Source organism: Panthera uncia, chromosome D1 (assembly GCF_023721935.1).
Source record: "Panthera uncia isolate 11264 chromosome D1, Puncia_PCG_1.0, whole genome shotgun sequence".
Classification (NCBI taxonomy): Eukaryota; Metazoa; Chordata; class Mammalia; order Carnivora; family Felidae; genus Panthera; species Panthera uncia.
Window position 1 is genome coordinate 63,140,332 of NC_064808.1, and position 144,179 is coordinate 63,284,510.

The following is a 144,179-nucleotide window of genomic DNA, read 5'->3' on the forward strand; positions in this document are numbered from 1 at the left end:
CCCTCTTTTCAACGTACCAATTTCTATAGATGCACCTGAAGATACTCCTGTAACTCTCATTAAATGTTTACTTTCACCTCATAATCCATCTAAAAAACACAGATATTCCTGGATCAGCTGATTAAACTGCTTTATGGCCTCGATGAAGACATTTGTATGCAGTCACTCTTGATTTCTTCTTGCACAGAAGGAGTTCATGATCTCTTATGTGCCCTCTTTTCTGAAAGTTTTCTCATCCTAAAATTTGAAGTGTACTTTGTACTTCTGCAGCATAAAGGGGGCAACAGTTCCCATTTTGCTGCAAACCCCTGACAGACAGAATAGAAATCAAGAAATTAATTAAAATAAAGAATTTACCTACTTTCTTCACAAAGGTGCAGTGTGAGAGATCATAACCTGGCTCCTATGTACTCCTCCAACCTGTCACACTCCACTGCTGATCACAGTTCCTCTCTGCACAAATGCTTTTCTAGCCAATGTACCTTTATACCTATGCTATTCCAACTGCTTAGAATGCCCTGTTCCTCTGTACACCTGGAAAACTTCTAAATATGTTTGGAAGCCCAGCTATGGTTAACGCCTCTGGGAAGTCTTTCTTGATCTCAAGTGTAGCCCACCCAGCACAATGAGTAAGAGTTTAGACTGTAAAGTCAGACAGATCTGGGACTTTAATTTGGCCCACCACTTACCACTGTGGAAAAGTGACTTAGCTGATCTGACCAAGCCTCAGCCTCATGATAGTTTCTACCTCACAGGGCTATAAGGATTGAATGAAGTAACTTAGGTGAAGCAGTTGGCTAAGCTCCTGGCAAATAATAAGCACTGTATAAGAGTTAGCTATTATTATTGACCTCAAGTTAGAATTAAGCAATTCTGATGCACACTTATCAAGCTGAATTTACATGCCTGCCTCCCCTACCAGACTGCGACTTCCTTAAAGGCTACACTTATTCAGAACTAGGCATAATGCCCAGCATATAGTAAGTAGTCAACAAATGTTCTGCTGAGTTAAAATGAATTAAACACTTAGAAGAGAATTCTTAAAAGAACAAATATTAAAAATAATACTTTAGGGGCGCTTGGGTGGCTCAGTTGGTTAAGTGTCTGACTTTGGCTCAGGTCATGATCTCACTGTTGGTGAATTCAAGCCCCGTATCAGGCTCTGTGCTGACAACTCAGAGGCTGGAGCCTGCTTCGTGCTTTGTGTCTCCCTCTCTCTCTGCCCCTCTCCTACTTGCACTCTCTCTCTCTCTCTCTTTCAAAAATAAATAAACATAAAAAATTTAAAAAAATACTTTAAACAAAGTAAGGTAAAATAAAAGTGAGCATGTTATTTGAAAATGTTCTAGATTGGCTGTGACACTTTCATATTTATGTTCACATTTTCAGTATGGTTCTCACAGTGGCTTTAAGTGGCAGGCTTTATTATCCTGAGCTCACGAATTAGAGAAACAGACTCCGAGGGATCTAATTTTGGCCCAAAGTCAACAGAGCAATTTGCAGAATACAAACGTATATCACTTTTCTCCCCTCTTATGCTTCTCTTTCCTGCCCATCCCTTGCCCCGCCCCAAAAAGGAGTAGTGAAGCCATGCTTTAACTCAGGTGTAAGATGTTAAGCTTCCACAAGTGATCCTTCAGCCAGCACTCAACGAAAGCGAGCGCTGATGAGACCTGGGCCCTTCTCAGAGAAACCATTCCCACTGGTGACCATGGCCCCGGGTGTCTCCACACGCTGTGGGGAAAGCAGGCATGTGCTGTACATTTTGCCCTCAGCATTCAGAGGAAACACTTGCTTTCTGCCAGTACTTTGGGTTCCTCCAGACTTTTCCTGTGCTTTTTGTGCAGCTGAGAAGGTGAAGCGTACGGGTATCAAAAGTGGCAAACAGTCCCTACCTCTGGAGACAGGCATTTACTAGAAGAAAGAACGGACCAATGGCTTCCCAGAGCATTGTTCAGCCACATTAGAGAAAGGATTAAGCAGATACATTCAGCTATTCTAACAGATTTTCTTTAAGCCTTGAATACGCCTCTCACACTCACTCAGATAATCACATTAGTTTTGTCATTAAAAGCTCCCTTTTATAGAAAGTACCTAAACCGCTTAAACCACCCAGAGAGGTTGCATACATTATCAAACACCAAGACAAACAAAAGGGATTTTCTGTTCCACATCTCAGTTTTCCTTATTCCACAAAAAAAAAAAAAAAAAAGGGGGGGGGGGGGGGGGGGAATAGAGGTAGCGATGATTTTTCAAATAGGCAGTGGTTGGACAGCAATTCTCATTCCCCCCTTCCCTTGGCAGTTGCAACTGGGAGGACTGGAAAACCCCTTCAGCACTGAGGCCAGCAGAAAACAAAAGTTAAAACAGACATGGAGACAGCAGGGCAAGGAGAGGGTAGAAAGGAGAGGGTAGAAAGAAGTGTGCTTGCTTCTCTGCACAGGAAATTGCGTTTGGAACCAAGGAAGGATAGAAAAGCACAGGATCTGGGATCAGAGAATTCAAGAAGAGAGGGGGGATGGAAGGGAGTCACTTCATTTCTCTTGGCTTCATGATCTTCCTGTATAAAATGGAGGTAATATCTGCCAGGCATGTTGAGGAGCTCACATGAGCAAAGGCAGGTGGCAGCGTTCTGCGATCTATAAAGTATGATACCAGCCTTACAGGGGAGGTTTCCCTTGGCTTTCTTTTTAGGAACCCTAGGAAAATGGAAACTATGTCCTTCCGTCTTTTTTTCACAGTAACATGATCGGTGCCTAACCCTTGGTACATAATGTGTACTTAATAATTTTCCTTTAAAGCCTTCCTCAAACCTTCAGGGCTAATCCATCACTTCTGTTTTCATGCTCCCACAGCATCCTGAGTGCAACACAAATTCTTAGCCCCATCATCAGACATTGTGACCATCTCTCCCTATTAATTAACACTGAGCTTCTTGAAAACAACTGGGCTTTGCCTTTGAATTCTTACTACCTAACACTATACTGCATAGTCAATTAATGTTTGAATGAACAAATGATAAACAAAGGGACAATCCAAAGAATTACAGTTATTTGGTCCAGGAAAAGTAAATTCAAGGACTAACTTGAGAATCCATCTCCAAAATACATACAGGTTATTAAATTTTAGAGAGGAGTGTGTCTGTATTAAACATTGTGCTATTGCATGGTTTACAGCATAAGGCTATTGGATGAATTGAATTAACAATAAGTTTTTCATCTTCTTTGTAGGGTAAAACTTGAGGAAAGGGCCTTAGATTACAACAGCGATTTAGGTTGGACTAGAGTTTTTCAACATCAGCATTATTGGCATTTTGAGTCAGATGACTCTGCTGTGGCAGGCTGTCCTCTGCATTGTAGGATGTCAAATCACACTAGACACCAGCCCACCTCAAATTGTGACAACCAATAATAACCCCAGACATTGCCAAATGTCCCCTGGGGGGCAAAACTGACACCAGTTGAAAACCAGTTGCTTAGGTCTAAAGACTAACTTCCTGCCCGTGAGGGTTATGTGGCATCAGAAAAAGAGACAAGGGTTGCTTGGGTGGCTCAGTCAGTTAAGCATCTCACTCTTGATGTTGGTTCAGGTCATGATCTTGCAGTTCATGAGATGGAGCCCAGCATGGGGCTCTGCACTGACAGCATGGAGCCTGCTTGAGATTCTCTTTCACCCTCTATCTCTTTGCCCCTCCCCTGCTCTCTCTCAAAATAAATAAATAAGCATTTAATATGAGACAAAGAAGATGGTGGAACTCTGACCATGAGTTTCTTTAAGACATAGCAGATGGTTTGTTTTACTGATTTACATTGTACCTTCCATTCTGAAGGCAGGTATTAAACAAATGAACTGATATCATGGTAACATATAAAACGTCTTCTGTCAGCTGCAAGGGATATTTCTGAAACAGGAAAAATCCGACAGCCTTTGCTGATGAGAGAAGGAAGCCATTTATCATCTAGTTACTTCCACTGTATTGCACTTATTCAAGGTCACTGATTTTACACCCTCAGTGTCATAGCTCTTTACATATCACCTGAGCAAAAAGTTTTCATTTAGAGTTTAATATCTTAGAGTTACTGACTGGATGGTTTTCTGTAAATCTTTATTTGGCTATTTACCTCTGGGCTTCAGGAGCTACAAAATAGAAAGAACAGTTAAAATCATCCCCCAAAGCCACAGAGGAAGTTTGATGACAGATGCGAACATCTCTGCAGTGGAAGAAGCACGTGATTCCTTGTCTCGCTCTGCATCCACATGGCTGGTGAGCTACCGTTGGTCCCATAGTAAGTTAACAGTATATTCAGGTGTCCGAGCTTGTTTTTTTTTTCAAACTACTTCATTTGTGTTATAAAACAGCATTCCTTCTCCCTGTTCAACTACCTACTGAGGCATTCAAACTGGCCAAGACACATCTATCTGGTGAAATTTTGGCTGAGAGTGTTCCTCCAAACACTGTAAAATCTATTTTCAGATGAAGCCAGATCAGCAAAATATATACACACCAGTAGTAAATTTCATTAGCTCATTATAGAATAATTGCTGTACTTTGGTGTTAAGACTTTCCTCTGTACTAAAGGATCACATATGGATGAATACAATGAAACCTAGCCATATATGTAAAGAAGTTGAAGATCTCATTACATTTTTCCCCTTTCTGAGGCTCCTTTAGAACATTCCTGCCTGGGCTTCTCCAAGTTGATTGGTCTGGTTTATCTTACACACTGTGTGAACTGTTTAACTGACTTTGTTGTCTTCTTTGAAGATGGCTGCTAGAAAAGTTAGCCAACTTTTCTTGGCCCCTGTCTTCTGAAAATATATAGAATTCTGTAACAGTATTTCTCAATGGCTTCCTCAAATGCTGTTGAAAAGGGGATTCTGGATCAAACAAGTTTGGAAAATGTTGCATTCTTGGTGATTCACAATGCACATGGCATATCAAAGTTTTGAGAGATTCTGTAATAAAGATAAGCTGTTTACATTTATTTCAAGCATTTGCATCACGTATAGCTTTTTAATGACCTACCCACTAACATCTGGCAATATTAGCATTCTGTGGAACCTAGCTGATAAATGCCACTTTATGGTTTGCATACTTAGATCCATTTTACATCTCTTTCCCTTTTAAATCTCTTCTGTCCCATATGCTGTGTTTAATCTATATCTTTAGAACATCTGAAATCCTTTCAGAATGAGGTGTGACAAAAATTTAAAAACAATAAACTGTTAGCTATATGACCTTGGGCAAGTAACTTTCACACTCCAGGCCTGAATTTATTAAAGGTGTTAGCCATGTTAAACACACATGCAGAACTAAGACTGAATTTACACTTTGCTACTGTAAGCATCCATCCTCCGATCTTCATTAGTAGGTAACAAAATCTATTGAAACCAGCCTCTTCTTTCACTCTTTGCATTGAAAAATGGCTTCAGAGAAATCCATCCACCTGCATGTCTCCGTTTCTAGTGTTCTAGTTCCCACCTAACCTCAAGAGAGGTTCATCCCCTTGATAAAGACTGCCAGGCTGATAGAGTGGGAGAGGGAGCCAGGAACACACTCAGTTGAAGAGAGGGTAAATCGGGAAGTCTGTGTTCTAGAGGTATTGAGTACTAGGAGATCCCCTTTCCAAAATCTAGGGAAGCCTGGGGCAGGAGGTCACATGATCACATCAGAGCTGTGAAAGGTACTTGGCTATAGAGACAGAGGGATAGAAAGTTTGGCCTTTCCACCCCGCAATGTATCTATTCATATAAACTTACAGAGGGCCTACCAAGACCTGGCTGCCAGGCTCCATCCTAGATGCTGGTTATGAGAAAGAAGGAGGCATAGTTCCTGTTCTCAGAGAGCTTGGTCTTCCTAAGAGGGTGAGAACACTTAGCAAAACATTACAATTTGGGATATGTGTGTTAAATTAGAGGAAGTCGGGCACTGTTTAAGGTACTAGAGATGCAGAGATGAATAAAACAGATAATCCTTACCTTGGTGGAGCCTACATTAGAGCTGACATACTAGGTGTGAACCTTGTTCTTTGAGAGTGTAAATAAGGAAACCATTCCCTTTAGGAAAGCTGAGAAAGAACTTCACACTGCAAGTAATCAAGTTGATCTGGGCTTTGAAAGATGCACACAAGTTTGCCAGTGAACACATATTGGAAAAACATATTGGGGGGTAATGCTAGGAAAGGAATTTCAGAGGAATTTTAGTGTGACTGAATGGCAGGGCATAAGGAAAGTAATAGGAGGCAAGTAAGAATGGGAAATGAGTGCAGAGAGGTAGATCCCAATTTAAGCCATGGTTGTACCACAGCACAAGTGGTGGGTTGGCTAAGTGGGGTCATATGTCCTACAGTTGTAGTACAAGATGTTTGGGGCTTACTTAATGTATCATGGTAAGTACAATACATTAGTGGCTCCTTAAGTTTCCTGAACACTAGTTCGGTGAACTAACATCCCAGGCTTTGATTACTATCCATTCACCATGGCTTTCCAGCCCAGACTGGATTCCAGACCTTTACATCCAACAGCCCTACTTGACAGCTAGCTCTACTTGGTTATTTCAAAAGTACATAAAACTCAGCCTGACAAAACTGAACTGAACCCATAATCTTCCTGCCAAACCTGGTCACCCTCTGTCCTCTGATGCTCCTTGCCAGTGCATGGCACCACAATCTATCCAAGTGCATAAGCCAGAATTCATCATCCTTGACACCTGCCCAACTCATATCTCATAGAACACATCACCAAATCCCATTGACATTCCTTACTAAAACTCTCAAATTCCTCCACTTCTCGCTGTCACCTCTACCACCCTAGTCAGTGCCACCCTCTTCTCTAACATGCACAAATGCAACAGTGGTCTCTACACCACATGCTTGCCTCCTACAATGCATATTCCACTCTATAGCCAGCATGACCTATTTATTTATTTATTTTTTAATATATGAAATTTATTGTCAAATTGGTTTCCATACAACACCCAGTGCTCATCCCAAAAGATGCCCTCTTCAATACCCATCACCCACCCTCCCCTCACTCCCACCCCCCATCAACGCTCAGTTTGTTCTGTTTTTAAGGGTCTCTTATGCTTTGGCTCTCTCCCACTCTAACCTCTTTTTTTTTTTTTCCTTCCCCTCCCCCATGGGTTTCTGTTAAGCTTCTCAGGATCCACATGACAGTGAAAACATATGGTTATTTATTTATTTTTTAAATGTTTGTTTATTTTTGAGAGAGAGACAGAGAGGCAGAGTGTGAGTGGGGGAGGGGCAGAGAGAGAGGGAGACACAGAATCTGAAGCAGCCTCCAGGCTCCGAGCTGTCAGCACAGAGCCTGACACAGTGCTCAAACTCATGGACTGCAAGATCATAACCTGACCAAAGTCAGACGCTTAGCCAACTGAGCCATCCAGGCACTCCCAGGATGACCTTTTGAAATGAAAATCTGTTCATGTCATTCCCAACTAAGGACTGTCAATGATTTCTCATTCCCTGTAATGATTCCTTATCATGGTCTACTTGAATGAGCTTTCTCCCTGCCCAAGCCTGAAGATTTATCTTATATCATTTCCCCTATGGTCTGCTATCCTACTACAGTGGCCTTCTTTCAGTTCCTGGAATATGCAACACTCAGGACTTTCACACATGCCATTTTCTCCACTCCGCTTCCTATACAGCTCCCATTCATCATTTAGATCACAGCTAAAACATCACATCTCAAAAAAGCATTCTCATATTCCTGTAGACTAGCTCAGATTCCCTGCCAAAATAGCCCCCACTCTTCATGGCACTTATACCAACTCATTATAGACTTGACATTTCGTGTCTTTCTTCCACTAGACCATAAACCTTATTAGAACAGATACTATATTTTCTTTTCACCATCGTTTTCTCCAGGTCCCAGAATGCCTTAAGCCTTGTAGATGGCCTTAAGCCATCATTTTCCAAACTTGCGTAACTATGGATCTTTCTCGTACCTAAGCATTGGCATTTTGTTGGACATTTATGTTCTGAAAAACACTGTGTGATAGATAGATGATAGATAGATAGAGTTGTCTGAACTGCTCTCTCTCCATCCTAAATAGTGTATCTCTGAAGCCACGGTTTTATAACCTCATCCCTTTCTAAACACCTGTGGGCTTGTTAGGTGGTGCAGCCACAGGTGCCTGAGGATACCATGCTGGGATGTCATCATGGTCCTTGTGCCAGCAGAAAAGAAGCTGGTCGGCAGAGAAAGAACAAAGCAACCATGGGAAGGGAAGCCTTAGGCAGGGCTCCCACACTCAGATGGAATTAGGCAGGACAACAGGAGTGAGGCAAATTGACAGGGCATGTCTTGTCTCAAGATATTCAAACTCAGAATTCTTTCAACTGCTGGTTCTCAAAATATGATCCCCCAGTATCCTCTAGAAACTTGTTAGAAAGGTAACTTCCCAGGGTCGACCACTAAGACATATTACAAACTCTGGGGTGAAGCTCAGCAATCAGTGTTTTCAGTAATTCTAATCAGTAATTACTGATGCTCATTTGCATTTTATACTGCTGGCCAAACTATAAAAATCTGAGGAACAAATCTCACCCACAGGCTGGTGACCTCTGTTGAAAGCAAGACAAAACAGAAAGTAGCAGTCTTTTTTTCATGAATTTCTAGACACTGGCTCCCCCCCCCCCCCCCAAAATTCCTGGTTTTATTCAAATCCTGGAGCTATGCCTGCATAGTTTCAATAAATTTCCTCTTTTGCTTAAACTAGTTTGTTGAGGTTTTGTTACTTATCCAAATAGAGATTTAGTTACATCAATTTAAAAAACAACAGCAGAACAAAACAAAACAAACCTGGATTTAAGGCCTGGTTCTACCAAAAATGAGCTATGACAAGTCCCGTCTCTCTGAGCCACAATGCCATCACCTACAAATGATGGGGTTGGACTGGATGATATCTAATTTCCCTCACCTTCTAATACACTAGACACTGATTCCTCTGGATAATCTCTTGATCCTCCAGATCCCTTAAGAAAGTTTCCTAAGTTTCTTTAGCTCTATCCATTGACTGAGGTAGTTAAAATACCAAAAATAGAAAATAGAAATACTCCAATTCTTCTTTTTTTTTTAAATGTTTATTTTTTTGAGAGAGACATAGTGCAAGCGGGGGAGGGGCAGAGAGGGAGGCACAGAATCTAAAGCAGGATCCAGGCCCTGAGCCATCAGCACAAAGCCCGACGCAGGGTTCAAACCCACGAACCGTGAGATCATGACCTGAACTGAAGTTGGACGCTTAACCAACTGAGTCATCCAGGCACCCCAGAAATACCACAATTCTTTACGTCTCTCTTTCCTTGTCTTTCAAAAGCATCATCTATTAATGAGAGAGATGCTTTAAATAATAACTTATTTCATGTTCTAAGTCTTTTTCAATGTAAATTAAATTCTAGCATTGTAATTAGGCTAACCTAAGGTTGTTGTCTGTAATGAAATGTACATTGAAAAATGTGTACATAATACCAAATTATAATTGCATACAAATATAGTAATTTTGGCAGTTTTTCTCTTCACAAAAATGTAACTTACCCAAACAATGTTAAATTAAATGGCAAAATATTTTAAAGACTTTAAACAAGTATAAGGTTTCAAGGAAAATACCATAAAATCAATAGTACCTAAAATAAATAGTACGAATATCCTCTACTAAGCCCATAAACCCTGCTTATATAAAGAATAAAAACTAGTATTGTTTTGACCCTTAAATTCTCACTCCAGCAGACTTTTCTCTGATGCTGAAACGAAAATAGTGACCAAATGCTTTGATGGACAACTCATTACAATGAGAACTGAAGGCTTCCGAAACCAGACAAAGATTTTTTTTCTGTATCTCCCAGATGCTGGGAAAGTAAGGGAAATATTTCAGTTTCCCACCCAAGAATGAACTCTATGTCTGCACTTAAAAAACAAAAATAACTGCTTTAGAAATGACTGAACTCAAGGTACAGTTTTTGAAAAGCAGAAAATGTTCCCAAGGCAGGGTGAAGAAAAAAAAATTATTGAGAGAAAATAAAAAGAAGGGGGAAGAAATCTTTCAACAGAGTAGAAACTGTTAGTCTCTCTGTGTGTCCCTGAAAGGTTTTGATCCAACCCTATTTGTTATCCTAGAAAAGCTCCTCTGAAGAAAGGTCTCAGTGTAAGAACTGCTTGAAAGAAGCCAACCCCTTGGAAATAGGAACGGCTCGGCCATTTATTAATGTCAAATATGCTGCCTGCACGAATCAGTCAGCTTGTCTCTTGGAAGCCATACAGAAAAGTTCTCGCACACCTGCCTCTTGGTGCCTGGACACTTGTGACTTTAATGACAGCAGTAACAACCACCAGAAAATAAAATCTAAAAAACAAAATGCTGAACATGACTATATTCTACTTGCCAAGTAGTTGATTCATCAATTTTTAAAGGCTTCTTGCTGAAGTATCATCAGTAACCACAGCATATAAAAGCTTGCTCAGATGTAAAAGCAAAAGCAAAACAGAGTCATTCTCCTAAACTGGCAAAATGTAACCAAATTACCACAAAACTGACCTTAGAAACAAAGAGAAATGGAGCAGAAAAAGGCCAGATTTCTTACTGGCAGTACCACAGTGGCAAGTATCCCAGAACTGAGAAAAGCTGCCAAGTAGAAGAGAGAAAATTAAAGGATTTTCCAAAAGCAGCCAAGCCCAGTGCACACAGCATTCCCAACAGCTGGAGTGAGCTTCAGAAGGAACACACAGGTATAAGGTCCAGCCTTATTCTTTATTTACGGCACAGTCAAAATCATTAAATCAAGTACAAAAGAAATGGCTTCCATTTCCTGGATTGGCATCGGACATCCTTCCTACCAGCTGCAATTACATCATTTTTGTCTATCTTCTGCTGTTCTTTTTTGAGGGAAGGGATAGGGAGTGACAAACGGACCAAAGAGACTTTTACCCTCAAACCCAAGAGGAAGCTCTGCTTGCAGAGAAACAAAGGAAGTGACCCTCCCTCTTGTGAAAGGCAGTCAGGAACTCTGCTCCGGTTATGAGGGCCACTGATGGTGTAGGAAAGCTGTCACAAAGAGATTCTTCCCAGGGGTGGTGTGAAGAGGGCGACGATTCAGGGTGTGCGATGGCTGCTGTCACCATCATCACCCTCTCTTCTATCTCAACCTTTGCCTCACCAAATCTAATGACAAACAAGGGAAAGTAATTACATGTAGAAAAGCAAAGTGAATGGGAACGTGGGTAGAATGAACATAAAAGAAACTGAAAGTGATCAAAATTTCTCAGTGCTTCTTTCTCTGACTGGCATAGAAATCTCTGATCCACTGCTTCATGTGTCTAACTTCCAAGGAGCGGGCTAATAGCACGGTCGTGGGGTCAAAGGCATTTCTGGCTCGAAGATCTAGATGATGGGCCCCTTCTGGGATGGTGATCGCAACCAAGGTGTCTGTGATATCCTTGGTTACTCCACCTCCTGACCAGGGGTCTAGTTCACCATTGCTAAGTGAGGGAAAAAAGAAAAAAATAAGATTGTTAGTTTTTCATATCTACACCCAGATAAGATAGGAGAAACCTATTTATGTGCATAACATCAAAAATTACAAATTTATAACCTGGGGGATTTGATCTGAGATCTAATCTGTCATATAAAAAGGTGCTTCGTGCTGGAATTTTACTTAATTTCTGTAACTAGGTGCAAGAAATAGAATCAGAGAAGACTGAAGGTGGTACCATATGAATCAACTCAGCTTCTACTAGGACATGGAATATAGAAGCCTGAATTTTAATCCCAGCTTCATCACTCAAAAGCTGGATACCTCACACAAGTTACTGACTCAGTTTCTTCATCTGTAAAATAGAGGTAACAAGGCTGACCTCATAAGGTTGTTAATAAGGGCTAAACCAGATGGCACATGTGGATGTACTGAATAAGCCCAGTGTCAGGCACAGAGGACTCCTTCAGTTAATGCTGGTTTCCTTACTACCTAGGACCCCAACTCAGAAAATTTGGGCATTACTCAAAGATATTCATTTTATATTAGCTTTAAACTTAAAGAAATGGTATTTTATTAGTCTTGGCTGTTTCACACAACACATTTCAGAATGATGTAAACAGGATCAGTCATTAAAATAGGCTATTTAGTTTAGCTGAGTAAAAAACCAATATACCACTGACAGTATTCCTAAGAATATTATCAACAGCTCTTATTGAGCCATAATTCACCTATCACAAAAGTCACCCACTTAAAATGCACAATTCAATGGCTTTTGGTATATTCAGAGTTTGCAACCATCACCACAATCAATTTTAAAAAAGTTCATCACCCCCAAAATGAAATCGATACTCATGGCAGTCAATCCCTATTCCCTTCCCCATACCTCCTCACTCTCAGCCCCAAGCAACCACTAATCAATTTTCTGCCTCTATAAGTTTGCCTTTACATTTCACATAAATGGAATTATACAATACGTGGTCTTTTGTGATTGGCTTAATTCACTTTGGCATAATGTTTTCAAGTTTCATCCATATTGTAGCGTGTATCAGTACATTATTCCTTTTAATTGCCAAATAATATTCCATTGTATGGGTATATTATATTTTATTTATCCAGTCATTAGATGCACATTTGTGTTGTTTCCACTTTTTGGCTATAATGAACATTGTTCCTATAAACATTCATATACAAGTTTTTGCTTGGGTGCAGGCTTTCATTTCTCTTGGGTATATACCTAAGAATGGAATTTCTGGGATGTATGGTGACTTAACCTTTTGATGCACTGCCAAACTTTTTCCAAGGTGGCTACACTATTTTATATTCCCACTAGCAATATATGAGGGTTGCAATTTCTCTATATCCTTGCCAATACTTATTATCTGTCTTCTTGATTATAGCCATCCTCTGTGGGTATAAAATGGAATCTCATTGTGGTTTTGATTTTAATTTCCCAAATGACTGAAGGTATTGAGCATTTTTTCATGTGCTGACTGGCCATGCGTATGTCTTCTCTGCAAAAAAATGTCTTTTCAGATCCTTGACTGTTTTTAAATTGAGTTATCAACTAATATCATTTGATCCATTTTAAGTTACTTTTTTGTATGGTTATGAAATAGGGATCCAACTTCATTTTTTGCTTGTGAATATCCAGGTTTCTCAGCATCATTTCTTGAAAAAAAATACTCTTTCCCCAATAATTTGTCTTGGCCCTTGTCGAAAATCAATTGACCATATATATACCAAGGGATGACTTCCAGACGGTCATTTCTCTTTGACTGATCTGTAGGTCCTTATGGTAGTATCCTAATATATTGGTTATGGTAGCTTTATAATAATAAATTTGAAAACAGGAAGTATGAGATATGAGTTCTTTAAATTTGTTCTTTTTTTTCATAATGTTTATTGAGAGACAGAGAGAGAGAGAGAGAGAGAGAGAGAGAGAGAGGAGTGGGGGAGGGGCAGAGAGCTAAGGGGACAGAGGATCTGAAGCAGGCTCTGCACTGACAGCAGAGAGCCCAGCCCCATGCAGGGCTCAAACTCACAAAGTGCGAGATCATGACTTGAGCCAAAGTCGGACACTTAACCAACTGAACCACCCAGGTGCCCCTGTCCTCCCTTTTCAAGATTATTCCGGCTATTCTGGGTCCCTTACACTTTTAAGATCAGCTTGTCAATTTATGTGAAAAAGCGAGCTGAGATTTTCATAGAGATTGCATTGAATTTGTAGATCAATTTATAGACTATTAACACCTTACCAATATTATCTCTTCGACAAGAACATGAGATGTCTTTCCATTTATTTAGATTTTAATTTCTTCCAACAATGTTTTGTAGTTGTGTAAGTCTTACACTTCTTTTGTTAAACTTATTCCTAAGTATTTTATTCTAGATGCTATTAGAAATCAAATTCCTTCCTAACATTTATTAACTCCATATGTGCATAGAGTAGTTTAGAATTTACAAAGCCTTGACTATTATAACAACTCTGTGAGGTAGGTTTAATAACAACTCTTTATAGACAAGAAAACTAGTACCCAGAGAAACTAAAAGATTTGTCCATATCATTCATCTAGCAGCGGCAAATCTGAGATACAAATTCAGACCTTGTAGCCCCAGTCTAATGTTCAATCTTTCATGCACACATCGTAAATCAACAGCACTCTTGACTTGTATGGTGCAGAATAAGAACATGAGCTTTGGGATCAGACACACCTGGGTTCCAGTGCCAAGTCTGCGCCTCACCTTCCTAATCTTATGGAAGTTTAGATTCCTCAAAATAAAATAAAGACTGAAATACCTGGATTAAGAACCTGGTAGCTATTAGATTACTTTCCCCTGGTACTGCACTTTTTGGTATATCTTTATCTACATATCACTTATGGAACATTTCTATATGCTTTCTGACATTTGTTTCATGTACATTCCATTTTGCTGATATTGTTACAAAGCCTGAAATAACAAATATTCAAGGTCACATTATCAGATATATGAAATTGTTCCCATAATTTGCATAATCATTTTTAAATTTTTTTTTTTTGACATTTATTTATTTTTGAGACAGAGACAGAGCATGAACAGGGGAGGGTCAGAGAGAGGGAGACACAGAAACCGAAACAGGCTCCAGGCTCTGAGCTGTCAGCACAGAGCCCGACGCGGGGCTCGAACTCACGGACCATGAGATCATGACCTGAGCCAAAGTCGGCCACTTAACTGACTGAGCCACCCAGGTGCCCCTGCATAATCATTTTTAAAAGTCTCATCTATAAGTACAATCTATACAGATGCCTATCCAATAATATCTTTTTTAAAAATGCTTATTTATTTTGAGAGAGAGAGAGAGAGAGAGCATGAGCAGGGGCCAGGCAGAGAGAGAGAGGAAGAGAGAATCCCAAGCAGGCTCTGCACTGTCAGCTCTCCAACTACAACTCCATGAGGGCAGGGATTTTTGTCTCTTTTGTTTATTACTGCCCACAGTGCCTAGACCAGACCTGGCACATGGTAGGAGCCAGGTGTTTATTGTGTGAATGAAAAAAAATTTTTTAAGTGTTTAGATGTCTGCGGCCTTGTACCAAATGCCCTACAAAGAGATATATAAATATATGTAGGCAAGTTCAGGCATATGAAATCACTTCAGTACTTTTTATGTGGGAAACCAAAGTTAATATAAATGATCAATACAAATATAGAGAGACTAACCTTCAGCTGTGTATAGTAGTGAGAAGAACCACTAACTAAGAAGATGTAAGTTTTATTGCCCTACCAGCCCATGACTTACTAAGTAAGTCACCTAACATATGTGAACCTTAATTCCCACATATATAACAAAAAATAAATTTTTTTAAAAGATAATGCCCCTCCATCACAGAGATCTTGTGAGGCTCAAGTTAAATAATATATGTGGTAGTAAGATATAAACTATAAAATACTACACAAATGTGCAGTATTATTACAATAATTATCATATTCTGTAAGTATGAGAAGTGTTAATACTTCTGAGAGGTAAATGAATCATGAAAAGGGATGTGAAATCATGAAAAGGGATGTCTCACAGACATTTGGCCAGAAAAGTAATGTGGTCAACATTTTCCAGTTAATGTACAAGCTAAATGAGAAAATAAGCATTTAGGTACATTAAATATATGTGTGTTTGAGATACAATTTTAAATTCCTTTTACAATTCCCACCACATTTCTCTTTTAAAAAAAATTAATTCAACTTCAACTTAATAACATCATTCTTGGAAAGAAATCACTCCAAAAATGTACATTTTTGGTTTCATTAAAAATGAAAAGGAAAACTCACGTGCAAAATAACAGTCTTAGTTTTCAACTACCAGATAAATTCTTAAAGTAAACTACACAAGGGGTTAGATTTTCTTAAGTGAACAAATCGCCTTTATCATTATTCCAATTTAACAGGACCAACCCAGATAGGAAACTCTCCATTATTTGCAAAACAAAAAAGCCATCCCAACAGCCACATAATAAGCAAACTGCATTTGATTTAAAAGGTCATCTGAATCAGCCCAGTGGCTTAGCAACAGTGTTTGGAGTTGCTGAGAGACCCAAGATGCACATGGACTTGAATTTCTTGGTCCTAGACACGTGAAAGCTTAACCAGCCACTGGGACATTTACCAAAAAAATACTGGCTTTCATGAGAGAGTCTAGATGCCTGGATAAAATTCCCAACAGTGAGCTTCTAATCACTAGCAACAATTAATTTGCCTGAGAAATGATATTAAACTAACCAGCTCCTCAGGGACTCCCTTTTGGATTTATATTTAAATTACTGAGCATGACCATTGGTAAAATAGTTTCTTACCAGTTGGGGTTGGGGAAAAAAAGAAATCCTTCTAACAAAACAACCGTACAATAAAAAAATTGTTGAAATGGAATGATTAATGGCTCCTAGTTATTAACTCCTCATTCATTCAACAAACGTTTACTGAGTACCTACTATGTGTTCAACAGTGAACAGATAAAATGTCCTCATGATGCTTACTTCCACGATAATCTATTTACTCATTAAAGTAACCTTGTTTGGTAGTCATTATTTCTAACTTTTATATATTGGCAATTTGCCTGAGTCTATACAGCTAACTTGGTCTCCCTCACTTCAAAGCCCAAGGTTTTAATTGCACTGACAAATTTCCTGTCTGATACGGACTAAACTTTCCATTCAGGAAAGCAGTCACAGTTGGACTTGTGTGAGATGACCTAAGGAGAGAAGCATGGACATAAAGATACTTTCCACCTGGCTCCTTGGACATTTTCTTACTCATCAACCAAAACCGTTTTCTAGTTGGTAGCCACTAAGTAGAGACAACAGAGGCACACCTAAGGCTGTTTCTTTACTTTGGGAATGTGTTTACTTTAGAAAAGCAGGACAATTTTGAATTTTTAAATATACTGGGGACGTCTAGGTGGCTCAGTCGGTTAACCTTCTAACTCTTGATATCGTTTCAGGTCATGATCTCATTCACGGTTCTGACATCGAGCCCCACATTGGGCTCTGTGCTAACAGAGAGGAGCCTGCTTGGGATTCTCACTCTCTCGGCTCCTCCCCCACTTGTGCATGTGCATGTGCATACACATGCACACACACATGTACACACACACTCTCTCTCTCAAAATAAGTAAACATTAAAAAAAATAATAATAATAAAAAATAAAACTTCTATACTGGATTTTCTCACACCTAGCAGCATAAAGATTTCTTTTTAAAAGTACTTGCCACTGTAAAAAGATAAACCAGTACCTTCACATAGTCCTGCCTTTACACTCTCATATGCCTCTACAGACTTCCTAAACTTTGTATTTTGTTCCTTGTTTTTATCAACCCACATATTTCTTGGGCATCCAGTATGTGCCAGGTACTGGATGCAAATGCTGAAAGCACAGATACAATTAAGTCAAAGTCTCTGCCATTAAGAAGTTTCCAATCTCATGGGGCAGACAGAAACATAAATAGATCATGTCCAGAGGGCTAAGTGATATTCACAGGCCTAGGGGAGCTAAGGGGATGGGGTAAATCTCACTTCCCTGGAGGAGTCAGGGAAGGTTTCTGGGAAGGTGCCTGAGTTTTAGGAAAAGGAGAAAAAGATGAAGGGGAAGGACATGCAAAGACGAATAACTCCCTATGTCTAGGACATGAGTACAAGGTAGAGTGTCCTTCCATTTATTCATTCAACAAATCTTTTTTGAGCACATATATTTGCCAAATCTGGGCCAAATATTTTCTTGGGTTAACTCTTAAGCATTACACAACTCTGTAGGGTGAGTTATTATTATCATTTTATAGAAAAGAAGTCTGAGGATCTAAGAGCTTAAGTAATTTTTCTTAAAATAGCTCAGTTTACCTTTGCAAAGTTCTATTGGAAAGTCCTCTCTTAACACTGAGTTAAAAGTTTCTAACACTGAGCTAGAATTTCCATTTCTTGCTTCAGTTCTATTCCCAAAACTTTTCTCACCAAATCTGCCCCCTCCCCCAATGATGATGATGATGATGAGTTTGATAGCCTAAGGAAAATAATACAAAAGGGCAAATAGATTACTAAGATACTCATCTATGGTTGAATCCCATAACTCATACATTAAACTCATACATTAAACAAACTCATACAGTGCTCGCTTCGGCAGCACATATACTGAAATTGGAATGATACAGAGAAGATTAGCATGGCCCCTGCACAAGGATGACATGCAAATTTGTGAAGCTTTCCATATTTTTTTTACCCAAGGAATACAGGAGTGCTGATGCATAGGGCCACTTGTACCCCAATGTTTATAGCAGCACTTTCAACAATAGCCAGATTATGGAAAGAGCCTAAATGTCCATCAACTGATGAATGGATAAAGAAATTGTGGTTTATATACAGAATGGAATACTACTTGGCAATGAGAAAGAATGAAATATGGCCTTTTGTAGCAACGTGGATGGAACTGGAGAGTGTTATGCTAAGTGAAATAAGTCATACAGAGAAAGACAGATACCACATATTTTCACTCTTATATGGATCCTGAGAAACTTAACAGAAGACCATGGGGAAGGGGAAGGGAAAAAAAAGTTAGAGAGGGAGGGAGGCAAACCATAAGAGACTCTTAAAAACTGAGAACAAACTGAGGGTTGATGGGGAGTGGGAGGGAGGGGAGGGTGGGTGATGGGCATTGAGGAGGGCACCTGTTGGGATGAGCACTGGGTGTTGAATGGAAACCAATTTGACAATAAATTTCATATTAAGAAAAAATACATACTAAAATAAAAAACAAAAACAAAAACAAAAACAAAAACAAAAAAACTATTGGCCATGTCCAGAAGGTCAAATTTGACTCTCATTTTAAAGAGATTGTAAAAGAATGACATTTACAGTTTAAACAATGGCTCCAGGTTAAGAGGCCTATATGCTATCTCTCTACTATTTCCATGTAGATTTGGGGAAATAATTTTTAAGTAACTTGTTTTTCTCTTAATAGCTGATAGCCTAAGGTTCAAACCAAAATATGGAAATTTTAAAATCACAATCACATACACATAGAGTCTACTCAATTAACCCTGATGTGAGCCAATACCAAATACATCCCTTCTAAAGAAGCAATGTAACATAGAGGAGCAAACACAGGTTTTGTAGTCAGGCAGGCCAAGGTTGAGATCTGGTTTACCACTTAGTAACCATTACAAAGCTGGATGAGGTTTGGCAAGAGACTGAACTCAGCGACCTTCGCTTTCCTCCTAAGTAAAACAGAGACTATAACAACTACTTCAGAGGGCTGCTGGGAGGATTCAATTAGGCAATTTATTTAAAGTGCCTCATATAGTGCCTGAAACAGAACAGAGTAGGCACCTCAAAAGTGTTTGCTGAAAAAATAGTGAAAAATATTTACTATCAATTAATAATAACAGTAACAAGGGCAGTACAAATTGAGAACAGCAAATGATACTTCATTTTGTGCTAGTTTTTTAAAATAAAATATTTAAGTTTTGTTACTGTTTTTAAGCCTTTAAGCATGTTTGTAATAGAGTATAAAAGTGTATCTCTTGCTCAGCATCCTCTGTCTTTCAAAGAAAGACATGATGGTGATACCACTCCTGTATTCTATATTGTTTTACTATCAGCATTTTTCTGGTTCTACCTTCTCAGCTATTCTACAAATGTCTTCATCAACCAAAGTTTTTCTCTGCACCAGTAAAAACTCACCTAAAAACAATGTTGCTGTGTGAACTGATGTTTCTGCCTCCATACACAGTAGTGATCCAGGCGGGCCTTGGTCTCACACCCCACTGTTTAAAACAGTCATCAGAATATTCCCTGAAGTTCCATGAGCGAGGCTCAAACATGTCATCGATACCATTAGTACAAAAAGGCATGACCATTTCTGTGCAAGCCTAAAAAAGGAAAACAAAAGAGAATCCAATGACAAAATAAAGCACAAAGAGTTAAATAACTTGTCCAAAGTTATTCTGCTGGTAGCAGCAAAGCTAGGGTTTGACCTCAGGCGGTCTGGTTTCAGAGCTCCTACTCTTTACCTACGTCATACCACCTCTCATTATTCCTGGAAAGGCTCAGCTGAGAAGTAACAAAAGTTAGGGCTATATATTCTTCATCGGTAAATTGCTTTCTTCCACATCTATTATCATATTTAACCCTCAGGAGGGAAAGTATTAGTATTAGTATTATTAGTCTCATGCAGGTGAAGGGATGGAGGCTCAGAGAGTCAAGTCAGACTCCCCTTCTTTTCTTCATCCATAAAATGCTTCCTTTTGATAGGAAGCATTGCTTTGGATAGGACTTACCAAGAGATATTGTAATATTAGTATCTTTTTCAACGAACTATATTTAAAGGTGAGATCATGTCGTATTTATCTTTGCATCTTTGGAGTCTAGCAGGTTGCCTGGCACATGGGTACCCAGAAAATACTTGGTGATGATTAAATACATGAAGGAAGGAAGGAAGGAAGAAAAAAAGATAATGGAGCCCAGATTTGGACCCAGGTTAGTGACAAAATCTTGTGAACTATCTTACAGTACAACCATATCAGCGGGAAATTCCACTTGAAGAAATTATGCAAGCTTACCTGATAGCTCCAACCCTGGGTTCCCAGATTGCTAGTTGTTGTCTCTGATATATTCAGGCATCTCGCCTGGCCTGAGTAATTGTAATATATATTCAGAGCTTGGAAAATATTCTGCAGCAGCTGTGCATCAGATAAACTGGGATTGTTCAAATACTTGCACACTACCTGTCATTTTAAAGAGACATAAAAGAAGAAGAATCAGAATATATTTATAAAATCATAATTTTAATGAAATAAAGAAGAAATATGACTGTGATTTGCCTATAAAATAATCTTAAACATCTAACAGCATTGCTTGACAATTTCTATCTCTTGAGTATAATCCTGTTCATAAATGAATAAACCATTACTCTCCAAGTGTAAAATTTAAATTACTCTCCAAGCTATAGAAATAAACCAAGGGCATTTGCATTTGTATGGTATGCAAAGTATTCCACACCTACCACTGTAGCCTCATCTTTTTTGCACGCTGTGTTCCAGCCTAGCAAAACCATTCTCAACACACCAGGGTCTTTTTCTTCTCTTTGCCTTTGCTCACCCTAAAATACCCTTTTCTCACTCTCGCACTCCAGTAATGTCTGGCAAACACCAATACACCTTCTATAATACTTAGCTCAAGTATCACTTCCTCTATGAGGCCATCATTAGCTATGCCCTCAAGTTGGGGAGAACTAAATCACTACTCCCTTTGTGCTTCTACTTATACCCTGTACTTGCTTCTATCAAAACCCCTGTAACACTGTACTGTACTCATTTGATTCCACAACATCCCCCTCAGCACTCAGCAAGGTATCTGACAACTAAATGCTAGCTGAATGAATAAATACATTTTTGTGAAAATGTAAAATTTATAAAATTTCTTATGGAAAAACTATACCAAGCTCCAGTATCTGTGGTGTGATAAGAAATATATCAGGCAGCAACCCAGCTTCCAAATATTCCTGTCACTAGACTATCATCAGCATCTGAAATCTAGTACCTAAAAATCACAGAGAATGCTTGGGGTCAGAAGTGAGGGCAGGAATGACTAGATAGAGGCATGGGGAACTTTCAGGGCTAGGGAAATAGTCCTGATCTTCATGGAAGTCTGGGTTACACAACAAACAGTTCACTTGCGATTTGTGCAATTCACTGTATATAAATTTTATCTCAAAAAAAAAAAAAAGAAATACTGAACTTTAATTAATGATGATAAAGGTGAAGTATCCCTGAGAAGTATACTGATGTCTGCAACTTATTCTGAAATGCATTTTAAAAATAAGATGGAATGAAGGATAGAGGGATGGCTAGCCAAAAATATCTGTGCTAAATCAAATCTAACAAAATACTTTTATAGAATTTAGGTGGTATTTTTAATGGGTGTTCACTGTCCAATTATTTCAGTATTTCTGTGTTTGAAATCTTATTGAAAACAATAAAATACTGGGGAAAAATCACAGGCAATGGTTTCACAGCTGCATAGTACCACCACTTACTGATTACTGAGCTCTGGGTTTACAACCATTGTATTATATAATCCTCAAACAATCTTATCAGATATATTATTGTCCATTATTTTACAAAAAGAAACTGAGTCTTATGTTAAATCACTTTACTCGAGGTCATCCACCTAGTAAATGTTAAGATCTAGATATAACCCAGATCTCTCTAGCTATGAAATATGCATCTTATCCATTATGCTACACGGCTTAGGGAGCATCCTTTGTAAAACTGCAAATAGCCCCCCGATGGCAAGGGAAACACACTCAGCTTGCATCATGAAGTCAGTGATTTGGTCCTTTCTCATTTTATATGGAAAAGATGTATACAACAGGCAAGTCTGATTTTAAAAAAAGAGACAGGAAGAGAGAGGGACAAGCTGAGAGAAAAAGGAGCCAGGAAAGAAAGAGCCTAGTTACCCTACTTCAGGGAGAGACTCCACGCAACAGGAGCAACAAGGCCCAGGCTGGGGACATGCCCAAAAAGGAGGCACTGAGAAAGGAAGTGAACAGCAGAAAGCAAACCCAGCCTCTCCTCCTAGTTCTGTTTAGGACCAGTTTCCAGCAACACCTTTCTGAAAAAAGAGGAAATGTGAAAAGACTGCAGAAATGAATCATAAGGAAAATTCGAAGTCTCTCTCCAAATGCATTCAGCACAAAAATATTTCTGTGAAATGTTGAATGGTACTTTGTGAAAAAAAGGTTTCAGAGTCAAATAATTTTAAGAGATATTGTGTCAGCAAATGTGAACAGTTTACTTGACTGCGGGAATCCTCAGAGCCTTTAACATGCTCAACTACAACATGACTTTCCAAAAGGGATAGAGAGTGTGCACTACTTCCAGTAAGTTTTTGGAAATAACAAATGTAAGAAAAGTCAGAAATTGGGGTGCCTGGGTGGCTCGGTCGGTTGAGCGTCTGACTTCGGCTCAGGTCATGATCTCAGGTTTGTGAGTTTGAGCCCGCATCGGGCTCTGTGCTGACAGCTCAGAGCCTGGAGCCTGCTTCGGATTCTGTGTCTCCCTCTCTCTCTCTGAGCCTCCCCTGCTTGTGCTCTTTCTCTCATTCTCTCAAAAACAAACATTTTAAAACATTAAAAAAAGAAACAGAGCCTGGGACCAAAACATACATGCTTGTAGTTTATTTGGGAATGTGATCCCAAGGAAGACAAATGACAGGGACAGAAAAAGGTAAGGAAAAAAAGGTGATATGGAAATGTGTACCAGGTGGTCACCACCACGGCCTTCATAAGGCGCCTATAAGGGATCTTCATGGAATTCCTCAGAACCCTTGTGCACTATGGGTGAGAGTATAAATTGGTACATTGTGGAAAACATTATGGAAGTTCCTCAAAAAATTAAAAATAAAACTAGCATAAAATCCAGCAATTCCACTTCTAGGCAAATATTCAAATGAATGGAAATTAGGATCTAAAAGAAATATCTACACCCCCATGTTCACTGCACCATTATTCACAATAGCCAAGATAAGGAAACTTAAGTGTCCATTGATGGATGAATGAATAAGGAAAATGTGAGATGTATATAAATGAAATGGAATATTAATCACTCTTTAAAAAGAAGCCTTGCCATTTGTGAGAATATGGATGAAACTGGAAGACATTACACAAGCCAGATACAGAAAGACAAACATTGTATGATCTCAGTTATGTGTAGAATCTAAAAAAGTCAAACTCATAGAACCAAGGTAGAATGGCAGTTGGTAAGGGCTGGGGGAAGGGCGATGGGTAAATGCAGAAATGTTGGTCAAAGGATATAAACTTTCAGTTATAAGATGAATAAGTTCTGGAGATCTAATGAAGATATTGGTGACTAAGATTAATAATACTTGAAATCTTCCAGGAGAGCCCCGTGTCGGGCTCTGCGCTGACTGCTCAGAGCCTGGAGCCTGTTTCAGATTCTGTGTCTCCCTCTCTCTCTGCCTCTTCCCTGTTCATGCTCTGTCTCTCTCTGTCTCAAAAATAAATAAACGTTAAAAAAATAAAAATAAAAAAAAAAAAAAAGAAAAGTCAGAAATTAAGATGTCCAAATAACCTGGATATACCTTTAAAAAGTAACAGCGAGGTCATAAGAGTAAGATAAATCTGAAAAGGTGTACATGAAGAAACAGTACTGAGCTAAACTCAGAGCTTCGCAAACCTTAAGCCTAAAGCAATAAGAAAATGAAAACTGAAGAAAAAAGGCAAAACAGTGTTTTACTTTTCCACAACTTTCATTTATTCATGGTAAGTCAAAAAATACCTAACAGTTGTTGGAAAATGTCCCTAAGAAATACGCCAATCAGAAACACTCAAGAAAATATGGAAATCAAGAACCAATCACAGAATTTGTTAAACTACTTATTGCCAACAGTTGGTCAGCATTCCTTCCTGACTGTGGACACTAACGGTGGATTCAGCTGTTTCCAAACGCAGCATAATGCTATGGAATGGACCCGCGGAATGCATAGGAGAGCATTATGTCCAAGCACAGCACAGTAGATGAGGCAGGGTGACAATGTAAGCCAGGCAGGAGGAAAAGGGAGCGCTGATGAGCAACAACAAACAAGTGGCCTAAAACTCTGTTAAAGAACAGTAGCAAGTAAGTGTGACTCACATGCTGGCATCAGATCCCCTCTCAGAGCTAGAACACTGGGCCTCTGTCAGGCAAAGAAAAGGAGTCCCCATGAATAGCCATCTCTGCAAACAGCAGTTACTGTCACTCCTTAAAAGACACAGGCATGGCTGGGGACCGGCACCGGCTGACAATACTTGGGTTTCGGCAGTGCCAGTTACTCAGAGAGAACATCGTGGTCAGAAACTTGGCGTCTACTAATAGAAATTCCATATCCAGATTAAGGGCACTCCTGGGCCCACTGTCCTCTGTAAGGTCAGGGCTCCCTTGGAGCACTGGGTCCAGTTCCGAGCACCACACTTTAAAAAGGACACTGACCAACATGAGAAAATGTAGAGGGGAGCAATCAGGATGGGGAGTTGAGGAAAAGTTGAAGCAATCCTACAATTGTTTGTTTGTATCATTTTTCCAATCTTTCATTACTACAAATAAGGCTACAATAAATAACCTTGGGCCTAAATCTTTACGTACACCCTGAACTGTTTTCTTGAGATAAATTCTTAGAGGAGTTATTAGTTCAAAGGAAATAACCATTTTTAAGGCTTTTGCTACATCAAGCTGCCTTATAGAAAGAAAGTACCAATTTATAATCCTACTGGCACATTAGATAGAAGGCCTAAAAAAACTTCTTTTTGTAAAATATTTACAAATTTTTTTTGGTAAAATATTTACAAATTTACTAAGGGAATTTTATTATTTTAGGTGCTTCTAAAGTTCCTTTCTAAGTGAAAAATTCTGTGAGTACAAGCATCATTCTCTAGTGTAAACAACACAATCTCTACACATCTCTGTACACTACCTTAACAATTATGGTAGCAAAGAGTGAATAAAGTTTTCAAAAAATTACTGGAGTTATACTAGCAAAACCTCAGCACTATTCCCATGTTTATTCAAAAAAAGATAATCACGTACTTTTATAAAAGATCCATAGGATGCACAAAACTTATCTAAATGTTAAGTTGAACCATATGAAGTTGCCATGTTTATAAGTCAAACACAGTCAGATATCAGCATCTTTGGTTCAACTTCATCTAATACTCCCTTCACCTTAAGCCTGATAATGTGCAGTTATTAGCCAATTGAGGAGTACAAGTACTTGGCCTGTTGATTGTTTATTGAGGGCCTATAATAACAAGGAAAGAGTCCCTGACAACCACTTCCATTCAGAATACTCAACACTCATGTAGCCCCTGTACTATATTTCCTATTTATCTTGTGGACACTATCAAATTAGCTTCTTCCAAACACTTTCTATATAAGGTATAGCATTTCTATTTAGGTCATAAATTCAGTGATATGAGAGCAACTGGGACTGAGGCTGCTAGTCCAACTTGTGGTTCCTCGTGGTCAGGTACTTTCCCTATGATGACCCAGGGGAAAACATATAACGACCATCCCCATATCACAGAGGAGAAAACAAGCTCAGAGAGATCTGGCTAAAGATATACAATTTTAAAACTATGAATATAAGTTCTGAACCCACACTTTGGCCACAAAGTCCTAGTACAACACTGCCTCTCTGTTACTATATACAACAATAATACCTCTTATTATTATATAACTAGTATCAATTTAGTGCTTACTAAGCACTGGGTCCTATTAAATTCTCATAATGACCCTAATAAGCATTACAATTACTATTACCCCCACTTTGCAGATGAGGAAACTAAAGAACAGAGAGGTTAAGAAACCTGTCCCAGTCACACAGCCAGAAAGTGGCAGAGCTGGCATTCAAATGCAAGATTTGCTGTGGAGCTTCCATTTGTAACTGCCAATACTACACATACTCAACTTCAAAACTGTAGTGTAAGAGAAAAATAACAACACAAACAGTGCCTAAATATACCTGTAGTCTCACGCTTAATTTTTTAAGCAAAAACATTGGTTTAATGTTTATTCATCTTTGAGAGACAGAGAGAGACAGAGCATGAGTGAGGAAGGGGCAGAGAGAGGGAGACACAGAATCTGAAGCAGGCTCCAGGCTCTGAGCTGTCAGTACAGAGCCTGATGCGGGGCTCGAACTCACAAACTACAAGATCATGACCTGAGCTGAAGTCGGACGCTCAACCGACTGAGCCACCCAGACGCCCCGCAAATTTTTTTATTCTTAGATTATCTTTATATTTTTCTAAGTTTGTTTTACATAAAAACTTAAATAAAAGGGATTCTGTGGCAATGTAAAAACCAAACAACTTTTTTTTATCATGCAACAAAAAAGAAAACTGTAAAACAGTAGAGTAATTCATATGAGGCTCAAAAATCAACATATGAAATAGATTTAATTCACTTTCTATTTCCTAGAACAAAGGTGAACATTCAGGAAAAACTTAAAAAGAGCATTAGAAGTCCATTTTAATAATTCTTGTTTTAAAGAGTCTAGAAATCATGGTAAAAGAACATTTCAATCTTAGTACCAAACTAATTAGCTCTACACCCAGATATTTAGAATCTCCCCTTTGATCCCACATACGCTAGACAGTGTAAAGATAATGATTTGTTTAAAAGCTTTATGTGTCCCCTTACCTATAAGGATAAACGTCTGAATAAGAGAAATAAAAAAGGGGCAAAGAAAATTTTTTAAAAGAAGGAAAGAAGATGGGTTAAAAAAAAAAAAAAAGACCAACCTCCTCTCGGAAAGTATGGCCCATCCACATTAGAGAAAGGATTAAGCAGATACATTCAGCTTTTCTAACAGATTTTCTTTCTCTACGGCTTCAATACCCCTCTCACACTCACAGATAATCACATTAGTTTTGTCATTAAAAGCTCCCTTTTCATAGAATGCACCTAAACCGCTTAAACCACCCAGAGAGGTCGCATACATTATCAAACACCAAGACAAACGGAAGAGATTTTCCATTTTATGTCTTATTATTTCACTACATCTAACTGCATGCTCAGAAGGCCAAGCCAAAAGATTTGGTGAGTTATCAGCTAAAAAATTATTCCAAAATCAATAACCGCTATAGTATCCTTAAAAACTGTTCTTTAAGCTGAGAAGAGACCTAGTAGTTTCTATGCTGACAGAGCAGTCAAATGACAGAGAGGTTTTCTATTTCCCTTTTCTCTTCTTCCTTGTGCTCTCTCAGCCAAGTCCATGATTATTTCTGCATGAATGTTGCAGCTTCTGTTAACAGTAAACAAAAGCAAATGGAGTCTGAGTGTGCAAAGCCCACAAACAAATTAAAAAGAACGATACTTGAGTTGACACGGAAAAGGCATTCAATCACTGCCTCTGGATCTTTCAGAACCATACAGGGTCCAGGCAGAATTGGAAATCACCTACTTTTTTTCATAACCCAACTGTTACACATTATCTCACTATCCTAAGCCTAAGTTACAGACTTAGAAAAGGACGGCTGTTTGTCAGCCTTTTAAAAAGGAGGAAGTGTATCAGAGGGAGGAGGAGTTATGGTTAAATGGAACTATCCAAGTGAAAGAGCGGTCCCCAACTGGGTAGTGTTCCTGGGATTAGTGGGTTGGGAGAACAGAGAGGAGGTCAAGAAAGGAGAAATAGAATGAACAGTGAAAGAAAGTGATCTGAAGCTAAAAGTCTGGGAGGGAGACATGTAGTAGAAAAACTCTGAAATCATATAGGACAAAACTGGAAATAGAGGCAATGGAAAGTTCTCAAGCAGGGGGCAATGAGAGATTTCTTTTGGTTGGGTGCAGGCAAGAAACAGAAACATAAATATATTATAAGCAACCAAGAATTCCTTAATATGCCAAAAGAAAGGATAAAACCAGTAAGAAATGACTGAAGAGAATAACAAGAAGTAGTCCTGGAGAAAAGAAGTAAAACCTGATTGTCGGGCAAAGACACAAATTACCTTGCCTTAAAAATAAACTTTTATAATGCATATATACAGAAGATAAAAGAAGGACTGTGCTAAATCAAAAATAAATGGCAGAATATTTGAGATATACTCTACTAATTTTGAATGAATTAATTTTTAATGAATACTTAGGAGAGAGGAAGGATAGGATATTTATTTACATGTGAGATGCATCAGCAAATTTTTCAAAAGGAACATTAAAGAAATGGGGAGAAAAGCAAAGTTAGTGTTCCTTGTTCCAAATCATAATACAAACGAACACAAAAAAGCTGTATTCCTCTGGCTTTTTTATAAATCAGGGGTCGGCACACCCCCAGGCCAAATCCAGGCTACTGCTTATTTTATAAATAAAGTATTATTGCATAGTCTTCCTCATTTACTTGTATTTGCCTATGGCTACTTTCCTGCCACACCTGCAGAACAGAGCAACTGTGACAGAGACCAAATGGCCCACAAAACTTAAAATTTTTATTATTAGCTCTTTACAAATAAAGTTTGCCAACTTCTATTCCAAATACCAAGGGAATTCCCTGTATGTTTTTGATTTATGTATTTATTTTGAGAGAGTGACAGAGTGCAAGCAGGATAGGGGCAGAGTGGGAGACAACAAGAATCCCAAGCAGGCTCCGCACTGACAGCACAGAGCCCAGCGAGGGGCTTGAACTCATAAACTGTGAGATCATGACCTGAGCCGAAATCAAGAGCTGGGACACTCAACTGACTGAGCCACCCAGGCGCCCCATTCCCATATGCTTATCATGTGACAACTCATCTGTTCTTCAAATGGGCATAAAAATGCAAACTTAATTTTCACTTTGTAAACAGACTATAGTTAAATTTGATAGTTGGCACAATGTGGCTAGAGATCCACCCCAAAATCCAGCCAAATCCTCTCCTAATCCAGTGCGATATGGTAAAAGATCAGAGGCTCTGAACAATGGTAGACCCAAGTTCAAATTGTGCTTTCCCCATTTCTTGACTGAGCTTAAATTTCCACTCCATTGTACCTCTTTTTCCCAGAGTATTTTTGTGGGGATTAAATGGGACAGCATATATGAAAGTGTTCTGTAAATAGTAAAATAAGAGAGATAAGGCATTATTAGCACAAAGACATGTATGGAGGCTAACTGGCTCAAATTTAGTTTTTTTCTCATTATTTTGATCCAGGTTTTCTTACCATGAGAGAGATCTGATCTTTTAAATAACTCTGTATTGTCTAAATTCAATTGAATTCAATACAAATTTACCTCTGGCCTGCTATGTGCAAGACATCCACTTCTCATTCTAGCTTTTAGATGAAGAATAGGATCTCTAATAGCAAATGACCTTGTTCTATGTGGGTTACAAAGTTTTAAGCAAAATGTTCATTTAATAGTTCAAAGGGACTGATGGGGCACCTGGGTGGCTCAGTCAGTTAAGCGTCTTGACTTCAGCTCAAGGTTCATGAGTTCGAGCCCCACGTTGGGCTCAGAGCCCAACAGAGCTGACAGCTCAGAGCCTGGAGCCTGCTATGGATTCTGTCTCCCTCTCTCTCTGCCCCTCCCCTGCTCACACTCTCTCTCTGTCTCTCTCTCTCTCTGTCTCTCTCTCTTTCTCTAAAATATAAACATTAAGAAAAAAATTTTTTTAAATAGTTCAAAGGGACTGTTAAGTTCAAAGTGCTTTTGAAAACTGGTTTTCATCTGACCAAGTCTATTTATATTTCCAGCACTCATTCTACCTGTAGAATCAATTATATTCTCTAAACTTAACCATCAAGTTAGCCAAACTTTAATTTTAAAACTAATAAGAATATTCTTTACAAAGAAATGCTTAAAAGAGGATGAATACACAATAAAGAATTTTGTCATGAAAAGAACTTTAAAATTTATGGTGCGATGTATCTTTACAGTTTCCACAGTACTTTCATGTCTAATATTTTATTTGATCCTCAGCACAACCCTATGGAGAATGTAAGTATCATTACCTCATTTTGCAGAGGAAGACAGGGAGGCTCAGGAAGAAGACAGCCTCGCTCAAGATCACACAGCTGGTATATGGTGGTTCTGGATCAAAGATCCAGAGTCAGTACTCCTTCCACTCCACCCTGCTGATGGGGATCACTCCTTTATGGTATGTCGAGCACTTAGAACACATTAGCAGTTGACTGAGTCATAGCACTATGATAGCAGTTGCCTTTTATTAAGCACTAACCATATATGACATAGGTCTATGTGTCTCAGATGTATGACAAAGATGGAGTAAATTGTGCATGCAAAGTGTACAGCACAGGACTTGGCACACAGTAATCGTTCCATTAGCAGCAACTACCGGTCTTAGCTCTAAATCATACAACTCTATAATCTATACATTTATCTCCTTTATTCAAATCAGAGGAAACTGATGTTTACAAACATTAGGTAAGGTGTCCAAGGTTGAGTAACCAGAAAGTGACAGAAGCCAGAATTTCTGCCCAGGTTGGTCATACTCAGAGCCCCTTTGTCATTGGAAATTCCTCTGATGCTAAAAGTCACAGAAAGCACCAGTTTAAAAAACAAAACAAAAAGAGAGAGAGAGAAAAGTTCATATTAAAAGTGACGAAGGAGAGGGGCCTGATGGCTCAAGTCCCTTAAGCATCTGACTTTTGATTTTGGCTCAGGTCATGATCTCACGGTTCATGAGTTCAAGCCCCATGTTGGGCTCAATGCTGACAGCATGGAGCCTGCTTGGGATTCTCTCTCACCCTATCTCTCTGCCCCTCTCCCCTCTCAAAATAAATAAGTAAACTTAAGTAAAAAAAAGTAATGAAAGGATATTTTCCTATTACCTTGATAGGCCAAGCAGGCAAAGGCTGTAAAAAGTTAGACTCATAAGGGTAGTCCACCATTGCCAGATTTATCCAGGTTTCAGAGATCCAGCCTTTCAAATGCTGAACATCCTGCGAATTTCTTAATGGGGTACATAAGTGAAGGGCTTCAGAAAGCCAATGCAAGCCACTGCCTGAAAACAGAATCACACTGTTGGAATATAAAAAGCACTACTTGACAGAAAGCTTTACTGATCACTTGGTATTTTAGAAAATTCAATCTTCTATACCATTTCTCCAAGTATGCTTTTTCAACATTCAATAAAATATTTTTAAAGTAACTGGAAAATCCCATGATAAACAAGTTGTCTATCTTCATGGGGTGTGCCAGAATTTATTTGAATTATTTCCTGTTTCAAAGATACTTTTGAAATAAGTAGATAAATAAACAAATGGAACATCAGAGAGCAATCAAAATGCATAAACCACAATAAAGTAAAACAAACAAGTATCTGACAAACATAGTGTTGATCAAAAGACAGCAGATACAAAACATAGTACTATGTTCTTGATTACAGTGGATGATTATTATACAAATATACCATATTGGTTATGTTTCACTCCATGAAAATTCATCAAGTGATGTATTTTGATTTGTGTACTTTTCTGTATGTTATACTTAAAAATAAAAACAAGCAAGTGTTGAATTTAACAAGTGAAAGGTAAAACACTCCATGATTTTATTCTATTAATTAAAGCTTACCCGTTCTTGCGAGTCGAGTAATAGCACCCCAGGAATCGTGGATGGTCTCTGAACAATTTGGGCCACTTTTCCTAAAATCTTCAGTTACGATCTTCATAAATACACCACAAGGTACCAGATTACCAAAATGCCAGATGGGGGCAGAGGCTGCAAGAGCTCTAAATTGGAAGGAAAATAATAAAGGCAAACATAAAAAAAATGTAACTCATCAAATTCAAGTTTTAAAATTGAAACAGACATTGAACAAAAATGGTGAGAAAAATAACAGCTGTTAATGAGATAAAAACCAGAAATCTCAGTACAACAGAAACAAATATCTAAGTATGCTGTGACAGTATTAAGAAGTGCTCATGTCCAATGAATAGCCACTTCTCCAAAGAAGACATCCAGATGGCCAACCAACACATGAAAAAATGCTCCACATCACTCATCATCAGGGAAATACAAATCAAAACCACAATGAGATACCACCTCACACCTCTCAGAATGGCTAACATTAACAACTCAGGCAACAACAGATGTTGGCGAGGATGCCAAGAAACAGGATCTCTTTTGCACTGCTGGTGGGAATGCAAACTGGTGCAGCCACTCTGGAAAACAGTGTGGAGGTTCCTCAAAAAATTAAAAATAGGACTATACTACGACACAGCAATTGCACTACTAGATATTTATCCAAGGGATACAGGTGTGCTGTTTCGAAGGAGCACATGCACCCCCATGTTTATGGCAGCACTATCGACAATAGCCAAAGTATGGAAAGAGCCCAAATGTCCATCGATGGATGAACGGATAAAGATGTGATATATAATACAATGGAGAATTACTCAGCAATCATAAGGAATGAAATCTTGCCATTTCTAACTATGTGGATGGAACTAGAGCGAAATTAGTCAGAGAAAGACAAATATCATATGACTTCACTCATTTGAGGACTTTAAGATACAAAACAGGTGAACATAAGGGAAGGGAAGCAAAAATAATATAAAAACAGGGAGGGGGACAAAACATAAGAGACTCTTAAATGTGGAGAACAAACAGAGGGTTACTGGAGGGTTGTGGGAGGAGGGATGGGCTAAATAGGTAAGGGGCATTAAGGAATCTACTCCTGAAATCATTGTTGTACTACATGCTAAGTTGGATGTAAATTTAAAAATTAAAAAAATAAAAATAAAAAAAGAAGTGCTCATGTCCAACATAAATGCATTTACCCAACCACCATATGAGGGTATTTCATCCTGAACCAGGCTGCAAGCATGCCACCATAAGAGCCCCCTAGGGCAATGACAGGTTGATTTTTAGCTCCTGGGATTGTTCTTTTCAAGTATTTGATTAACACTGCAAAATCTGCCAGAGCTTGTTCTGATGTCAGATAATTCAAATATCTGGAATCCTAAAGAAAAGTAACAAAGAACAAGTATAAATGTGCACATAATAGCAGCTTAGGCATAGCATAGATCCAGGGAAAAAGCCAGTTAGATAAGTTTTTCTCCAAACAGAATTTCTAGGCAATTGAGTTAAAATGCCCAGTCAACGCAATAACGATGCTGATTTAAATAAATCATTAAAAAATTATTTTAAGTTTGTGCGAAGAACATAATGTATTTTGCATTCAAATGTTATTTCTATTAAATGCTATTTACCAAAGACCTTGTTGAGGTTGTAGAAACAATAGAAACAAACTGTAATATTTAATAGTAAATGTGATGGAATACAATTCTCAGCTTAACAAACAACTGCTGTATTACAATTTTTATTACTTTTTTTTAATGTTTATTTGTTTTTGAGAGAAACAGAGAGACAGAGAGACAGAGCACAAGCAGGGGAGGCACAGAGAGAGAGGGAGACACAGAATCCCAAGCTGGCTCCAGGCTCTGAGCTGTCAGCTCAGAGCCCGAGGCCAGGCTCGAACTCATGAACCGCGAGATCATGATCTGAGCTAAAGTTGGATACTTAGCCAATCGAGCCACCCAAGGTGCCCCTAAAATTTTTATTTTAAATTTTGAAACGTAAAATGGCTACTGGGGCACCTGGGTGGCTCTGTTAAACATCCGACTTCGGCTCAGGTCATGATCTCGTAGTTCATGAGTTCGAGTCCAGCCTCAGGCTCTGGGCTGCAGCTCAGAGCCTAGAGCCTGCTTTGGATTCTGTCTCTCTCTCTCTCTCTCAGTCTCAAAAATAAACATTAAAAAAAATTTAAAAAATAAAATGGCTACTATACAGGCAAAGGTAGACTGAATCTTGTGAAAAACTGAAGAATCATCAATAAAAATCAAACTCATCCTTCCTTATCAGAAAGATTATCATTATATCTGCATACCAACAACTGGAAATTACCCTGTTGTAAACAACTATAAAATTGGAGTTACAAAATGGAATACAGCAACTACATCCAGGCATTAGAAAACAGGCAACACAAGACGTTGATCCCTGAGAGAAGGATATTCATAAAGTAAGTCCCATGATCACTGTCTCTCTGCCTAGAGACAATTTCCTCAGTGCAACATAGCGGGGTAAAGCTCAGAGTCCTGCTAAACTAAGGGAGCTAGTAAAGTATATGATTGGACTCATAGGTGGAATTTGAGAAACTCAACAAATGAACATAGGAGAAGAGAAGGAAAAACAAGATAAAAACAGAGGGGGAGGCAAACCATAAGAAACTCTTAAATACAGAGAACAAACTGAGGGTTGCTGGAGAGGGTGAGGGCGGATGGGTTAAATGGGTGATGGGCATTAAGGAGGGCACTTCTCAGGGTGACCACTGGGTGTCATATGTAAGAGATGAATCACCGGATTCTACTCCTGAAGCCAAGACTACACTGTGTGTTAACTAACTTGAAAATTAAAAAAAAAAAAAAAAGTATCTCTCCTTTAAAAGAAAAAGTCTTATTCCTCTCTCTTTGAGCTTGGGCTGTGCTTAGTGACTTGGTTCTAATTAATGTGTCAGAAGTGACGTATAACTTCCAATGTTAAGTCACAATAAGCACTGCAGTTTCCACCTTGCTCTCTCTTGAGCCACCCAGGTACCCCAAGATACATACCCCAAGATACATACCTCTTAACTCCTCTTTCATTATCTATCACTAGTCTTTACTTCCAATTTTCTATGTATAATTGAGTGTAATTTTTTTCTAATCCTTGCATAATATTTGTAATATTAACCCCCATGCTACTGACAAATTCTGTTAGCACATGAAGGGAAAGAAGCATATCAAAAAGAGCCCTTAGTTCCATTTTGCTAACAAAGTATGAACCATGGGGATCTAGGTGGCATTATGTTTCTATCTGCAACAAGCTGACTTCTTCCAATGGTTTCAAGATCTATCAACTCTCCTAATCAGATAATTATGCAGAATAATAAGCTAAAGAATAGAGTTTCCCCCGATAGCCCAACAAATATCAGCAAATAGTTCTGTTCTTCATTCACAACACAAGAAATTTTCATTTATTTTATTTACTTATAATATGAGCTAATAAAACCTCTGAGAATGAAAATTAAAACTCTTTTCAGGGGTGCCTGGGTGGCTCAGTTAGTTAAGCATCTGACTTCAGCTCAGGTCATGACCTCATGGTTTGTGGGTTTGAGCCCCGCGTTGGGCTCTGTGCTGACAGCTCAGAGCCTGGAGCCTGCTTTGGATTCTGTGTCTCCCTCTCTCTGCTTCTCTCTCTCTCTCTCAAAAATAAACAAACACTGGGGCACCTGGGTGGCGCAGTCGGTTAAGCGTCCGACTTCAGCCAGGTCACGATCTCGCGGTCCGTGAGTTCGAGCCCCGCGTCAGGCTCTGGGCTGATGGCTCGGAGCCTGGAGCCTGTTTCCGATTCTGTGTCTCCCTCTCTCTCTGCCCCTCCCCGATCATGCTCTGTCTCTCTCTGTCCCCAAAATAAATAAAAAACGTTGAAAAAAAAAATTAAAAAAAAAAATAAATAAACAAACACAAATATACATATATAAACTCCTTTCAAAATAGGCAGCCTAGAAAATTACTGGCCCCAAGTTCTTCTAAAAAGATGGTATATGCATACTGGTAGTATGCATAATGATCTTAGGTAATCTTTTTTATTTTAATACTTGTTTTAATGTAATTTAGAAATAAAAACTAGTACATAAAACCCTTGTTAAGATAATGCAAAATTTGAAAAGTTAGTTGTTTAAAGAAAAGTATTATGTAAATAATAGCACAGATAGCAAATTCATATACACAGAATCACAAAGTACATGAGTGACTCAGTTGAGGAAATAGTATCCTTTTTATTGGGTGTACAGTCTGTGGCCAAGGCCAAAACTCCTTGTGAGATTAGGAAAGGTCAGAAGGGAATCCAAGTGGCCATTTGGACTCACTGAGACAGAGATAATTTGTCCTTATTTTATTGAAAAATACCTTTTTAAACATTTGAGTGCTCATTATACTTTTTCCTGTGGTAGACCCAGTATATATTATTAATATAATATATATTATAAGTGTACAATTTATAAAGTAGAATAATTTACTGATATTTCTGAAACAATGAGAAGTTCCCCTCACATTCTCTGCAGCCATATCTTAAGATTTCCCACTGAGTTAAAAAATGATCAACATTAGAAATGATAATATTATAGTTTAAAAAGGGCTTGGAGGCACCTGGGTGGCTCAGTTGGTTAAGCATCCGACTTTAGCTCAGGTCATGATCTCATGGTTCATGAGTTTGAGCCCTGCATCGGGCTCTGTGTGGACTGCTCTGAGCCTGGAGCCTGCTTCAGATTCCGTGTTCCCCTCTTTCTCTGCTTCTCCCCCTCTCATGCTCTGTCTCTCTCTGTCTCTCAAAAATAAATAAAATGTTAAAAAAATAAAAATAATAAAAAGCACCCCATCTGTTCAACTGCATATAAAAAAGGAAAGATTAAATACAAATCATTGAAATTTCAGGCTATTCAAGCTACAGCTATCATTTCTTTCTTAAAGTGGAACATGTAATTAGAACATGTAATATCCTAAACTTCAAAAAAACCTTTTAAACTTAAAATTAAAAACTATACAGGCATACCTCAGAGATATTGCAGGTCTGGTTCCAGACCACTACAATAAAGTTAATATCTTAATAAAGCAAGTCCAATGACTATTTTGGCTTCCTAGTGCATATAAAAGTTATGTTTACACCATACTGTAGTCTATTAAGTGTGAATTAGTATTATTTCCAAAAAGATGTATACACTTTTTTTATTTAAAAAAAAATTTTTTTTAATGTTTTTATTTATTTTTGAGACACAGAGAGACAGAGCATGAGCAGGGGAGGGGCAGAAAGAGAAGGAGACACAGAATCAGAAGCAGGCTCCAGGTTCCGAGCTGTCAGCACAGAGCCCGATGCAGGGCTCGAATTCACAGACTACGAGATCATGACCTAAGCCAAAGTCAGACACCCAACCGACTGAGCCACCCAGGCGCCCCAAAAGATGTATACACTTTAATTTAAAAATACTTCATTGATAAAAAATGCTAACCATCATCTGAGCTTTCAGTGAGTTTTTTTGAGCTTTCATCTTTTTTACCAGTGGAGGGTCTTGCCTAAATGTTGATGGCTGTTGACCAGTCAGGGTGGTGATTGCTGAAGGATGGGATGGCTTTGGCAATGTCTTAAAACAAAACAACAATAAAATTTGCCATATCAATTGACTCTTCTTTTCATGAATGATTTCTTTGTAGCATGTGACGCTGTTCAATAGCATTTTTCCCCTCAGAATTTTTTTCAGAATTGGAGTCAATCTTCTCAAACCCTGTAGCTGCTTTAAAGTTTGTTTAATTCTCTACATTCATTGTTGACATTTCAACAATATTCACAGTATTTTCACCAGCAGCAGTTTCCATCTCAAGAAACCAATTTCTTTGCTCATCCATAAGAAATAACTCCTCATCCATGAGAAACAACTCTTCATCCATTCAAGTTTTATCACAAGATTTTAGCAATTTAGCACATCTTCAAGGTCCACTTCTAATTCTGATTCTCTTATTTCCACGACATCTGCAGTTACCTCCTCCACTGAAGTCTTTCTTGAAACCCTCACAGTCATCCACAGGGTTGAAATCAGCTTCTTCCAAACTCCTGTTCATGTTGATATTTTGACCTCTTCCCATGAATCCTGAATATTCTTCATAGCATATAGAATGGTGAATCCTTTAGAAGGTTTTCAATTGACTTTGCCAAGATCCATCAGAGAGGAATCACTCTCTGTGGCAGCTATACCTTACAAAATGTTTTTTGTTTGTTTGTTTGTTTGTTTTTTCAGAGACAGAATGAGCAGAGGAGAGGCACCAGAGGATCCAAAGCAGGCTCCGTGCTGACAGCAGAGAGCCCGATGTGGGGCTCAAACCCAAGAACTGCGAGATCATGACCTGAGCCAAAGTCAGATGCCTAACCAACTAAGCCACCCAGGTGCCCCACAAATGTATTTCTTAAATAAGATTTGAAAATCAAAGTGACTCTTTGATCCATGAGTTGCAGAATGGATGTTGTGTTAGCAGAAATGAAAATAATATTCATCTCGTTGTACATCTCCATCAGAGCTCTTGGGTGACCAGATGCATCGTCAATGAATGATAATATTTTGAAAGGAACTTTTTTCTTCCCGAGCAGTAGGTCTCAACAGTGGTCTTAAAGTATTCAGTGAACCATGTTGTGAACAGATGTATAGTCATCCAGGCTCTCTGTTCTTTCATTTATACAGCACACACAGAGTAGATTTAGCATAATTTTTTAGGGCCCTAGGATTTTCAGGATGGTAAATGTGCATTGGCTTTAATTTAAAGGTACCAGTTACATTAGCTCCTAACAAGAGAGTCAGGCTGTCCTGAAGACTTCAAGCCAGGCATTGACTTCTCTTTGTGAAAGTCCTCAATGGCATCTTCTTTCAATAAAAAGCTGTTTTGTCTATATTGAAAATCTGTTGTTTACTGTAGCCACCTTCATGATTTATCTCAGCTAGGTCTTCTGGATAACTTACTGTAGCTTCTACATCAGCACTTGCTGCTTCACCTCGTACTTTTATGTTATGGAGACAGCTTCTTTCCTTAAACCTCATGAACTCTGCTAGCTTCAGATTTTTCTTCTACAGCTTCCTCACCTCTCTCAGCCTTCATCACATTGAAGAGAATTAGGGCCTTGCTCTGGATTAGGCTTTGGCTTGAGGGAATGTTGTGGCTGGTTTGATCTACCCAGACCTCTCAAACTTTCTCCTTACCAGCAGTAAGACTGTTTCGCTTTCTTGTCATTTGTATGTTCACTGGAAGAGCATTTTAATTTCCTTCAAGAACTTTTCCTTTGCATTCACAACCTGGTTAAATGTTTGTTACAAGAGGCCTAGCTTCCAGCCTCTCTCAGCTTTCAACATGCCTTGCTCACTATACTTAATCATTTCTAGTTTTTTATTTAAAGTGAGAGACATGCAACTCTTCTTTTCATTGGAACACTCAGAGGCCAGCTGGCCTCGTTTCAACATTTTTATGTCTCAGGGAATAAGGAGGCCTGAGGAGAGAGACAGAGATGGGGGAATGGCCAGTTGGTGGGACAGTCACAACACACACATTATTTATCAATTAAGTTTGCCATCTTATGTGAGCATCTTCCAGATCACTGATTGCAGATCACCATAATAAATGTAATAATAATGAAAAAGTTTGACATGTTACAATAATTACCATAATGCAACACAGAGAAACAAAGTAAGCAAATGCTGTTGGAAAAATGGCACTGATAGGCTTGCTCAACACAGGGTTGCTACAAACCTTCAATTTGCAAATAACACATGATCTGTGAAGTCCAGTAAAGTGAAGTTCAATAAAACAAGGTACTTACCTTGAATGAATTGTTACCAAAAGGTAGGGATTCTCCATAGTATCGATGTTCAGCAAACACCAACATAGCTTTCAGTTCCTCAGCCACATCCCACATGAACCCCTAGGGAGAATTTACAAATTCACAGGATAAAAATCATTTTTTTATGCGAAACAGTCATTGAACCTTTTGCCAAGTCATATGAGATGAATGTTAAACCAGACCAAAAAGAGCTCTGAGAAGTTGCACAATTTATATTTGTTCTACAAATAACTGTTGTTTCGTTGTTGCATGTTAATCTCATACTATAGTACAGTGAGATAATTAAAAATAAGCCCAAGTCACTCAACCACCAATCATTGCAACTCTCCTTATTCTGACACTGGAGCTGCATAATCAATATTTTGTCAAAAACAGTCTTCAAATTGCACTGTGTATAAAATAGTCTAGGAAAAACTGTAGATATGTAAGTTAGCTGCCTACCCATAAACATTTACAACATAAAAGAAAAAAGAAATACAAATAAGCATACTGGGCTCCCTTGGGTTTTATATTAATCTTATTTTCTCAAAAATAAGTAGTAGCTAACAATAGCTAATAATAATTGAGTACTTACAATGTGTCGGGCTGCTCTAAATACTCCATATATATTACTTCATTTGATTATCACAACAATCTAAGAGATAGGTACTTTTAGTAACCCCATTTTACAGACAAGGACACTGAGGCACAGTAGTTTAAATATCCTGTAACAGTCACACAGCTAGAAAGCAGCAGAGCCAAGATTCAAGCACAGGCTAGCTTCACAGTACAATCATCAAATGCTTTCAGATCTTATTTCCATACTTAATGCTGGTCATTAATCAATCACTGAATTTTTTCACTTACCTCAAGTGGTGCCCTCAGAATCCTTCTCAACAAAGCACTCTAGACAGCCAACATCAATCGATTAGATTTAAATTTAGCACAGATTAAAAACTATTTGTCATTCCTAGGGCACACTGCTGTTTTTTAATGAACTGCTGCTTCCTAACAAGGGCTAAGAACCTCTAAAAGTTTTTATTCATCTTGATCAATAAATGAACAATTTAGAGAGCTACATGCAGGTGACGATGGAGAATTTAACCTGTTATCTGTGATGGTTTCAATAACCCTCACTTTCTCTCTTAACACCTTGCCCATTTCCTGCCATTTATCTGCAGACCCTGTAACAACCAGCTCAAGCATGCCCTCCTCTGCCTGCCCCATTTTGGCATTGCTAATCAGTCCTGCCTCTCAACACCACCGTGCTAGGTATAGATCTCTATTACTACGCTGAAATATTTGTTTATATGTATCTTACCCTACCAGACTATGAACTTCTTTTTTTAAAGTTTATTTATTTATTTTGAGAGAGAGAAAGCACGAGCAGGGGAGGAGTAAAGAGAGAGGGAGAGAGAGAATCCCAAGCAGGCTCTGAGACACCAGCCTGGAGCCCGACTAGGGGCTTGACACAAGGCTTGAACTCACAAACCATGATATCATGACCTGAGGTGAAACCAAGAGCTCAACCCAGAGTCACCCAGGTGCCCCCAGACTGTGAGCTTCTTAAAGGTAAGGATCATCTATCAAAATAGCCAGGCCTCTGGGGAGCTGAACTCAGGCTTTCAAAGGAAGCAATTTAATTGAACATTGATTGTGGTCAGTAATTTTTGCCTGCGTCTATTTCAGGGTGTTTTTATTTTTCAGAAGAGGTCCATGTAATATATTAACAATTTAATAACACTATGTGCCAGCACTGTCCTAAATTCCTAACTCTTATTTAGTCCTCACAGCAGCTGTATGAACTAGATTATTATCACTACACCCATTTAACAGGTAAAAAAACCAAGGCACAGAAGAAGAGACTGCCCAAAGTCACACGGCATAATGGCAAAACCAGAATTCAATCCTAACCAGTCTATCACTCTTGACCATTCTGCTACAGTCTCTTAATAAATGAACATCCAGAATATGTGATAGTGCAACCAGGACATTTTAGTATAAAGGGAGGTGTCTAGGGCTGGGAAAGGGCCAGGACCCTTCTAAGGATCTACATCTAGTCACTTCCCTGGAACTGTTCCTACACTGTGTAGCTCTTCCTTTCTGTCACTTCTAAGGTAAGCCTTAAATTATGCTGCCTGTCAGAGCAGTGGAGGCAAGAACATCTGCCTTTCTATAAGAGGAAAAAGAGCTGGGAAAAATAACTGGACACGAGAAGCTGCCCCATGGCCGTGGCATAAATGGGAAATCACACATGAGAAAGAGAAAAAGACAAAGCAGCCTCAGGTGTTTCACAGAATAACTAAGCAGGAATCTGATGGAAAATAAATCCTGATTTCACTTGTCACTGATGTAAGAGAAATAGACATCCTAGGACCTGAATTATTTGATTTCAACTAACATATTTAGACTCAACAGTCTTAAGGAAATATTGAAAAATGAGAAATGCAATAACATTATAATTGGGTCGATATCTTTGCTTTCAATTCAGTTTAGTTCAACAAACATTTACTAAGACCTCTTGAATACCAGGCACCGCGGCGGACATTGGCAATGGAGAAAATGTGATTCAGTCTTCAGTTTAAGGTAATTCACAGACTAGCTTTTTGGTAGAAAATTGACATTTTCTAGTCATAGCGCTAGAACATAAAAAAAGGAAAATATCTTCCTTTCAAGTGTCCTTCTAAAGTAAATTTTGTTAATGGATTTAAGTGTTATTATAAAAGACAATAGAATGTATGGTCAGGAAAGCAAGCTAACATCTATACTATTTTTTTATTCACAAATATAAGAAAAATAGTAGAACAGGAAAGCTAAACTAAAATATAGCTACAACTTTACCTCTGTCCATTCCTATTTGACAATCAAACTTGCATTTTGTTTTTCTTATTTGCACTGGCATTGTTTAGATTTTATTCATTCATTTAACAAATATTTATTGAGCACGTACTGTATGTCTAGCACAGTTCTTAGACTGAAAATACAATACTAAACAAAAAAACAAAAATTCATGCCCTCATGTTTATATCCTGGAGACCATAATCAAAACAAACAAAAACCAAAAAAATCTATATGCAATAATATTCCTATTCCCATGTCCCTCATATCCTTATTCACTCTAGAAATAAATTGGGATTAAAAAAAAAATCTAAGATTCAATTGTCCAAAAATAGTATTTCACTCTTTTCATGAGTAATTCTTTAAGCTCTAAAGAGCTTCTTGATTAAGTACAGTAATATTTGGTCATATATACCGCAAAACATTTTTTTCTAGTTTGTCATAATAAAAGGCAAAGTGAGCATAGGAATTTCACAAATTTGCACATACCGTATTATTGCAAAACCAGACAATGTCCCCTTCATTACCAGTGTAGAAAAGTATTGATCCATCATCTTTCTTCCAGTGTTCATCAGCTAGTAAGTACCGCTGTTTAAAAGTTTTATCTGTAGTAAATCCAAAATGATCAACCTATGACAAAAACAAAGCAGACAAATTTCAGAGGAAAGTAAATGAGATCAACAAAAAAGTAATTAAACTTATTCTTCCATTAAAACCGAACTAAGCTACAAAAATATTCACAAAACTTTTTAAACTTCATTTGATTTTAATTACAAGGGCACGTGGGTAGCTTAGTAGGTTAAACATCTGACTTTGGCTCATGTCATGATCTCACAGTACATGAGTTCAAGCCCTGTGTCAGGCTCTGTGCAAACAGCTTGGAGCCTGGAGCCTACAGTCTGCTTCAGATTCTGTGTCTCCCTCTCTCTCTGCCCCTCCCCTATTCGTGCATTGTCTCTCTCAAAAATAAATAAATGTTAAAAAATTTTTTTAATTGATTTTAATTGCAGTAGTAATATTGGCACTGTTATTTTGAAGTTACTTTCTTTATATTGTAAAATAAAACAATGTTTGGGGTGTCTGGCTGGCTCAGCTGGTAGACAGCATGTGACTCTTAATTCCAGGGTTGTGAGTTCAAGACCCACGCTGGGTGTGGAGCCTACCTAAACACAACAACAACAACAATAAAACAATGTTATTGGTACTCAAGATTCTCAGTGATAACAGAAAAGATAAAAGATAACAATTATAAAATCAAGGAGTTACTTAAAAACACAGTATGGTAAAACTGAAGTGGAAATAGAGATATAAATTCATTAAATTTTTAAAATACAGATATCCCTTATGTTTTGAATTTTCATTATCCAAACTTCAATATCAAAATTCAAGGATTAAACAGACCACTGAAAAGGTCTATAAACACTGTCACCCCAGTAACAATTGACATTCCAAGAACTAGGATTTTGGTGTTTAATACCATTCCACACTAAAAGGAACTAGGGCTTGTCAGTGAAGTGGCTGACTAACATTTTGGGACAAGGAAGCTAAATGATAAACCTATACATCTTGCTGTGCATGGAAGCAAGGAAGTGCTCAAAAATTAATGCAGCGATGTCTAACAGATATAGGAACCAACTACAAGGGACTATATTACTGGCTTGTTTTAACAAACTGAACATAAAACAAATTGAACATATAAAGAATAATGATTGTAGCTGATTGAAGCATTCAATTCACAAAAATCTACTAGTTCAGATGGATATCAAAAAGGAAACAAATATATATGGTCATATGCCACCATTTAAGGTATTTATTAAACCAACTCCTAATTTAGAAATTGGGAATACAAAAAAGAACTCAATATTTAACCTGAGTTTCCAACAGAATTGTGTTTCAAGGTACCAAATAGTCCCAGTTAATGAAAAAGACCTCTGTTTAATTAAATGTCAGCTAATGCAGAAGGAATGACAGAATTAGAAAAATGACAGTTTTGCAAACCCTTATGAAGTTACTGATTCAGGCAAGTATTACCACATGGTGTTAAAAACATTAGGAGAATAAATGGCAGGGAAATGAAGATTCATCTTAGTGCCAGAGTAATATCATGGAGAGTGCTCTCTTGTCACCAGCGCAAAATGGAACTTTACAATGGAAGAATCAGGCTGCCATCACCTCAATCTAGTGATGAAAATTAGCATCACTAACAGTGGGGCAGGCATAGAGTATGCACCTCCTCACATGGTACAACACAAAGCAAACTTCACCTATGATAAAATCGTGCCCAAAATGTTCAACTTGTATCTTTTTCCAGCCTTTAGATCTAATTTCTTATGGATCTAATTTCCTGTTTCCAGGAAATACACAGTGTAGAACAACAAGCTAAAGGCACTCTGAATAAGCAGTTGGACAAATCCAAATGTGCGATAAGACAATGGTAAGGCAATGTCATGATAAATAAAATAGATTAAACAAAATTTAAGGAACAAAATAACCAGATGCAATGCATGATTCCAGATTGTATCCTAGTTTGAACAAATGATACAAATTATAATTAGGACAATTAGGTTAATGTGAATATGGACTAGGTATTAGAAGAATCTGATAACTTGTTAATTTTGTTAGGGGTGATCATATTGTTGTGGCTGCATAAGTAAATGTTTTTACTTTTTACACCTGTATATCGAAGGATTTAGAGATAGAATGTCATGCTGTCTGCAATTTACTTGAAAATATTTCAACGCAAAAAAAGTAAGATGAATTTAAAGGAAGAAATTTTAATCTATACTGAAAGAGACAAAATACACACTGAGACTTTAAAACGTGTATAAAACGTGTCAAAAATGATAAAAATGACATAATAATTTCAAGCTTAAAATGAACTTTAGGGGCACCTGGGTGGCTCAGTCGGCTCAGGTCATGATCTCACGGTTCATGAATTCAAGCCCTGCATTGGGCTCTGTGCTGACAGCACAGCCTGGAGCCTGCTTCAGGTTCTGTGTATCTCTCTCTCTCTATTCTTCCCCCACTTGCACTCTCTCTTTCTCTCAAAAATAAATAAACATTAAAAAAATGAACTTTAGGGGGTGCCTGAGTGGCTCAGTCGGTTGAGCTCCCGACTTCGGCTCAGGTCATGATCTCACAGTTTGTGGCTTCGAGCCCCGCATCGGGCTCTGGGCTGACAGCTCAGAGCCTGGAGCCTGCTTCAGATTCTGTGTCTCCCTTTCTCTCTGCCCCTCCCCTGCTTGCACTCTGTCTCTCTCTCTCTCTCAAAAATAAATAAAACTTTTTAAAAAAAGGTTTTTTTTAAGTGAACTTTAAATTTTGGGGATTTTTTTTAACCTTTCACTTACTAAACTCACCATTTAAAATATAATTATCAAATCCTACAACATGGTAAGATTCATGCGCAATCTACCTGAATTTACAGTGTTATCCCACAGTACAGAGGCCCACTGAGCCTTTAGGATCATAGGGCCAGAGGCAACTGGGTAGCTCAGTGGGTTAAGCATTCAACTTTTGATTTGGGCTCAGGTCATGATCTCATGACTCATGAGTTCGAGCCCTATGGGCTCTGCGTTGACAGTGTGGAGCTGGCTCGGGATTCTCAATCTCTCCCTCTCTGCCCCCCCTCCATGCACATGCACTCTCTCTCTCTCTCTAAATAAATAAATTAATTAATTAACTTTAAAAAAAAGGATCACGGAGATGAATTTCTCTAGTACTTGGGAGACACAGAAGTGAAAATGCTGCATCTGGTCTGAGGCAGACCCAGTGATCCAGAGCTGCTCCAGCCTGTCCAGCCTAAACCAGGCTCTGCAAGACTTCCGTAGGTCATTCTAAAACAGATGGGACTCCATAACCCAGCTCCATCTACACACACATACCTACTTTACATTCATACCAGAGGTCCCAAAAGGCAAGTTTCTCAAAACTGCACTAAATTGCATACCTCCTGATGTCCATGATCATTGCTATATATAGTCCTAATACATAAACTATTCTAATCTAAAGATGGCCTCCCTCAGGAAAATAAACAGTTTGTATAGAACAGGTTTATAATAATGATGTCCATGTGCTAAAAACCAGTAGCATTATATATGTTAATTCAACATATATAATCAATCACTCATTCAACCAGCATCTATTGAATGGCCAAGTTCTCATTCTGGACCAAGAAGTAAGTTAAGCAATGGGATAAAGTGTTGGCTGAGCCACAACTTAAACTGAGGCTTAAACTTAAAATTAGGCTGAGCCCTAATTTAAACTAGGGGCGCCTGGATGGCTCAGTCGGTTAAGTGTCCGACTTCGGCTCAGGTCATGAGCTCACAGCCTGTGGGTTCAAGCCCTGCATCGGGTTCTGTGCTGACAGCACAGCCTGGAGCCTGCTTCAGATTCTGTGTCTCCCTCTCTCTCCCCCTCTTCCACTTGTCCTCTGTCTCTCTCTTTCTCTCAAAAAAAATAAACATTAAGAAAATTAAAAACAAATAAACTAATTCAACTATACCCACTCAGCCTAAAAATAAAAGAGAGCAAGAGAAACAGACAATGGAGGGAAGATAGACAAGTGATTCCACTTGCCTCCATTCAGTAAGTATAGCGCTCCTCCATGTGAGGTCCCTACAAGTCAGCATCAGCATCACCTGGGAATCTGTTAAAAATGCAAATGCTCTGGCTAAATCCCAGAACTACTGAATCAGAAATTGTGGATGGTAGAACCCAGTAGTCTGTGTTTTAACAAGCCTTCCAAGTGATTCAGGTGTACAGCTGAAGTTTTAACAACGACTAAGTTAGCCTAAGCCACAAAATGGAACATGAATCTGCTATTCCTTCTCTTGACCTAGGTTTCAGAATACCTCTAATACTGTAAACATCTCACCATTCTGAATGAGATTCTGGTGTTTAAAGATGTGCATTACCACCCAACATGGTCCCCAAATACAAGCCAACGTCATCATTTGAAGCTCAGAAGGAAAAACCATCATCTGTTTCACCAAAGAAGAAAAGACTGGCTGTGCTGGACTTAAAGAAAGTAGGTACATGTCTCTCTAACAAGACACCTTACCATGGGATTCTCAAAGATTATTCTGCTTCTTGTAAAATGAGATATTGTTGTACCCTTAAAAAGTAGCCCACAAAAAACCGTATTTCAATAATCCAGTCTAAAGGTTTCAAATTTGAAACCATGTAGAATTACAAGGGCCACAAAAACTTGAGAACCAGAGAAAGCCAACTTCCATGTGTGACCACTGTCTGGCCACTACTGCTGTGAGCAATTCATCCCTAACCATTTAGATTAGGAAGAAAAGGGAAGAACTCAGGTAGAGAAAGCAGCTTTGCAAATTAATAGACCTAAACTTGAATCTCTACTGTGAGGCCTCAGGCAAGTCACTTAACCTTTCTGAGCCCAGTATCTTCCTATATAAAATAAGGATAACACAATTTAAAGGATTGCTGGAGTGCCTGGGTAGCTCGGTCAGTTAAGTGTCCAACTTTGGCTTATGTCATAATCTCACGGTTCATGGATCCGAGCCTTTGTTTTGGGCACTGTGCTGACAGCTCAGAGCCTGGAGCTGCTTCGAGTTCTGTGTCTCCCTCTCTCACTGTTCCTCCCCCCGTTCACACTCTGTCTGTCTCTCAAATAAAGATTAAAAAAAAAATTATTTTAGGGGCACCTGGGTGGCTCAGTCGGTTAAGTGCCCAACTTCACTCAGGTCATGATCTCATGGTTTGTGGGTTCGAGCCCCACATCAGGCTCTGTGCTAACAGCTCAGAGCCTGGAGCCTGCTTCGGATTCTGTGTCTCCCTCTCTCTACCCCTCACTGGCTCACATTCTGTCTGTCAGTCTGTCTCTCTCTCTCTCAAAAGTAAATAAACATTAAAAAATTTAAAAACATAAAAATAAAATAAAATAAATTATTTTAATTAAAAAAAATAAATAAAATAAAATAAAGGATTGCTGTGATGATTAGAGAAAGTGTATCTAAAGTACCAGGTATAGTTTCTAATGTATAATAAGTACTTAATAATTGTTAGTTCTCCTCTCCATCCCATTTGGAAACCAATCCTAAGCATGGGGTACTTAGATGGGGTAAATAAGGGGGAGGGAAAGGATAAAGCTCTTCAGAAACAAAACAAAACAAAACTCTAAAGCTCTTCACTTAATTATAGGAAGTACCCTTGGAATGTTGAAATCTCCTATTTTTTTAGTGTTTCACCTAAATATTAAATAGCTAGAAACAGGCTATGAAATCCTGTTTGCAAAATATTAGTTTACACTTTTCTTGGCTTTTCCTAGCTTCAAGAATATCAACTTCAGGCTACAAAACTGTAGAATGTTTCCAATACCTAACAGCCCAGCACACTAGGGGCCGTGTGCCCTCTGCCGTTGAGAACTAGGATCCACATGCCACTTTGAGCTCTGCTCCTGAATAAAGAGATTTCATAAATCACAGCATGAAAGGGAACAAGGGCTTTAGAAATCATTTGATCTGTGTTCAACTGAAGAAACTGGGCTCAAAGAGGTCAAGTGACTTGACCAAGGTCACAAGTTGGAGGCAGAACTAGAGGTTTTAATTATTTTTGCAATTTGGTTTACTGAAATAACTAAAATAGATAATAGTGCTGTAAAAGCAACAAAGCATGAACTCAAAAAGCAAACACACCTCTAGTCACATACAGCAGTTCTTTCTAAAATGTGGTCCCAACAGTTTTCAAGAGATACTTCCCTCCACCTTGTAGATAAGAAAGAAATCCATAAGAATGTGGTGGCAAGAAGGAACAAAGAGAATATCCTTTAAGTAAAATTTATTGTGGCAAAAATAACTATTGGACTTTAAAACTGTTCAAAGAATAAAGTTCACATCCAGAAAAGCCTATTAGAACATTATACCTGTCACCAACAATTTGGGTGGCAATTTGGGGATGCAGGGGAGAAAGGAAAGTAAATCACACAGAGCACCAACTACGTCTCTGGCACCATGCTGGGGCTTTCTTTATACAGATCATATCACCATCTTCCCAATGGAGCTCTAGGGGCACTTTCATTACACCAGTCTTACAAAAAGGTCGCCGACACTCAGAGAGGTCAGAATACTCGCCCACGATAACATAACTAAAAAATAAAAATCAAATACAATTTTTTCATGTGTTTTTATCCCCTACCCAATCCTACCTCCAAAGAAACCCAGTCTGAATTTTTCACTGTAACATACTACTGCAGAGAGAGCTGACTACCAATGTCAACCTTAAGCAGGAGACACTATACTAGCTTTCTCCAAATTTGTAAAATGAAGGACATATCCTCCAGCCATTTACTAATGGTTAAAGTGAAGAATATGTAGAATATTGGTCTTTTCACCAGCCTGACTCAAAAATTGTTACTATTACTGTTTTTAACCCATTTAATTAGTCACTAATAAAAAACAAAATCACAGAGGTGCCTGGGTGGCTCAGTCCGTTAAGCATCAGACTCTTGATTTCAGCGCAGGTCATGATCTCATGATCGTGAGATCAAGCCTGGAGTCAGGCTCCGTGTGGAGCGTGAAGCCTGCTTGGGATTCTCTCTCTCCCTCTCCCTCTGCCTCTCTCTCTCTTTTTCAAAAAAATAAAATAAAAAAATTTTTTAAATTACACTAACTCTTATACAATAGCCTTTCATTTTAGAAAACATAGTACACAGTTTTATTTATGCATCCAGATATATGATCACAGCTAATTGAAATTTTACTAAAGGTATGAAAAGTATACTCAGAGATATACAGGACAAAAAAAAAAAAAATGGACTCATACCTCCAATAAACAAAAGTACCTTAAAAGAGGGCTCTCTGGTTTCCAATTCTAATCCAAAGATGCTAAAATGAAATAAGACCCCCTTTCTTCCACTTGATGTGTATGTCCTGTATTAATTTTGGAACTGTGGCATTATATTGTTAGAGTTCCTAAATAGAGACACATTGTTTCTAGGCAAGGTTGATCTCCCCTGAAAGGGTAGACACCTTCATGTTGGAAGGACACAGGTTTTCAAAGAAGGAACCAAAATCTGGAAGGTAAGGCTTAGGCAGGCCATGGGTCTGTACCCGAAGAAGGCTGGATATCTACGAGAGGAATCCTACTAAGTTGTTATCCTTCATACAGCAGGTAGCCCAAGCTAAAACAAGATCAATATTCCGTGAGGATATTGTGGTGATGACAAAGGAAATGGTCCAAGTCCCTCCAAGAGGAAGGTGAGTCTAAGAGACAGGATTGTCCTTCCCTTCCCACAGGGATGTTCTCTTCATTGCCATCCTTTGCAGGTCTAGTTTCCATTTTAAGAAGGAAAGTGGAAGTTTCCTCAGACATACCCTTCAAATGAAATCATCATTCTGTATAATAAGACACTGTTCTGCACACATCCTTCTGTGCATATTAACCAGGAGAGAGAATTGTATTCCCCCCTTCCATACTTTTTTGGTAACCTACTCCTAATCTTAAAAAGGAAACAATTAGAAATAAATTATTTAAAGAGAAAATGACATGGGGAGAAGTACAGAAAAGGGGTGATATGGGAGAGTCCACTGTACAAAAAAGACCATCCAGTCTCCTATATTCATAAATGGATAGTTAGAAAGGCAAGAACACAATAGCTACCACAGTGTACCTGTATAAGACAGATGCTTTAGTGACACCTGGGTGGCCCAGTTGGTTAAGCATCTGACTCTCAGTTTTGGCTGAGGTAATGATCTTTCAGTTCATGAGATCAAGCCCCACATCAGGCTCTTCACCGAGAGTGCAGAGTCTGCTTGGGATTCTCTCTCTTCCTCTCTCTCTCTCTCTCTCTCTCTCTCTCCCTCCCTCCCTCCCTCCCCAGCTCATGCATCTCCTCCTCTCTCTCAAAATAAATAAATAAATATTTTTTAAAAAGACCAATACTTTAGGGGCACCTGAGTGGCTCAATTGGTTAAGTGTCTGACTTCAGTTCAGATCATAAACTCATGGTTCATGAGTTTTAGTCCTGCATTGGGCTCTGTGCTGTCAGTGCAGAGCCCCCTTTGGATCCTCAGTCTATCTTTCTCTCTGCCACTCCCTGCATGTGTGCTCTCATTCTCTCTCTCTCTCAAAAATAAACATTAAAAAAGATATTTCATAAATTTTTTAACGTTTATTTTTGAGAGAGAGAGAGAGAGAGAGAGAGAGAGACAGAGTGTGAGCAGGGCAGGGGCATAGAAAGAGGGAGACACAGAATCCAAAGCAAGTTCCACGCTCCGAGCTGTCAGCACAGAGCCCGACGCAGGGCTCAAACTCATGAACTGTGAGATCATGACCTGAGCCAAATTAGGACACTTAACTGACTGAGCCACCCAGGGGCACCACTTAAAAAATATTTTTTTAATAAATAATCATTAAATGAATATAGTTCAATTCTTCTAATCAGTGGTTCCTCACATTTTTATGTATGAAGCCCCCTTGTTAATGTTAGAATTTTCTTTTTTTTTTTTCAACATTTTTTATTTTTGGGACAGAGAGAGACAGAGCATGAACGGGGGAGGGTCAGAGAGAGAGGGAGGCACAGAATCGGAAACAGGCTCCAGGCTCTGAGCCATCAGCCCAGAGCCTGACGCGGGGCTCGAACTCACGGACCGCGAGATCGTGACCTGGCTGAAGTCGGACGCTTAACCGACTGCGCCACCCAGGTGCCCCTAATGTTAGAATTTTCATACATGCTCTATTTAATAGTCACTGCTTGAGAAAATACACAGGAGAAGCTAATATAAATTTAATACTGGTATAAATGAATACACAACAGCATCTAATTACATTTGAAAAAACAGTATATGCTTGGCAAGAAAATGGATTCATGCACCCTCTCCAATAACTGCACGGTGCTCAGTTACTCCCTTTTCCTCTGACCAAGTACTGTATGCCTCAAGGGGGAAACACATTCTAAATTACCAAAATTCTACAAAAACAAAATACTCTCTGCTCTACTACTAAAACAGAGGTGGAGATATCCTGCCCTTGAAACACCTAAAACATTACAGTAAATCAAGAAACAACATGTTTTTGAAAATATACTCCACATCACTCATCATCAGGGAAATACAAATCAAAACCACAATGAGATACCACCTCACACCAGTCAGGATGGCTAAAATTAACAACTCAGTCAACAACAGATGTTGGCGAGGATGTGGAGAAAGAGGATCTCTTTTGCACTGCTGGTGGGAATGCAAGCTGGTGCAGCCACTCTGGAAAACAGTGTGGAGGTTCCTCAAAAATTAAAAATAAAATTACCCTACATCCTAGCAATTGCACTACTAGGTATTTTTTAAAATTTTTTTAATGTTTATTTATTTTTGAGAGAGAGCACAAGCATGAGCAAAAGAGTGGCAGAGAGAGAGGGAGACAGCGAATCCAAAGCAGGCTCCAGGGCTGTCAGCACAGAGCCCAACACGGGGCTTGAACTCACGAACCACGAGATCATGACCTGAGCCAAAGTCGGATGCTTAACGGACTGAGCCACCCAGGCACCCCTGCACTACTAGATGTTTATCTAAAGGATACAGGAGTGCTGATTCAAAGGGCCATATGCATCCCAATGTTTATAGCAGTGCTATTGACAAAAGCCAAAATATGGAAAGAGCTCCAATGTCCATCAGCTGACAAATGAATAAAGAAGATGTGGTACACACACACACACACACACACACACACACACACACACTGGAATATTACTCAGCGATCAAAAAGAATGAAATCCTGCCATTTGCAACAACATGGATGGAACTAGAGTGTATTATGCTAAGCAAAATAAGTCACTGAGAGAAAGACAAATATCATATGATATCACTCATAGGAATTTAAGAAACAAAACAGATGAACATAAGGAAGGGAAGCAAAAATAATATAAAAACAGAGAGGGAGACAAACCATAAAAGACTATTAAATATAGAGAACAAACTGAAGGTTGCTGGCGGGGTGTTGGGTGCAGGAATGGGCTAAATGGGCAATGGGCATTTAAGGAGAGCACAAGCCTGGGTCTTATATGGAAGTGCTGAATCACTAAATTCTATCCCTGAAATCATTATTACACTATATGTTAACTAACTTGGATTTAAATTTTATTATTAAAAAATAATTAAAAAAAAATACTACTTACCTAAAAAGAACTCTAAGACTTTGAGGGGAAAAAAAAAGAAACATGTTTTGTCAAAAAACAGTTAAGTGTTGGATCAGACAACGATTCTGGCATCATCTGTTGACTAACTTTGTGCAAGCACCAGATGATCAGTAATCACATGATCAACTCCCAATGGCTTCAGGAAGCTTTGTACCACTAGAGTTACCTGGCCACAGCTTAAGCTCTCAAATTAGAAAGTATTACTATGATTACTAAATACATACATTTTAGGAAATATTACACAGTCAGAGGGCGCTGTTGTATAAGTAGTGGGAGAGCCTATTAAGTTTTATGCACTAGATTCATAACATTTCAGATTAGATTTCAAGTCCAAACTCTTAAATGAGATATAGTGATGCCAATTATTTTAAAACTGTCTTTTTATTTTATTTTTTTTAATGTTTATTTTTGAGAGAGACAGAGCATAAGAGGGGGAGGGGCAGAGAGAGAGGCAGACACGGAATCCAAAGCAGGCTCCAGGCTCCAAGCTATCAGTGCAGAGCCCAACGTGGGGCTCGAACCCATGAACCACGAGATCATGAACTGAGACGAAGTCAGACGCTTAACTGACTGAGCCACTGAGGCACCCGAAATCTATCTTTTCAAAATAAAGATATAGTCACATAATTTAAATATGGCATTCATCATCCTTTTTAAAGTAAGGGTTCAAAAATTCATGCTTTTAAAAATCAGAATAGTGGTTACTCTTGTAGGGGGAAAGTGACTCTAAAAGAGAATAAGGGGGTTCTAGAATTAGGATGGTGCGTTTTTCTATATGTATAAGATAATCAACAAAATAGGCTTGTAAACATTTAAGATTTCCTCCAAGATACATGTATATGTATATATGTTTATATTTCTATTTCACTATAATCATAAGGAAATTATACTGTACTAAATCACATCTGTATTAGATTTTCTTTCATTCAAAAATATGTACTGAAGGGCACCTGGGTAGGTCAGTTGGTTGAGCGTCCAACTCTTGATTTCAGCTCAGGTCAGGATCACAAGATCATGAGATCGAGTCCTGTGTCAGGCTCTATGCTGAGCAGGGAGCCTGCTTAGATTCTCTCTCCCTCTACCCCTTTCCACCACTTGTGCTTTTTCTCCCTCTGTAAAATAAAAAATAAATATATGTATTGAGTACTCACTAAATGATAGGCATTAAGGAAAGAGAACTAAGATACAATTCCATCTGTCAAGTTTTGAATCTAACAAAAGTGGTGAACATGCTAAGAAACAATCACAGGATGGTGTAGTTAAGTTCTACAAAGGGCTATGGGAGCTCACAAGAGGTAGTCACCATCCTGCCTGAGGCAATCATGCAAGGCTTTACGAAAGAGGTAATATCCAAGCTTAACTCTGAAGAGTAACAAGATTTTTTCAGGTACAGAAGAAACAGAAGAGCATTTCAAGTAAAGCGAACAAGATAAGCTGTGCAGAACAAGCTTATTCAAGAACTGTTGTTGTTTTATGGCAGGAGGTATACAGTTTATGAGGGGAAGAAATGAGAGATCAGATTATATTCATCAGGCTGCTTCCAGATATAGCAATGAAAATCTTCCTATAAAGAGAAACTTACCTGAAATCTGAGCTTGCATCTCTAAACCAACATTGAATGAAACTGGTTCACTGGAAACAGCCTTAATTGAGGCAGAGACTTTTGTCTGGTTTGTCCACTAAATATCCAGGGACTTGTATAATGTCTAGCACATAAAAGAACATCAGTGAATATACAGAGAATGAATGATTGCATGCATACATCCTAGCTCTGCTATTGGTGTAAAATTAGACCCAACGGGGCTTCAGAGAACAGCATGGTTCAAAGCAAAGAGAATGGAGATCAAAGTGCCCAAGAGTGAAGTTTGTGCAGGCTCATTTACTGCATGAGTCTACTATTGGCTTTGGAAGAGTTGCAGAACACTGTAAGTGGCTGTGCCTTTTGACCCAAGCATAAAATCTAAAACCAATTCACAATAGTTAGCCTTATCCAGGATGCTGAGGACACAGGAACTGCATGCCCTCTGCTGAGAGTACAAACAGGAAGATAAAGAAGTATGAAATTAATATAGACAATAGACCAACATCTGGGTGTAGGGGCAGGGGGAAAACTAATAAGCATTCTTCTGAAGTATATAACCTAAAATATACCTGACCTTGTGACAGCGTTATAGCCACAATTTTCAGGACTGGAAAGAATTTAAAGGTGTGGTTCTCAGCCAGTGCACAGTTACATAACCTGAATGACAGTTTCCTGTAAAATGCATATCATAACAGCTCATTCAGCAGCATACTGGTATTTGGTAAACCCAAATGTGCTACAAAATGTTGATCTGATCAATGTGTAAGATACACTTATTGAACAACAGAGTTTTGTAAAGAAGGAAGAAACATAAGAGGTATCATGGCCAAGAGCACATGATTAGACAAAACAGTTGAAAATATATATAAGGAGGCATATCATGATGCAGGGGGATTCTGAGGAGGCAAGACAGAATGCGGTCAACAGCACAGATGGAGGGATTTGACTTGGACAGGAGGAAGAACCTCTCCTTCACTGAGAAACAGATGGCTGCAGGAGGAGTTACATTTCTAGGTGGAAAGGGAAGAAACTGAAGGGGTTCTAGCTAAAATGCCTGTTACACAGCAACTTAGTTTCTTAATCAGTGAAGTAGGGGACAGGGCATAGTGTTTCAATGATTTGAAGACAGAGGTAAAAGTGTGACATGGAAGAAGGAACTGATGCTTAGGCCTCCTGAGGGTCCCTGAGGTGGAGGCTGAATTTGCAGGCATAGATAGCAATCTGCCTAGTTGTAGGTTTGCTTCAGCAGAGATCCACAACCCAGGAGCAGGAGTAGAGACATTTAACAGCTATATAAAACTAGGATGGGAATTCCATAAAGAAGCTGACAGAAGGACAGGGGTAAAAAGACCAGAGATCATCCCTGATCTCTACACAAACATGAATACCTAGAACCACGAGGTCCTCTACACCATAGACAAATGCTATCGAAATCCACTTGCTGACTTGAAAGGGAACCTAAACTCTGTTATATTTATTCCATTTCATGGAGTAAAAAATCTTGACAGAACTCATATATGCAATATGTATTTCAATGATAATCTTATAAAAGTTATATAATGCTGTATATTACCAAAGCTTTACATGTTAATATTCTCCTGCTTTGTTAAATATAATATGATGTATTACCATCATTTTTCTTCCTTTATACTCTAGTGTTCTTTAAAAAAATTTTTCTAATGTTTATTCATTTTTGAGAGACAGCGCAAGCAGGGTTGGGGCAGAGAGAGAGGGAGACGCAAAATCCAAAGCAGGCTCCAGGCTCTGAGCTGTCAGCACAGAGCCTGAAGTGGGGCTCGAACCCACGAACCACCAGATCATGACCTGAGCCATAGTCAGACACTTAATTGACTCAGCCACCCAGGTGCCCCTATACTCTAGTGTTCTGAATGTTTCTGTACACACAAAATATTCTTCTGGTAGCACTGTTATAATCGTATACCATGCTAGAACTTCTGAAAGATGCAGGCTGGTATCTGCTATAGTGTAAAAAAATAAATATCCCAGCCCTACCCCTAAAAAGGCAAAACCATGCTTTCCACATACAGGACCACAGTCCTGAGGTATAAGTAACACCATTCAATCTTCTGTACTTACCTTCCTCTGAAGGGACGGTCCTCCTGCGGAGGGCTGTGATGACTTCTCAGATCTTCTCCAACAGAGCAACCCTGTTTCTTACCCATATAACACTTTCTGAAATGTTCATAACCCCATTCACATCCTAGTTCAATTATGTTCCTCTCATGCATGGCGTGCCCAGAATTGAGTAAAATGCATGAAATGCGGTCTAATGAAGTGCCTTCCTCACCACCCGCCAGAAATAAATAATTTGTGAGTATGTTCATAGACATTGCTCCACTGCTACAGCCTACTTTAAATTAAGAGTTCAGGAAAGGTGTGTTGGGTTGAATAGGGTTTCCCTCAACCCCCCAAAATTCATATCCTTCCTGGAACCTCAGAATATGAATTTATATGGAAATAGAGTCATTGTAGATGTAAATAGTTAAGATGAGGTCATACTGGAGCAAGATGACCCTTAATCTAATATACGAATGTCCTAATGAGAAGAGACACAGCGACAAAGACAGAGAGGAGAATGCCATGTAAAGGTACAGATGAACAAAAGAAAGACAGCCATGTGACAACAGAAGGACACAATGAAATTACACAGCTGCAAACCAAGGAACACCAAGGACTGCCAGCAACCAGCAGAAACTAGCAAAGGCATGAAACAGATTCTCCCTTTGGTCCCCCTAAACAAACCAATTCTGGCAACAACAGAATTGTTACAACAGCTCTAAGAAACTAACACAAACAGCTGTTTGTTACAATAGCTCTAAGAAACTAACACAGAAGTATTCTCCACAGAGTGGCATTGAAGGTAAAGCCTAAAGGAGCCAGCCAGGGGAAGAATTCCAGAAAGAAGGAATGGAAAATATAAAGGCTCAGAGGCCAGAAAGGGCTTACTTAGCATGTTGTAGAAACAGAAAGGTGTCAAGAGTGTCTGGAGCATGGTGAATAAGGGGGAGAAGAATATGGGATGAGGCTTAGGGTAGGGAGTTTAAATTTAACATTAACGGCAATGGGAAGCCCTAAGAGCTTTTTTGTTTGTTTGTTTGTTTGTTTGTTTTTGAGAGACGGGGGGGGGGGGGGGAGAGAGAGAGCAAGCCCACAAACAGAGAAGGGGCAGAGAGAGAGAGAGGGAGACAAAGAATCTGAAACAGCTCCAGGCTCTGAGCGGTCAGCACAGAGCCCCAAGCAGGGTTCAAAACCATAAACCATGAGATCATGATCTGATCTGACCTCAGACACTTAACCAACTGAGCCATCCAGGCACCGCCCCCTCCCCTTTCCCTAAGAGCTTTAAGACTTGTTCTGATCCATGTCTTAAAGAGATCACTCCAGCTATTCTGCGGAGGCGGGCCTAGAGAAGACGATTTTTATTTATTTTTTTTTAATTTTTTTAACGTTTTATTTATGAGACAGGGAGAGACAGAGCATGAATGGGGGAGGGTTAGAGAGAGAGGGAGACACAGATTCTGAAACAGGCTCCAGGCTCTGAGCAGTAAGCACAGAGCCCGACGCGGGGCTCGAACTCACGAACAGTGAGATCGTGACCTGAGCCGAAGTCAGACGCTTAACCGACTGAGCCACCCAGGCGCCCCGAGAAGACGATTTTTAAAAAGGGAGAAAGAATAAACAGAAGGTTACTACTGAAAGGGCCAGATGAGATATCACTGCAAGACTGATAAATAAGCTAAGTTTTAATCCAGATCTCTCTTTTTTTTTTTTTAAGTTTATTTATTTCAAGAGAGAGAAACAAGCAGGGTAGGGGCAGGGAGAGAGGGGAGAGAGAGAATCCCAAGCAGGCTCTGTGCTGCCAGCACTGAGCCCAACACAGGGCTTGAACTGGCGAACCATGAGATCATGACCTGAGTCAAACTGAAGAGTCAGGAGCCTAACTGACTGAGCCACTAGCCGTCCAAGCCCAGATCTCTTTTAAATTGTTATATATATCACATATAACAATGTTCATTTTCCAAAATCATAATACACCCAGGAAAGATCACAATGAAAAAGGGCCCAGTGTATAGTATCAGCAGTATATGCACAACAGCCATCAACAAAATGAAGTCTTCCGAACCAATGTAACCACCATTGCTGCTCTTTAATAACTGATTCTGCACTGAACCTGAATGTGGGCATTCTAAATAGTAAGAGCCCCACTAAACTAATACAAGACTTCCAAGGCCATCAGGCTCCTCCTAGTAAATAGTGGAAGTTAATAAAGTAGATTCTATTTCCACCTTTTTCCTCCAAAATCTAATTAAAGAAATTGTACAAAGTGAGACCCCGAAGTTCTCAAACTTTACGGCCTCTGTTCCCCTCTGATGAGACAAAAGCCATCAGGGACCACAATCTTTACCTTGTTACCTCTGTCAAATGTTACCACATGCTAAAATGCATCTCCTCCTCCACCATGGAGGATCTTCTGTGAATCACACTGTGAGAACCATTGAAACAAAAATCTACAGCATTCATTTTTAGAGATTGCTTTAAAATGAATTATTTTTAATACATTGAATAATACAAGATTTTAAAAGCTTTTAGCATTCCAAAATATTAAACTTTACAAAATCCTCACATGAAAATCATCCACAAAAGGAAGCAACTGAAGAAAAGTAGCTGCCTAAGCTTCTTCCTGGGGAACTCCAGCGTCAAAGTTCTCAGTCCCGATTTCACTATAAAATGGTCTCTAGAGACCTTTAATCATCAACTTAAAAATACACTCTATAGACTACTCATTGTTTTCAGCATTCATCCGGTCTGAGTGATAAGGACACTGTAAAAAAGATAAAGGAAAGGGAAAAGGATATCCTCAGCTGAAACCAAAAAACTCAGAACAATGACAAGTTCAAACACGACCAAGTTGCTTCTTTGATTACTTTCAGGTGCTTTTGCCATTGTGTCACCATCTTGTATAACAACTTCCCAGAGTTAATAGGATGTACAGAGAAGTGACAGTGAGTAGTTACAGTCATTTATTCATTTAAAAGCATTTCTTGAGTGCCTACCATGGGTAAGTACTACAGACAACAGTGGACAAGCTAGATATGGTGGTCACTGGCTTTACAGTGCTTATAGTCTAATGATAGAAACAGACAACAAATAAGCAAAGACACAAATAAACACTCAGAAACCATAACAGAATACAGAGATACACCTAATTTTAGTACAATGGTCAGAGAAGGGGTCTCAGAGCAGATAACAGTTAATTAAGCCTTTAATCTCCATAGCCTTCTATCAGTTATGTCACTGTGTGAAGAGGTCCAGGGGATTCTATTCAATGCCATTTTCTATGCAAAGCAGTCCTTGGCCTTCCTGACTTCTTTGTGCTTCTCTAGTAATTTTAGTTCTCTTATAACATTTTTCAAATGTACTCTTTAATGGTAGTTATTTATAGACACATATCCTATCCCCACTGTATACTATTATTAACCCAAAACTAAAGTAACCCTAAATAAGATGTTAGAATCTGTTGATCAAATGATTGTGTATTAATCCCACTTGTACCTGTGAATAGTGCAAAGGCTGCACCTAAGGCCTAAATGTACATTCTTTCACTTGTTCTTTATAGAAATTCTAATGAAAGTGACTTTTCCCACCACATCATACTGCCTTCTCTTTTTTGTTGTTATTGTTTTTTTTTTAATTTTATTTTTTATTTTTTAAAATTTACATCCAAATTAGTTAGTATATAGTGAAACAATGATTTCAGGAGTAGATTCCTTAATGCCCCTTACCCATTTAGCCCATCCCCCCTCCCACAACCCCTCCAGCAACACTCAGTTTGTTCTCCATATTTATGAGTCTCTTCTGTTTTGTCCCCCTCCCTGTTTTTATATTATTTTTGTTTCCCTTCCCTTATGTTCATCTGTTTTGTCTCTTAAAGTCCTCATATGAGTGAAGTCATATGATTTTTGTCTTTCTCTCACTGACTAATTTCACTTAGCATAATACCCTCCAGTTCCATCCACGTAGTTGCAAATGGCAAGATTTCATTCTTTTTGATTGCTGAGTAATATATAATATTATACACACACACACACACACACACACACATATATACATATACATACATACCACATCTTCTTTAGCCATTCATCCACTGAGGGACCTTTGGGCTCTTTCCATACTTTGGCTCTTGTCGATAGTGCTGCTATAAACATGGGGATGCGTGTGTCCCTTCGAAACAGCACACCTGTATCCCATGGATAAATGCCTAGAAGTGCAATTGCTGGGTCGTAGGGTAGTTCTATTTTTAGTTTTTTGAGGAACCTCCATACTGTTTTCCAGAGTGTCTGCTGCACCAGCTTGCATTCCCACCAATGCAAAAGAGATCCTTTTTCTCCGCATCCTTGCCAACATCTGTTGTTGCCTGAGTTGTTAATGTTAGCCATTCTGACAGGTGTGAGGTGGTATCTCATTGTGGTTTTAATTTGTATTTCCCTGATGATGAGTGATACGGAGCATGTTTTCATGTGTTGGTTGGCCATCTGGATGTCTTCCTTGGAGAAGTGTCTATTCATGTTTTTTGCCCATTTCTTCACTGGATTCTTTGTTTTTTGGGTGTTGAGTTTGATAAGTTCTATAGAGTTTGGATACTAACCCTTTATCTGATATGTCATTTGCAAATATCTTCTCCCATTCTGTCGGTTGCCTTGTAGTTTTGCTGATTGTTTCCTTCGCTGTGCAGAAGCTTTTTATTTTGATGAGGTCCCAGTTCACTTTTGCTTTTGTTTCCCTTGCCTCCAGGGACGCATTGAGTAAGAAGTCGCTGCGGGCAAGATCAAAGAGGTTTTTGCCTGCTTTCTCCTCAAGGATTTTGATGGCTTCCTGTCTTACATTGAGGTCTTTCATCCATTTTGAGTTTATTTTTGTGTATGGTGTAAGAAGCTGGTCCAGGTTCATTCTTCTGCATGTCACTGTCGTTTTCGAGCACCACTTGCTGAAGAGACTGTCCTTATTCCATTGGATATTCTTTCCTGCTTTCTCAAAGATTAGTCATACGTTTGTGGGTCCATTTCTGGGTTCTCTATTTTGTTCCATTAATCTGAGTGTCTGTTCTTGTGCCAGTACCATACTGTCTTGATGATTACATCTTTGGAGTATAGCTTGAAGTCTGGGATTGTGATGCCTCCTGCTTTGGTTTTCTTTTTCAAGATTGCTTTGGCTATTCGGGGTCTTTTCTGGTTCCATGCAAATTTTAGGATTATTTGTTCTAGCTCTGTGAAGAATGCTGGTGTTACTTTGATAGGGATTGCATTGAATATGTAGATTGCTTTGGGGAGTATTGACATTTTAACAATATTTGTTCTTCCTATGCCAGAGCATGGAATCTTTTTCCTTTTTTTTTTTTTTTTGTGTCTTCTTCAATTTCTTTCAAAAGCTTTCTATAGTTTTCAGTGTATAGATTTTTCACCTCTTTGGTTAGATTATTCCTAGGTATTTTATGGTTTTTTGTGCAACTTTAATGGGATCAATTTCTTGATTTCTCTTTCTGTCGCTTCATTGTTGGTGTATAGGGATGCAACTGATTTCTGTGCATTGATTTTATATCCTGCAACTTTGCTGAATTCATGAATCAATTCTAGCAGTTTTTTTGTGGAATCTTTTGGGTTTTCTATATATAATATCATGTCATCTGCCAAGAATGAAAGTTTGACCTCCTCCTGGCTGATTTGGATGCCTTTTATTTCTTTGTGTTGTCTGATTGCAGAGGCTAAAACTTCCACTACTATGTTCAATAACAGTCTGCCTCCTCTCTCTTATTCACATCTGAACCCCCACAGCACAAAGCACAATGGGTATAGCACTGTTTCATCAATAACTGTTGAGTTGAATTGGAAAAAAAAAGTGAGAAGTGTAATGTGACACCAGAGAACCAAGAAGCCTACCTGAACCAATTAACTCTGCTCTCACCCCTTTTGTCTACCAGTGACACTATGTTATCTTTCTATCAGGTATGTTAGCATCAGGAAATATGGACAGATCCAAAAATTACCATGTTAAAATCCAACTCAATACTGACTCTCTTCAGCAAGGACAAGGCCCTTTCATACTCCCACTACTTCCTGACTGCCTACTGCATGTGCCTGGCTACACCAGACACAAGGATAAAAGGCACAGTCTTTGCTCTAAAAGAGGTCATAGCCCAGTTGAGACAAGCAAGTAAAGAAACTATTTCTACACAATGGATGCTATCATGAATCCAGGTAGCACAAGATGTTTGTTATAGCAGCAAAGAGGAAACACAATCTAACTAACTGCTGGTATAGGAGGCTGCAATGAAGGCAAACTCAGAGGACATGATAATGCCTCTACTGGGACCCTGCCCACCTCTTTTCCAACCTCATCTTCCATTGCCTGTCCCTCTCTTATTTCATAATTCAGAAACCCACTGGACATAATATGCTTTCTCAAGTCTCCAGGCTACTGCATGTGAATTTTCCCCTGCTTGGAATATTTTCCTACCCACGTCATTACAGAAAACTCCCTACTTCATCCTCCATCCATCCAAGTATTCATTTAAGAAGTGTCCCCTCCATAAAGTTTTCCAGGGCAACCCCAGGCCTACAGAGTGGCTGCTTCTCCAGTGGAAAGAGCCCAGCTTTGCTGCCTGACACGTCCTGAGTTGAAAAGCCAATTGTGCCACTTTCCAAGCTAGGTGAATTTCAGTACATTTTTTCACATCTCTGAACCTTAGTTGCCTCATCTTTAAAAGGAGTATTAAGGGGCGCCTGGGTGGCGCAGTCGGTTAAGCGTCCGACTTCAGCCAGGTCACGATCTCGCGGTCGGTGAGTTCGAGCCCCGCATCAGGCTCTGGGCTGATGGCTCGGAGCCTGGAGCCTGTTTCCGATTCTGTGTCTCCCTCTCTCTCTGCCCCTCCCCCGTTCATGCTCTGCCTCTCTCTGTCCCAAAAATTAAAAAAAAAAAAAAAAAAAACGTTGAAAGAAAAAAAAAAATAAAAAAATAAAAGGAGTATTAATATCTTCCCTAGAAGGTAGTGTTTGTATAAATCCCTGACCACAGTAGAGGCTCAAAATTTATTGAATTATACCAAATACTCCCTGATGATTGATAGCCATCAGTAATTACACATTGTGGTATATTTTTTTAATGTTTACTTGTTTTTGAGACAGAAAGAAAGAGTGCGAGTAGGGGAGGGGCAGAGGGAGAGGGAGACAGAATCTGGAGCAGGCTCTAGGCTTCAAGCTGTCAGCACAGAGCCCAACGTAGAGCTCAAAGCCATGAACCATGAGATCATGACTTGAGCCAACATCAGACACTTAATCAACTGAGCCACCCAGGCAGCCCACACTTTGTGGTATTAAACACACACACACATACACACACACACACACACACACACGCACGCATAAAAGTACATTACAACCATAGCAATGTTTTCACAACAGCTGGCATGTGACCCCTGGGAAACCTTAAAAAGCAGTTTGATAGTACATTTTCCCCAGGAGCAATTCTGTTCTCATTAAGGCAGTAAAAATAATGGAAGATAGAATTTACATAAAGGATCTTCTATAAGAGAAGAGAGCTGCCATAAAGAGTATAACCAAGGAAATCTTCACCTCAAAAGTTTATTTCATTTAAAAAGCAAAGTTCGTGGAAAACAAACAGCACATTCTGAAGGAAATTATTCAAGAGTAATAATTATAATCTCCCAAAACTACTTACAATAGGACATTGTCTCCCTTTAAAACTATAATCCAAGCAGCCTACAATGAGAAGGTAAACTATTCACAAGTAGTATTTTCATCCCACAGCCTAGTACCTCTTAGAGCTCCCCGTTTTTAAAAGAGTCATTTTTGTTTGGCCCCAAAATGCATGACTATTAAAAAAGAAATAAATTTTCTCCCTTATAGTATTCTGCTTTGCTCATTAATGTTTAGAAATACAGTCCAAGTCAGGAAACCTCAATTATAAGCTCTGCTACTTTGCAAACACATCAACACTGAGAAGAAAAACAACATGGTGAATAAAGAAGAAATGAATGTTAAGTTCAGAACCAGATGGCTTCAAAGGTGAATTCTATCAAACATTTAGAGTTAAATACCTAGTCTCCTCAAAATATTCCAAAAAATAGAGGAGGAAGGAAAGCTTCCAAATTCTTTCTACAAGACCAACATTACCCTGATACCAAAACCTGATAAAGACACTACAAATAAAGAGAACTATAGGCCAATATCTCTTGATGAACTTGGATACAAAAATCCTCAACAAAATATTAGCAAACCAAATCCAACAACACACTTAAAAAATCATTCACTACAATCAAGTGGGATTTATTCCCAGAGGCAACAATGATTCAATATTCACAAATCAATCAACGTGAAACAAGAAAAAGGATAAAAGCCACATGATCATTTCAAAGATCATACAGAAAATGCAGAAAAAGTTTGACAAAGTACAACATCCATTCATGATAAATATCCTCAACAAAGTAGGTTTAGAGTGAACATACAAAATAAAAGCCATATAAGAAAAACCCACAATTAACATCATACTTAAGGGAGAAAAACTGAAAACTTTTCCCCTAAGGTAAGAAACAAGACAAGCACATTGACTCTCACCACTTTTATTCAACATAGTACTAGAAGCCCTAGCCACAGCAATCAGGCAACAAAAAGAAATAAGAGGCATCCAAATTGGTAAGAAGTAAAACTTTCACTATTTGCAGATGACATGATACTACATATAGAAAACCCTAAAGACCACCAAAACAACTACAAAAACTGATAAATGAATTCAGTAAGGTCACAGGATACAAAATCAATATACAGAAATCTGTCATATTTCAATATACTAATAGTGAAGTTGCAGAAAGAGAAATTAAGAAAACAGTCCCATTTAAAATTGTATCAAAAATAATTTAAAAAAAAAAACTAGTAATAAACTTAAGATGGTAACATGGTGCTTGGGTGGCTCAGTCAGTTAAACGTCCAACTCTTGATTTCAGCTCAGGTCATGATCTCATGCTTCTGAGATCACTTCTGAGAGAGAGATCTCATTCTCTCTCAAAAACAAAACAAAACACCTTAAACAAAGAGGTGAAATGCCTGTACTCTGAAAACTATAAAACACTGATGAAAGAAATTTGAAGATGACACAAATGGAAATATATTCCATGCTTGTGAACTGGGAGAACAAATATTGTTAAAATGTCCACAGTACCTAAAAAGCAATCTATAGATTTACTACAATCCCTATCAAAATACCAACAGCATTTTTCATAGAACTAGACTAGAGTAATCCCAAAATTCATATGGAACCACAAAAAGACTCTGAATAGCCAAAGCAATCTTGAAAAAGAGTAACAAAACTGGAAGTATCACAATCCCAGATTTCAAGATATACTACAAAGCTGTAATAATCAAAACAGTATGGTACTGGCACAAAAAAACAGACACATAGATCCATGAAACAGAACAGAGAGCCCAGAAGTAAACCCATGATTATATGGCCAATTAAACTTCAACAAAGGCAGAAAGAATACCCAATGGGATACAGTCTCTTCAACAAATGGTATTGGGAAAAGTGGACAGCGACATGCTAAATAATGAAACTGGACCACTTTCTTACACCATACACAAAAACAAACTCAAAATGAACTAAGAACCTAAATGTGATACCTGAAACCATAAAAATCCTAGATGAGAGCACAGGCAGTAATTTCTCTGACATCAATCATACGAACATCCTTCTAGATTTGTCTCCCATGGCAAAGGAAACAAAAGCAAAAATAAACTATTGGGACTACATCAAAATAAAAAGCTTCTGCACACTGAAGGAAAAAATCAACAAATCTAAAAGGCAACCTACTGAATGGGAGAAGATATTTGCAAATGATACATCTGATAAAGGGTTAGTATCCAACATATACAACTCAACACCCAAAAAAATGAATAATTCAAATAAAAAATGGGCAGAAGACATGAGCAGCAGACATTTCTCCAAAAAAGACATCCAATGGCCAAAAGACACATGAAAAGATGCTCAACACCACTCATCACCAGGGAAATGCAAATCAAGACCACAAAATCACCTTATACTTATCAGAATGACTAAAATCAAAAACGGAAGAAACAAGTGATAGTGAGCATGTGGAGAAAAGGGAAACTTTTTGCACTACTGGCAGGAATGCAAACTGGTGCAGCCACTGTACAAAACAGTAGAGATTTCTAAAAAAATTAACAACAGAATAACCATCTAATCCAGTAATTCCCTGAGTATTTACCCAAAGAGTAAGAAAACACTAATTCAAAAGATGTATGCACCCCTACATTTACTGCAGTACTATTTATAATAGCCAAATTATGGAAGCAACCCAAATGCCCATGGATAGATGAATGGATAAAGAAGATGTGGTGTGTGTATATATGTGTGTGTGTGTGTGTGTGTGTGTGTGTGTGTGTGTGTGTATATATATATATGTATATACATATACATATATATGTATACATATACATATATATATACATACACACACACACACACACACACATACATTCTTAGCCATAAAAAAAATCTTGCCATTTGTAACAAAACGGATAGATCTTGAAAATATAATGCTAAGAGAAATAAGTCAGTCAGAGAAAGACAAATACCATTAAATTTCACTCATATGCAGAATTTAAGAAACAAAACAACAAAGAAGAAAAGAAGCAGTCAAAAAGTAGACTCTTGGGGCACTTGGGTGGCTCAGTTAGTTAATCTTTTGACTCTTGGTTTCAGCTCAGATCATGATCTCATGGTTTGTGGGCGCGAGCCCCATGTCAGGCTCCATGCTGACAGTGCAGAGCCTGCTTGGGATTTTCTCTCTCTCCCTTCTTTGTCTCTCTCCCTATACTCTCTCTCTCTCTCTCTCTCTCTCTCTGTCTCTCCCTTACTCTCAAAATAAATAAATAAACTTAAAAAAAAGTAGACTCTTAGAGAACAAACTGATGGTAACAAGAGGGGAGGTAAGTGGGCAACGGGTGAATAGGTGAAGGGGATTAAGAGTAAACTTATCATAATGGCTGCTGAGTAATGTGTAGAATTGTGGTACCATCTAAAAAATAAATTGTACACCTGAAACTAATATAACACTGTACATTAATAATACTGGAAATGAAATAAAAATTTAAAGAAAGCCTGGGGGCTCAGTTGGTTAAGCATCCAACTTTGGCTCAGGTCATGATCTCAAGGTTTGTGAGTTTGAGCCCTGCGTCGGGCTCTGTGCTGACAGCTCAGAGCCTGGAGCCTGCTTTGGATTCTGTCTCCCTCTCTCTCTGCCCCTCCACTGCTCAAGCTCTGTCTCTCTGTCTCTCTCTCTCACAAAATAAACATTAAAAATATTTTTAAAGAAAGAAGAAATGGATGTATATTATTCCTACATGCCCTTGGGGGAAAAAAAAAAAAAAACTCTGAAAGGAATGGTTTAACTATCAAGGGAAAATCTCTAAGAAATACCAAGTCCCTTTTCTCCCAAACAGACTCTTCCTACAATACGAAGTAGTTATCACCATGCAATTCTTCCTCCAAAATCTTGTGCTGTATATCTCTCTTGCAATAATTTACATACAACCTAGTAAAGATTTTTGCTTCCAGGCCTTACCTCTCCATTATAGGAGAAACATCCATCTTTGTAGAGCCCATATAGTCTACATTAGTGTTTCATAAAAAGGAGGTTGTGATCCATTCGTGGGTTATAAACTGAAGTTAGCAGGTCACAGTCAGCATTTCTTTTAAACAGAATTGCATGCTATTCAGCAGCCTGGCTACAGAATTTGAAATTATGTCAATCAGGAAATTTTAAAACTCTAAATGTTCTGAACCATTATGCCCCTGTGGGGATATTAATTCTAGGGCAAGTATGCTTTCTACCTGAGAGATAACTACCTGTTAAATCACATTCCAAGATATAATTACAGTTCAGGCAACAAGAGCCATTTCAGAAAGTTAATGTATAGTTAATGAATGCTACAGACAATAAGCATTCTGGGAGCCCAGGGAAAGATAGCTGATACTAAGCTGAGTCAATTGAAGAAGGTTTCCCTGAGGAGGTGGGGTTTAAGCAGGGCCCAGTAAAGACCTAGATTAGAAAAGAGGAGGGGAGAAAAAAACACAGTGCCAGCTGGCCTGGACTGAGGCTGATAGAACAAAGGGACTGAGGAGGCTACTGTAATAGTTTAGCTTGGAGTTGTGTGGGTAGAAAAAAGCTAATAACCCTGAACATGCAAAGTAAGTGGCATGAACTAAGAAGGAATCATGGAAGAGTCTTGATGGTTAAGTGGCTCTGGTCTGGTGTAGAGGTGAAAGTGAAGGAATCAGATGATTCCAAAATACTCTAATCCTGGATGACCAGGAGATTAGTGCCATTAATAGTAATGTGAAAAAAATCAAAGGAATTTTAGAAGGGAATGTTATATAATGACATTAATACTTGTTATTAAAGTTTAACTTGCTTTGAACACCCATATCTCTCAATTGCACTTAGGTATCCATATAAGGGATACTATCCAGTATAAGCAGCATGCTATTCTTGAGGCACTTACTACTTGGAAGAACCAAGGCTGATACTCAGCCAGTTATTATAATATTGAAATCATTCTATACCAGTTGGCAAATAATTATCTTAGTAACTTGAGTGATGTCTGCCCCCATTCTATGCCCACCAATCCTGCTGTCCCAGTTTCTTCTCTAGACCTCAGGTCTAAAGAACCAACCCACAGCACTGCAAGAACCCTCAGTTCTATGATCAGTTTCTGTTCTGACTGGACAGTGTCTATACCATATTGGTGGTACTAGACAAAATATAAAATAAAAGCAAGTGTTAACAGCATTCAGAAAAGGGAGAAATCACCTCAGGTTGGGTCAGTTACTCATTTAAACCATTGTTGAGGGCATACACTGTGGATACACTGATAGGTGTGGTCCCAGCACTCAGGCTACTCACATCCTTATACGGAGACCAACATATAAACAAATCACTGCAATCCAGAGTAACTGAGTACAAAAGAAGCATTTATAAAGTACAATGGAAGGCACAAAGGGAACAGTAGTCAATACCCAGCCTGAGAAGAGAAATAAAGAGAAATAAAGTTTCACAGATAAGGTGATATAGAAGACCTGAGCCAGGAAAGATGTACAAGAATGCCAGGCAGAGAAAGGAGGAAGACAAACCATTCCAAGTAGAGAGATACCAGTACTGTGTGAGTCACATCCCAGCATAGTGTGTACAAAACAATGAAGTGACCGATGTGTAATACTTGGCACACAGTGTCAATAATAAATAACTATAGAATATTAGAGATTCTTTTCTAGCAGATTTACTTCTCTGATTATGTTTTTAAAGGCTGATCCTAAAACTCATTTGTTTTGTCTAAGCCTACACTAGCTGAGCAAGGAATGGGGAAATCAACATATCCTGGGAGGCATGAGGTCAGTCAGTTTGGAATTTAAAAATAAAGCACATTATGGGGTCGTATGTGGCTCACTCGGTTAAGCGTCCGATTTCGGCTCAGGTCATGATCTTACAGCTCCTGAGTTCAAGCCCTGCGTCAGGCTCTGTGCTAATAGCTGAGAGCCTGGAGCGTGCTTTGGATTCTGTGTCTCCTTCTCTGTCTGCCCCTCCCCTGCTCACACTGTGTCTCTCAAAAATGAATAAACATTAAAAAAAATTAAAATGAATAAAATAAATGAAAAAAAATAAAGCACATTGGGGTGCATGGGTGACTCAGTGGGTTGAGCATCCGACTTCAGCTCAGGTCATGATCTCGTGGTTTGTGAGTTCAAGCCCCGCATTGAGTTCTGTGCTGACAGCTAAGAGCCTGGGGCCTGCTTCAGATTCTGTGTCTCCCTCTCTCTCTATGCCCCTCCCCCTGCCTCATGCATGCTCTCTCTCTCTCTCTCTCTCAAAAATAAACATTAAAAAAATTTAAAAAAAATAAATAAAAACAAAGCACATGGAATTCACAAATCAACTAGAGTTGCCTGCACTTGTTAGATGTGTGTAAGCAAAGATGAGCAAAGGGCAGTGAATGAATTGGAGTGTGAAACAGAAGCAAAAAAAACAGCAGAAGACTTCACTCCTTTTCCAATTAACAAAGAAGGGCTTCCTGGAGGGGAATATTTTATAACAGAAGGGAACAAGCAAGTGCTAAACAAGCCAGATGTATTGAAGATCAAAGAAGTATTTAAAGAATAGATCTTCAGAGGAATACCAACAGGAAAGAGTAAATGTATGTATATGCTTGGCTGGAGTATGAAATGGAGAAAGATCATCTGGAGAACAGAGACTATAGATAAATGACTATAAATTCAAACCAAGAAAAGGGTTTGGCAATGTTACGGAATTTAACTGCAAAAAGCCCTTTTGGAAATCTTTGAAAACCGTGATCCATATTTTTTGGAGAGTAAGTCCCCAAGCATCTTAGCCAATATTCATTTCATCATGTTACACTCAAATTCTTCAGAGATGAACCAAAGCACTGGGTGTATGTAAGTAACAGCAATAGGCTCTTCTATACCTTGCCTAATGTTTATCTGCAATTAACGTTTTCAATAACAGAGAACATGACATGCAGTGTCATTCTATCAGCTCAGCTCCACATGTACAGAGCTTGGTACTGCACCCTCCCAGATCCACAGATGAATGAGACCCAAGGTTGCTGCCCTTGAAGAGATCATGGAGAGGTGGTCAGCAAATATTAATTCTCTTCTCTTTTAAACTGTGGTCATTTTCTAGAAATCACACTATATAAAAAGGCAAACAAAAAGCCTGTTTGGGTCTGCACTACCCTCACCAGTCATTGTCATTTAAAGCTAATTGTTTAAGAGAAAGGAAGCATCGTAGGCAGAGGAGAAGGGAGTCATCATCACTGCTTTCTGAAATTGTTACATGAGCAGCTCCCTCGAAGGAAGAGGCCATCAGTGCTCAGGAAATGACAAAGGTTTCCGACAGTCTTAAAGGATAGTGTCTGCAGTGTGACCCATGGTTCAAACTGCATAAAAATAAGAATTCACTGACAAATGATAACAAGTACTTCCTCACTTTCTTCTGAGCTGAATCAGAGCCATTGTTTGGGTTGTAGTTCCTTGTTTAAATTAGGTTATTAAATCACAATGATGCTGGCCAAACCTGCAGTCATACACCACCAGGAAAACTTAATAAAAAATACCAGTGTGTGGCAAGGTTTAAATGCACACACAAACGCAGACACTTGCTTTTGCACTAATAAAATCTGACCAGCACCAAGCATATCTTTCAAAAACTGTTTCCCGCCCACCCCGCCCCCGCCACCTCCAGAAAACCATAAATGAATGTCCTGTGACGTTGCAGAAAGAGAAAGGAATTTGCAGACAGATCTGGGTTTGAGTACCGGTTCTGCCAACTACTAGAGCTATTTGAATTTGAAATAGTTACTTCATGTCTTTGGGCTTGTTTTCTTGTACGTAAAATGAAAAAACACTGCCTATCTTAGAGAGGTCTTATGTTGATTAAGTTGGGTAATGCATGCATGCGAGTGCCTAGCAAAGAGCTGCATGAAGTCAGAGCTTGATGTATTACTAGGACATTTTGTAGAGTATATTTTATTAGCATGCACCTCCCCAATCTGAAACCACTGCCAAATACACACACAAACATCTACAATGGTATGTTATGTGTTTAATAGTACTACATATGAGAAAGAAATTGTGACATTAAAACTCTAGCAATTTGTTCTGACTATTCACTTAAAACAGTATTTTTTTCTTTTCAATTTTTTATTTAAATCCTAGTTAGTTAACATACAGAGTGCAACATTGGTTTCACCACTTAAAACAATATGACCTTGCAAAGTGAAATTAAGAAAAAAACTTGCAGTTATCATGGAACTGAAGACAGCAAAAAAGCAATGACTTGATGACAGTAAGAGCCTCTTACACACCAAATATCATGTGGCCTGATATGTGATATGTTTCTGCTTTTGACTTTCAATCCAGTCCTGTGACAGTACAATATACCTTTAGTACACATTCATCACTGTATGAATTGTATAGCTCTGAGGAAAAGTATATATCACAGAAATAAAACATGACTGAATATCCACTTCTAAAGAATTTTAAAATAATCTGTGACATCACTTTCATCACCTCATATGCTGAAGATTATAAATCCACATCTCAAAGCACTACTTATTTCCTCTAAGGTATCAGAATAATAGAATTACAATCACGATTCAAACAGCCAGGTTTCTCATAAAACTTGTTAAAGATATTAGCTTAAATTTTCAGTCTAATATCCTTTAAAATAATAACACTTTATTAAACAGAAGAATAACACTATCATTCTAAGCACCATGTTTAAAGATGAGACTACTATCCAGGCTTTTATAGAAAACAAAATACCTAGGTCTGGTTAACTGAACTTTTTTTTTTTTTAATTTCTTTTATTTTATTATTTTTTTTACCCCTCCCCCTTAAAATTTTTTAATCTTTATTCACTTTTGAGAGACAGGAAGAGACAAAGCATGAGCAGGGGAGGGGCAGAGAGAGAGGGGGGACACAGAATCCAAAGCAGGCTCTAGGCTCTGAACTGTCAGCACAGAGTTCGATGCAGGGCTTGAACCCACAAACCATGAGATCATGACCTAAGCCAGAGTCGGACATTCAAACGACTGAGCTACCCAGGTGCCCTCTTTTATTTAAGAGAGAGAAAGCACAGCAGAGGAGAGGGGCAAAGTGAGAGGGAGACAGAAAGAGACAGAGAGAGAACTCCAAGCAGGCTCTAAGCTCAGCATAGAGCCCAAAGCGGGATTCAATCCCACAACCCTGGGATGAAATGACCCCAGACTAAATCAAGAGTCAGATGCTCAATCAACCCAGGCACCCCTGAATTTGACTTTCTAATCAAGGAAGACTTTCGAAAACCAAGTGCCAAAGGGTGACCTCTGTTCCTTTGAGTTACTGGAAAAGAGAGGAACATTCAAGTGGAGTAGAAGATGAATATATAGCAGTGACCAGTCCATGCAGCATAGATGAGGAACATTTACGTGAACTTCAACATACTCCAAGGCCAATTTTGTACACAGACTGTTGGGAAAGCTTAAAAAGGAGGCTTCCTTAACGGAATTAGGGTAAACTGTACTGAGCACCAAATTTATAGGGACAATTTCTAAAGCAGTGACCTCACTCCTGACCTACCACTTTAGTCTCCTCCTTTATTTCCTTGGATAGTACCTTTTTTGGGATCACCAGTGGAGGTCTCTTAACATCCTTTAGTCTAGAATGTATAGAGCCACCCACAAATACCTCACAGTCTATATCTTAGAAGGTTTCATACTTCCCTTCTCCTGTTAACATGGTTCATTTATTTAAAGCCCATTCATGTAGAAGTATTCTTTCTGTAACACAAAAGCCAAGTCAGAAGAAAGTTCTGTATTATTAAAACCTCCATTATGATTTTTTTTCTCTCCAAAATTAACCAACCTAGTGCTAGAGAATTAAGATTCCTTTTATTCTACTTTATTACTGTTTAATCTAGATTTCCTTAACAAATGTGACTGCCAGGGCACCTGGGTGGCTCAGTTAGTTATCATATCCGCTCAGGTCATGATCTCTGTGCTGTGAGCTCAGAGCCTGCTTCAGATCCTCTGTCTCCCTCTCTCTCTCTCTGCCCCTCCCGCACTCACACTGTCTCTCTCAAAAATAAATAAACATTAAAAAAAATTTTTTTAATGTGACTTCCACACTATCTCTAATTAAGGCCATGAGTTACACAAACTTCTGTCTATTCCAGAAATACAGTTAGTACAGAAGCAACATCGATCAAGAGCTCTGATTTCAACAGAGCTCAGTTTAAATCCTGGTACTACCATTTATTAGCTATGTGATCACAGACATATTACTTTACCTCTGAGCCCTTTATTTCTCTATAAAAAGAAAGGTAGTACCTCCTTGCAAGGTGGAAGATAAATATATTAAGAACACTTATGTTTCTTTTGGGATGAGCACTGGGTGTTGTATGGAAACTAATTTGACAATAAATTTCATATAATAAATAAATAAATAAATAAATAAATGACAACAACAAAAAAAGAACACTTATGCAGTATCTGTCACAAGGTGAATGCATTTGCTCTGGTCAGCAAAGCAGTGCTTTGCCCCTTACCACTTCAACACCAAGTTATATTCTTAAAGTCAATGACAGATTCAGAGAAGGAATACCCATACCATGCATGTGCAAATGGAAATAGTGACAATACTGACCTCACACTGTTGAGGGCCAACTTCTTGCCTCTCCCAGTCTTATTGAACTTTTGGTTCCTCCAACATAGACTGCTCTTTTCTATCTTAGGATCTTATACATGATACACCCTCTACCTGGACAGAAATCTCAATCATCTCCCTTCTCCTGGCTAACTCCTGCTCAGCTTCCCAGTCTCTGCTTTGATACTATAGCTGCCTATAGGTTTCTCTAATACCCAAGACTCAGGACTCAGGACTCCATCGTAGATCCCACAGCAAATTACTTCCTTAAAGCATGTGTTGTCCCACTTGCAATTACTTGTTATTGTGTTTTTTCCCACTAAACTGTAAACTTCATGAGGTCTGTCTTTGCTTTCCACTTATCCCCATTTATTAACACAACGTGTGGCACATAGGAAGAGCCAGTAAATGTTTCTGAATGAACATACAACTGTGCTGTTTTACTATATAAATGTTAGATATCCTGTCTGCTATAACAGAATGATATTTCCCTGTATCATACAACCAACTTGAAGAGCTGCTCAGGGAAAGCTTCTAAGGAAACTGTACTTTAATAAATCTGCCTTTTCCTAACCCATGTGGGCAGACCCCACAACATGAGCAACAAGAAAGAGAACATTGTGAGCTTGACAGAGACACAACAGCTGATCCTCTTCAGGTACAGCACTGAGTGGCAACCTAGAACTGACACGTATGTAATAGAAAGTATGGATTTACAAATACACATAGCTAACTGGCTTCTTTTTGCAAATGCAAACCCAAATCATAAAAAGTACTGCCTTTTACCTTAGCTCTCTAATAAATATGGGCAGTATAGAATTGCCACAAAAGTAGGCTTTAGGGGGACATTTTTCCTAATGTCTTCATCCTTTACCCTTTCCCTGGCCCTCACCCATACACAACGGAAAGAGCAAACAGAAATTGCTGCACTCCCTCCCACTATTCTTTCTCTGTACATATATGAGAAGGGTCAGTACAGATAACTAGCTACAGCTTCCAGATCATGAAAATAAGAGAATGTGAAGAAGTGGGCCTGTTTTTATTTGCCTGGCATTCTATAATGTTTCCCAAAAGGATTTAGACAGTTGAGAATCAAGTTTCTATACTGTTTCCCTCCCTGCACACACACACACACACACACCCCTCCCTTACCTCAATAGGTAGAGAAGCAGGAAAAGGGAGAGGGAGAAAGATACAGATTCAACAAGCATTTGTAAAAATGATACTCTATAAAACTATAAAAACTATGTAAAACTATGGGCAGCATTCTATAGAGGACTATGGATACAAGACAGTTTCTGCTTTAAAAACGGAGTAAGACAAGGGTACAAAAGATTTTAAAGCAAGGCTAGAATAAGACACATGCCATGAGAGAAGTACAAACAAAGATTTGACTTTCACACACTTTCCAGGATATTAAGAAATGTCTCATGGAGGAAGCAGACAGTATCTGAGATGGGGCTTAAAAAATGAATGGGACTGGTAAAGCAGGGACAGCATTGGGAAAGGTACTCCAGGCCAAAGGAACAATATGGGCTAAAGCAAGGAAACAGGAAAAGAATGAGCGTGTGTGAAGAATAGATTAACACACTGGAAAGGTGGGTTGGGGTCACAAGGTGGAAGGCCTTGGATGCTACAGGATTTTATTCTAAATAAAGCAAACAATAAGGAATCATTGCAGGCTCTGAGCAGAAAAGGGGCTTGATGGGAGGAGATGTGATTAATGTGACCCATAGGGACTACAGTAGAGGGAGCACTGCAGGAAGCAAGGAGGGCCTTCAACCTCATATAATCTACCTTTTACTGTCCCTCACCCCATCCTCACTCCCTTTCTGACTTGGCTTAAATTTCATGGTCAATGAGTAAATTACTCCCTTGCATATGCCCCTCAGTCCCCATGTCTCTCTCTGACTTTCTTTTATTGATTTGGCAAAAGGATAATCCTGGCTAAAAAGAACTTTCCACCAACTTCTCACTCATACCCAAGAAAGTAAATGTAGCTAGAGAAACACACAGCTTGTCAAATGGTCTAATATGTATGAGGCTTCAAAGCTGCCTGCATCACACTGCATTTTCCTAGTCCATTTACTTTCCTTCTCTGCTAGTGAAGTATTTATGTTCTCTTTCCTCTTCACTATCTTCATCCCCTACTATTCTCTCCTTGGGTACATCTTTCCAGCCATACTGGCCTCCTTGTAGTTGTTCCCACCAGGCACATACCTTAGGGTTTTTGTACTTACTCTTTTCTACGCCTTGAATGCTCTTCCCCCAGTGCCTAGAAGAGCCTTGCAAAAAGTAGGAACTTAACAAAAATTGAGTAAATGAATTTGGAAACACATTGTACATTCAAGTTTTCTATTTTGCTTTTTTCACTTATCATTAATTGATGAACATCTCCCCACACTACCAGATATACTTCAAGGCCACCATTTTCAAGAGACAATAATATTCCCTTTTATGGATATATAATAAATCATTTACAATTTGGGATTGAGAAACCAGCAAATTGACAAGTGGGATATTTTGAATATTTCTTCTTTTGATTTTTCTGAACCTTCTTAGTTTCACCTCTAAAATTGAGCATGATATCTACCTCACAGGGTTGTTGTAAAGATTGAATGATCTCATGGTTCATGAGACTGAGTCCGACTGTGCTGTTAGCAGAGCCAGCTTGGGATTCTCTCCCCCCATCTCTCTGCCCCTCCTCTGCATGTTCTCTCTTTCTCTCTCTCTCAAAATAAATAAATAACTTTAAAAAAGTATTTATTTTTAAAAGTGATTGTAATAATTAAAAGTAGGATATAAAAGAGTTTATAATAATACCTGGCCCAGATAAGACAATCAATAAATGTTTATTCATTCACCGCTCATAAACAACTATGACTCTTCTTAAATTGTGAATCATAATAAAAAATATTAAAAAAAACCAAATTTTATAAACATCCCAATCACATACACACTGTCAATGCAAAATTGTCCCTTTGATGAACACTTACAAAGCATACATCAGATTTTTTACATAAATCTCTATGTCAATTTTGTTTCCTTTATTATGAAAAAAACAGCCAAAACAATCTTTTTCAATTACTGAATGACAGTATGAATAAATAAATTCCTTTATTTACCACATGCTCCAATGTATATATACATCAGGTCAGTGAACTATCATGATAAGGGTAAGTTGAGCAAGAAAATATTAAGTAGACCAGCCTTACTTCAGGGACTTTTTGAAGTAATCTACATTACAAATATATTAGTCCTTTTCCATATTTTTCAGATACAAGCTTAAGTATGTATGACTGCAGTGGCCAATAAGTATGTGAGGTCTTCCAGGATATAATCATCTCTGCCTTCCTGGGACCTAGTCCAGTGCCTGACATATAAAAGGAATTAGATGAACAGTGAGTAGGTGGATGGGTGGGTGGGTAAGAGACTGAATGAGTATGGTAGTCATTAGTGCTGTTTCTCCTTCTAGGCACTCCAGAATCAGTATTTTTTGTCTCCCCACCCTGTCCTCAGATGCAGCAATGTAGTCTGTTTGGGCCAATGAATTATGAAATGAATGTGCCATTTCCAGACTGGAACATTTATTATCATTTCATGTTCTTTTTCCACTGCTATGGTGATCATGAAAGTATATGTTGAGAGGAAGCTTCCGTAAGTCCTTTAGTCTTGAAGTGAATGTAATAAGGGAACCCTCTGCTCACCCCAATGGAAATACAATTTGAGTAATAAATTTTTGGGGGGTTAAGTCACTAAATTTTTGGGGTTCTGCTACAGCAGCATAACCTATCCTATCCCAACTAGTATAACAAGCAAGGTTATAACATTTATTTTAGAACTAGAAACTCGTTAGAGTTTATTTTCAGAAAGACAAAATGGGACAGTGCATCTTGAACATGTAACTCAACATTTCTGTATGATCATTCTCTCACCTATAAAGTGGAATAATAATAGCATCTACCTCATAGGACTGCTATAGAAATTAAATAAATGAATGTCTATTAAGTACTCAAAACCTAGGGCATATAAGGGGCACCTGGGTGGCTCAGTTGGTTGAGTGTCCAACTCATGATTTCTGCTTAAAAGTCATGATCTCACAGTTCATGAGTTAGAGCCCCATATTGGGTTCTGTGTTGACAGTGTGGACCCTGCTTGGGATTCTCTCTCCCTCTCTTTCTGCCCCTCCCCTGCTTACACTCTCTCTTTCTCTCTCAAAATAAATAAATAAACTCTAAAAAATCAAAAACAAAAAACCAAGGGCATATAAAGTTTTCAATCAACAGTAGCAGATTACTAGTATTATCAGTGCATTAGACATTTATATACTGCACATTTCATTTTATTCTCCCTCCTCTTACTCCTTATTCATTTTAATTTTTAGCCAATTTTTTCCATTCAAAGAAAATCTTTATTAAGAACTATTATGTAGGCACACCTGGGTGGCTCATCAGTTAAGCATCCAACTCTTGATTTCGACTCAGGTCATGATCTCATGACTTGTGGGTTCAAGCCCCACATTGGGATCCATGGTGATAGCATGGAGCCTGCTTGGGATTCTCTCTCTACTTCCCCCTGCTGTTGCCCTCCCCCCAAAAACAAATAAACAAATAAACATTAAAAAAAAAAAAAGAACTATTATGTAGATGGCACTGTGCAATGCACTAGGAATATGAAGACAAATAAGACATATCATCAAAGTATTCTTCTTCCCTATGATTCTTCTTTCTTCTCCAATCCACCCATAACCAAGCAAACTTCAAAATCATAAATATAGTGTTCTATGTTATAAATACTGTAGAGCTAAGTAATTAAAAAAAAAATTTTTTTTAAGGTTTGTTCATTTTTCAGAGACAGAGAGTGAGTGGGGGAGGGCCAGAGAGAGAGGGAGACACAGAATCTAAAACAGGCTCCAGGCTCTGAGCTGTCGGCACAGAGCCTGATGTGGGGCCCAAATTCACAGACAGCGAGATCATGACCTGAGCTGAAGTCCAGACGCTCAACCGACTGAGCCACCCAGGTGCCCCATAGAGCTAAGTAATTTTAATTTAAAAAAACCCTTTATATGAGTCTGTGTCTAATTCAAAGTTCAAATGGAAAAATCGTTTATGTCTGCTGTGCCAAATGCAATTAACAGCAAGGGTAAAAAACACAACTTGTATTCAAATCCCCACTGATCCTGATATAGGGCCATACAGACAGGAGGCACTCAGTGAACAGAATTACAAATGTATCACAGATTGCATATGGAATCCTCTTATCTTACATAAGAGACCTTACACTGAGATCTAGAGGTAAGCAACTTGTCCCAGGTCATTATATGAGTTAGTAACAAGTCTGGTTGATACTAGAACCCAAACTTTGAAAATGTTTAAGTACTTAAAGTCCTTGTAATATGCTGCAGAGGGACATAAATATGACAGAGCAAAACCTTAAAATTAATTTTTACTGAAATTACATTTTAGCATTAACTAGTAAAACATTGAGAGCTATTAGAAAGATAGTGTTAGATTTAGTATTAGTATCAAAAAGAGAAGATACTTGAAAAACCTAAAATAATGCATTCACTGTCATATTGTCCCCTCCACAATTTACCAAAACACAAAATAGAACAGGAAAAAAATAATAGAAATAGCTTATATGCTTTCTGTTATGTATCAGTCTTACGTAAAAGAAAATTGTTTCAAACAAGGAAAGAGTTAATTTCTTTGCCTTATTTCTAAGTGTATTAAATTATATCCCACGGATAAAAAGGCATATATTACTATTGTGTAACTGAAAAGTTCATACAGATTTTCATATTTTACAAAATAACTATTTTAGGTATGCTAAGTGATGATTTAAATATTCTGTGTGGAGAGGGGGTAGATTAAAGCCACATGCATTAAGAAACCACAAGATAAAATAAAAATATTTACCATTTATTGAGTGAAGTGATATAAACTGTGCTATTTAAGCCCTTTACACATACTAGCTCATTTCACAACAAATCTGTGAGATGAATAATATAATTATCCCCATCTTGCTGATTATAAAAATAGATGCTCAGAGAAACAGAATTTGTTCTCAAACTTGTATGGTATTCGATCTCTATCAAGTTCCTGACTCTCCATAATTTAGATCAAGGTTACTTCATCATATCTAAGGGATGGACGACATGATCTTTAAGACCCCTTCTGGCATTGATTCCATGATTAAAAACAGAAATCAGTTCATATAATATTTGTGACATGTGCTCCAGGCCATAAGGGGAAAACCATCAACAGATGAACCAATTAATAATAAGAAGAGAAAAGGGCAAAAACTAAAAAGGAGGAAAAGAGCAATATTTTACTAGACATTAGGGCCACCGTGACATGAGTGGGAAAGGAAAACCTGGAGTAGGAACTGAAAGTAAAGCTGTAACACAAATAAAAATAGTTCAGCCCACTGATGGGATTACCTCACAGCAGGCAAGGAAGGAGCTGTGTGAAGGCCTTGCAGAAGTCAGTGGCCATGAGTTTAATGCTGCATGAAGATGCAGAATTCTAACATAAACACTGGTCAGTAAATAGGAATAGTTGAGTATAGATGACTGACCACTAAATTTCTAGAAGAGGCATTACCACAATGGTCATGCATTTGGATCACTCTGAAATGATAACACTATGGGAGTGTGGTTTCAGGACAGAGTGGGGAAGAAACCAGCACTTCTCTATTACTTTCCTTAAGTTCCTACCATGTTCTAGGCACTGTGCATGTGCTTTCATGGGTTACCATATCTGGCCCTCAAAACAACCTTGGTAGAAGTGATGGTTAATTTTACATGTCAACTTGGCTGGGCTATAGGGTCCAGATATTTGGTCAAACATTCTGGATGTTTCTATGATGGTATATTTTTGGACAGGATTAACATTTAAATCACTGGACTTTGAATAAAGCAGATTTACCCTCCATAATGTCGGTGGACCTTATCCAACCAGGTGAGGGCCTGAATAGCAAAAAAAAAAAAAAAAAAAAAAAAAAAAGACTGACCTCTCCTGAGCAAGAAGGAATTATACAAGTAGGCTCTCTTTGGTCTCAAATTGCAACTCTTCTCTGGGTGTCCAGCCTGCCAGCCTCCCCTGTAGATTTTGAACTTACCAGGCCTCCATAATCACATGAGCTAATTCCTTAAAATAAATCAATCTCTGTGAAAAGAGAGACACACAGACACACACAGACACATTCTATTGGTTCTGTTTCTGTAGAGAAGTCTGATTAATACAATGAATACTGTTTCCTAAGTCACCACTGAGGAAAATGAGAGCCTCAAAGGACCCATTCCCTTTTCCCAGTACATCACATAGTAAAATGCTCTCAGTACTCAAATTCTACTGTGACAGGCTTGGGTGAGAGGTGAAGAGTAATGAGAAGTAGGGAAACATTGTAACCACAAGCCATGGATTCCAAGGAGTCCCTTACAACACTGGCATCACACATGTGCCCAAAGCCTGGATGTGACCAAGTGAGGTACTATCCTTTCTCTGGTCTCCCGATTCAGTTACTTCGGATAAAAGAAATCAAATATTCCTACTAAATCAACAACATTTGAAGACTCTGAAAGAAGAGAAAAAATAATTAGTAAAGAATAGAAGTAAAAGATGAAAATAAAAATAAGTGATTTGTGTCAATTAAATGATGACAGACTTTGCCTTGCTTAGGCTTTTTTGGATAGTCATTCATTCACTCCCTCCACAAATATGTATTTTGTACTTTATAATTTTTATGGGTACTCTGGGTACTAGAGTGTGCTATCTAGGTATGGGGGACACACCAAAATAGTAAGTCTGCAGAGCAAAAAAAGATCAACTAAGTTGCCCTAAAGTCAAGAACACTTCACAGAAGAGGGGACATTTCAGTTGGGATACAGGTATGAGTTTAACTTTAGGAGAAGAGACATGGTATGCCAGATAGAATTTTTAACCACTGTAAAATTCAATTGAGTCTACATTCTATGTTGCTAAAAGTATATGTGTGTGTTGGGGGGCAAAGGAGAGGAAAAGGCCTCCCCTAAGGCGTTTTTACCCAGACCATAAATGGAGCTTATGTTCATATAAGGATAGCTGGGAATAGCTTTGTCAACTGGACAGATATAACTACAGATAAAGAAAATCATTACAAGGTTTTATAAAAATTAAGCCTTGAATAAAAACTGAGGCTTACAGTTATAATAATAACATTTATTTTTAAAAGGCATAAAAGCACACTGAAACTAAAATTACTCTGTATGTTAACCATCTGGAATTTAAATAAAAACTTGAAAAAAGAAAAAAATAAAAGGCATAAAAATATTTCACGTGCTCTAACTAAAAAAAAAAAATCAAGTTGAGTTTATACAGACATGGTAAGTCCCAACTAAAAATCTACAGTCCAGAATTGGTAACTACTGTAACTATTATTATGCAATAAATACATATGTGGAAGTTTTCTCCAAAAAATGAAATAAAATTCAATTGGAACTGATGTAATGGATATTATTATTATAGTAATAAATAAATACGTGGGATCTGTGTCCTAAAATATAAGCTAAGCCAGAGGGCAAAGGTAGCTGAGTAAAGCCAAACAGATTTTGCAAGCCACCAAGAATGGGAAAAGAACTGATCTTAAATTATGTTTCTAAACAGTAAAGTGGTCAAAAAAGTAATCTATAATGAAGGAATATAAATTAAGTGCTCACAGATCATTTGGTCTCTCCCACTTTTGTTCCTTTTCAGCTGCTAGTTCTCTTTTTCATCATTTTTAAAGAGATTTCAGACACCCTCATTCCAATAGTTTCCCTTCAATTTTACTTTACCAATGAAACTCTGCAAATAGTCGTATACAAAATACAAATATATAAAACACACCAAAGCATAAAGTTCAGGCTCAAAGAGTTCAGGGAGAGAGAGGTTACTGGAGCACTCTCACTTGGGCCTTCACTTACCACCTCTCTGAGATAGCTTCCCAAAGAGCCCTAAATTTTCCTCAGTACAGTGTGTAACATGTCATTCCTTGTTCAAACCGCTCAATTTGTAAATGAGGAAGTCATAGCCTAGAGAGTGAATTTAAGTGAGCTGCTTGAGAAAAAGGCCCGTTTCCTGGTGTCGCTGCTGAAATTAAAATGCTTTCTCTTCCTCAGAAACTCTAATGTAAATTTCCGGGTTAAAAATCATTTCTTATCAGTTACAAATTCATGCACCCCCTCTATCCCAAATTCCTATTAAAATTCACATAGGTCAATAAACCGAACTTTAATAAGTGTCTACTCATGGTCAGATATTCTGCTAGGGACATGTTATCTGTTTTCATTCAACCATCACCAAAGCCCCAGATCAAGAAACTGGGTTCAGAGAGGTACTGTATCCTTCCCAAGGTCACGGAGCTAGCAGAGTGGAATGCTGATCTATGCTACTCCAAAAGCCAAACCTCAGACTCTTGCATTCTTTCTAATCTAAAACTTTCCCAAATCTTTGCCTACCTTTACACAGGCCCCCAGAAATACAGAATTGTAAGGGATTCTGTCATTTCACACAGGATGTACTTTTCCATCCAGACTTGTAGAGTGCCTCATGCTTCAGCCAACACAAAGGCATCAAGCCTACTTTAAACTCAATCTTCAGAACCATATAAATGCTAACCCCCAGCCCCATGCTGACCGTCAAATCCTGACATACCTCTACAACTTCCTTTACAAGTATGGGTTACATAAATGTTCAGTCTTATGGAAAATAGGAAAAGTTAAAAACCTTTTTTTTTAAAGTTTATTTATTTTGAGAGTGGGGGAGGAGCAGAAAGAGAAAGAATGAAACAGAGAATCCCAAGCAGGCTCACGCTGTCAGCACAGTGCCCGATGTGGGGCTCCATCTCAAACCTGAGGTCATGACCTGAGCTGAAATCAAGAGTCAGATACTTAAAGGACTGTGCCACCTAGGAAAGGTTAACAAGTCTCAACAAAAGGGCTACAAAATCAACTTTGAGCTGAGCATGAGATGACAGACTGGTGTTTTAGGCTGAATACTAAATATTATCTAATAAGATATTGGAAGTGTGTACTTAACGGCGGCTTTGGGACAAAGGATGGTTGTCACTACCAGTAGGAGCCAGAGTTGGCATTAAATAATTTTAATTTGATGGGAAGTCAAATTACGGAAGAGAGTGTGGAGCCAGAGCTGATATTAAAGTACTGGTAATGGGAGAAGAGATTTTAAAAAGAACTGGGGCTTGGTGCCACCCTCTGGAAACTGTGAGCCCAAGATTAGACAAGTCCTAGGCACCAGGGGTCTGAAACTCCGGGTGGGCTCCGGTGCCTCAGCTGGGGTGGGTTAGGCCCGGTGACCTGGGAAGCCCCAGGGGGACTGGGAAGCCCCAGTCTTCTCCCACGCCCGCCCCGCCTCGCCTTACCTTCTGTTGGAGGTAGTGAACCGTGTACTTCGTGGGTACAGCGGGGCGGGATGTGAAGCTGGCTGACCTGTGCAGATTGCTGAGGGCCCTCAGGGCCAGCGGTACGGAGATGCCCTCCCGAAGTGTCAGGAAAGCCAGGAGCAGGAGCAGGACAGTGTGGCGCCCCATGGCCAGGGTGGAAGCTGCAGAGTGAGTGGGAGCGAGACCAGCAAATGCGGGGAGCTAGAGTCCTAAGCTCCACCCACCGCAGATGGGCTCCTCCCCCGTGAAACCCAAAGCCACTCTGCCCTACAGCAACACAGCCCAAACCTGGTAACCCAAACCACACCGCCCGCGTCCCAGAAGGCGCCGCAACTTTTCTATTTTCCTCCCGTGCAGTCTCTCTCTATAGAGTCCACCTTAATTGCGATCACACTCCAAGTCTGCCCTTACCATCTCAGGACCCCTCCTACCTGATTGCCGGAATCCCATCCTTTCCTTGAGCGCTCCCCAAGCCTACCTTTCCCTGCCATGCCCTGTCTGCCTCAATCCCACTGCCACACCCCTTGCCCTCAGCAAACCCCATATAATGGTAATAATAATAGCTACCATGACAATTTATTGAGCGTTCTTTACATGTCACTATTATCGCTAGGCATAATGGCACACATACCAACTCATTTAACTCAAGCAGCGCAGCAATCTTGTGTGTCCTGTATGATTACTACTCCCATTTACAGATGAAGAAACTGAAACTCCGAGAAGTGTGGGGACTTGCACTAGGTGACTCAGGAGGCAATGGAGCACAGCGTCGCAGACCACTCGGTCTTGGCTCCTTGCACCCACTTCCAGTATGTTAGCCAACCACCTCCTGTGGTACTCTCTGTTCATGAATCACCCCAAACTTCTATGTTGCCTACATAACTCATCCCATAACGGGAGTCGCCCAGGTAGCCCCCGAATCCCGCTTGGTCCTGGGCCCTTCTCCCAGGATACGCCCCCCTTTCTTCTCCCGGCTCCGGGTAGCCTCCCTTCCGTCTTCACCGCGCCGCCAACCCCTTTCGCCCAGCTACCACTCCTCCTTCCAGTCACCCTGCTGAACCCCGATTGGAGAGGCGCTACCACCCTTTCCTGAGATTCCTATGCTACCCCCCAAACCAGCTTTATAGACTGTGCCACTACCCCACCAGTCAGGGAAGAACACTCGCCAAACCCTGTCTCTCTACCCCCAATTCGATGAAAATGGTCGTACCCGAATGCTCACAGAACGCAGTGTTCAATCTCCACCCTCTGCGGCGCCTTCTTCTGATTGGCTCTGAGGGACCAAGGCCGAAGCGTCACTTCCTGCGGAAAAGGACGCGGGAGATTCGATTCAAGGCGCTTGGCTGGTCGCTGAGTCCTGGTGGCCTGCGCCAACGAGCGTTGCCCGGGCAGGTCTCGGTTCTGTGTCTCAGGTGAGGAGCTGTGGGGAGAGAGTCACGGGGCGCGCAAAGGATGAGGCCCCTAACGAAGCCTTCATTGTCGTTATAAATGAGACTTACAGCATTCTATTTTGTTTCTTCGGGAGTTAGTCTTTTCCGTAAAACAGTGGTCGGGAGGGTAAAGAGTAAAAAGGTCGGTCATTTACATTTTAGTGCTGTTGATAACCGCTCAGCGAACGTTTACTCAACATTTACTGGGCCATCGAGCTAGTTACGGGGGAGTGTCTGGAACCGGTAATACGAAGAGGAAAAGTACTCCAGCTTTTGAGGTGCTCAGAGATATGGTTTTAGCAGGCTGCTATGACGAGTAATACGTACGGAAAGGGAGTCTTTTCCAAACCTCTTTGACGACCTGGAGGGAAAAGTGCTTCGCTTAAGTGACCAGTGTGCTCAAACCAGAAACTGGCAATTTTCTAGACTCCTTCCTTATCTCCTATCCAGCCACTCATTACCAGCCTCTTAAATATCTCAAATCCTTAAAGTTCTCGCCACTTAAGTCATCAGCCTCCCAGCGAGTCTTCTTTCAATCATGTTACTTTCCAATCCAGTCTCATATTGCCAAGCTATATGTAAATCAGATCTGATCAGGGCACCCCCCTCCCCCCTTTAAAGCCTTTCCTTGCTTCCTATTTGCCCTCAGGTTTAAGTCTAAACTCCTTCACATGTTTTACAGGGCCCTTCTCACCTAGCCTTTGCCTACCTCTCTTTGTTTTTCACCACTCTAGGCTCCAGTCCTACGAAATGCCTTTTTTGAGTTCCTCAAATGCACATTCCCATCTCACCTGCAGACCTCTTCTAACCCCATCCCCAACGTAGCCAATTCTTACCTCTTCTTTAAGTCTCAGTTTATTAAGCCTTTTCAGTCAGGAAGGCTTTACTGCCCTGCAAGATTGGGTCACAAAATACCCAGTAGTTATTCCATAGATAGTTGTAAGTGCCTCCCTCTGCCAAGAATTGGTAGGCCCTGAGATTACAATGGTAAAGAAGTTAGATTCTTCACCTAATGGAACTTAAACCTTTTATGCAGGGAGTTAAGGATAACAGGGGAATCTGATGGAGTTAGGTTGGTCTGGGAAGGCCTCCCTGAGGTCTTAAAAAACAATTCAGCCAAGTAAATTTGAAAATGAATTAGCTTTATTAAATGATTCAGGCAGCATCTTATCTAGCAAGTAGAAGGGAGCTCTGAAGAGTTGTACAAAATGGAAGGTTTTTATAGGAAGGAGAGTGAGGCAAGAAAATTATTACAAAAAAAAAAAAAAGGATTGTTCCAGGCAAGGTCACTTTCCCTCAGGGGGGAGAGCGAGGAATCTTATACAGATTACCTTTGTAGGAGGGAGAGAGCCCGGTGTCGGCACAGATCAGAAAATTCCTTACTGACTAGTTAAGACTACATTTCTGGGGAAGGTTGAAACTACAATTAGATTTAGATATTAAGCCCTGGTTTGGGGACTCTGCCTAAGTGACTCCATTTGGGATCTGATTTTCTTTTTAACAGAGGAGTGGACAGTTTACAAGGCTTAAAAGGTGAGAATGATCCACCCACGCAATAGAGAAAAGGAAGAAAATTCCAGAGTGAATAAGTTGTGCAAAGGCCTAGAGGCAGGAAAGAGCTTGGCATTTGAGTGTTCAAGAACCTAAGAAAAGACCAGTGTTGCTGGAATATATTCAGAAAGAACAGGTGATGAGTCTGGAGAGATGGGCAGGGACCAGATCACGTGGTTAGGTTAATGCAGCAGCAGAAGCAGGTGATGGTGGTTTGGATTAAGTTGGTGGCAGAATATAAGGGAGGGAAAGTAGATGATGGTTTTTAGATATAGAAATAGATCTAAGGACACACTGATGGGTATAATGTGGGATTTGAGGGAAAAATAAATGAAAGATGACTCGTAGGTATTTGACCTGACTTAACTGGTTGGAGAGTAGTATCATTTGGTGAGATGAAGAAAATTGTAAGAAAAGAATGTGATGTCTGTCAGATCGGATGGCGGCCCCCAAATGTGGGGAGATAATCGCATAGAAGCCGGTGGCGCAGTGCAGGTGGCGAAAGGATTCATCCAAGGCAGAACAAAGGAGATAGAAGTTTATTGAATACACCACAAGGGAGCAGTGGGCAGGACAGCAAAGGAGAGACCATCTGCCTCAAGGCAGTGGGGGTTGGGGGGCCATTTTTAAAGGGAGAAGATGAGGAGGTGTGGCTTCGAATGGAATTTTCCCTTTTTTGGTAACTGGTCCATTGGTCTGTTAGGGCCTACGGATATTTTGAGGTGGGTCACCTGACGGTCCTGTCTGTATTCAGCCAGGTGGTCACTGTGCGCCTTTTTGCCTTGCTCCATTGCTCAAGACTGTTGTCTAAAAGCAGCTTCTACAAAGCAGTTTGAGAGGAAACTAAGAATTCAACTTTTTTACCTTTTTTACTTGAGATGTCTATGAAATATCAAAATAGTTGGCTCTCTGGTAAGCTGTTGAGATGTGGAAATCTGGATCTTGCAGATATTATATGTACCTTATAAATTTCTTGAACACTAGAGCCTGTGTTTTCTATCTGTAACTGTCCCCTTTCCCATCCCTAGAATAGTACTGCATGTATCATAAATTCATTGTACTAAGATATTCTTGGATAGTGTTTTGAGTTTTTTGTTGTTGTTTTGGGTTTTTTCTTTTAAGTAGGCCCCATACCCAGTGTGGAACTTGAACTTGGGTGTCCTGAGATTAAGAGTTGCATGCTGGGGCGCCTGGGTGGCTCAGTCGGTTAAGCGTCCGACTTCAGCTCGAGTCACGATCTCACGGTCCGTGAGTTCGAGCCCCGCGTCGGCTCTGGGCTGATGGCTCAGAGCCTGGAGCCTGCTTCTGATTCTGTGTCTCCCTCTGTCTCTCTGCCCCTCCCCTGTTCATGCTCTGTCTCTCTGTGTCTCAAAAATAAATAAACGTTAAAAAAAAAAAAAAACAAATTAAAAAAAAAGAGTTGAATGCTTGGGGTGCCTGAGTGGCTCGTCGGTGAGCATTGGTTCAGATCATAATCTCACAGTTTGTGAATTCAAGACCTGCATCGGGCTCGCTGCTGTCAGCACAGAGCCTGCTTCAGATCCTGTCTCCCTTGTTCTCTGTCCCTCCCCAACTCAAGCGTGCTATCAAAAGTAAACATTAAAAAAAAAAAAAAGTTGTATGCTCTATGGACTGAGCCAGCCAGCCGCCCCTCTTGGGTAGTATTTTAAAAGTATTTTGGGGGCGCCTGGGTGGCTCAGTCAGTTGAGCGTCTGACTTCGGCTCAGGTCATGATCTCACAGTTTGTGGGTTGGAGCCCTGTGTCAGGCTCTGTGCTGACAGCCTCGGAGCCTGGAGCCTGCTTCTGATTCTGTGTCTCCCTCTCTCTTTGCCCCTCCCCTGCTCACGTTCTGCCTGTCTCTCAAAAATAAATAAATGTTAAAAAAAAATTAAAAGTATTTTTCACTGGGGCTCCTGAGTGGCCCAGTTAGGTAAGCAGCCAACCAGCCAACTCTTGATTTTGGCTCAGGTCCTGATCTCACAGTTCCTGAGTTCAAGCCCCATATCAGGCTCTATACTGACAGCATTGAACCTGCTTGGCATTCTCTCTTTCTCTCTCTCTCTCTCTCTCTCTCTAAATAAATAAATAAATAAATAAATAAATCAACTTAAAAAAATTAATAAAAGTATTTTTCACCAATACTTCTCCAAACAAAAGAGGTTTTCTTTTCTTTGTTTTTTGTTGAATTTTCCGTCTCCTGCCTTCTCTTATCCCTTTCTAGAATTTTCATGTTACTGTCAGTAAATCATTTCTCAAGGATTTGTTATGACTACTTTTAGAAAAATTAGACAATGTGTCCTTGGGGGTGACCTTTAGATAGTTTTAAGTAAACAGCTCAAAATAGCCACCCTTCCATAGGTGAGGCCTCTTGGCCTATATAGTATGAAACAGGAAATCTGAGAGCAGCAAAGTGACAGGTTTTCTTGCAAAGCAAGAACAGTTTGGGGAGTATGGAAGCTGCCCCATGATGGGCCTCTTTGACATGAGGATTCTTTTGAGTTAAAAAACAATCAAAATCCAGCAAATTCAGGAAAAGCTTTGTACTTCCTCTACCCACTTCTCCTTAGTTCAGGATGACATATACAGTATACCTCATTTTGCTTGACTGTCTTTGGAATTTCCATGTCTGTGTGGATTCCTGTACGTATGCATGTATTAAATTTGATTTCTTGTTAACCAGTCTCATGTCAATTTGATTCTTAGTCTAGGTAAAAGGACCTTGAATGAGACAGGAATTTGTGTCCCCAGCAATATTAAACACTTAATTAAATTTTTCTCCAAGATCTAACGTTTAATAAGAATTACTGTAGGGGCACCTGGGCGACTCAGTTAAGCATCTGACTTCGGCTGAGGTCATGATCTTGAGGTTTGTGAGCATGAACCCTGCTTTGGGCTCTGCTTTCAGCGCAGAGCCCACTTCCGATCCTCTGTCTCCCTCTCTCTCTGCCCCTACCCTGCTTGTGTGCTCTTTCTCTCTCAAAAATACATAAACATGTTAAAAAAAATTATTCTGATTTTCTAGGTTAGCCCAGAGGAGAAAAAAAGTATGTTAGTGTGTGTGTGTATGTAGGGGCTAGGGGCATGGTTTTTCATATTAAGCTGCTTTCTAGGAAATTGATAGTGAAGGAGGTAAGCTGAAGGGTCCCCAGATAATAGATTAGAGCAAAGATTTACAAAGTAATATGAAAGATACTGTAATGCTCTCAGGCTTTACGATTTAACTATAACCATGTTAATCACAAGTGTTGTTCACTATCTGATGGCCTCAGTGGCTAGCCAGTGATTTTCAAGCCTAGGCAGCATAAACATTATCTGAGAACTTGTGAGACATACAAATTCTCTGGTCCTCCTCCCAGATTTACTGAGTCAAACTTAAATTGGGTCCCAGAAGTCCATTTTATTAGCCCTTCTAGGTGATTTTGAGGCACACTAAAGTTTGAGAACCACTTGGCTAGTATGAAAATGGATGGTAATCAATGATTTATGTATCTGGGCCCATTGTCAAAACCATCTCTCGTGTGAAAAAGATTCATCAGCTGTATTATTAGCCTGATTCCATTAAAATATTTGATTCACGTAATGCCCCCTCTTCAAGCAACTTTCTCTTTATAATTTGGCTTGACCTACAGTTATACCCAAAAGAAAATATGGGCTTAAGATGTGTCCCCTGTGATTATAATTTTTCATGGCAAATTAGTAAAGCACGTTTGGATATGGTTTATATTCTCATATAGCTTGACTAGAAAGAAAGAAAGCAGGTATTCCAGAGCATTTTTATAAAGTTTCTTTATTTATTTTGAGAGAGAGCGCAAGCACACATGCACACGCAAGGGGGAGGGGCAGAGAGAGGGAGAGAGAGGGGATCCAAGCAGGCTCTGAATTGCCAGCACGGAGCCCAACTCAGGGCTCAAGGCAACGAACCACAAGATCATGACCTGAGCTGAAACCGGGAGTCGGATTCTCAATAGATGAACCACCCAGGCACCCCTCCTTGTTTCTACTTTTATGTATGAGAGATTGAGAGGACCCAAGATTTGCTTTATATGTTATTGCTGAGTTCCCTACCTAGTGTTTTTTTATATTTATTGGGTTTTATATTTATATATTTATAGGTTATACAACCTATAAATGTAATGCATTTTCAAAATACCTTTTCTTTTTTTTTTTTAAGTTTATTTTCAGAGAGAGAGCATGCAAGTGCACATGAGTGGCAGAGGGGCTAGTGAGAATCCCAAGCAGGTTCTACACTGTTACTGTGGACCCAGTGTGGGGCTTGATCCCACTAACCATGTCATGACCTGAGCCAAAATCAAGAGTAGGCCACTTTACTGATTGATGCACCCAGGTGCCCCCAAAATACTTTTCAAACAAAGATTATGTGTTTGCTTATTTTCCTGTCTCCCCACTCCAAGCTAAGACTAGAAAAGTCTCCTCGTTATATTTTCTCATAGCATTATGTCCTTTTTTTTTTTTTTTTAAAGAGAGGGAGCATGTGAGCAGGGGAGAGAGAGAGAGAGAGAGAGAGAGAGTGAGAAAATCCCAAGCAGGCTTCATGTTCAGTGAGGAGGACAATGCAGGGCTTGAACCTACAACCCTGGGATAATGACTTGAGCCGACATCAAGAGTCAGATGCTTAACGAAGTGACCCAGGAGCCCCTAGTTTTTTTTTATAGAGTTTACTATGTTAAAATTCAGTTAAGTTTTTTATGTGATTATTGTCTGTTTTGCCCATCACTTATATTATCCCCAGTACCTGGTATTTAGCAGCTGCACAATAAAAAATTGACAAGTTGTATTGGAATATGGTTTTCTGGCTGTTCTGGAGCTGAAAGAACTGTAACGCTATATCACCATCCTTATCAAAAGCAAGAGGTACTAAATATGAAATTGTTCCCAAGTCTATCATAAGGTTTCATAACTTTAGTATATATTTATTCCTGATGCTTCATTCAGTTCTCCGTCAAACATGAATTTACCACAATACAAGCCAAACAGTAGAGAGATAAAACCAACTAGATAATAAGTGTCCTGAAGGAAATACTATAAAAACAGCAAAAGGAATAACTAACAGTGACTGCCTGAAAGGATCTTAATGCATTTTTGTCCACCAGACAATTAATGAGAAGCCTTCTTTCCATTTCTGAAGTTTACCAGGTGAAACATAAATAGTAAAAATAGTTTAATGACCTTTTTCATTTTGCCAGTAATTTGTAAATACTGTAGTTTTTTGGACATACTTATTTGATCCACTAGAGGGCAATAAACCCTTACATAAATATAATTTAATCAATTTTACTTTTAAAATCTAGCAATTAGTGCTTGCACAGTGAATTTAGAAATAACCCAAATATTTCTGCTTGTGTTTCTCATTTGTTGGTGAGCTGTCTGCCCGATTAGACAGTAAACATCTTTTCATTGTTTTCCCTACAACAACACAGTGTCCTAGTTAGTTATCTTTTAAGGTTTATTCTATTTCCTAAGGTTTGAATTTGATAACAGTTTGTCTAAGAATATAATCTGATGAATGCCCATATAGTTGTGGTACAATATTTTGTTTTATTTTTTTGTGAGAGAAAGAATCTGTTTCTTTTTTTTTTTTTTAAGTTTATTTATTTTGAGAAAGAGCAAGCATGAGCAGGGGAGGGGCAGAGAAAGAGGTAGACAAAATCCCAAGCAGGCCCTGCACTATCAGCACTGAGTCCATTGTGGGGCTTGAACTCATGAATCATGAGGTCATGACCTGAGCTGAAGTTGGACACTTCACCCACTGACCCACCCAGCGAACCCAGAGAATCTTTTTTTATGTCTAGAATTTTTTTGAGAGAGAGCGTGAGCGAGGGAGGGGCAAAGGAAGAGGGAGAGAATCTTAATCAAGCCCCACACCCATTGCAGAGCTCGATCTTACCATGAGGTAGTGACCTGAACCAAAATCGAGTCAGACCCTTAATTGACTGAGCCACCTAATGCCCCTAAAATTCTGTTTTAGAGCCCTAAAGAAGATAGTCTCTGCTCATAACTTGACCACAATTAAGGGGAACAATGGAAATGATATAATGTGGATGATTAAAATAAGTTTTAAATAAGGTATTATATGTGAAACTATTCTGTGCACTCTCTATATAAATATAAGATTATTTTGTGATTTGGTAAAATTGTGTATTTAGTGGTATATGGCAAAACTGGCGTAGGTAAAGGAAAGCTAAACAGCAAGAAGAAAGTTAACAGCTGAAGTTCAGATTGACAGTTTTTGAGCTTGGCCCTGGGGGTATAATGAGATGGTCCCTCTAAGATCTTACACTGGTTTCCAGCAAAAAACATTAAACAGGTAAGTTTACTATGATGTGGAAAAAAGTAGGGTCCTTAACCTGAGAAGCTTCCTGGAGATGAAAGCCCCTGAGAAGACTCTTAAAGAAGAATAAGCATTAGCCAGGAAAATGAAAGAACATTTTAGAGGGAAGAATGAAAAGAAGCAAAGACAGAGAAATGTAAAACATATTGTAATAGGGAAATGTTGGAGGGTTGAGAAGAGAACAAGGGATGTGTTCTCTTTAGCATAGATTACTGACACGTAAATAACGAGAGAGAATCAAGAGAAAAGGTATTTGGGAGAATAAAACCAAATGGAAATGATTAGAGTAGACAAAGAAAACAGACGGTAGGACTATAGAAGTACAGTAGTATAAGATGCAGAAAAAAAAGAAAAGCCATCATCTTTTTGTTAAAAGAGGAAGCCTTTTGTATTTTTTAAGTTTATTTATTTGGAGGGTAGTGGGGCAGAGAGATAATCCCAAGCAGGCTCCATGCTGTCAGCACAGAGCCTGACATGGGGCTTTATCCCACCAACCAAGAGATAATGACCTGAGCTGAAATCAATAGTCAGAAGCTTAACCGGCTCAGACACCTAGGTGCCCCAGAGGAAGGCTTTTTAAATGGAGCTTTAAATGAAAAAGGAAATTCTGTTATATTGCATATACCTACTATCATGAAATTTTTTCTTAAATTGCAAAATTCTGCTTATAGTTTTCTATTCAGTGAATATTGAGAGTATAATATATTCTGAGCACTGGAGATATATAGTAGAACACAAGTTAGACTACATCCCTTTCTTCAAGGAACTTTCAGACTAGTAGGGGTAGAACAAACAAAAATAAGTAAGATAATATATGCATTTTCATGGTTGGATATATCACAAGCAACATTAGTTCTATGAAGGAATAAAATGGGTGATGTCATAGAAGCTAAGAGGAAAGCTGGTGAGTCTACTTGAAATAATGTGGGGCTCTCTCAGGGGTAACATTAGAGTTACAGATTACTCTTCTCAGAAGATTCTGGGAAGAGAAATTGTTTGGTGTGTTTGGGGAGCAGAAAAAAGGCTAGCATGGACTGAAGTGCAGAGATTAAGAGGGAGTGTGGTACAGGGTGAGGTCAAGGAGGTAAGGCTAAATGACCAAGAGCCTCATAGACCATTGTAAGGAACTGTGGCTTCAATCTAAATAGCATCATTTTAAGCAGGTAAGAGACAACATTTTTCAGGAGGGAGCTGTGCCTTTATCTCCCATAGCTCACAGATAGGTGTACCACCGTGTTACACTCTACCCCAAACTGGATTTTAGAGGAGATTTAGAGGGAAGATGCCTTTGCTGACTTATATTCTATCATTTGTTGTGTTGGAAAGGAACTTAAGGTTAAGAGCACTAATTCAGTATTCTGTGACCTTTCTGCCTTCCCCTCGTAGCCCATTCACCTACTCTACTTTGCCCTTAGAGATTGCCTTGTGACCTAAGAGGACGACCAAATCTGGGACTACATATCTGCTTATGATAAAACCTTACTGCTCACGTTATCCTAAGGGTCCCAAAACAAGGATTAACAACAAAGAATTAGGATTAGATTTTTTCTTTTTTCTATGCTCCCTTTAATAACATAGGTCAGTGATTTATATAAATCCCTTTATGTTTCATCTTTTTATTTTTAAGTAGGCTCCATGCCCGATATGGGGCTCAAACTCATGACCCTGAGATCAAGAGTTGCATGCTCTACTGACTGAGCCGCCAGGCGCCCCTTTATGTTTCATCTTTGCAGGTTTTCATCTTACTGCCTAGATGGCAAGATTTTATTTTCACAGAAATATTTGATTGATAGAATCAGTATCACTTTGTTTGAATTTGCTGATGCCAGTCACAGAAACAGTTCCACCCATTTTCAGAAATTGAAACCTTTTGCCATATGTTTACAAATTAAAATGTATTGATGCAGCTCTATCTTAAACATGCTTTGAATAAGATAATCCGTTTTAAAATTTTTTTTTAAGTTGATTTATTTTGAGAGAGAGAGAATCCCAAGCAGGCTCTGCTGTCAGTGCGGAGCCCGACACAGGGCTTGATCCCACGAACCACGAGAGCATGACTTGAGCCAAAATCAAGAGGCAGTCGCTCAACCGGCTGAGCCACCCAGGGGCCCCAAGCTAATCAATTTTTAAATTTTTGATAAACCAACATTTGAATTTTTAAAAAGAGGAGACCATTGCTATTTTAATGTTCTGCTTCTCTGAGTGTTTTATACAAAGATCTTAAAGTACTTTGTACTCTCTTGACCATGTAACATTTTTATTTTTCTGTTTGCAGAATCAGAATTATCTTTTTTTTTTCATTAGGCTGTGTAAAATATATACACCGAAATCTAATAAGGCGATTTTTTTTCAGCCAAAAGAACCATTTACCAATTTAGATTCTTTAAAAGAATCATGTAAGTTTCTTTAAGTTCCTTCCTATTAACTGAAGAAACAAGCTCTTATAGCTCTTTTAAATATGTGAAAAGGTCTAAATGATATCTTTCCTGGTTACTGGGATGCAGCATTTATTAAAAAACAGAATATTTGTTTGAGCTACTTTGTTTTAAATCTTGTTTTCTTACTATTAATAGTTTTAATTAGGCAGAAAAATAAAATGAGTTTTCCAATACATTGACACTTAACCACAAAAGCCATCTATCTATTCGCTTTACAGTAGAGGCTAAGTTGTTTTCCTAAGAGATGAATTATGTACATACAGTTAAAGATTTGCCAATCATCCCATGGCTATTTTGTTTTGTAGGACACAGTAAGAACACATGAATGGAGGGAGAAGATTTCTTCTTGCCTCAGTTCTTGCTCTCCAGAATTCCAGTTTTATCTATCCATCATGTCAGAAGTGCTTCTCTCGACTAATCCTGGTCTCCAAAAGGTAAAAATAAAGCCTGTGGCAGCGCCCTGGGTGGTTCAGTCTGTTAAGCGTCGACTCTTGACTTTGGCTCAGGTAATGATCTCACGGTTCATGATTTCAACCCCTGTGTCAGGCTCTGCACTGACAGCACGGAGCTTGCTTAGGATCCTCTCTTTTGCCCCCACCTCTGTCCCTTCCCTTCTGCTCTCTCTCTCTGTCTCAAAATAAATAAATAAACTTAAAAAAAAAAAAAAAGTAAAGTCTGTAAGCATGAGAGGAAATACATGTGTACACTATAGATTTCCTACGACTCAAGGGCACGTAAGGTTTACATCCATCATACCAGAAACCATCCCAAAAGTGGAAAGGAAACTAACTGTGCTAGAGCATTTACAGAAAGGACTTGGTGAACCAGGACTATAGGTGAGAAGGGGACATGTGATCCGTTAGGGGAGCCAGAGCATTGGTCTTTAGGCTGGACAGAGAAGCAACAGTAGAGGGGGAGTTGCCAAGTTCAGATCTCTCTCAGGCCAGGTGGAGCAGTTAGTGTGTGTTTCTGTGTGTCTTTTCTGCCTTCAAAGCCCTGAACAAGATTCAAGCTACTCTTCCTTCCCCTCGGGCTTACTCTGGGGATGGTCTCTTGGAAGTTTTGGTTCCATGCAAACTAGGTGGTGCCTGATCACCTCCAGATCCTAGGCCCTACACATGGACCTGTACAAGAAGAGCCATGGGAGGAGAAGGCACCTCTGGGAGCAGCCCAGGAGGCACCAAGCATCCAACTCCAGTCTAAGGAGACCCAGTTCCAGTGTGAATCTCAGGAGACTCGGCCTTTCCCAATGAGTGAAGATGACACACAGTCCAGGGACAAAGGATCACGGCCACAACCACTCATTACAAAGTAGAATCACAGGTGTTCTCAGAAAAACTCACCACTGGCACCTCTACTTTTGAAGCTACCTCTGAAGTTGAGAGCACTTTAGAGCAGCAACAGAGAAATCCCGAAGTGGAGAGAACGAGGCGGTCCCCTGTCCAGGAGAAATGCTTCAGGCAGATGATTTTCACTCATAAGAAAACTCCCACAGGGAAGACTGTAAATGTAGTGAATGTGGTAAAGTCTTCATTTATCACTCACACCATATATCCACGAGACCATTCATTCTGGAGAAAAATGCTGTAAGTGTAGCAACTGTGGGAAAACCTTCAACCAGAAGTCAAACCTCATTCAACATCAGAGAATTCATACAAGAGGAAACCCTACAAATGTAATGAGTGTAGGAAGTCCTTCCGGTGGAGTGCTCATCTTCTTTGGCATCGGAGGTTTCATTCAGGGGAGATGTCCTATGAGTGTAATGAATGTAAGAAGACCTTCAGTTAGAATTCATATCTAAGTCAGTATCTGAGACTTCACAGTGGAAAGAAACCTTTTTTATGTAAAAAATGTGGGAAAGCTTATAGGTGGAGTTCAGAGCTCCTTAATTGTCGGAGAATTCATTCCAGAGAAAAGCCTGCCCAATGTACTAAAGGTGAAAGTGCCTACAGACAGAATTGTACTTTTGTTTAATAAATTGTGGGACTATGGGGCGTCTGGGTGGCTCAGTGAGTTGAGTGTCTGATTCTTGATCTCGGCTTAGGTCACAATCTCACAGTTTGTGAGATCGAGCCCTGCATCAGGCTCTGAGCTGACAGCTGCCCCTCCCCAGCTCACTAGCTCTCATTCTCTCTCTCTCTCAAAATAAGTAAATAAACATTAAAAATAAGTTATAGGACTAGATTACATAAAAGTTAGTTCTAATAAGTTCTTTTAAAAAAAATTCACCATACCAGGACATAAGATTTTCTTGGATTGGTTCTACTTTAGAGGAGAAAAATAACGTCTTGAGAGCACATCTCAATCCTGATGTAAATTTAGTCCACTTGTGGGATATCCCTAGAAATAGGGTTTTTTTCTTTGTTTCCTTATTGTTTGTTTATTTTTGCATTATACCTAGATTATTTTTTTAAATAAATTCCTTGAGAACAGAGACTGTTAGAAATCTCTACCTTTCAGCAGCTTGAATGGTGCTTGACACATAATACTTTATTGTGGTCCTGTGATACAGGCCAATTATACCTGAGAGTCTAAGATTCTTTGATTTTTAAAGTACAAGTAAGGGTTAGGGTTGGAGTTTTTTAAGAACACTTTCTTTTCTGCATAGAGGATATATAGTAATTACTTAGTAGTATGGAAGAATAGTATGCCAGCAATATTCTTTTTTTAAATTTTTTTTTTAATGATTATTTATTTTTGAGAGAGAGAGCGTGAGTAGGGGAGGGGCAGAGAGAGAGGGAGATATAGAATCCGAAGCAAGCTCCAGGCTCAGCAGTCAGCACAGAGCCGGACAGGGGCCCTGAATCATAAGATCATGACCTTAGCGGAAGTCCGATGCTCCTGCTCAATTGACTGAGCCCCCAAGCGCCACCCCCCCTCCGCCCCCAGCAATATTCTTAAATAGTCTGTCTAGTTAGCATTCAATGGGGAAGGATTAGCAGTTCCAACACCCATCTAGACTTTAAGGGATCTTTCCAGAAGATCCCCTTATCACTTGTTCTTTTATTGAGCCATTCTCTCAGGTATGCATTTATAAACTCAGAACAACCCCACTTGTGGTATTCATCATTAAATCCTCAGCATCCAAGCCAAGGTCTAGTTTATAACAAAAGCACAAAAACGTTTGTTGAATGAATGAATGACAATATGATAGTTTCTATAGGTACACTTTACGTATTGCAGTATGTTATGGTGATTAAAAAGCATAATTCTCTGGAGCCAAACTGCCTTTTCAGGAGCCAAACTCCCAACCCTGCCAGTTGAAACTGTAGCCTTGGGCAAGTCACTTGAATTATCTGGGCCTCAAAATGGGGAAGGTAATATCTGCCTCATTGGGTTGTTATAAAGGATATAATGAGTTAAGATACATGAAATGCTTATTAGGGCATCGTGTGCTACATAATCAGTAGTCTATACATGTGAAATATTTTTAAAACTGGTATTGGGGTGTGTTTTTTTACCAAGTCATTTATTTTAAAGATAATCTGCCTCAGGGCACCTGGGTGGTTCAGTCAACTTTAGCTCAGGTCGTGATCTCATGGTTCACAAGTTTGAGCCCCATGGTGGGCTCTGTGCTAACAGCTTGGCCTGGAGCCTGCTTTCGGTTCTTTGTCTCCCTCTCTCTCTGCCCCTCCCCTGTTTGCACTCTTTCTCAAAAGTAAACAGTAAAAAAAAATTTTTTTAAAGATAATCTGCCTCAAAAATTTAGGTTGAACAGTAGTGCCATTGTTCCCTCTTGAGTCTGGTAATAATAATAGATAACATTAACAAACATTCACCATACGTGTAAGTACTTTGCTAGGAGCTTTGTAAGCATTATATTTTTTAATACACCAGCCCTATGAGGTGATGCTATTGTTAATGCCAGCCTTCAGAGGAGAAAAATTAAAGCTTAGAAAAGTTAAATAACTTGCTCCAAATAACACAGCTATCTAGTTAGTGGCAAAAACATATTCAAGCCTAAACAACATGACTACTGGCTACATTCCTAATTACCAAGTTACCTTCAAATTAGCAGTGGAATATGTATCCAGAATGACATCACTGACCCCCTTCCAGAGCTTAAGATGCCCTGGTAAGGGAGCTCTGACTGAACTATTTAGGTACATAAAACCCACAGCAATTGGTCCTTGCATGTAGAACTATAGTCCACAGAAATATAACCTATTGTCTCTATATATTATATTGACATTATATAAAAAATACATCCCTGTGATTTCCAGTGTGTATCTTTTCTACTGTTACTTCTGCTTCCCTTTTTTCTTACTTGGAATCATTTGTAAGCCAACACAGGAAACAAATTCCTCACTCTCTTGGGGCACCTGGATGGCTGAGTTGGTTGAGCATCCAACTCTTGATTTTGGCTCAGGTCATGATCCCAGGGTCATGGGACCCCGCCCCGTGATTGGCTCCATGCTGAACATGGAGCCTGCTTAAGATTCTTTCTCTCCCTCTGCCCTGCTTCCACATTCAGAAAGAAAGAGAGAGAAAGGAAGAAGGGAGGAAGGAAGGAAGATTTCTCTCATTTCCCCTCACTCTCATTTCCCCACGGTTACAGAAGAGCAAATTTATGACAGAAGAATTCTATACTCTAGCCTTTACACATTTTAGAGACAATGAAGAGCAAAAGGTCTGCTCCCTAAGAATTTTATTGAACCTCAAATCTTTAGCAACAGCAAACAAAATAGGTGTTTGTGTCCTATGGAGTTAACTTTTTTCTTTTTTTAACCTCCAAAATTAGAGCAGTGATGATTTTCAAATTGCATTCTCCATGTAGGAGGTGCTTCTAGAGGGAAGTAGGAATTAGAGAAGCAGTAGTGGCCAGGGTTGACTAGTAGGTAGGCTCTAGGGCCCCCACTCTACTTTGCAAAATGCTGATGCATATTTTTCTAAGATTTGCTAATAGTTTTACATTAGACCCAAATGCATTATTAATACATAAGGGTAAGGTTAGATGAATGGATTGGCATAGAGCCATTTTCAGTGTGGCAAAAAGATAATAATTAGCACGGATCTAGTGATTATGAATCAGTAACTTATAGAAAGGATGAACCTCTGTTCAAAATAGTCACCTTGTGAACTATGTATTTTAAGCTCCCCCTAGTGGCTATCTGGCAACCATCAATTATACAACCATCTCTAACATTATTTTCTGTTTGCATTTTACCACTCATTTTGAAGCCAGATCATTAGGGACACAAGACAAAAATAAAGTCCTAGGATTAACAATTACCATAAGATGTACTAAGGGGTTATTTTGCTAAATTTAAGAACCTGAAAGATGGCTATCACAGTTGTAAGACCTTGCAAACAACTAGAAAGGAGGGAAACACTAAGTAGAGTTGACAGTAATCATCACAGTATTTAATATAACTATGAGGAAGAAGCAGACCAATAGTTATTAATTTGGCAAGATCTGCACTAGATCCTTTCTTTACTTTCTTTTCTTTGATTTTGTCTCATTTTATTCTTCAACCCCATTTTTACAGATTAGAAAATCAAGGTTTTAAGGGAGTTAGTAACTATCCCAAGACCTGACTGCTAGTACATAATAGTAGAGTTACAGTTGACCATGGAACTAGGTACTTTGTGTATCAAGATTTTTTAAATATTTCAAGATTATTCATTATTCTCTTCACAGATACTGTTTTCTTAATAAAAGATAGACATTAAACATTAGGTATTCTGTTGGTGTGGTGTTCGCTTCATTAATGTTTACTTTGCCTCCCAATTCTAGACTATTTATGATATGCCTCGATTTGTTAATGGTAATTTACCCAATAAGAAAATCTCTCTGTTCCTCCCTTCCTCCTTTCCCTCTCACTCTCTCTCTCCCTCTTTTTCCACTTTCTCCTCTCACACAGTTTTTCTTCAGGTTTCTATCAATTTGGTGCTACTTAAATCGTAAAAGTAGTTGTTATGAATAGAGATTCAAAAGATGTTGGTTGAAATTGTTTAAGAAGGATATAAGTTATATAAGTACATTTGTACACACAATATTATTTTTAATCTTTTCCAGATTTGTTTCCTGTAATATAAAAAAAAATTAATGAACATCTCTATCCTTTTTTATTTCCTCCACTCTTTCAGGTCTAATTGTCAAAAATGTGGCTCCACTGGTAAAGCTGAAAATGCCAGTTACAGATATAAACTTTCCTTAAAAGTTGCAGAATCAAGCAAATTGTTTGGCATTACTGTATTTGGGAGCTGCTTAGATGCATTTTTTGGTCTTACAGCCACTGCTTTGCACAGGTAAGAATATTTAAAGCATTTTTTTTTTCCTAGCTACTCATTTAGTATACCAATAGAATTTGAAGATACATGTTTTTAAGATAGTATGCATTTAGTTAAAATATGATAGCTTGACCTCAGATCATGAGTTCCTTTAAAAGATAATCAAAGAAATAGAAAGGTATTTATTTTCTGATTACACATTGTGATGTTAAACTAGGCTCCTTTTAGTTAGACCAACTGAACTGTAGTTAAAATATTAATTTACAATAGTCCAATCCAGATTGGAGAAATACAGAATAAGAAAGTAAAATTGTTTCAAACCATTTCAAACTATTGAAGTGGCTAAAGTCCCTTGAGGTTGAAGAAGCTATTGAGGGAATATTTGCATATCAGAGGTAGAAATGTTGTCGTTCCTCTCACTTACCTTGTGTCTTCATCTGCATAGTTTGACCTAATAAGATGTCCTGAGACATATGAAAGATATATATAAGCAATTAAAACTTTTTCTTCCCTTCAGTCTTCCACCCTCCTCCCCCAATCCCCTGGCAGAAGAAATCTCTATTTCCTTATAGTTGAGAGCAAACTGCATTGCCAGGGAAGAGAAAAGAATTGCCTCTGCTTTGAGGACAAGGGCTAGAGATTCCATTACTACTCCTACAGCCACTTTTGGAATAAATACTGGGCCTGATTACTAGGAAGGCATCTACTTTATAATACACTTGATAGTTTTTGGCTTTCTAGGCTATGGGACACTAGAGAGGGAGCAAAATGCCTTATTTTTAAAGACACTTTTTTCCTACATGTAACTGAAAAGGTTATACTGCATTTTCAAACTAATTGTATTTTCTTTATGGCAAGTTAAAATTTCAAATTTTTTCTCTTCACGTTTTTAATTTTCTTTCCAATCAAGGTACATTCAGGACCATAATGAAATTTCAGAAACACTGGACAGTGATGCAATTCAGAACCTATTAACTAAAGCAGTTGAAATTTGCTTCATTGGACAAAGCTTTATTTTTGGAGTGACGGTAATTGAAACTAGCTTTCTTTTTAGTATTCCTTTAACATTTCCATTGTAATAAAATGATTTGACTTTTCTGAGTAGTTTTTAGGAGTCATAAATGTGAGAGTCTATAACATTTTAAATATGTAAAAAATAGGTTATACATGATCTGTTAAAACACCAATGTGACAATTCCCTCTTTCAAAAGTCAGAAGAGCCCAGTTCAAAGATTTCAGAGCTTTAAAAATCCAAATTTATTTTAGATTCAGAATACATAATTTTGTTTTGATATTCAGTGTTTATTTCATCTCCAAATTTTGTTTAAATTCTGTAGTAAAATTTGTATCAACTCTTTAGCTTTTTGATTCTATCAGCTGTAAAAGAAGGAGGGAATGAACATGGAAAGCAAAGCGTCTGAGTATTGGTTACTTTAAGGATAAGTGGGAAGAATGGCCTTAAAGAATTACAAAAGTGATGTAGAAGTTACAAGAATATACTGACTCTAAAGGAATAATCATTTTCTGTCTCCTCTATGCTAAAGGAAACAAATGGAAATTTTGCCCACACTGGATTCAGGGTTTCACAAGTGGGAATAGAGCATTCCATAGCTGAACAGTGAGAAAAACTCAAAGCAGTAAATTAGGAGCTACAGAGCTTTTTTTTCTGTTAAAGTCTTAGATGGTTCTTGTTCTTTTTCTTATTTTTTTTTTATTAAAGTTTATTTATCTCGGTGGGGTTGGGGGCAGGGAGGAAGGGACATAAGTGAGGGAGGGGCAGAGAGAGAGAATCCCACGCAGGCTCTGCATTGTCAGTGCAGAGATGATGTGGGGCTCAAATTCACGAACTGTGAGATTGTTAACCAAAATCAAAAGTCAGGCTCTAAACCAACTGCACCACCAAGCGCCTCTCTTCTTCTTCCTTTTTTTTTTTTTCCTTCTTTATGAGTGGGAACACTTCCTTAAACATTCAAAGTTTATGGACACTAATGAGAAATAGAATAGTAGGCACTATTTATTGAGCAACTACTATTTGCTAAGCACTATAGTTGTCCAAGTATTATTGATAATACAGTAGTCCTGCATATTTATCCTTAATTTATACATGAGAAAACTAAGATTCAGAGAAGTTAAATAATTTGTCCTAAGCCCCAACACTAGTAAATGTTAGAACCAGTCTCTTTACTCCAAGGTTTATTTCTATTACTTATGCTTCTCTACCTATAACACTACAGAAATTAAAACTATAGGAGTAGGAGATGTAATTGTGTCTGTTTTAATCTGTTAAGTCCCTGTTTCACCTTTGAGTCAAAGGAAAAAATGTGTATTCTCATTTAACTTCATTTACTTTGACAGAATTTTGGAAACCAATATGGACGAGGTTCAGATTCCAATAACTTCTTAAAGCAACGTTCTGACCACAAGAGAGAAGTAAGAGCACTAATAGCTTGCCAGATTGTTCTACCAGACCCAGGTGTTGCAGGCTTCACTGTCATTGACTACTTCCATCAGCTTTTGCAGCTTTCTCATTTCAGGAAACTTCATGATGGCTCCCAGGCACCAAATAGCCACTTACTTGCTTCAGAACACACAAATAGTGATCTCAGCAGCATATGTGGCCCTGACAGCAGTTCTGGTTTCTTCAAGTCCCATGGCAGAGATAGTTTTTCAAGATTCTGGCAGGCATCACTTGAACTCACTTACACACTTTCGCACCTAACAGGTGATGATTTTTCAGCTTCAGAACAAAGCAAGGCCATTGGTACTCTTCACCAAAACAGAAAGTGCATCTCTTTTTCCGAGGCCACTGGTTCCCATAGCTGCCATGATGCCTTTCAAGGTTCTTGGAGCCTTGTTTCATACATGGATAAAAAGAGTACAGCCCAGAAGTTGGATGAAGAACTTGTCTTGCAAGCTGATCAGCCCAGTGTAGTCCATAGCAGTCATGAAATCGGAATTGTTGACTCTAATTTTTTCCCTTTGAAAATGCGAGAGCTCCTGCAGTCAAATAATAAAATATCCTTCCACAGCACAGTGGAAATTAAAAATCAATATTCCCAGCATGAGCTAACCTGTGACCAGTATCTTGATTTAGATAACCCCCCTAGCCTTCAGAAGAGATCTACATGTTTTACACCTTCATCACTCAGACTTGAAGAAATAGCTAGTGGTTCCCAGGACTGTGACACTGAGATTTGGGATGATCTGCCATTCTCTGAAAGCCTGAACGAGTTCCTGGCAGTTATCGAAAGTGAAATTGCTACAACTCAGACACATGTCAGTAATAGGAAATGTCATCTAGATAATATCGATAGATTACAGGCAGACCACGTCAGGTTATCTGTGGCTTCCCAGAGAACTACTGGAGCCTTGCATACACCACCTGTAGCTTTAAGATCATCACAAGCAACAGGCAAGGCAAGCTGTAGCAAAGATAACTTCTTTTCCAACTGTGAAGCAAATTCAAGTCCTTGTGTTCAAAAGGAGTCACAGTTAAATAACACAGCAGAGGTTGTCTCTATAAATAGTAATGGAAGTGATATTTCTGAATATTTTCCATCAAATGCTTATCTCTCAGCTCTGTTTCCATCTTCAAAAAGTTTAGGAACAACAGTTACTCTGAAGTCTACCAGAATTCCACTACATAGGGCTGAAATTTCACTTAAGCTCACTACTTCAGAGAGTGACCATTCTTGTCTCAGTAGCAAATACTTCAGTAGATGTGGAGAAAAATCACTTTCAGAAATGAGTGAAAAGCTGGTAGCTTTGGGTTCTAGGAGATATAATGATGTTTCTGACCTTTGTAACTTAGAAAATAAACAACATTGTAGATGGCCAAAGAACCAAGATGACAGTTTTACAATTTGCAGGAAACTTACATATCCTTCAGAAGCTCTTGGCTGTAGTCCGGATACAACTACAATTACACTGAAAGAAATGCCTTGTAGACATATCAATAATAACTTAACACAGAACTATTCTGGTCACAAAGGTAGCTACGATGCTTCTGCTGATCTCTTTGATGATAGTACTAAAGAAATGGACATCACAACAGAAATTATGAAAAAGTCACAGCATATTTTGTTACAGTGGGGAAAATCTTTGGCAGAAAGTCATCATATAGAATCTGATTTTCTAATGAGATCACTCCCTGAGAATTCCAGCCAGTTTTCACAAAAATTGTCTTTGCAAAGTATGTCTGCCACTCTATGTCCAAGAACATGCTCTTCTCCACCTCATTGTCAGTCAGATTCAGAATATGATTTTGTAGATAGCCAAGACTTTGTTCCATGTTCACAGTCAACTCCAGTTGCAGGATTCCACCAAACAAGAATTCATGGGATGAAAGGAGCTTTCAAAAACTTACCTGACCTTTATTTGGATCTTGATGGTAACTATAAAAAAAGAAAGATTTCCTCTGAAAATGATGCACAGCAAGCCACCCCTAGCTGTCCAAACAATGTAAGGACACCGAGCCAGAAATCCAGAAGCCCTGTTATATCTGGTATTCCACAACCAGAGGTTTTCAACAATCGTCCTTTTGCTGAGTGTCTTGAAACTGAAGATGAATGGGTCCCTCCTACCACTAAAAAAGTATTTCCTTCAGAAATGCTTGGATTCCAAGCCTTGAGTCTAAGGAAATGCTCTGCTGCCTGTGATTCTCCTGATCAAAAAGAACCACCGAGAAAGAAACTGAAATGTGTCAAACGAAGAATTGAAAAATGTTTAATTAAAAAGGAGTTAAAGAACATGTTTACAGCAGGAGTAACAAAACAGAAAACTCTTAACACAAGTTCAGACTGGTTTTGCAAAGAGTCCGTTTTGGGACTTGATTCTTGTTCAGAAGTCAAATGTTGCCTTCCGTTTTCAAAAAATTGGCCACCTTCTGTGCCTGAGACTAAAAGCAGTTGGTCTCCCGAATTATTTTCATAAGTCACCTGAACCTAATTGCTAAACTTTTAAAAGTAAATCTGTTTGGAAACTTGGCTCCCGTGGTATGGAAGGCAATCTTGCCATTTTGAGAACTTGAACAGAGGCAAATAGTAAATAGGTATCGTCGTGCTTTTTAAAACATAAACCCTTTGTTTGGGTACGTGGGTGTTGCAGTCGGTTAAATGTCTGACTCTCTTGATTTCGACCAGGGTCATGGTCTCATGTTTTGTGAGTTCCAGCCCCACACTGGGCTCTTTGCTGAGGGTGCAGAGCCTGCTTGGGATTCTCTGTCTCCCTCTCTCCCTGCCCCTCCTGTGCACACGTGTGCTCTCTTTGTCAAAAATAAATAAACTTAAAAAAATAAAAATAAAAAATAAAGCCATTGTTTTTTCCAGCATACATTTGTTCAAACACTTTGGCACTTTATCTTATATTGTTGATTGTCCTTTAGTAACACTGTTAATTTTGCTTATTAAAAGTATTTGTTAAAATCACATGTATATTTAGAAATAAAGCTTTTGCAAACCAAAACTTAAAGTCTTAATTGGTCTGTTCATCTCAGAAAATGCCTGCTATATGTTAGGGCCAACTACTGTGCTGAGTTAGTGACACAAAGCTACCAGATCAGTAATCTCAAAAGATTTTAGTCTGCTGGATAAGACAGACATATAACACAATTTCAGGGCAATGCAGTAAATGCAGTGATAGAGGTTTTTAATGGGTACTAAAAACATTTATGTTGCTATGGGAGTGTGGTACAGAATTAATTTAACCCAGCAACATTTATGGGCTGGGGATAAGAAAGGTCAATAAAAACCTACTATTTACAGTTAAATGTGAAACTGTCATTATTTTATTTAGTAACTATTGAATGGTCACTACATATCAGGCACTGGGCTAGGTGCTAGGAACTCAAAAATGAAAGTCAAGCCTGTTCCCTCAAGAAACTCAAGGTCTAGTAAAATAAACAATTAGTAAGCATCTGGTAAGTCCTATGATAGGAGATAAGCTTGAAAAGCTTAGAGGAGCAAAAATGAGTAGTTTCTAGACTATCCTTAGCAGCACCTCAGCTGCACCCTGTGAAATCTTTTACATATGTCCGGTCAGCTTCCTTTGCTGTTTGTCACAGTGGCCATTCCAAATCTTCACTCTTAATACCTCCAACCCACACTACTCTCCTCACCTCATACATCATGGGGAAGATTGAGCTCATTTGGTATTCCCTCAACTTCCCACACCCATAGCTACCCACCTGTCCGTATCTGTACTCTTCCACAGCTTCTTTAATCTCAGAAAATGATACACACCTTTCGTTTAGTGCTCATCTTTCTAGTTGGGCTGTTGATTATTATACCCATTGTTGCCTTGTCACTACTGGCTTTTTGGATCTCCCCCCACCCAACTTTTATTTTGGAAATATATAAACAGAATTTGGAAGAATAGTAAAATCATTTTTAAGATTTTGCCTTTTGTGTATGCATATTTGTTTTTATTGCGTCTGAATGGATACATATAGTTGTTTTTGCTGAACCATTTGAAGATAAGCTGCAGATAGGACATTTCACTCCCAAATACTTCAACCTGAGTTTCCTTAGAGTAAGTGTTTTTCTTCTACAGAATTGCAGTATCATTATCATGCCAAAGAAAAATGACAGCAATTGTCCAAATATCATGTAATATTCAGTGCATAATCATTTTTCTACTTGTCCCTAAATTACCTTATAATTGTTGATGATGTTTAACCAGGAATTCATTAAGTTTCATTCATGGTGTTTCATTATGTTTCTTGTCTCTTCTAGAACTTTACCTCTTATTTTTCAACACTGGCTCTTTGAAGAAATCAGACCATTGTTTTGTAGAACATCCACAGTTAAAATTTGTATGTTTGCTTCTTTATAGTAACGGTACCTTGTTTCTATGTCCCCCACTATTTCCTGTAAAAAAGTCCTGAAGACTTGATTAGATTCAGGGTTTTGGCAGAGACACTTCATGGGTTATATTATGTACTTCATGTTGAATTCTCATTAAGAGACAATGTCAAGCTGTCTATTGGTGATGCTAAATTAGATTGCTTGGTTCAGTTGTGCCTACCAGATCTCACTTTTGTAAAAGTACTTTTATTACTCAATTGCACTCATTTTTCTTTTTGATATTCTTGCTATAATAGTCCTTGCTACCTCCCTGCTAAGTACTGTTGTTCATAGCCAGGGTCCTTTAAAAAATAGTCACGGTCAGGGCGCCTGGGTTGGTTAAGCGTCCAACGGGCTCAGGTTATGATCTTGCGGTCCGAGAGTTCAAGCCCTGTGTTGGGCCCTGTGCTGACAGTTCAGTCTGGAGCCTGCTTCGGATTCTGTGTCTCCAACTCTCTCTGCCCCTCTCCTGCTCATGCTCTGTCTCTGTCACTCTCAAAAATGAATAAATGTTAAAAAAAAAAAAAATGGTCACGGTCAACTTTCTCACCACTCACTGTTCAACCTGCTGCAATCTGTCTCTTCCAAATCCAATGGATTTGTCTTTTTTTTTTTTTTTTTTTGTGAGAATCCCAAAGCAGTGAGTGTCAGACACTCAACCGTCAGAGCCACCCAGGTGCCCCAGACTTGTCATTTCTTATTTTATGTGATCTCTGCATTTCCCCCTTTTCCAAGTTACCATTCTCATCGTTTCTGGTTTTGCCTAGTTTCTGCTCTTTGATTGGGGCTACCTCCAGGGCAGATCTTTTTTTGCAGGGCCCTTGTCTATAAACAGTTTGATTTTAAAATGTATTATGAAATTCATGGGCCCACATAAGGTAATGTGGTTTGTCAATAAAGATTTAGAACACTGAATAGAAAAGGTATACACTTAATTGTTCAATCAGTGCACATAAAGATTCTTTATAGTATATCTCCCAACTGCAATAAAAGAATGATAGTGCAGTTACTCACAATGCTATGGCTCTTAAGAACCTGTTTGTATTGAACTATATGGATCTTCCCTCTAGAGTTCCCTAATACCATCTTTTTAATGCTCATTACATCATTACTTAGGATGCTGCACCCATCGTGCCACTGAATACTGGCTTCCAGTGACTATCAAAGGTTGTTGCTGTGTTTCATTGATGATTACCAAAAATGCAAGCCTTACCCAGAATATGCAGGAAAATGAATAATATTTCATTTTATGGTCATACTTATCATTTGGACTTTTGTAGCATAAACACAGAACACATTCTCACGTCTTTTCTTGAACTTTTTAGGCTGTAATTGCATTCCTAGACTGTGATCTCTGGCCACACCCAGGAAGAATAGACAAGAGGCCCAGAGATGGAACAGGAAGAGGGGTTTCATTTGTACAAGGAATGTCCATTTCTCCATCGGCATGGCTTAAGTCCAAACTTATTGACACCACAATGTCAATAACAATTGAAAGGAGGACATTGGTTAGAAGGGACAATTGGCATTGTGGAGCAATAGTCATAAAAGGCCTCAGATGAGAAGGGCCTGGCCTGGCACAAGGTGCAAAACCTGCAAAAGGGTAGGGGACCTCCTTAGTGCCAGTGGCAGGAGGTAAACGGTAAAGAACAACTGCCACCACCTCACAAGCCTGGGGTCTACAGACCAGAGGCAGCACCATAGCTAAAACAATGAGAGCCCATCCACAAGCCCACACACACAATTCAATCCCACAGGTCAGTGGTGACATTTGGTAGCCCCGAACCTGGAATTTGTTCAATAGGAGAGTCACCTAAACAAAGCACCATTCCTGCAGCCCGATCACATACTGCCATGTGAATGAAATATTTCTTCAGACCCAGGGCGATGCCACAGGTGCAAGACCCAGAGCTCCTTCGAGCATTTACTGCACACCCAGCATGAGTTAGGGGGTTGGAGAGTACCTGAAAGGGGAGAAATGGTACTTATCCCCGGCACCAAAGTGAAACTTAGAAAATTTCAAGGGAGGTACTTCCAGCAACCAGATCCCTTGTGGGACCAGATCCAGACTCAGGGTGCCTTGCTTAGTCCCAGTAACTGGAGAACTTAGAAAATCTTGAAGGCACTCTAAAGTACCAGTCTCCCGGAAGCATGTGTGCTGGAGGAGGATCCCTGCATACTCAAGTCTCAGAAGTATTGTCTGATCATCTCCCCTCATGTCTTTGACTACCCTTTTATTTGCCTGCGTTTTAAAAAAGATGGTGCCTGTCAGTGTTCTATTATTGGCCCTTTTTAAAAAAAAAATGTTTATTTTCTTCACAGTGATTATCACCATCTTATATTACTATGTATTTCTTTTCTATTCTTCCTATGCTATGATATAATTTCCATTAGAGTAAGTTTTTATAGTTCACTGCTATAGTTTCAGTGACTAGAACACTTTTTGGCACCCAGTAGGTGCTTGACAGATAACTGAAGGCTATCAACATTGAGATCCTCATTTTATAATGAGGAAAGCAAGATTAAAAAAGGCTAATTGGCCCAAAGTAATACAGATATCTTGACCTAAAGCCTTTGTACTCTTCATTCCTTTTGTTTGGAATGCTTTCCATGTTCAAAGCATGTCTTAATCTTTGTCTTCCATCAAAACTTGTGTACTTTCTACTTCAACTGCTGAAAGCACTTCACAAGGTTACAATGAGGATTAAATGTGAATGTAAACATCAACAAACTTTGTAGAATGTTAGGCCACATACAGTTGTTAGTTCTTGTGGTTTCATCTCTTAAGATCAAAGTCAGAAAGACCAGCCTGTTTCTTCAAGCTTATTTTTATCTAAATGTGAAAATGTAACTCTTCTCTAGGAAACCTGAATAAATTCCAGGTATGAAAATTTAGAGATGATGTCTTAATGTTACTAACATGTGGTTTCCTGCAAGGAATGGAAATAAGATATTTTAGTTCTTGAAATATTCCGAGGTGAGCACCTGGACAAAAGCACAGGCACATGACTGTGGTTTAAACATAGCTCCCAGTTTCATCTCAGCTGCAGATGTGTTTTGGGGCATATAGATAACTTATATGAAGTATAGTCTGCCGGTTAGCAGATGTGGAATAATTGAGTCAACTGAGGATAGTTATCCTCAAAGTTTTTAAAACATTGATTTCCAGCTTGCCAAGGAATTGTGTATCTGAAGCATTACATTGCCCAAATGAGAAGTACAGTGATCTAAACATTAGCTATTTGGGGAATAAATCACATTCATACTTTTCTTCCAATGATCTGTAAATATTTGTACATGCATAAGTATTTAAAAATTCTATTCAAGTTTGCAATTTATCCCATTTAACTAATGGAAAAATCAATGTTCAAGGTGAAATAAGTTGTCCAAATTCCCTTAGTGGGGAAAAAAAAAAATAGAATGAAAATACGTAAGAAACCATTTCTTCACTGGCTAGTGGTATTTGCATCTCAGTCTTTGCAGCTTACAGCATACTGGGTCATATTAGAATAAGAAATTATCTGACTGGTTTTGACCTACAAAAACAAAATTTTTTGTGGTGCAAGTTAATATTAATAATAGAACACTTAAAACCACAGAATGTATAAATTCAGAAGAGAAATTCAACAAAACACATCCTTTTAATGAAGGTGCTAAAATAGCAAAAATGAGTTTCATACCAACTGTAGAAAAACTATAATTAGACAATAACATAAATTTATAGTAAATGATTTTTTAAAACCTAATACTTTATAAATGCTAAATGATCATGTCAAATAATCATACTGCCTATGATCTAGTAACTAAAGAACACCATGTCAGGGAGCCCAAATGTTTGATTCTTTTATCATTCCGTTAACCCTACCTAGCATGTTCCATGACCCATGTACTCTTAATCCAAGACACTGATTTCTCAAGTGCATGTCCCAATGCAGAGGATAAGAGGAAAGGATTGGAAAGGGGATGAATTTCAAGAAAAAGAACAAATCCGACTCTTGGAGTAGAGGTAGGGGAGGGATTCCTGCACCTGCCTTATAGCATATGCTAGTAAATTGTGAATAAATGAATGGGTGAATAAACGAATGCCTTTCTAGTGATGAGTATGTAGTTTCATTCCTAATTGTGAAGGATAAGATCTTAAGTGATATGTTTAAAGAATACAGAACCATATAGTGTGTTTTAGATGGAAGGGAACTTAAAGATATCTAATCTAGTGTGTAGTTAGTATTTGAGAGAATCAAGGCTTGAAATTAAATGATTAGTCCAAAGTCACACAGCTCATCAGTGTCAGAGTTGGGACTAGAATTTATGTCTTCTGATTCTCAGTGTAATACTCTTTCCAGGATACCATCCAATAAAGCATCTTTCTCACCATTAGAAACAATTAGCAAATAATTTTCATACCCTGAATATAGTCTTATTTAGTATTATAATTGGAAGGACTTAAAGATTATTTAATCTAGCCCCTTATTTTACAGAGGAGAAATCTATGGTGCAAAATGTTAAATAATTTGTCCAAGGTTAGGCAGTTAGAGAATAAACAAACTCAAGTGCCCAAATCCAGAGCAGTTTCCATGTCATGCTGAAGGACACTGGTATACTTAAAAAGCTTATTAGCTTCTACATGCTTTGATGGCATATTATACTCCACATATGGGCAACAGGAAATGTTTATTTATATACAAGTACATGAGAAAGCAATTTCCATTCATCTTTTAAAAAATTTATACAAATAAAAAGTTATTAATACATTCATTCTTTGCACACAAAATACATTCTTTTTACTTTTACTCTCAGTATGAATTATTTCTTAATAATAAAGACTTAAGCTACAATGGACAGTCAGGTGGTTTGGCGATTTGACAATCTTTTTTCAAGAAGGAAAATCCAAACTTTAAAGACACTCAATATGTAAAGGAAATTGTATATTAAAAGTGCTCCTTCATTGAATCCTAGAAGATTGAATGAGTACTCCTCTTCAACATGGTTTGTAGCTGTCCCTTAAAACAATGCAGAGGACTTTATAAATTCATTCTGTGCAATGACAACTCAATTTCTACAAGACTGAAACAGTCTTCATGAAATTGATTACCGTATATAAATGATAGGCTCACTGAAAGATTCCTATGGACATATTGGGAAGTTAGCCATTATTCAGGGATCTCCTAATTGACCAATTGACCTAAGATTGTAAGTTGCATCTCCAAGTGGGATTTTAAGAGGTTCTGCTTAAGGAACACAAATGACTTGATTTGCTAGACTACTGCTTTTAAGAGAGACATGAAAATGTATACCCACATGGAAAACTTGTGCACAAATGTTCATAGCAGCATTGTTTATAATAATCCCAAATGGAAACAACCCAAATGCTCAGCAACCGATGAATGGACAAATAAATTGAGGAATATACATACGATAGAATATTATTGAATCATAAAAAGAATGTATTGATTCGTGTTACATGAAACTTGAAAACATTATGTTACGTGAAAGAAGTCAGACACAAAAAAAACACATATTGTGTAATTATATTTATATGAAATGTCCAAGACAGGCAAATCTAGAGAAACAGAAAGTAGATTAGTGGTTACCAGATGCTGGGAGGGGTGGTAGGTACAGGGAAAAGATTGATTGCTAATGAGTACAGAGTTTTTCATTTGGGATGATGTAAATAGTCAAGAGTTAGTGGTGAGCGTTGTACAACTTTGTGAAAATACTAAAAAATACCAAAGTGAACACTTTTAAAGGCATGAATTGTATGTGGATTATATTTTAATTTTAAAAAGAGGGATGCAACTTCATTAAAATTTTTTGTTCACATTCCTGTTCCCTATCCCCTCTTTTTAATGCTAATTGAAGTTTTCATGCAATCACCTTTCTACAGAGGTGCACTTCAGCTAAGTGCACTCAGGTCATTGTGGGCTTATATTTCTAACAGACTTTTTATTAAACAAAATACATGTACACATAGGACAATACAGTGTACTGTTATTATCTGCATATTAACATTTAAAATCAAGTATTATGCCTGTATAGAAGCAGATGGTTAGATTTTTATATACTGGTGTATTCAGATATTACTGAAAGCCTATGCTTAAAACCAACAGCCAAATATTAATAACTGAGTTCATAAGATTTGATAATTAACATGTTTGTTAAAATTATGTGTATGTTAAAGATCCATGTTTTAATGGAAAGAGATAGGAAAAGAGGGGAAATCAGGGGTTCTCTAAGTCTTCATAAAACAGCTTCTCTAAATATTTTAACTAGCTGCTGAGAAGACCTCCATAATGATATATTTTGCATTTTATTTCATCCCTACACTAAAAGTCATGCATTAAGGTATATGTAACAATATATATGGGGCACAACTTTTTCCCTTTAGATGATCAGAAATCTCTTCTTTTTTTTTTTTTTTTTTTTTTTTTTTTTATTTTATTTTTGGGACAGAGAGAGACAGAGCATGAACGGGGGAGGGGCAGAGAGAGAGGGAGACACAGAATCGGAAACAGGCTCCAGGCTCCGAGCCATCAGCCCAGAGCCTGACGCGGGGCTCGAACTCACGGACCGCGAGATCGTGACCTGGCTGAAGTCGGACGCTTAACCGACTGCGCCACCCAGGTGCCCCCAGAAATCTCTTCTTAATCCTTTATTATTTGAAATTTTAAGCAGAGGTGTTTCTGGAGGGGTGTGTGTGTGTGTTTTGCTGAAAACAGCAACTTTACTCACACACATTTATGTAAGTGTATTTACATAAATACATTTATGTAGCTCCCTTACATATCATCAAAGGAGCTCCAGCCATCTGGTATGTCTAGAGGACACTTCAGTGAGCAGAAATTAGAAGCCAGCATTCCAGTCATTTGAAATTTTCAACACAGGAACATGAAAGCCCCAACATGCCTTAAAGGAATAAGGGGATTAAAAAAATTTTTTTAATAAATCAATTGACATTCATTGTCAAACAGCCTACAAGAAAGTTCCACTAGCATTCTGCAATTGTATAGGATAAGAGAATATTCCTAATAATTACATTCCAGAAAGCAATATGGTTAGCAGCTGTTTTTCAGAGGGCTTATCAAGTTTTGCTATTGTTCTTTAATCCAGGCATAACTGTGTAACTTTAAACAAAGCTGTGGACCACTCAACTAACTAGTGATAAATTATCTTACAGACCAGATTCTTATCTTTTATTATTCTATACATGAATTTTTGCTTTATTAGGCATTTGGTACTCCAATTTTTATTTCAGAGTACAGTGCACATGTAGAAAGGTTAAGAAACCCTGCTAAATTTGGGTGTTGGTAATTCTGTCCACCAAATACATGTCATCTATGAAATTAAATTCTAAAAGTAGATGACAAACTAGGATTGATAACTCCATTTTTACCAAGACAAGGAAATAAGAGTCACACAACCAGAATAATTTTTCAGAAGCACACTTTGTTATCAAGTATATAAGGAAGAAAACTACGTGGATAATTGAAGAGTTAATCAACACTAAGATTATGATCTAAATCTGACACTAATAAGAAACTAAGAGAGTATAAATACCTAGCCTGACATTCCCCAAGGGAATAATGATTATCACCTTAATGAGCTTTTTCTGACTGTCATTAAAGGAAAAAAAAAAAATGACGCAAAGGGCAATAACGCATGGCAAACACAGTCCCTTAAAAAGATGATAGGATAAACCCATTTTTCTTCCCATGGAGAATGGGATCAAGAAGAAAGAGGTTCAAATTGCACTGTGAGGTATTTCAGTAATAATGTTAAGTTTCCTGATTATGAGGAGTTTGCAACCTTGGAACTGCCTGTTGGAAAAGAGAGAGAGAATACCTTTCCTGAAGTGTGTAAAGAAATAAAGAGACTCTTGGGCAACAGTAATGCCCAAAGGCAGAAAGATAGATCAAATAAGTGACTTCCTTTTAATGCCCTTTCAGAAATGATGCTCTTTTCTTTGAAGTTAAAAAGGGTTCTTTGTTTTCCCCTAGGGATTTATACTTTTATCAGACCATCCAAGTCTGCCTTTAATCAAGGAGAAAAGAATTTATGAGTGCTTACTGTTTACTGAGCATTGTCCTTTTAATTTATCTTATCTAATTTTCACAATAATCCTGACAGGTATTATGAGTCTTCTCATAGATGACGAAACTGATGCTCAAGAGATTGTGCTTTGCATTAAGTTACAGCCAATTCATGGCAGTACTAGGACTCCTCATACCTAACCCGGTGTTCCCCCTTCTACACACCTCTCTACATCATTCTCTGAAATGTTAAAATTACAACCTACCAAAGAATCCATCAGGAACTAGAACACAAAATCTCTAAAAATTCTGCTCTAATTCAGTAGGAAAGTAAAAATTTGTCTCAGGTACCTCAGTAAGTCAATTAAAGAGGTAGCTAGCTTTTGGGCTCTGACCTCTTATTTAAAGGAGTCAAGGAAAGTCTCACCCAAATTCATGTGTTTCTCACCATACTGATGCAAGACCAGTGACTTTATAAACACTAATGAAAAGCTATCTATCAACCTAACAGGGATGCAAGTTATTTTGCAGGTGGAATCACTTGGTCATAGGCTTTATTAGCAAATGTTGCTTACGGTTATCTCTGATTTTTGAAAACCCATGTTTTGTTACTTTTCCTACCTGAAGTAATTTGGCCTTGGTTCTATTAAAATAAAATAATTTGCAGATCATGCTTTTTCAAGAAAATCAAGCCAACTAACCAAATGTCATCTGAGATTTTGCCAAAATAGATCTTAGGGTCTGCTTTATGCCAGTAACATACCAGCCCATCTCTAATGGAAGCTGCAAAACTTCACATTGGTATGTTTATGGGATCTTTAACTGAAGATTCTGTTCTGCTTTAAAAAGGACTGGCTTTTTATCCTGGATACCAGTTATTCACTAAATTGAGCATGGCCTATGTTTGGCAAGTGACAAAAACTTAATTTTCCTGATTTCATGTAACTTCTATTAAAAAAATACCTTTTCTTCTTTTTAACTCAAGAACCAGTTTGTGATTTCAACTGAACATGAGTGAATGGACTGACAAAGCAATCCCTTGGGCACAATAAGCCAGTCTTTTAGCTTAACAACATGTAACCAACCTCCTTCCCGGACTGGCAGAACAGCAAAGCCTTCAAAAAAAAATCATTAGCTGTGGGTCAAAAGATACTTAACTGAACATGATATGAAAGACAAAGTGCTAGAACATAGAATTATGTTAATAAGTTAATAAGTCATCTAGTCCAACCTCCAACTAATGCTGAGATCCTTTCCACATCATCTTTACCAAGTTCTTATCTAGCCTCTCCTTGACAGATACTATTACCTAAGGCAGTGCCTTTCATGGTCAACCATCTTTTTGAGAAAGTTCTCCCTGACATAGAGCCCAAATCTGTGGTCCTATGGCTCTTAATCAGTAGGCCTCATTCTACCCCTCTGAACCAGAGTCTTGCTCTAATTCACTAACCGTATTCCTCTCTTTTCCAGGCTAAATTTCCAAAAATCCTTCAAATATTCTTCAAATGTCTTAAATTTTAAATTCCTTCACCATCTTTGTTATGCCTCAATTTGTTTTTAATTTCAAAGTATAGCTCTCAAAAATGATTGTAGCATTCCAATGTAATAAATAGACTTAGGAAAGATGAACCGTCATCTCTCTTGTTCTAACATCACTGTATTAATTGTTTGAAGGGATGATAATTTCTTAATTCAGTGTGCTTTCTACATAGTGTGACGAATGTAAGGGAAGGCAGCTTTCCTTTTAAACACAAATACACTCATGGGACAGAAATTAAATTTGAAAAGAAAAAAGAAAAGAAAGCACATCTTTCTCTTATCCCAAAATTAGTGTTCAACCTGATTGCTTATGTGGAGTACTGTTTGTCTGAACGATGAGATAAACATGTCTTTTTACTGTTTTTGAATTTTTAGTTAAGTCTCAAAAGTATTATAGTTGCATTAAAACACATCTGTCAGGACCATGGTTGAGGAGAGTAAGGAATCAGTTGCAGTTAAAAAAAAAAAACTCTAAAGAAAACAAAGGGCAAACCCTAGAAGAGCTCTTCCAGAAGCTAATAGAGCAGTATTCCCTAAATTACTAACAGCTATGAAAGGTAACAAGTTTTGCAGGATTAAGAAACAGAAAATGTCTATCTTTAAAGCCATTGGTTTGATATGTGGGGGGAGAAAATGAAAGGTTTTTTTTTCTGGTTACAAGATGATATCTTATGTGGCTTAGTTTATTAAAAAAGATGTTTTCACTTTAGTCAGAAGAGCAATTCAAACTCACTTGCAACTGGTATCTATTCAGAATGATTCATTAGCTGAAATTTGATGCTTAATCTGGAAGGCTTGTGGAATAGCCAAGAAGGTAAATGAGACAAATCATTGACCTAACCCTGGAAGTCACCAGTGTCCTCCAAAGGTATACATTCACAAATAGAATCCAGTCCTCTGTCAGATTCTGCCTCCTCTCTCCAGCAAATCTAAATTGCTTAAAATAAATAACCCTAACTCAGATATATTATTTTGGCCAGTGGTTTTCATGTTTCTTTCAGAAATTGACACACTGTCAAATCAATCCATTTGACTTTCATTTCTAGTTCTATTCTTGCTGCTTTACTCAGGAAGAGATGGTAACATGACATGACTAGAAAAGACAGGAAAAAAGAAAGGCCAGGAGAGCTAATGGCCTACTCTAATCCAGAGAAAGGATAAGTGGCCCCGCAAAATCAATATTAAATATTAATACATTAGAAATAATAAAAGCATATAAAGAAATAAAAAGCCTTATGTAGGTAAAGGAAAAAACACAAAATCCTTTGAGGATACAGTCTATAGAAAGCCATAATAAAATATCATTAGTATCAGCAAGCTTTTAGATTTCAGATTCTCCCAAACCTGACTCCATAACATGAATATGATGTGTTTTCACTGGAAATTGAAAAAAAGTTTTGCCATATATTTAGTAACTTTATTAAAAGAAGAAAAAGATTACAGCAAAAATGCAAGTGGACACGGACTCTGGCAGTGTGAGTCAGACCAAGCCAAACTAAATTAATGAGAAAGCACTCTTTCTTTCATCCACCATTAAGTAAGAATTCATTTTTATTTAAGAAGGCTCATCTTAGCAAATGTTGCCATGGCAATAACAACTAGTAAGCAAACCAGTAAGTTTAGGTCTTGGTCTAGGTTAAGATAACCACGTTTCATTACGATCCTTTCTCAAGATCTATTTGAGAAATTTCTATTTCACTGGCAAAGCTCCACTTGGCACAAAGTCTTCATTCAGCTTTTATTGAGCACCTACAATATTGTCAGGGATTGTTCTCAAACTTGAAATGTGTCAGTGAGCAAGTGTCCATAAGGCCTTCATACAACTAGGGGTCGGGGCATGGAAAAAACCTTCAAATTCTCATGTATCTCCACTATGGGCCATGGATGGGTGACTATAAGATACGGAAAGGCTGGGAGGAGTAACAGGGAAGGAAAGGCCCAAGAGCAGAACTTTCTAATCCCCTTATTTATGAGTATGGCCACGGGTGGACAGAGAATACTGAGCCCTAAGGAATAAGAAATTTCAGATGCAAAAGTAGCCCTAGAAACTGTTGTTTTATGACCAAATTTGCCCAATCTAACAAAGTCCTATCTGAGTTCTCAAAGCAGCTTCAGTTTCAACACACTTGCTGCTAAGGTGGGGTCATGATGTGGGATATTTAGATTTTTGCCCTAAATGAAAGACAATAAATCTACACTTACGGATACTTCCTCACAGTTTAAAAAGAGAAGTTCTTCTGCCCACTTTGATCAGCTTGTTTTCTGAATACTTTTATTGTTGCTGGCTTAGTGGAGAAATGGGGAGGGAAAAGCAACAATTATCACTGATTTTGGTTGGTGTTTATTAAAATGATTTTTCTTTCCTGTAGACACAGATTCAAAATAAAAGCAATTTGAACTTCTGAGATCTCCTTCTGTCATGCAGAGGACCAGGACAAACACAGTGAGGCCAACCAAAGGTATTAACCCCTTAAACAATGTGTATAATCTCTATACAAAAGATGAGTCACTCTGAAATCTGCTGGAGAAATGCTGGAAATGCTTTATCAACATCATGTCTCCACATGTCTCATTTCTTTAAAATTAAATAGCTTTCAAATATCAACATATCAGGACCGAGATTGCCACCATCGACAACAACAGCAGAATTGCATATCATATCTTTATCCCATTCCTCAGCCCTCAGTGATGCTAAGCAGCAAGCTACAGAAACATCTGACAGCATCAACAGCATACAGGTTTAATTATTTCCCCAATTTGCATTTATATCGGTGAACAAATTGGAAGGCATCAAAGTATGGCACTAAAGAAATTAGTAACACATATTCAGCAGCACATCTTCCATTTTGAGTCTTGTTTTAAAATTGGCTAAGTAAAGGCATATACACCTCCATTTGAATTGGAGATTTGCAGTAACACATGCATATGAAAGGAGAGAGGAAAAGAGGAAAGGAGGAGAAGACCAGGAAAGAAAGGCAGAGGAAAGGAAATAAGATAGAACGTATGGTCGTGAGTCTGAGAGTAACATCACTACATGAAGGAGGTGACAAATGACAGCTCCACCCGCTTCCACAAGCAGAATCTGTCGAAGGTTCTTGACAATACAAAAATGGTTCATGAGACTTTTCATCTGTTGCTATTGTCACTTATCATACTAAAAACATGTACAAAATTCTAAGCCTTGGTCTGTCCAAGATGGATAGTACCAGGAAGTAAAAGATGTCACCTGCTATCAAGGACTGTGCTCTGCTCAGAACTCTGCATTGCAGTCCATTAATCCACAGTATTTTGGTCAGATCTGGTCTGTTTTCTCATACTACTCATAATGTCTTAGAGATAGTCTTTTTTATTAGAATATCATCAACCACTTTTTTTTCATTTTTCTAGTGTTTTCATTTACTTAAAGGGCAGGAAAGATGGGAGAAGAGAAGAATAAAATGGTAGAGATTTCGAGGGGAAAGAACATGAAAGGAATAGTATTTTATTTTCAACAAATCTACCCTAGAAAAGGTAGTAAGGAGACTTTGAGAAAGAGTGCTGATTCATGGACTTCCCTTATTATTATTATTTTTTTATTTCAATATAATACATTTAAGGACATCAATGTACTAAAATGTTTGGTCTGTGAAAGAGCAGAATCATTAGCACCAGAAGGAGTCATGGGGCTTGTATATATTATTAAACCAATGATTGTTACTGTTGGTCATGGGGTAAAGGTTTCATTTCATTTTTACATCCCAAAGTTCTTGAAAGTGCCTGTGGACAAGAGAAATAACACTTTTCAAAGTCTCCGTGGAGTCATCAACACGCACCACAAAGACAGTACTTGGCCTTCCCAGTTTTGGTTTTTCTGGTAGACAAGAAAACCAGGGCCCCCAGAAGCCCTAAAGAACAGCCCCCACATGCACCCACTGACGTGCAGGAGGGGTCCCTACAGTACATTTCCCCCTGGACTGTGTTCAGGAATGCGCTTTTACTTGCTTTTTGAAAAGAACAAAAGCAACATGCTCTGCAGATCATGGAGCGTCTAGCGCAATTTTCTCCTTGCTCCAACTCCTGACTGCGAAAGGGTGAAACCATTGTATGTTCTGCTAATGCTGGCCTGTGGACAAAGCCTTTGGCCTGCCATGCTGTGTAAGCCCTGGATCCCACAGGAGTCAGAGGGTCTAAGAGCGGGAGCCACAGTCATCACCAGATCTGCCCAGCAATTCAGGGCCCATCAGGGCAGCTGCTGATTCCTTTCGCTTCTCCTTGCATCAGCCTTCAGTTGAAATTACAACAAGTCAAATAGCTGATGCTTTTCCCTTCTCCAGGTAAGGGCGAGGATACATTGTTTACAAGCGTGTTCTGCCTGGCTTCACTGATGAGGCGGCACGCTAAGTCAAGGAATAGTTTCTCCACGTTATCTGATTCCTTGGCCGAGGTCTCCAGGTAATACATGTCCTGAGCTTCTGAGAATTCTTCAGCTCTCTGCTGGGAGACCTCTCTCCTTTCAGCCAGATCAATCTTATTGCCTGGAACAGGGATAAATCAGAGAAGGAACCATCACTTGACTTTTTACAGGCTCAGAGGCATCAAAATGCAGTTTCAAATCTGAAGTCAAATCAGACAGATGGGCAGAGCAGAGCAAATGTGGCTGTGATTACCGGAATGTTTATTTTAAAATATCAGTGTCATGTGTAACAGCAAATAACTGGAAACGCAAATGACCACCAGTTGGCCACTGGCTTGATGAAGTATGGCACATGCACACAATGCAGTTATTTGCCACTGTAGAAAGCAATGAGGAATATCTCTATACACTGCCATGGAATGAGACATTAGGATATACTGTTAAGCGTATACCTGCTATACTGTTCTACTTTTCCTAAGTATAAAAAAGGTATATAATATACAACTGCCTAAGCAAAAGGGATGAAAAAAAAAATACACACGGGCACACTTACAGACTTACTTTATTTTTTTAATGTTAGAATAAGCCAACATTTTAATTTTAAAGATAATGGTTATTCATGAAAGGAGCAAGGTTGGGGAGATAGGAAAGGATAGAAACTAGATGTCTCTACACTTTGTCTAATAGATTTGATTTCAGAATCTTAGAAATGTTTCACATAACTGTACAATTAAAACTATATAATTAATACAAAATTAAATTTAAAAAGCAATCCCTAAGAATGCAAAGCAATATGAAACAAATGAACCTGTTTATCATGAAATGGTATAACCACACAGAGAGGAACTATTTCTCTGGTATTTTAACCATGATCCTCAGTGGTATATACCCTAAGGACAAAAAGGGTTGAAGGAAAAAACCTTGAACTCTTGTAGTAATCGTCCTGTCGGTGGTAGTGTGAGTATTGTTATTCTGTGGCTGCTATACGGGTATTAGAGGATAAAGCAAATAAGTAATTGTGTTGGTGTCATGGTCCTGTGACTTGGGCATGGGAAAAAGGAAAAAGAGATATAAGATTAATGAGGTTAAAGGGGCACCTGGATGGCTCAGTTAAGCATCCAACTTCAGCTCATGTCATGATCTCATGGTTTGGGAGTTTGAGCCCCGCATCAGGCTCTGTGCTGATAGCTCAGAGCCTGGAGCCTGCTTCAGATTCTGTGTCTCCCTCTCTCTCTGTCCCTCTCCTGTTTGCACTCTGTCTCTCTCTCAAAAATAAATATTAAATTTTTTTAATTAAAAAAAGATTAATGAGGTTAAAGTAAAATTTGTACAGTCCTGCATTATAAATGCAAGTATCAGTGTGAATAATTCATGATGGATTTTATCATTAAAAAATGTTCTACCTCTGTTCTCCTTCCACCTGACAAAAGTGATATGTCAACCGTGTTACCTGGCAACACAGCTTATGATAAAAGTGACCTTTTATCATCAGGTCAAATTCCATCTGGCCTGGGAATTCTACATATGAATTATAAAATATCTAGTGGAAAACCACAACTTTGGGCTTCCCGTAGTGTGGTGATTCCTCACTTGAAGAGACTCTGAAAGTCAGGTTTGTAGAGTTGTTACAAGAGAGACTGGCTCCTGTTGAGGCTTCTAGGCCAGGGCAGGTCCATCATGTACCTGACATGAGTCTTTTTCCTCACCTGAACTGTCCGGAAGGCCCTGGACAGCTATGTGGACTGCTATTGAGGATTACTTCCACTGAAGAGTAGTGCCTGATGCTGACCTACTATTAAGCTGTTATTTCCTGTTCTGAATCCTTCTAAGTGAATGTCCTGCCAAGTATGGCCTATAGTAGTCTTGTGAATAAAAGTGCTTAGTGGAGCCTAAGAGACAACCCCCTGTGAGTGCTACAGAATTCAACACACACACACACACACACACACACACACACGAGTTCTGTCCACTGAAAAGCCTAAGAACAATGACCAGCTACTAGTGCAGAAGATTCTTATCACTGTGGTTGTGGCCTCTAAATATAATTTGCCATTAATAATAAATGTGTGTCTTGAAAAAATGGCTAATTCCAGGCCCGGGGAAGGAAATGCGCTGGTTGTGCCTGGAACCCTTAAACCAGAAAGCAAGTGAGGTCATGTCAAAAGGACTCAGGAGACCATCTGAAGCAGCTCCACCGTTGGAACATTTGGACCTTCAATAATTACAATTGCAAGAGCCTAGAAAATACTGCATATATTTAAATCTCTAATAATACTAAAAATATAAAATTTCCGTAGTGACTTTTGGAAGATAATAGGGAACCAACTCATTATTTTAAAATTGGGAAATAAAAAAGAGACAATCAAGTATTTTTCTTAGCTGTCCTATGAGAACTGTACCTCAGAATATCAAATAGGAAGTATATTCGCTAAGAAAAAAAAAACAAAAAAACTTGAATCTGATCGGGCCTCTAAATTTACCTACAGATCTGCAGGAAATACAGGTGATGGAGGAACATGTTAAATGACACTATAGTGGTGAAATAGCAGAATTCAGACTTGGAAACTCTGGAGGATTAACATATGCTTTAACAAATAAATTCCAAGGCAGAAAAATGGAGGGATAACTAACATATAAAAGGAGAATTAAAAGACACAAAAATCGGGGCGCCAGGGTGGCTCAGTTGGTTGAGCGTCTGACTTCGGTTCAGGTCATGACCTTGCGGTTCGTGAGTTCGAACCCCGCATCAGGCTCTGTGCTGACAGCTCATAGCCTGGAGCCTGCTTCAGATTCTGTGTCTCCCTCTCTCTCTACCCCACCCCTACTTATGCTCTGTCTCTCTCTCTTTCAAAACTTAATGAACATAAAAAAATTTTTTTTAAAAGACACAAAAATCAATTAGAACATATGAGCCTTATTGGGATCTTTGATTTGGACAATTTTTTTTTTAATGTAGGAGTCAATCAAGGAAATCTGAACATTGTCTAAATTTCTGATGCTATTCAAGAACTGTTAATATGTTTTAGGTGTGAAAATGGCATTATGGGTAGGTTCTCTTTCTCAAAAAATCTTTTAAAGATATTCATTGAACTAATGAAAGATAAATTAATAGAAGATCTGGGATTTGCTTCAAAATAATCTGAAGGGAAGGGCAGACAGAAAAGAAGGGGAACAGATAAAATAAGATTGACCATAAGTTGATAATCATTGAAGCTGAGATGTGTTCATGGGAGTTCATTATACTGTTTTCTCTACTTTTGCTTATGTTTGAAATTTTCAAGAAAAAAAAGGTTTTTTGTTTGTTTTTTTAAGCCAGTGCCTCTTTCATACTGAGTGGGCTAATTATTTCCCATCAAACTTCCATTTAATTTCTTTAGACAGAATCCCAAGGAATAATGCTTTGGCTCAAGTTCTCAAGGGCTTTCTGTCAAATAGAAAGAAAGCCCAAGTCCTGAGACGGGTGCTTTCAAGTGCTTCATGACAGACATTCTCCAATGTGCAAGAGGGTTTTCAGGAATGGGCATAGAGTACTAGCTCATAGACAGGTGGATACTTAACCCAGCAGCCTGAAAGAAAAGTCCAGCAATTTGTTATAAAGCAGAACATTACAGCTGGACAAATACAGGGTTTGAAGTTGATCCTACATGCTGTGCAAACCTAGGCAAAGAGCTTCACCTTTCTGAGCCTTGGTTTCCTCGTATATAAATAATGAATCATCACACATAAATTTTCTGATATGATTCCTGGCACATGTATGCTAGCTATAATGCTTACAGAAGTATTTACTTAGCTTATTGTTAACCATAATTTGTAATTTAACAATGTTTCTGAGATTCTCTACCCTGATTTCCAAAATTCAAGTCTTGCTAGAATATATAGTGATGTTCCTTTTTAGGAAGTAAACATTTTAACAGCCATATATTATTAACATTTTTCATCACCACAAGAGGAGTTTTTAACCATCAATTCCTTTTCTAATGGGTGTATTTGTCACAAAAGAAAATCATGGGTTGTTTTCTGCTTTTCCCTCATGCTAAACAGGTTCTACCCTCCTACAAGATGAAACAAAGTGCAGAATTTCCTTTAGTGGATTCTTCCTGAAATTAGAATTTTTCAAGTCAGCATGAATGTAAGAAGAGAAAAAATTACCCAAAGTCCATTTTTTAGGCAATAAACAATTGCTTCAAAAACAAATTCTTTGTCAAGACATGTTTTACTTCTAGACCAGCAGTTTCCACAATCTTGTAACTAGATTTTTTTTAATGTTTAGCAGCCCACATAAATCTCATGGCAGTCCACCTTCTTCCCTAGAGCCTTCGTTGACAGAAAAATCAATCAGCAATATTTTCTACTTTACTTTTCTAAACCATCACCTTGGGATATGACCTATTTCATTTTCTCTTCAACTTCAGGAGAAACTGAATGTTGACTGCATGAATTATATAGCTGTAGACTATATTACTGGAAGATACCAGGGCATAGGTATTATGTGATTATAAATTCTCTGATGGCCACAAACCAATTTCCCTCTTCATTAGTCCTTACTTACCCACTAGCACAGTGATGACCTTGTTGCTGGCATATTGTTCTATCTCCCGCAGCCACTCAGGAAGGCAACGGAAGGATTCCTCACAGGTTATGTCATAGGTGAGGATCAAGGCATTGGCACTTCGGTAGTAACTCTGGGTAATGGACCGAAATCTCTCTTGACCTGCTGTGTCCCAGATCTGAAGCTGTAAAAACGTAAGAGAAAGATCAGGCTGGAGAAGTAGAAAAGAAAGTATTGCCTTGCTTTAGTTTAGAAATGGAAACACCCCACTCAACTTCATGGTTGCTTTCTGCCCTTAAAAAAAAAAAGCACATTTTTTTTTTTTTAATGTGTTGGGTATGCCTGGTTAGGGAGAGGGGCTTGCTTTGCTTTTTGTTTCCTGCTTTTTATTTGTTTTGTTACCCAAGAATTTCTTTTATCCTTTTAAAAAAACTTACTGAGCATTTATTATGTGTCAAGCTCTAGGCATTTTACATGTAACAACTTGATGAAGTAGGTACTATTACTATATCCATTTCTCACATGAAGAAACTGAGGCACAGAGAGATTAAATAACTTGTTCAGGGTCTCACAGCCAGTATATTCCAGAGCCAATTTAAGCAGGCTCTGTGGTCCCAGAGTTCATGTTCTTGACCACAACAACATATTACAAACATCAGGATTCAGGGCAGACTGTCATTCTATGATAGTTGGCACTTCAGTCAGCAACTGAAGCAGGAGAACATCCAACCTCAACCACCTTTCCCAGTTCAAAATTCAATGCATCTATTAAGATATTATCTTTGTTAATGAAAACAGAAACAGTGCCATGGCGGATAGAGAAAATAATTTCCCTCCACCCCTTTTAAGCACTGAGATCTTGGACAAGTCACTTAATCTCTGGGTTTCAGTAGTTTCTTTAGAAAAAGGAGTCAGTAATATGCAAGCCTACTGAAAGTTCACATTTTCTAATAACAAAGAAGAGAGTAAACATCACTTCTCCCTGAATTTCTCTGCACAGAGCAGAAGGCTGCCAAGAGAACAGCTCTCTAGAACAATGCACAAGGCCTTGAGGAATAACATCAGCAATAGTAAGAATGTTCTCTTCTAAATGCATAAACCTTATCTCACAAAAGGCATTCACTCCCATTAAGAGAACATCATTTCCTCAGGGAACACCTTCTGGAATGTTCAGATTAGGTCAGGTTGCCCATACCCACCTCCAATCCCCACATATTTCCTCCCGCACCCCACCTGACACACTCAAATCATTTATTTGTAATAATAGGTTTTTAAAAAATGTTTGTTTATTTTTTGAGAGAGAGAGAGAGATAGAGCATGATCAGGGAAGGGGCAGAGATAGAGGGAGAGGGAATCCCAAGCAGGCTCCATGTCAGCAGTGCAGAGCCCAATGAGGGGCTCGAACTCACAAACCATGACATCATGATCTGAGCTGAAATCAAGAATCAAACGCTTAACTGACTGAGCCACCCAGGCACCCCAAACATTCAAATATTTATTACAGGTCTCCTTTAATCTTTACAACAACCCAGTGAGGTAGGCAAGTTTATGCCTGTCCTCTACCTTTTAACTGGTTACTCACAAAGCTGGGGCTTGGACTCCAGACCTTCTCATTCCCAGGTGCGGACACATTCCACCACCATGCTGCCTTTGCCCCCAGAGACTGATTTAAATATACATCTGCATCCAGAGAGGATGAGTCAGTTGGTGTCACCCTCTGTTCATACCAGTTTCCCTCAGGAGACTAATGAGGGACTGGCGGTCCCTGCCCCCAAACAGGGGCACAAGGCTCTCCTTTGATCTGAAGTCGCATTTGCTTTTCATGATGTACATGAAAGTCTGTGTGCTGAAGGCAACCATACAGATGTTATGGCTTTTGCTGGGACAAAAGCTATTTCTCTGCTCTGCTTCAAACCTAGGGACATGGTTCCCCTCTGCCAGGATGTGTCTTAGAACAACAGACTATTATTTTAATGCTACAATGAGCCTTGAGAAACACTTGTTATTGAATTTAATACTGTCAATCATTAGATATCAGTATGTTCTCATGATTGGCACATCTTGAGAACAGCTTTGAGAGTTAAAAACCACTGAAATATTTTCTAGAATAGTGATTGTATGGCCTTGCCAAGATAATATGCTGCTTTCTCATAGGGGGCTGTCTGTTTCTAGCTTCAGAGTTGATTCTTAAGGATATCCATATTCCACTGCCTTCATCTTCAGTTCGGTTTCACTATTTTCTCTACAACTCATTTGTTCCTTTTCAGCATTTCTACGTCATTAATATATGCCCGCTGCTATGTTAGGTACAGGGAGGATCCCAAGACAAACAAAACATAATGCCCAATCTCAAAGAGCATACAGTCTACAGGGAGGACAAACCTAGAAAAGTAACCATAATAAAATAGGAGATGTCCTATTACAGAGGTGTCAGCAGGAGAGAGTGCCTCCTAGTTTTTGTCTCATGCTGTCAGTATGTTCTCAACAGTTCAGTCATGGGCTTTCTAACCACCTTCATGTCCAGCATGGGGCTACACTGTTCGTCTCCACTCTTCTTTGCACTACTACTCATCTCTATTGTCTCACTGTTTCAATAATGTATTGTAGTCATAGGTGTGCCTCTTTGCTAGACTCAGTACTTTAAGGGCAAGGGCCATCTCTTATTGAACCTTATACTCCAGTGTGCTTTCCTAACAGGGTATAAGGTACATGGTAGACACAATTAAATAATGGCTACCTGGATGAACAAAGGATTATGGAATCAAAAGAAAGGACTGATTAATACTGCTTAAATGATTAGTAGGATATTAAGGAAGGTTTCACACATAAAATGTTTGAGCTAGCTGACTGCGAGTTCCTACAGGGCAAAATGCTTTACCTATTCTTGGTGCATATCATCTACTATACTACAGGATGGATATATGGATGGATGGATATTCATTGGCTACTGACAATAGCCAAATTATGGAAAGAGTCCAAATGTCCATTGATGGATGAATGGATAAAGAAGATGTGGTGTGTGTGTGTGTGTGTGTGTGTGTGTGTGTGTGTATGCAATGGAATATTACTTGGTGATCAAAAAGAATGAAATCTTCAGGCCTCTGGGTGGCTCAGTCGGTTGAGTGTCCGACTTTGGCTCAGGTCATGATCTAGCAGTTCACACGTCAGGCTGTGTCCTGACAGCTCAGAGCCTGGAGCCTGCTTCGGATTCTGTCTCCCTCTCTCTCTGCCCCTTCCCCACTTGCACTCTGTCTCTCTCTCAAAAATAAATAAACATTAAAAAAAAAATGAAAACTTGCCATTTGCAACAATGTGGATGGAACTAGAGTGTATTATTCTAAGCAAAGTAAGTCAGTCAGAGAAAGACAAATATCATATGATTTCACTCATATGTTGAATTTAAGAAACAAAACAGATGAACATAGGGGAAGGGAAGCAAAAATAAGATGAAAACAGAGAGGGAGACAAACCATAAGAGACTCTTAAATATAGAGAACAAACTGAGGGTTGCTGGTGAGGTGTTAGGTTGGGGGATGGGCTAAATGGGCGATGGGCATTAAGGAGGGCATTTGTTGGGATGAGCACTGGGGGTCATATGTAAGTGATGAATCACTAAATTCTACTCCAGAAATCATTATTATACTATATGTTAACTAACTTGGACTTAAATAAAATTAAAAAACAAAAGACTTTCTTATCTATGTAATATATACCTGACACAAAGATAGTCAGTAACTCTTCTATTTATATTATAATTAATCTCCTAAAGTTAAAATGTTGTAGTCTGAGCTTAAAGCTTTGTTTGTTACTCATTTATTTATGATAGACTGAAAAAAAAATGGATACGAGAAAATTCTACATCTGTTTTCATCCCATTTTCTACTCAAGGTCATTTTCAAAATGCAGACCTCTTTTTCTTTCTTTCTTTCTTTCTTTCTTTCTTTCTTTCTCTTTCTCTCTCTTCTTTCTTTCTTTCTTTCTTTCTTTCTTTCAGTGTATTTGTTTTTGAGGGAGAACATGTGTGCATGCTAGCAGGGAATGAGCTTAAAGCTTTGTTTGTTACTCATTTATTTATGATAGACTGAAAAAAAAATGGATATGAGAAAATTCTACATCTGTTTTCATCCCATTTTCTACTCAAAGTCGTTTTCAAAATGTAGACCTCTCTTTCTTTCTTTCTTTCTTTCTTTCTTTTTCTTTCTTTCTTTCAGTGTATTTGTTTTTGAGGGAGAACATGTGTGCATGCTAGCAGGGAAAGGGCAGAGAGGATCCAAAGAGGGCTCTGCACTGATAGTAGCAAGCCTGATGTGGGGCTTGAACTCACAAACCGTGAGATCATGACCTGAGCCGAAATGAGATGCTCAACCAAGTTACCCAGGTGCAGACCACTTTAAGGAAGGGCCTCAACTTTGCCTTTACTGACTTGGCACTAAGGCTTAACAGCCACAAGAATTTTTCTAATACCTTTGATTTCCTGCCTTCAATCCTGGAGGCTATCCTAGAAGGAATGAGCCTTAATAGGGGAGGCTGAGGCGGGGTGATGGAAAGTCATGAAAGAGACCTAGGTTGTGGTGCTGCCCTGGCACTCACCAGGCAGGTGATCCTGCACAAACCACCCGTAGATTCTCTTTTCCACTGACTTACGAGGTTCTAAGAAAGCCTGCACACTACCTGCGAAACGACACTTAAACATCACCAAGAAGAGGTATTCGGTAAACATTAAAGAACAAGGATGACAATAAGACAAAAACTCTTTCCCTAGGGAAGTTTGGGCAGCTCCTCCTTCTTCTACTGAACGACTGAAGAAGTTGCTCCTCATGTATCCCCATGTTATTTTTTTTTTGTATCCACGTGTTAATGAGGCCCTTGGATTAATGTGGTTGAAGAAGGTCATTTATTTTATTATTTTTATTTTTGTTTTGAGAGTGTGGACGCACACACCAGCAAGGGAAAGAAGGGAAAGATGAAGGGAGAGGGAGAGAAGGAATCTTAAGCAGGCTCCATGCCCAGTGCAGAGCCCAATGCAGGGCCCAATGTCACTACTGTGAGCTGAAATCAACAGTTGAATACCCAACCAACTGAGCCACCAGGCACCACTCTCAGAGCGTCATTTTAGATCTTGATTCTATATAAATGGCTAGAAAAAAACTCAAACAAATTAATTAGGACTGCATTTGGAAGATTAATCATCTCTTACTGTTTATTTTTTTATTTTGATGTTTATTTTTGAGAGACAGAGAAAGACAGAGTGCAAGTGGGGGAGGGGCAGGAGAGAGAAACACACACACAGATTCTGAAGCAGGCTCTAGGCTCTGAGCTGTCAGCACAGAGCCTGATGCGTGAGTTAAACTCACCAATGGTGAGATCATAAACTGAGCTGAAGTCAGATGCTTAACCAACCGAGCCACCCAGGCGCCCCCAACTCTTACTGTTTAAAGGTGAAGGTCTAGGGGCCAGGAGAGGTAACAGGATAGGAACTATGCCGTGGATACAGAGATGAGTAAGACACAAACCTTGTTCTTGGGGAGCCTGTGGTCTCATGGCAGAGTTAGATGTTATGAAAAGATGGATTTTAGCTGAGTATAATAAGCACGTAACAATGAGCTTATGGTTTGTAGAAAATGGAATAAATGCAATACCTAAACCTGGGGATTCAGAAAAAAAAAAGCCTGTTCTTTAACAGTGGGGATCACAGTGGGGAAATGAATATTCACCCCTATTCATTCCCAGGGCTTGGCACATAGCATTTGTGGTCAAAGGAATGAACTCACACATATATGTGTATATGAATAGGAAACCCAAACATCTGGAAGTAAAATGCTTGTAACAGTAGTTATCCTTACTCAACTCCTAGGGGTGGCCATCACCTCCACTCGGCTGGAACAGTACTTACAATTGGCTCTTCTGCCAATGCTCCCTGGACGCACACTCTTGTCTCCTTCCTACTCCCACACCCTAGCTCCTTCTCCCCACCCCAATGCACTTTTTCTGAGCTTTCTGGTTGGCATTTACATGGGTTTCACACCCTGCTTTGTTTTCCAGCGCCCCCAGTTCTCCATTCACTATTGTATTTGATGTGGACGCCTCTGCCTAAGGAACCACTTTGAGGAGCCAGGGCTGGAAGAGAAGTGGGATAGCTTCTGTCCCCCCTCAGGAACCTCACCCTAAACACTTCACTGTATATCTCTGAAATGCTGCAAGAGCACCCTGGAGCTTCTCTGCCCTTCCCGAGGCATTTGAAGGCAGGAGTGCAGGTATATATGGGAGAAGGATGCAAGAGACATGGATTCAAAGTTGGGATGCTTAGGTGAGATCTAGTTGGAACTCTGATGCCGCAGTTTTCATTTGGCTGTTTATGGGTCACTGCTTCTCACCATGGGACTCAGCTCTGAAAGATGTGACAGTAGAATTTCACTAACTCTGAGGGGCAGGTAGAGCACAGAGCCAACCATCAGCCTCTCTACCCTCTTTCCATATAATTCAGTGTTATTCCACATTTCTTCCCATCACCTTCCTCCTTTCCTTGCTTCAAGGTGACAGGCCTATTGTGCCTTCATCCCCCTCTTTTTGCATAGCAGAGGAGACCCCGGGGAGGCCTTGGATCACCGGCTTGCAAAAGTAGTTCAGATCGCGCCTACCTCCCTTCCTTCCTGTGTAGCCATGGATAAGTTGCTCAATCTCTCTGAAACCTATAAAAGGAAGGTAATTTGCCATTTACCTCACAGGGGTTACGGTAAGAACTAAGTTAAATATGAATGTTAGGTCAATAATATGACTGACATATTAGGTCAATAAACACTACCTCCCTTCTCCTGTTACCAGACATACCATGGTTCTTACAGGTACCCAACAGTCCGAAGGCCACAGAGAGGAAAAGGGAGATAGTGGATCGTTCCTGGACCCCTCACTTAGAATTTCTCCCCTGTTACAAATAGGGTTATGGTGGGAGACACAATAACTCCAATAAGTGATGCATATGACCGAATGACCCATAACCAAAGTGGGAATCAGCAGGCTCTTTCATGGGCTGCTGTTCTTAAGAGTAAACACAACATCTACAAAGGGAATAGAAGAACTCTGTTTAGAAATAAGTTTCCATGGCTGAGTATATTATTTTCAATGAGGGATTTTATTAGGAGATTTAATAAATGTTATGAAAACACTACTTCCTCTCACATAGCACAATGAAAGCCTGATTGAACACTTAGCATCTTACCTTTACTTTTTCACCATTAATCTCCACTGTCTTAATCATAAAATCAACTCCAATCGTGGCTCCTTGCCCTGGAGGGAAAAGACCCTAAAGAGGAAATAATGGAAAATAATTAAGCAAATCTTTCAACTAAATGAAATGTTCTCTCTCCCCGCTCGCTATCCATCACCAGCCCCTTCCTTTGGCTGAGTTAACTGGAAGAAAAGAGAACTCTGGTTAGTGTCAGGGGAGCCTTGTTTAATTTGATTTTGTATGTATGTATGAGGGGAGGAGGAAGGAGGGAGAAGGTGGAGAGAGGAATGCTAAAAGAACAAAGAAACTGAAAGGGGGATGAAAAAGGGGGAGAAAGAGGGGTGAAGGGAGAGAACGGAGAAGTGGCGGGGGCCCTGATTTCAAAGACTGAAACAAAAGTCAGACACAAGGGTGAGACCAAGGAGCATGAAGCCATCAGGATGAGATCAGGATTGTTAGAAGAGGGGCAAAAAGGATAGTGCTCCCAAAGAGGTAAATTCCAGGAAGATTAAAACTGGTTATTGGTCTAGGGCATGGACAGTCATGGGGGTGGACAAGCAACATAAAAAAGCAAACAGGAACTCACTACAAGAAACATGAACGAGAAAGTGAAGCTTTTGGATTTCCCTCTGCCCTGAGGGTGATAACAATTTCCCTTAGTGCATTGTACCACACATATAGAATTCCATGAGATCAGGGCCCATGCCACTTGGAAGATAATCACAGAAAATAAAATTCAGGGAGAAAGTGTAGTAGGAAGAACATTAAACTGGGAGCCCGGAGGTTCTCTGTGTGGTCCTAGGCAAACGAGTCCCCTTCTCTGGGTCTTAAATTAGTGGGTTTGAGGCTGATGCAACCATTTCAAAAGAAAACAAAGCAAAAAAAGCAGTACCTCAAACTGAAAGGTGAACTAGAAAGATACCATTTTAGCAAATTTACACGTACAATGTGCGTTACTGGTATACAATATTTCCTAGAGGCTCAGGGAGGGACCTGGAGGTGGGAAGGAATTCTATTAAGGAAGAGCTCTGCACCTAGTCCCATTCCCTCTTCACTTGTATTCCAGAATTGCCAGAAATTAAAGTAAAATGGACTTTATTAGCTCTGGCAGCTAAGATTGGGGCATCTTTAATTAAGTCTATTCCCTAACAGGAGAGTTCTTTAATTAAAGTTTGAACTTAGAAGACTGAGCTTCAAACCCATAGAAAATATTCCATTGCATGTCTGCAAAAGATGTAAATATAAACATTCATAACTTTACTTACAAATATTGAATCAATTTTCTTCTATTTTAGTTTGGCTCAAACACAAGGCTGCCAAGCTTCGAGTTTATCACTCCAGCTGTTTTGCTATCTAATAAATGCCAAAAAAATAAAGCAGATCCTTCCCAGCATCTCCCCCATCATTTTGTTCCCCAATTCCTCATGCCTCAAAAACAGCTGAATCCAATTCATTTTAACTGCCTACCAAATAACAAAACCAAACATAATCCTCTCTAGGGAATGTTACTTTTGGGAAGAGTTAAGGGCCTGGGGCGTGGGGTGGGTGTAAAAAGTAGAGAGAAAAGAAAGGGGTAGTTGTGCTTATTGGTAAAAATTAATGTTCAAAAATGGAAGCATTTTACCTTTAATGACAAAGTTTAAAGACAAAAGCCATATTCCTATGGTCTCAGAGGTTAGGACACAGAAAATAAAAATGACCAGGCTGAGAAGCAGGAGACCTGGGTTCTAATCCTATCGTTGCCACTAACATGACATATGATGCTAAGAGGTCCTTTGTCCCTGTAGACCTCAGTTTTTCATCTGTGTTATGAGAGGAGTAGGCTGAATAATCTCTAAGGGATATTTCAGTAATAAAACAAGGTCAAAGGAAATTTTGATAAAGGTACTAAAAACTCCTCTACAACTCTGCAGTCTTGTCCTCCTGCCAAAAGCAGAAAAGATTACCGTTAGGCGGAAGTAAAACCAGTTGGAGTTTCCAGTATAACACCACAGCGGCTGACTAAGCCCAGATGCCTGGTAGCTTCTTACTTTTGATTTCACCGGGCCCAGGCTTAGTAAAAAGCATGAGTTCTATTCCGTGTTCATTTACCATGGGAAAATCCCTGGCATTTCCAAAGGTGATTATGCCCTAAAGCCGTCTGTGTTATCCAATCTGCCTTTCCAGTTCTGCAGAGAACCACAGACTGTCAGAGCTGCAAGTGGCCTCAGAGATCACCAGGTCCCTTACATGTGGCAGGGAGGCCCAGCAGGGGAGGTAACTTCCACAGACTGTCAGAGCTGCAAGTGGCCTCAGAGATCACCAGGTCCCTTACATGTGGCAGGGAGGCCCAGCAGGGGAGGTAACTTATCCAGGCCCACAGGATGGGCCAGCGCAGAGTGGGGACTAGGACCCGAGTCTCCACACTCAAGCTGGTGCTCTTTCCAGGGCATCCAGCTGTACTATGCCTTAGCACAGCTAGTCTCAGCTTTCCCAACTGGCATTTTATGAAAAAATGCAAGATGCCTGCATCATAATCCTGAAAAGGATGCCGTTCATATTTTTTCAAGGAAAATACAAAAGAAGGCCAACTTCAGAATGATTTCTCACTCATTTCTGTACAAAAACAGGCATATAATCTCTGGCAGTAATTCTCAAAAGGGCAGCAGCCCTGATGGGAACTTGTACTTAGATCATACGATAAGGACTCAATCCAGAGGGAACATTTAATTTCGTTCAAATAGTCCTTCATTGTTCTCATTTCATTCCCATTTAATAGACTTAAAAACATCAGCATATTTGGTTCTAAACCAAAATGACTCACTCACTTGCCTAGGAGGATGTGAGAGGGCATAGGCAAGGGATTGATTGGCTTAATTTGTATTTGAGTTTTTAAAAAATTAATATTTAGGGGCTCCTGGGTGGCACAGTCAGTTAAACATCCGACTCTTGATCACGGTTCAGGTCATGATCTCACAGTTTGTAAGTTCAAGCCCTGCATCGGGCTCTGCACTGATGGTGTGGAGCCTGCTTGGGATTCTGTCTCTCCTTCTCTCTGTCCCTCCCCTGCTCATGCATGCACACTCTCTCTCAAAAAAAAAAAATAATAAAATAAATAAATAAATATAAAGAAAAAAATGTTTAATTAGTATTTAGGTTTAGTCTGAGGTCCAGATTCATTTGGTTAACACGTTTAGATTGTTAAGTGATAATCTATTTTTAATCTAATAATCTGTTTTGAATAGCACACCAAAAGCAAAACCACTTGCCCCTTTCACAAAGGAAGCAACAAGAGTTGTGGGAGGACTGATTGGTGCACCCAGAGAGCCATGCTCCCCTGAGATGGTTTCCAAAACTCTGACCTAGGCTACAAGAGCTGGTGCGCAAAGGTCACATTAAGAACCAGCAGCCAAGAAGCCGGCACTGGGACCGCTCACCCATCCTCTTAGGCTGGGCTGAGAAACCCAAGTCTGGACTTCCAAGTTCTCTTACCTGAGTGAATCGTCGGACTAGGCACGTCTTCCCCACACCAGCATTGCCAATTAAAACAATTTTAAACAGGAAATCATAATCTTCCATACTCATTTACACAGCTGCAAGGCAAACACAGGCAAGAGTGAGATGGGGCCTGGTCAGACTTGCCCACAGAGCTCAAGCTGCGCCAGGCTCGTCTCCTCAGGAACAAGGGATCTGACTCATTCAAAGAGCAATTTAATACTCTTCAGTTTAACGGTGATCTTGCCAGTGAGACAGGAACACAGGTGTCTGGTCACAGATGAACTTTGTTCCTTTGCGGTTACCTCATGCCACAGAGTGGAAATGATACCAATGGCCTTTCACCTGGTAACCTTTATTCTGCTAAGTCGTCAGGTCGCAGGTCACTCATGTGGCAAGATCTGTTTTCTTTCAGCATGGAAAGGAGATTACAAACCCATGTGCAGATGAGCTGGGAGTGCAAGGAAGCAGGGACAAAGGAGAGCCCATCCAAAGCTTCTAGGTGGTTTATGCACATGCGGTATGTGCCTCCGGGAAGAATGCCAAGTGACTGGGAGACTGAATGAAGGGAAGGAACTAGGAACAAACCTCTCAGTCCCCGGTAAGTCCTGGATGTCTTGGAGTCTTAACTGAGGGAGTTATTGCCATCTTCCCCTGCCACCACTGCAGAACCTCCTGCCAGCCAGGCTGACACCGCAGTACCTCCCAAGGTGCCTGGCTCCTCATTCCTATGGGCTGTGGCATGTGTCACTCCCTCTGCCCAGAATTCCCTCCCTCCTGCCCTTTCTGTGCCACCAAGTCAATCCTGTAAAGCCCAATGCAAGCATCTCTTTCTCTCTGAATTTTTTGCTGCTCTCCTCCAAATAAATTGAAACAGTTTCATCATCCCTCTGTCCTAAAACTAAGTGTCTGCTTCATCCTTGAGGGAAGGGATTATATCTTTTGGCTCTATTTCCTAGCCCGTGCATGGGACAGTTATATTTAGTAAATGTCTACTCTGTAGAATTAAAAAGTTAATTAGTAGGCCTAATGCTTGAGTGTAGGCCTTAATTTCTCCAACTGTGCTGAAAAGAATACTACATGCTGTGTCTACTTCAGAGGACAGTTGTAAAGATTTTTTTTTTTTTTTAACTGTACAGAAGAGTCTTGGTATCCACAAAGCTCTATCCTGGTGAAAACCATTATAATCTATTGGGTACCTACTATAGCACTGGGCTAATCATGGTAGGAAACAGAGATGAGACAGGCTCTGCCCTGGAGACTAATGTGAGAAAAGTCAAACAACAACCACAAAGTCAAATATATTTCAAACCAGCAGTGAAGCTCATTTCATAAGGTGCAGGAAGAGCAGGCCTGGTGGACTCCGGAAGAAGAGGAAAAGGACACCCATCGAGCCCATGAGGGGAAGGGTGCTTGGGAGAGCTGAAGGAAGCCTCAGGATCACGCCTACCAGCAGAGCTGAAGCTCAAATGGCTACGGGGCTGCAGGGTCAAAAGAGAGGCCACTCCACTGAGACTTGTCAAGTAGCTAGGGGGAGGAGATTCCCTATGTGCAGAGATGATTTCTATGTGGGTCTTAACTCATCCTTGGAAAGATGACCGACAACCAGGCCAACATGCATATGGCAGCTCATGGGGTTTTCTCTCAGTTCACTGGGCCTGTGAAGGAAAAATGCTTCTCTGTCAAGGGTCCCCCGTTGTGGAATTCGCTAATATGCCAGGCACTATTCTTGGCATTTTAGATGTATTTTCATTTGTCTTTACAAGTCTCTGAGGCTGGCATTTATTAATGTTACCTATTTTACAGGTGAGTAAACTGAGGGTAGTCTGAAGTCATAAAGCTAATAGCCAGAGTTCAAGTTCAGAAGGCATAGGTTGCCATCAAAAGAACTCTAGCTTTGGAGACAGAGAGAACTAGGTTCAAATCCTGGCTCTACTATCTTCTAAGTCTATGCCTCTGGATAAGTGAAAAATTTTTGGAGCCTCAACTTCCCCATTAACAAAATGGGGCTAATAACACCTATATCACAGAGTTGTAATGCTTGAAGGAATTCATGGAAATCCCTGAGGATAGTATTTGGCTCTTTAGTCATCCAAACTCTTCAATAAAACAACTGTTTTCCATGGTCTGGCTTCTGCCTTCATTGCCAACTGACTTCTCACCACTCTGCTCACACTCCGAGCTCTAGGCTCACTGGATTTCTTCAGTTCCTTAGACACGTGGAGCTGCTTTCCTCTTCAGACTTTCACGTATACTGTTCCTCTGCCAAGAACATAGAACACAACCTCCCCTCACCACTCCCAGCCCAGCTAACTTTTATTTCTCCTTTCAATTTCACTGAAAAGTCACTGTCTAGTATGCTTCTCTGACCTGTTAGGAGGCTGACCCCCTGCTGGACACTCGCATGATACCCTTCCCTGCCCTAGAGTCATACTCACCAAGCTTCATTGTATTGATGTATTTATATCTGTCTTAGGCTCCAAGTGCATCCCTCAGCACCTCCACCCTATACACACACGTGCACACACATGACTATAAGCAACATGAAAGAAATGATGTGTCTATCTGGTTGAGTCCCAATCCTAACTCCTCCCCATCAAGGTCACTGTCATCCTTGCTGCCATCACCATCATCATCATCATCATCGTCTCATTCTATACTACTAACTCATTTACTCCTCACAGCACTCCTAACAGGTGGACACTATTAGCATCCTAACTTGACAGATGGGGATACTGAGGCACAAGAGAAGTTAAATAAGAAGTTGTTAAGGTCCCACCTAACTGGTGGAGCTGAAATTCAAACCCAGGTAGGCTGGGTCCAGTCCCCCATGGACATCTTTAACACATTACCTACAGTGCCTTTCCCAATGCCTGGCTTGTGGCAAGAGCTTAAGAAAGATATGATGAATTGAATGATAAGGGGCAAGCACTCAATAAAATGTGATTTCCTTTTTCTCTTCCCTCTGGCTTCACATCCAAAACTCTTGCCACCACACTGTAGTAGTTTAATTAAGAATCAAGGACAGACTCCAGATAAAAATTCAGGGATGCAGTATGTTCATTAAAATTCAATAAAGCTTTAATAGTGAGAAGAAAAAAAACCTCAGAGATAGGGACAAAGACAGCAGGAAGACGTGGGGTTCTCTGGGTCCCACACGGACCACAACTGACTGCTTTCGTAAGCCAGTGAACAGGGAGCACAGGACCAGACAGCATCCTTCTGTGCTTGGATTGTTTGCCACACATTTACTCCTCCATCTTTGGCAGAGGCCAAAGACATAAGGCAGAGAATTCAGAGAATGTCCAAATTTAAAGGCCCAAGAAACAGGGCTCCTAAGAGGTTTGCAGTGTCCAAATTCTGCACCTTCAGGGAAAGAAGGGGAAGAATTACTTGGTCAGAGTCAATGCTGACAGTCAAATCTTATGTGGCCAGCACCTGGAGAGAGCCACAGAAGGTAAAGTAAGGCCCTTCTCCTTTCTATAAGAGGTCAATTTAATGCTCTGTTGAATGTTGTTGTTGTTGTTGTTTTTAAATAAAGCTCTGGGGAAAAAGTGTTTGGTCTTTTTAAAAACACAGGGCTGTCTGTGGCTAAGGCTGGACTGTATACTATGGGTTACCTGCTGTGGTCACCGTGCTGTCTCTAATAGAAAACACATTGCTGACTGAAAAGATCACAGGATTCTCTGAAAACTATGTCTGAGGAAGCCCTTCTGACTGGTAAGTAAGGCATCAGCTCAGGCATTGCCAATCACCCTGGGATAAGAAAGCATTCCAGGAGAGGGAAACCCATTCAAAATCAGTTAGTGACACACAGCCCTAAATTGACAACAAAAGTCACACCTACTCTGGGGAGCAAACATGTCAAAAGGTATGCTACTGACTATTCTAGGGATTTTTTTTTTTTTTTTTTAGATTTTTTTATCTAAAGAGAGAGAG

General features: G+C 39.1%; 3 protein-coding genes and 1 non-coding gene across 9 annotated transcripts in view; 2 read left to right on the forward strand and 2 right to left on the reverse strand.

The window, feature by feature from the left end:
* Nucleotides 1–9,109: 9,109 nt before the first annotated feature.
* On the reverse strand, nt 9,110–87,470 carry PRCP (prolylcarboxypeptidase). 5 transcript variants are annotated; one of them, XM_049652935.1, is made up of 10 exons: nt 87,399–87,470; nt 86,168–86,349; nt 43,209–43,349; nt 39,882–39,983; nt 33,269–33,450; nt 32,061–32,218; nt 31,319–31,491; nt 20,567–20,731; nt 19,689–19,876; nt 9,110–11,496 (listed from the first exon to the last, which is right to left on the reverse strand). In XM_049652935.1, exons 2-10 carry the CDS (start codon nt 86,333–86,335, stop codon nt 11,280–11,282), a joined length of 1,494 nt encoding a protein of 497 aa, XP_049508892.1. In that variant the 5' UTR covers nt 86,336–86,349; nt 87,399–87,470; the 3' UTR covers nt 9,110–11,279. The 5 variants fall into 5 exon arrangements, with proteins under 5 accessions (XP_049508892.1, XP_049508884.1, XP_049508878.1 ...); XM_049652927.1 differs by lacking the exon at nt 87,399–87,470 and adding an exon at nt 86,820–87,354; XM_049652921.1 differs by lacking the exon at nt 87,399–87,470 and adding an exon at nt 86,620–87,354.
* On the forward strand, nt 18,117–18,223 carry LOC125917987 (U6 spliceosomal RNA). Its single transcript, XR_007456346.1, has one exon. It is a non-coding gene; the product is annotated as a U6 spliceosomal RNA (small nuclear RNA).
* A 42-nt stretch (nt 87,471–87,512) lies between the features above and the next one.
* DDIAS (DNA damage induced apoptosis suppressor) lies at nt 87,513–109,924 on the forward strand. 2 transcript variants are annotated; one of them, XM_049652909.1, is made up of 5 exons: nt 87,513–87,600; nt 98,263–98,391; nt 104,048–104,209; nt 105,102–105,219; nt 106,547–109,924. In XM_049652909.1, exons 2-5 carry the CDS (start codon nt 98,279–98,281, stop codon nt 109,121–109,123), a joined length of 2,970 nt encoding a protein of 989 aa, XP_049508866.1. In that variant the 5' UTR covers nt 87,513–87,600; nt 98,263–98,278; the 3' UTR covers nt 109,124–109,924. The 2 variants fall into 2 exon arrangements, with proteins under 2 accessions (XP_049508866.1, XP_049508859.1); XM_049652902.1 differs by lacking the exon at nt 87,513–87,600 and adding an exon at nt 96,443–96,682.
* A 13,192-nt stretch (nt 109,925–123,116) lies between these two features.
* RAB30 (RAB30, member RAS oncogene family) overlaps nt 123,117–144,179 on the reverse strand; it is a 76,632-nt gene continuing 55,569 nt past the window's right edge. Inside the window, exons 2-5 of the mRNA XM_049653032.1 lie at nt 140,238–140,338; nt 136,758–136,841; nt 129,542–129,725; nt 123,117–125,113 (exon numbers count right to left, since the gene is read on the reverse strand). Of these exons, the coding sequence (XP_049508989.1) occupies nt 124,863–125,113; nt 129,542–129,725; nt 136,758–136,841; nt 140,238–140,330 (612 nt within the window). The 5' untranslated portion in view covers nt 140,331–140,338 and the 3' untranslated portion in view covers nt 123,117–124,862. The remainder of the gene's footprint in view (nt 125,114–129,541; nt 129,726–136,757; nt 136,842–140,237; nt 140,339–144,179) is intronic.

What these genes read in the sequence shown, in the direction of transcription:
- PRCP (XM_049652921.1), bottom strand. An exon ending in TTCACTACCTCCAACAGAAG is followed by an intron (nt 43,350 to 86,167) that starts GTAAGGCGAGGC and finishes TTTTTGTCATAG; the next exon opens with GTTGATCATTTTGGATTTAC. An exon ending in TACCCTCATATGGTGGTTGG is followed by an intron (nt 32,219 to 33,268) that starts GTAAATGCATTT and finishes CTTCCAATTTAG; the next exon opens with AGCTCTTGCAGCCTCTGCCC.
- DDIAS (XM_049652909.1), top strand. Translation starts at nt 98,279, where the DNA reads ATGAATGGAGGGAGAAGATTTCTTCTTGCCTCAGTTCTTGCTCTCCAG. An exon ending in ACAGCCACTGCTTTGCACAG is followed by an intron (nt 104,210 to 105,101) that starts GTAAGAATATTT and finishes TTTCCAATCAAG; the next exon opens with GTACATTCAGGACCATAATG. An exon ending in GCTTTATTTTTGGAGTGACG is followed by an intron (nt 105,220 to 106,546) that starts GTAATTGAAACT and finishes TTACTTTGACAG; the next exon opens with AATTTTGGAAACCAATATGG.